At 37.2% G+C, this 144,179-nt stretch overlaps 1 protein-coding gene and 1 pseudogene across 2 annotated transcripts; both read right to left on the bottom strand.

The window, feature by feature from the left end:
• Nucleotides 1-57,316: 57,316 nt before the first annotated feature.
• On the bottom strand, nt 57,317-58,232 carry LOC110206942 (small ribosomal subunit protein uS5 pseudogene; annotated as a pseudogene).
• A 26,724-nt stretch (nt 58,233-84,956) lies between these two features.
• Nucleotides 84,957-143,564, bottom strand: TMEM168 (transmembrane protein 168). 2 transcript variants are annotated; one of them, XM_020984648.2, is made up of 5 exons: nt 142,972-143,564; nt 133,468-134,720; nt 100,321-100,463; nt 94,928-95,202; nt 84,957-88,458 (listed from the first exon to the last, which is right to left on the bottom strand). In XM_020984648.2, exons 2-5 carry the CDS (start codon nt 134,593-134,595, stop codon nt 87,911-87,913), a joined length of 2,094 nt encoding a protein of 697 aa, XP_020840307.1. In that variant the 5' UTR covers nt 134,596-134,720; nt 142,972-143,564; the 3' UTR covers nt 84,957-87,910. The 2 variants fall into 2 exon arrangements, with proteins under 2 accessions (XP_020840307.1, XP_020840308.1); XM_020984649.2 differs by lacking the exon at nt 142,972-143,564 and adding an exon at nt 142,500-142,921.
• Between the last annotated feature and the right edge of the window lie 615 nt (nt 143,565-144,179).

Below are 144,179 nucleotides of genomic sequence, written 5' to 3'. Positions count from 1 at the left end.
CAGGAGTGGGGAACCTGTGGTCTCGAGGCCACATGTGACCCTCTAAGTCCTCACTTCTGAATCCAAATTTCACAGAACAAATCCCCAGAATTCGTTCTATGAGGTTTAGATTTATTCAAAGGTGTTCTGTGAAGTTTGGATTCAGTGAGAGGGCCACACTTGAGGACCTGGAGGGCCACATGTGGCCTTGAGGCTGCAGGTTCCCCCCCCCCCAGGATTCAAGGCACCAAATGATGACGGACCTGTACCAGGGAGGTGGTAGTATCAGAGGAGAAAAGGGAGCATATTCTAGAGATATTTTAAGGGTATATAAGAGTAAGAGTTATTAGGGTAAAATTGACAAGCCTTGGCAACAAATTGGTTATGGGGGATGAGAGATAGCAAGGAAGTAAGGATGACACCCAGGTTGTGAGCTGGGGTAGGATAGTGTTGCCCTCAATAGTAATTGGTAAGTTTGGAAGCCAGGAAGATTTAGAAGGGAAACATGAGTTCAGCTGCAGAAATGTTGAGTTTAAGATGTTTACCAGACATTGAGTTTGAGATGTCTGAAAGGCTGTTGGAAATATGAGACTGGAGGTCAGCAGAGAGGTTAGTGCTAGAGAGGTGGATTTGAGAATAATTAGTCTACAGATGATAATTAAATCCATGGGAGCTGATGAGATTATCAAATAAAATAATATAGAGAAAGAAAAGAAGAGGGCCCAGAACAGAGCCCTGTGGGACACCTAAAATTAGTGAGTATGACCTGGATGAAGATCCAGTAAAGTTGACTGAGGAATGTTCAGACAGGTAGAAGGAGAACCAGGAGAGAGTGGTACACTGAAAATCTAAAGAGAAGGGAGAAACAAGGAGAAGAAGGTGACTGTCAGTGGTTATAGGCTCCAGAGAAGTCAAACAGAATGAGTCAAAAGAATGTAAGTCTTTCTGACTCCAGGTCTAGTGGTCTATCCACTGTGCACATGTATAATCTATATCAAATTGCTTGCCTTCTCAAGAAAGGGGAAGGGGAGTAAGGGAGAGAATTTTGAACTCAAAATTATAAAAATTGAATGATAATTTTTGTTTACATGTAATTAAGAAAAAATAAAAATTAAATGTCAAAAAAAAGTAGGTTGGAACTAGATCATGGAAGACCTTGAATATCAGACTAGCAAGTAGATTTTAGAGAGTAGTAGGTCATCGTGATGGTTTCTGACTAGGAGAGTGACACTTACTGGCATAACTCAAATTCTAAGTAAGAGGTAATAAGGGCCTCAACTTGACCAGTGCCAATGGGAATGAAAAGGAGGGAACAGGAACAAAGATATGACAGAAATAAAATCCACAGGGTTTAGTGAACCATGATGGTTTATGCCAGATATTGTTGGATCCTGAGCCAGAATTTGGCAGGAATACCATTATCGTACTCTGACAGGTCAGTTTTTTGTAGGGTTTGACCATATCAATTTGGGATGAATTAGCTCTGGTCAATAGGCTATACTTTTCTACAATATGTTTTCTTCAAGTTCACCTCTGGTTATGCCCAGCCTTGTGGCCGAAAACCCAGGACCACTGGGAGCCCTTACACAACTATAAGAGCAGCTTAAGGTACAAAAGCAGTCTTAAGCAGATTCATTTTTCAGGCTTATCCACACCCATTCCTAAAGCAGTTCCATCCCATCAAGAAAAAATCCACAGAATGGCTTGTCAACCACTGCAGGCAGTGAAGAAACAAGACTTCTTTGCTTTCCTTCCATCCCATGACTGCTGTTATCTTAGTTCATCTTGTTCTAGCCTATCAGATTGAATTCCAGGGATATAGAGACTATGGATCTCAGCTACAGTGAGCTCAGCAGCTTCTGCACACATTATAGACTTGGTGTTTGTACATGGACAGTAAACATCCCAATGATAATTTTGAACTATTCACGTAGGAGTTAAAATCCCTACATATACTCGTGAGTGACACTATACTGCATTTAGTTTAGTGGTTCTAGAGATCAGTCAGCTATTCCAGCACATTTGTGCTGACAGTTTATAAGACTTTGGGAAGTCACATTCTGTTCTTGGACTGTTGGAAGTATTGTGTAACCTAACTATGATGCCTCTAGCCACAGACCCCAGCCAGATCTTTCATCAGAGCTTAATTCCTGGTACCAAGCTGTTCCAGTATGTTTAGTGTAGTCAAGGCAGGGAAGCTGACTCCACATAGAACATTTGATTGCACAACTGACCTATTTCTAGAAGCCCTTGTCCTGAAGGTCAGATTTACTTATTGGTCAATCCAAGGATGGTAGCCCTTTGGGTATATCTGATCTCTCCTGCTCCTCTCAGAATTATTCATCAAAAATAATAGTGGAGAACAGAAACTGTACTTTAACTAAAACAGTAGTGTTTAATACCATCATTCTCCAAAACCAGTATACACTACTCTCTATACCTGATCTTATGGACCAATTGACAGGGTTGGTGAAATTTACCAAATTGGACCTCAAGAGGAATATAGAACTTCATCTAGATCTAAAAGGAAGAAATTAGAGTTGGCCTTCCATATCCATTTAGAGCTGGTACTAGTACTGGCTTATGCCATTTAGATTCTTCTACAATGCCCCTGGAAGTATTTGAGAAGTTGACAGATTTAGTATTTTAAGATCTATGGGAAAGGTTATTCCTAAGCAAAAGAAACTCTGAAGAATGGATCTTGAAGGAGAGTTTGGAAGGAAGGAAGGAAGGAAGGAAGGAAGGAAGGAAGGAAGGAAGGAAGGAAGGAAGGAAGGAAGAAGGAAGGAAGGAATGAAGGAAGGAAGGAAGGAAGGAAGGAATAATAATCTGTGTTTGTTCTCTGGGGTGAGGTGAGGAGAAAAGGGGCAAGGGAGCAGAAATAGACTGTACCAAATCTATTGCACTTATTCTGAATACACACCTCCCTCATCACCCTCCTCTTTATCAAGCAGAAGTGGAAAACAGAGAGAAGGAGAAGTATAGGAGAAAAGGAAGGAAGGAAATAACAACAGCAATAACTGAATGTGAATGGAATGAACTCACTCATAAAATGGAAGATGATGGGTTGGTTTAGAAACCAAAATCCAACAATATCTTGTTTTTTAAAAAATACACTTGAAAAAGAAGTATAGACACAGAAGTAAATAAGGGGCTGCAGCAGACTCTATCATACTCCAGCTCAAGTAAAACAGGCAGGGGTAACAATCATGATCTTAGACAAGGCAGCAGCAAAAATAGTTTTCATTAAAAGAGATAAACAAGGAAACTACATTTTACTAAATCAATAAGACACTGAATTAATATAAATACTAAATGTATTCACCAAATGACATAGCATCTACACACTTAAAAGGAAAAGTGCATAGGGAGTCAATTCTGTACTCTTTGCTATCTCTCTCTCAATACACACATATCCAATCTGTTGCCAATGCCTGTTGATTTCACCTTTACTTCACCTTTGATTTCATTTCTTGGATACACTTTCTCCTCTCCTCTGACACTATCACCACACCATTGGAGGCCTTTATCACTGCTTCCTTGAATTGATATAGCTTAGCTTGCTGGTGGGTCTGCCTGTCTCAAGTCTTTCCCCACTCCTCTATGTTTCCTGACCAGTTTTTCACTTTGACTTTTAACACAGACTTTTTATTCTGTACCCAATCCATTTATTTCCTTGCTATCTGCCACTTCACTATTGTTTAGTGACCTGCCATTCATCCTTGGCCCTTTGCACACTGCCTGCTGTGAGACCTCAAAGAGTGACATGAAAGGGTCATGGTTGCCACTGTGTCTCCCCTTGCCCTGCCCCAGCCCAGGTCCCATTCTCCTGGTCAGTAGTTACCTCTTCTTCTATTCTTAAGATTTCTGTGTCTGTGTCTGTGCCTAATGGCAGTGCTACTTCCTTTGGACAGATAAGTCCAGCTAGAGAACAAATGCAATCTTTTTATCATATTCTTTACTCTGGGGCTAAAACCACTCTTTTGGCAGTTTGGTTTTTGATGAGGACACTGACCAAACTAACTAAACACTTAAAAAATTTCCTAATCTCTAGCTTTCTACCTGACTCCCAAACAGTTGACTCAATTGAACCCTAATGCCTTCTATCTTCAGTCCAAAATCCAGGTCAGAGAGTTGGCAGAAAAGCAGCATTAGAAATCTGGCAATACTGAAGGTAATCCCTGATATTAGGGCAAAGGCTATCTATTCTTCTGTTTTATATTACCTACTAAGTTTGGGGAGTCTTCTGGATCTACTTATTGTTAGTAGTCATGGAGGTCCAGGACTGACGGATATGAGTTCAGAGTTCAGGTCTCTGGCTGGAGGCAGGCAGAGGTTCTGGTACCATGTTGAGGTCCTGATATAGAGTCACCTTTCTGAAGTTCCGTAACTTCAAGAAATATTCCTTTTAAGTGTCTGGGAATTATTGGTTTCCCTATGGTATTTAGGCAAATTGCAGGAGATGAGGGGGAGGGAAGGGCAGGAAGTCTGACTCCACACAGCTTATATTTCAAGGAAAACCCAGCAAAAATAAGGAATCTTGAAATTCCTTAAAGAGCTTCCTATGGTAGTTCCAATTCAGGGAATTTTGGCAGCTGTAGTATACAAATTCATGTTTCAACATGAAGTTTTAAACTAAATGCAAATTTTAATAAAAATCTGAGCCTTTAGCAACTTGAGTGTTTTCTGCTTCTACTTAAAAAATAAGCTTTCAATACTACTAAATACATACACATGCATACATATACTTTTACATAAATACAAATATACACATATGCATACATACATATACATACACACATACATACATGTAATGAAGTTTCTTCTCTGGGACATTGAATAGGGAGCAGGAAAAAATGTTAGGAGAAAGAAGGGAACAAAGCATTATCTGGAAGTACCCTTTTTGTACTTTGTAGATTTTCTGTTTAATTAGATTGCATTACTTTTTGGAAGGCCCTAAAGGTGCTTTGGGATGTGTGAAATTTCGACACAGCTCCCTGAAGGTTAGGTCTGAGGATAAGTATACTTAATAAAGGTGAAGTTCTTTGAACTCCTTATAAGAGAGGCATTCTATAAATTCAAGATACCATCCTCATTCTGGACACATTTGCATATCTTCATAGAAAAGTCACAATCTTGTTTTTTTCCTTACCCAATTAATTTTTTATATGGATTACTAGCAGTGGAAGATTTTAAAACATTCAGTTTTACTAAGTTTGCTACAGAAAATAAAACACCAAGCAATTTAACTAGAAGAAAGTATCAAAGGAAATGAAACCAGATTTGCAATTACCTAAAAAGGAATCTGTTCAACAATTTGCTTCTTTCATACAAGTTTTATGTTATGTTCTCCAATTAACAGCATACCATTTTCAGTTCAGAAATTAAAAATTGTAAATCTCTGATTATACTCATCTTGTTAAATTGGATTTCAGTAAAAAATAAAATCATCAGGCTTTCCATATGAAGTAAAAAAGGCATGTCTTTGGGTCTTCTCTATATTTGATTATATTTTAGCTGTGTTATCACTAATATTTTCTGAATGCCCAAAATATTCTGATCACTATCTAGTATATACAAAAGTCAGATCCTTGATTTCTAGTCACTCAATTGCCACATTTACATATCTTAATCCTAAAACTGCATATTCTTGTTATTTAAGCAAGTATGAACACAATTCATAGTATGAAGACAGCTCTTTATGACCTTTCTCTTTTTCCTCCCACCATCCAAAGGCCCCTTATCTACTCAACCCTAACCCTCTACTTTCATGCTTTGGTTGCTTTCAGAATATGATCCCAGATTCACATGCTGCTTGAGGACAAGAGCCTTTGTGCTTTTTCTTTGTATAATTTGGACATAGTTATGGGATTATGGGATCATAGGCTCATTAACATGAATTTTCCTCTTATAGGAGTATTGGGCAGCTAGGTGGCACAGTTAGTAGAGTGCCAGGCCTGGAGTCAGGAAGACTCATCCTCCTGAGTTCAAATCTGGCCTCAGACAGTTACTAGCTGTGTGACCCTGGGCAAGCCACTTAACCCTGTTTGCCTTAGTTTCCTCATCTGTAAAATGAGCTGGAGAAGGAAATGGTAAACCACTGCATTATCTTTGCCAAGAAAACTCTAAATGAAGTCATGAAGAGTTGGATATAACTGAACAACAGCAGCAACTCATAATAGTGAAAGATTTAAATAAGACATACCAGAGAAGGGACTATAACTCTAGTTGTCTTTCCTTATGTCCTTATAAACACTTCCTTCTAAACCTATTTACCATGTCCCAGTTCTTTAATTGACTATACTGCTCAAGGCACCAACTAGGCAGAGGGGTTTGGGGGTGAAGAAAAGGTGTAAATACTGATCTAATTAATCTGATTATCCATTTTACAGATAGAGTGAATGAGCTTCTATAAAAATAGATTTGGGTAGAGAGGACAGAGCACTGGAAATACTGTATCTTATGGTGGCAGATAGGTGACATAGTGGATAGAGTGCTACACTTTAGTCAGGAAGACCCAAGTTTAAATCTTGCCTCAGACATTTTTGTGACTATGGACAAATCACAACTTTTCTCAGCCTGTTTCTTCATCTATAAAGTGGATTTAACAATAGCACTTAAATTGAGGAAGAAGACAATTATAATAACAGCTAGCAAATTTAAAGCAAATGCTTTAAGGTTTGTGAAGCTATATATACATATATATGTACTTGTATATACATACATATGTGTATAAGTGTATACATGTATATGTACATACCCACATATTCATTTATATATGTATTTGTGTGTGTGTGTGTGTGTGTGTGTGTGTGTGTGTGTGTGTGTATCACTTAACATTAAATTCAGGAACTATCTCAGAGCTTGTTAACAGGCAACATTCAAAAATATGTGTTAGTTGTTAGGTTAAAATTAAGCAAAATATTGTGGCTTCAGACAGAATAATCTGAGGCAGTATTGTTATTTTAAAGAGTTGTTAGCACTGTAGTTATACTCAGAAGGACAAAGAAAAATTTACAAGTCATGTTCCAGTTAACTTTTGTTAGTTTGGTCCTGTGAAATATATATATATATGTATGTATGTATGTATATAGGACTATAGCATGTTAAATTTTTATTGGTCAATATTTTTCTCCAACAGGGATCATTTAGTTTAAAAATCTGGTTGAGCATTTGTAGAAGAACATCACAATAGACTGAAATGATTAACTTAGATATTTGGTTGGTATTTTTCTTTCTTATTTTATTTTTTCTCAATTACATGTAAAAATATAGTATTCATTTTTTAAAAAACATTTTGAGTTCTAAATTCTTCCCTTCATCCTTTCCCTGACTCCTTGAGAAGACAAGCATTTTAATATAGATTATACATGTGAAGTCATGAAAAACATATTTCCATATTTGCCATGTTGCAAAAGAAAACAGAACAAAAACAAACAAACAGACATGAAAAATAAAGTTTAAAAAATAGATTTCAATCTGCCTTCAGACTCCATAAGTTTTTTCTCTGGATGTGGATAGCATTTTTCATCATAAATCTTTCAGAATTGTCTTGGATCACTATATTGCTGAGAATAGTTAAGTCATTCATATTTCTTCACCATGCAGTGATGCTGTTACTGTGTACAACATTTTCCTGGTTCTGCTCACTTCACTTCACATTAGTTCATATAAGTCTTCCCAAGTTTTCCTGAAAACATCCTGCTCATCATTTCTTCCAGCACATTAGTATTCCATCACAATCATATATTGCTATTACTTGTTTAGTTCTTCTTCAATTGATGTGTATCTCTTCAATTTTTAATTCTTTGTCACCACAAAAAGAGCAGCTATAAATATTTTTGTACATAGAGGTCCTTTTCCTTTTTCTTTGATCTCTTTAGGATACAGACCATGGTATTGGTGGGTCAAAGGATATGCACAGTTTTATAACTCTTTCCAGGGGTTCCAAATTGCTCTCCAGAATGGTTAGATCAGTTCACAATTCCATCAACAATGCATCAGTGTCCCTATTTTTCCATATCCCCTCCAACATTTATCACTTTCCTTTTCTGTCATATTAGCCAGTCTGATAGGTGTGAGGTGATACCTCAGAGTTGTTTTAATCTGCATTTGTCTAATTATAATGATTTAGAGCATTTTTATATGACCATAAATAGCTTTTATTTCTTCTGAAAACTGCTCATAATCTTTGACCATTTATCAACTGGTGAATGACTTGTATTCTGATAAATTTGACTCAGTTCTCTATATATTTGAGAAATGGAGATTTTATTAGAGAAACTTGCTATAAATTTTCCCCCCACTTTCCTTCTTTCCTTCTAATCTTGACTGCATTGGTTTTCTGTGGGCAAAACCTTTTCAATTTAATATAATCAAAATTATCCATTACACATCCCCTAATATTTTTAATATTTGGTCATAAATTCTTCCCTTATCCATAAATCTGACAAGTAAATTTTTCCATGCTTCTCTAATTTGCTTATGATATCACTGTTTATGTCAAAATCATGCACTGATTTTGATCATATCTTGGTATATGGTATGAGATACTAGTCTGTATCTAGTTTCTGCTTTGCAGTTTTCCCAGCAACTTTTGTCAAATAGTGAGTTCTTGTCCCAAAATCTTGCATCTTTTGATTTTATCAAACACTAAATTACTATGATTATTTACTACTGTGTATTATATACATAATCTATTCTACTGATTCACCACTCTGTTTCTTAGCCAGTACCAGATTGTTTTGATGATTACCATTTTGTAATACAATTTGAGATTTGGTACTGCTAGGCCACCTTCCTTCATATTTTTTCCATTGATTCCCTTGATATTGTTGGCCTTCTGTCCTTCCAGATGAATTTTGTTATTATTTTTTCTAGTTCAATAAAATGATTTTTGATAGCTTATTTGATATGGCACTGAATAAATAAATTAATTTAGGCAGAATTGTCATTTTTATTATATTACCTCAGCCTACCCATGAGCAACAAATATTTCTCCAGTTGCTCAGATCTGACTTTATTTGTGTGAAAAGTGTTTTGTAATTGTTTCATGTAGTTCCTGGGTTTGTCTTGGCAGGTAGACCCCCGGTTCTTATCCCCTTTCCTTCCTACTTCCTAGTGGGATAAGATAGATTTCTATTCCTAACTGAATGTGTATGTTTTTCCCTCTTTGAACTAATTCTGAAGAAAGTAAGACTTGAAAATTGCCCACCACCCCCTGATGGGGTATGGGCCCACACTGAGACCTTTGTCCCTCACCCCAAAAAGAATTTAGGTACCATTTGTCTGCTGGGCCCCAGAAAACCCTTAAACTTTCTTTGACCTCACTCTGGTCTCAAACAGTTGCCTGAGGCTATACTCTACTCAGCTGGCCTTTCCTTATCTCTTATTCTCTCCCTATCTCCCTTTGAAATCCTAAGGAAGAAGCCTAGTCTTTTGATCCCACCTTTGAATTTATCAACCTGTTCCTTCCAGTTCTTTGCTCTATTGTCTATTCCTATTTCCATTGTCTATTTAACCTCCCAGACATTCCCACCCAAATTCTCCCTAAACTCACCCCAGCTTCATGATCTTTCTCCCAGCCCCTCCTCCAAACACTCAAAATTATTTGAGTGTGTATAAGATACACCCTGACCCCCATTTAAAAGTTGAGATTTCCTCATGCCTACTTGTCTTTGTGGGCATCATTAATGTTCAGATTCCTTAAGAGTCAGGCCTGTATAGTTTATCTCTAATAAAAAAAAAAAACTTTGTCTCTGGCTGAAAGATTTGGGTCAAATTCATTTGGGCAGGGCCCACCATGATATGTTGGGGTCCCAGAACTCCAAGAATCTAGACCTCATCACCCCAACTCCATTTTTCCCTCCACTGTAAAAGCTCTTTCCTTTGTTCCTCTTTTAGGTGAAATAACTTTCCTCATTCTACCTCTTTCTTACTCCTACTCCCAGTGCATCCCTCTTTCTCACACCTTAATTTTATTTTTTTGAAATCATTCCATCATGGTTAACTCACACCCGTGCCCTCTATCTATGTATACTCCTTCTAACTGCCCTAATAATAATGAAGTTCTTGGGAGTTACAAGTGTCATTTTTCCATAGGGTAAACAGTTTAACCTTCTTGAATCCCTTATGATTTCTCTTTCCTGTTTACCTTTTTATGCTTCTCACTTGTTGGCATTTTTTAAAATTTCATATTGATTACACCACTAACTCACCTTGACTACAATATATTCTCTTCTAAATTTGTCATAAAGTCTTAAAGGGATACATGAAAGGAGAAGGTCAAAGTATAATGTAATAGAGGAATAGTCTTTCTTAAACTGCAGTTCAAGAAATCTGTGAAAAAGAAATATAGATGTAAAACGCAGGAGTTCTGTTATATCTCAGTAGAATTTAATGCAATGAAATTCAAAACCTGATTGTATGCAAAAGTAATTCCTATATAAACAATCTTATTATTACTATGCCCCTTTTGGCATGATCAGAGATTATAACTTAAAGTACCTTCTACTTAGAATTATTCGGTTCAACAAATCATTATGTCCAAAGCTTAGGGGTCATTTATCTTTGTATTTTCTTCAGCACCTAAGATGTGGTCCCAGCCCTCTAGTAGCTTAGGAATGTATTCTAGTGGCAGAAATAAGGTATGTACACAAATAATTGTAGTACAAAATAGAACATGATTTGTGAATAGGAGATACAAACCACTTGTTATGATTGGGGGTAGGGAGAGAGATAAGATCTAGCTGTGAAGCCTCTTTAGAGTTAGATAGTTAAAGGAGATAATTCTAGGCCTAATAAAATTTAAGCTCCCTGAGGATAGGAACAATCTCATTTTCACTTTTGTGTTGCTAGTACCTCCCACAGTACCTAAGGAGCCGTAAATGTTGAGTAAATGTTGCATTATTTTGAGAATTGAACTGGGAAATCATGTTAATAGAAGGAGTAAGTAGTCCAATTTGGTTAGAGCATAAGGGTACATGAAGGGGATTTAGTGTGAGATAAATATAGAGGGGCTTACATCCCAACCTAAACAGATTTTACTTTATTCATTTAGAATAAAACCAATGGAACTATGCTCATATGTTAACAGATTTAAAGTTAGAAGGAACATTAGAATTCATCTAGTGCAGCTTCATAATTTTATAGGTGAGGAAAAAGACCTAGAGAGATTGAGTCTGGCCCAACATAGAGGCAGGATTTGAACCCAGGTTTTCTGATCTATGACTCTTTTCCCCAAACCCACACTGTCTCAGCGAAAGATTTTGAACAGCAGAGCTATTATAAGTAACATTTGATTCTTTTGGTTAGAGGAAAAGTACATGGAGTTAAGAAAGTGAAATTATTTTTAAAATATATTTTAGAGAGTTAAAAAAAAGCTGACATTCTTTCTTATCTATTTCTTATAGATTCCTGTGGTCTCTCAATGTTCCTCATACAGTAACATCACTGAATCTATAGAAAGGATATTCAATCTCTTTCACACACTTACCAAGTGCGTATACTTCTCAAGTTGGAAATAGATACTAAGTAGAGTATGAAGCTCAGGTGTGGAAAATTAAGAAAGAGGGAAATTTTCAAGCTTGTTATGACTAATAATACTAAGAATAAGTGGAAGAAATAAATCAAGTTTAGACTATGATTATGTGCCCCATTCATCTAAACGGTTGGTTCATGGGGGGGGGGGGGAAGACAAGCTAGTATATAAACAAAACAGTTAGCCAATTGGTTAAATTTCTCACTTTTTCTAAACTGTTATTTATATGTTACATAAACACAACCTGTGATGAAAACTGCAAAGTTATGAATGGTAGTAATAAAGCAAACATTAGATGGGGAAGGGAAGAAGCTATTTTAGAACTCACTCCTGGGAACTAGTTGGATAACTCTTTTTTTTCAAGCCTAGTTTCTATGATCACCATGACTGTAAAATTCACTAAGCTAAACAGACTGAAAATCAATTTTCAATTTACAAGCTTACCAACAAGATTATTAAACTGCTGTGGTCATGTCTATTTGATTGTTCATTTGTTTCTAAATTAAGATTCTTTACAATCAATTATATGCAAAATTCATATTAATGGTTCATAATTAGGTTTGAGAGATTTTAGGTAACAGAACTAAGGAGCTAATATTTTTATTTAGCCCATGGCTCTTTCGTATAGGGCAAGGGAATAATTCCTCTTTCCCCTTTGTCTGAGGTACATGTAAACTTTATGTAGCACCTTTATTGGTAAGGAAGAAAGATCTGGTCAGTCTGTCATTAGCAAAAGATATGATGTTTCTCAAATTTTTGAAAGCTCCATGTTTCTAGCTACAACATTTCCTAATAAAATAACAGCTGAAAGAACAGCAGCCTAAAAGCAGCCTAGAACACAATGGTAATCCTTTTTTTAAATTTTTTTTATTTTTTAATATAAATTTATTTATTTTTAGTTTTCAACATTCACTTCCACAAGTTTTTGAGTTCCAAATTTTCACCCCATCTCACCCCTACCCCCACCCCAAAATGGCATGCATTCTGAATATCCCTTCCCCTAGTCTGTCCTCTCTTCTATCTCTCCCCCCTGCTCTTATCCCCTTCCCCTTCTATTTTCCTGTAGGGCATGATAGACTTCTGTACCCCATTTCCTGTATTTCTTATTTCCCAGTAGCATGTGAAAACATTTTTTTAAACATATGTATTTACTTCTGATTACACCCTTTCCCAATCTGCCCTCCTCTCTATCATCCCCCTCCTCTCTTGTCCCCTTCTCTCCCTATTTTCCTGTGGAGTAAGACAGATTTCCATACCCAATTGAGTGTGTATGCATTCCCTCCTTAAGCCAAATCCTATGAGAATAAGATTCACTCATTCCCTCTCACCTTCCCCCATTTCCCCTCCACTGAAAGAGACTTTTCTTTTCTGTTTTTTTTTTTGTGAGATAATTTACCCCATTCTACCTCTCCCTTTCTTCTTCTCCAAGTATAATCCTCCCTCATCCCTTAATTTTATTCTCCAGATATCACCCCTTAATCTTCAACTCACCCTGTGCCCTCTATCTATCTATCTATATATACATACATATAACTTTTTTTCTTCCAACTACCCTAAGGTCTCATGAGTTATAAATATCATCTTTCCATGCAAGAATGTAAACAGTTCAATCTTAATAAGTCTCTTATGATTTCTCTTTCCTGTTTACCTCTTCATGTTCCACTTGAGTCCTGTATTTGAAAGTCAAATTTTCTATTCAGCTCTGGTCTTTTCATCAAGAATGCTTGAAAGTCCTCTATTTCACTGAATGACCATTTTTTCCCCTGAAGGATTATATTCAGTTTTGCTGGGCAGGTGATTCTTGGTTGTAATCCTATCTCCTTTGCCTCCCTCAATATTATATTCCATGCCCTGTGGTCTTTTAATGTAGAAGCTGCTAAATCTTGTGTTATCCTGATTGTCTTTCCACAGTACTTGAATTGTTTCCTTCTGGCAGCTTATAATATTTTCTCCTTGACCTGGGAACTCTGGAATTTGGCTATAATATTCCTAGGAGTTTTCCTTTGGGGATCTCTTTCAGGAGGAGATCTGTGGATTCTTTCAATTTCTATTTTGCCCTCTGGTTCTAATATATCAGGGCAGTTTTCCTTGATAATTTCTTGAAAATGATGTCTAGGCTCTTTTTTTGATCATGCTTTCAGATAGTTCCAATAATTTTTAAATTCTCTCTCCTGGATCTATTTTCCAGGTCAGTTGTTTTTTCCAATGAGATATTTTACATTGTTTTCTAATTTTTCATTCTTTTGGATTTGTTTTAAAGTGTCTTGATTTCTCATAAAGTCACTAGCTTCCAATTGCTCTATTCTAATTTTTAAGGAAGTATTTTCTTCAGTAAGCTTTTGGACTTCCTTTTCCATTTGGCCAATTTTTTTTTAGGGCATTTTTCTCCTCATTGGCTTTTTGGACCTCTTTTGCCTTTGGGTTAGGCTTTTTTAAGGTGTTATTTTCTTCAGTATTTTTTGGGGTCTCCTTTAGCAAGCTGTTGACTTGTTTTTCATGATTTCTTGCATCACTCTCATTTCTCTTCCCATTTTTCCTCTACTTCCTTACTTGCTTCTCAAAATCCCTTTTGAGCTCTTCCAAGGCCTGGGACTGATTCATATTTTTCTTGGAGGCTTTGGATGTAGGAGCTTTGACTTTGTTGTCTTCTTCTGGTTGTATATTTTGATCTTCTTTTCACCAAAGTAAGATAATATAGTCTGAGTCTTTTTGCGCTGCTTGCTCATGATCCCAGCCAATTACTTGAGTTTTAAAACTCTTTGTTAAGGTAAGAGTCTGCTTCCAATATGGAGAGTACTGTCCCAAGCTTCAGGGGTTTGTACAGCTGTTTTCAGAGATACTTGTAGGGACCTGTAAATTTTCAGTTCTTCCAAGGTGGTATGATAAGGGGAGGTGTTTACTCCTTTCCTGGCCTGTGACCACAAGTACTCCTTTCTGTCCTGTAACTGTGAGGAGGGTTCCTCTCCACAGCCACTACAAGCTCCACCACACCAGCGCTCCTCCTCACCCCAGCACCCCCAGAACTGTGACCCAGATCCAACACGGGCAAAGCAAGAGATTCCTGCCTCAGCACTGGCAAAGAGATCCCTGCAATCCCTCTGTGATCAGCCACTGGATTCCCCCTCAGTCTGTGGGCTGGAATCTCAGGAAGCAGCTGCCCCCCCCCCCGGGCCAGCTCTTGGGGAATGGAGCTGACCCTGCCTTCCTCTCTCAGCACAGCAGAAACAGATTTTTCCCACTGACCTTCTAAGTTGTCTTTGGCATTCATGGATTGAGGAGTCTGGAAACCTCCACAGCTGCCCACGATTCAGTCCTCTGAAGCCTGCTCCAGGTTCACTGCGGCCTATGTGCCCACGCTGCGCTCCACCCCCAGCCTGGTGAAAAGCACCTTTCTGATCAATCATCCAGGTTGTCTTGGGCTGGAAATTTGTTTCACTCTGTCTTTTTGTGGGTTCTGCTGCTTCAGAATTTGTTTAGAGCCATTTTTTATGAGTATTTGAAGGGATTTGGGGGAGAGCTCAAGCAAGTCACTGCTTTCACTCTGCTATCTTGGCTCCGCCTCTCCACAATGGTAATCCTCTGGGTATAATTTTGTTTTTAAAGAAAATTTTATTTGCCTACAGTGCTAATATATATGACTTTCAGATATTCTGATATAGTAAAGAGAATACTAGATGAGAGACCTATGTTCAAATTTTAACTAATTCTAATTCTAATTCTGACTAGGTGTGATCATTGGCCATTCATTTTAAGTCTTTGAACTTTGGTTTCCTCAGCAAAAATGGGATAATACTACCTGTAGTATTTACCTAACAGAGTTGAGAATCAAATAAGATATTAGCTATTCTTATTGTATAATGCAAAAATAGATGTAATATATATCTTTCTTCTACTCCTCTATTTAGCTAGTTAAGTCTGAGTTTATAGCCATAGATTCAGGTGTCATAAGAGTCAGTTTGTTTTTCTAAGATTTACAGCCTCAAACTTAGGTTAGTTATCACCTTACATGTATACACAGCAGGAACTAGGAGAAAACCTCAATGCAAATCCAACACTTCTTGGAAAACAACTCAAAGAAAATATCTGGCTGATGAAAGAAGTTGGTGAATAACACAGTTTTCTTATTTGATGAAGAACATGTTATCACTATTCTATCAACATCCAGCCTCCAAATTGATGGAAAATTACTTAAGAATCAAGAATCAATCGGAACTTCCGCTTCCGGAAGCCAAGATAGTGGAGTAAAAAGGTAGTCGCTCTCACTCTCCCCTATTAACCTCTGAAAACCCAGAAAATATCACCCCAGAAAAAAAACCCTGGAACACTTGAACTAGAAGAAAGATGGGAAGCAGCAGTGCAGTAGCCCAGCAAACGGGTCTCCCAGTGCCTCAGCAAAAATAAGGGAAGCAGTACTCCAAAAGGCCCCAGGTGGATAAGTACCCTGCAGCGTTCATCTAAAAAGAGCTGAAGAAAGCAACCTAAAGTCTTCCGAAAGTGTGAGCCTTGCTGATTCCAGCCCAACACCAGGTAAACTATCAGAACCTCCAACTGTCAACCAGGAAGAGATCCTGAAGCCCAGGTGGTAGAGCAGGCAAACACCAACACTGGACCTCCGAGGGCCTCACTGAGGGCGAGGAACCAGTGGAAACCAGCTTAGAAAACCATCGGGTGCCTCAGCACTATACCTCAAAGGAATCTCTCAGTGCATTAGCAGAAATGAGGGAGACAGCACTGCAGGGGGCCCCAGTCAGATAAACACCCTGCAGCACCCATCTAAAAGGAGTTAAAGAAAGCTAAAGGAAAGGAAAAGCAGGCAACCTAGAATTGCCTGAAAGTTCCAGCTTTGCTGATTCCAGCCCAACAGGAGGTAAGCTGCCAGAACTCTATAGCCTTCAATTCCAACATAAGAGGCCCCAGCACACAAAGCCAGTGACCAAGACCTAGGCTTCCAACACAATAAGCTTGGGTCAGGGGGCAGCTAAGTGGCACAGTGGATAGAGCACCGGTCCTGGATTCAGGAGGACCTGAGTTCAAATCCAGCCTCAGACATATAACACTTACTAGCTCTGTGACCCTGGGCAAGTCACTTAACCCCATTGCCTAGCCAAAAAAACAAACAAACAAGAAACTTGGATCAATGCCCTCTGTTCCCCAGCAAGAGAGCTCAATCTCTTTAAAGGCCAGGGAATAAAGAAACACCATGAGTAAAAAGAAATGTACCATAGATTCATATTTTGAGAAGAGTGAAGATCAAGACAGAAATTCTGAAGAGGATGATATTGTCAACAAACCCACATCTGCAACATCAAAAGGGAATATGAACTGGTCTGAAGCCCAAAAAGCTTTCTTAGAAGAGCTCAAGAAGGATCTTAAAAGTCTAATGAGAGAGGTAGAAGAGTCCTTAAAAAATACAATTGGCCAATTGGATAAAAAGTGCACTGAAGAAAACAAGTCCCTAAAAAACACAATTGGAAAACTGGAAAAAAGTATACTAAAGAAAACAAATCCCTTAAAAATACAATTGGTCAACTGAAGAAGGAAGTACAGAAACTAACAGAAGAAAACAATCTGTTAAAAACTAGAATTGGACAAATGGAAACTAATGACTCTATGAGAGAGCAAGAATCAGTCAAACAGAAACAAAAAATGAAAAAATGGATGAAAACATAAAATACCTCATCGGTAAAACAACCAACCTGGGAAATCGATCCAGGAGAGACAATTTAAAAATCATTGGACTACCTGAAAATCATGATGAAAAAAAGAGCCTGGACAGTATCTTTCAGGAAATCATAAAGAAAACTACCCTGGAGTTCTAGAACCAGAAAGTAAAATAACCATAGAAAGAATACACCACTCACCACCTGAAAGAGATCTCAAATTGACAACACCAAGGAATATAAATAGCAAAATTCCAAAATTGCCAGATGAAAGAGAAGGTGCTGCAAGCAGCCAGAAAGAAACAATTTAAATATCATGGAACTACAGTCAGGATTACACAGGACCTTGCAACTTCTGCATTAAAGGACCGCAGGGCATGGAACATGATATTACTTAAGGGATTGCAGCCAAGGATCAACTACCCTGCAAAAATGAGCATGATTCTTCAAGGGAGGAGATGAATATTTAACAAAATAGGAGACTTCCAAACCTTCTTCATAAAAAGACCAGAGCTCAACAAAAAATTTTATCTTCAAGTACAAGATTCAAGAAGCATATAAAAAGGTAAATGGGACAGAAAGATACAAAATGTTGTTAATAAAGGTGGACTGTTTACATCCCTACAAGGGAAGATGCCACTTGCAACTCTTGAGAACTGTATTGTTATTACACCATGTTAAAGGAGTATACATAAAGGGGGTAGATACTAGTTAACTTTGATGTAATGATAAAAAAAAATCTTATCAAGTGGGTTAAACAGATCCAAGTAAGTGAATTAGTCTGATCTTAGAAAATATACTGAAAAAGGAAGAGGCAGACAAGGGTAAATTACATTACAGGAAAAGACAGAAAATCCTATTACAGCAGAGGGAAGGAAGGGAGAGGGGTGAGCATTGTTTGAACCTTGCTCATCAGATTTGGCTCAGGAAGGGAATAACATAATCAGTTAGGTATGGAAATCTAACTTGCCCTATGGGCAGTAGGAGGGAAAAGGGGAAAGAACAGGGAGGGGGGATGGAAGGGAGGGAAGAAGCAGTGGGGGCAAAGGGGAAGAGGGGGGAAGGGGATAATAGAAGGGAGGAGACACTGAAGGAAGCGTGGTCAAAAGCAAAGTACTGGCAAGGGAGGGAAGGGAGAGAGAAAGAAAAGCATAAACAGGGAAAAAAGGGTGGAGAAAAAGACACAGATAGTAATCATAACTGTGAAAGTTGAATCGCTATCTTTTTTTTCTCTTCTGTTGAGTTTTGTGTCCTCTTTCTGATGTTTCCTCCTATTGGTTTTAATTTTTACTTACAACTTCACTGATGTGAAAATATGTTTAATAGGAATGTAAATGTATAGCCTATATCACATTGTGCACTGTCTTGGGGAAGGTGGTGGGGAGGAAGGGGGAGAAAAATTTTAAACTCAAAAGCATATGGAAGTGATTGTTGATAAATCAAAATAAATTGATAAATCAAAAAAAAAGAATCAATCTTAATGTAATCAAGATGAATGAAATACAATAAGTTTTTGAGTGTCATAAAAATAGTTTGTAATATTATACGTCTGAAAACATAATTTTTAAAAATCTAGATTGTCTACCATGTGTGAAATATTTGTAATGTAGTAGTTATTATAACTTTAACTAGGAAATACTTACATTGGATCTCAGAGCTGGAGAAAGAAGAGGTTGGCATATGAAAAGGGATACAACAGGGGGCTCAGTGGTTTCTATTACTATTAGAGAGTTAAGAAGTCAAATTGGAATGTTATGTTAAAGGAAAGGGTCAGGGAAATATATGTTTCCCTCACAGTTATTTAAGCAATTCCATGAATAGTGGGTTCCAATACCAGCCAAACTTTTCACATAAATTAATGGTATAGGGGCTTTTGTTTTTGGATACTATGTTGCCCTCTTAGTATATGTGGCTAACATTTAACTAACAAATCTAGAAGATTGGAGAAATCTGATAACGTCATTCACTTTGAGTAAACTGGTTTTCAGAAGGGACAATTAAAAATGGTCATGTTGTAACCTTTTTCAGTGCATATAAGAAAGTAAACAAGGTCCAACTAAGCATATAGCACAGTGAAAAGAGTAATAGAGAGGGTGTAGGTTCAAATCTGGCCTCTGCCATTTACAATTTATGTGGCCTTGGGCAAATTACTTAATCCCTTTAGGCCTCAAGTTTCCTCACATGTAAAATGAGTAGGTAGACCTTTGTCCTGAAAAATTCCTTCCTGTTCTAAATCTATGATTGTATGATCTCTATGCCCCATTTGTAGATCTTGTTTGTAAACCTTTTACTTGGTCAACAGAAATCACTTTGCCAAAAATTAGCTAGTGCCAAGATCAATTTTCTTTTTGCATTTAATTTTTATTTTACCTTTTTCTCAGTTACATGTAAAGAAATTTTTTAACATACTTTTTTTTAATTATGAGTTCATATTTTTTCCCTCCTTCCCTCTCTCCTTTTCCAGTCCCCTCCTTGAGAAGGCAAACAATTTGAATATAGATTAAATATGAAGTCATACAAAACATTTCCATATTATCCATGTTGCAAAAGAAAAAGCAGAGCAAAAAAGAAAAAAAAATAATAAAGAAAGTGATGCTTCAATCTGCATTAATATGCCATCAGTTCTTTCTTTGGAGATAGGTAGCCTTTTTCATCATAAGTCCTTCAGAATTATCTTGAATTGTTGTATTGCTGAGAATAGCTAAGTCATTCACAGTTGATCATGATACAGAATTTCTCTTATCATGTATAATGTTCTCCAGGTCCTGCACATTTCACTTTGCATCAGTTCACGTAAGCCTTCCCATGTAGCACAATAATAGTATTCCATCACAATCATATACAACCATAACTTTTTAAGCTATTCTTGAATTGATGAGAATCTCCTCAATTTCCGATTCTTTGTTACCACAGAAAGAGCTGTTATAAATATTTTTGTACAGAGGTCCTTTTCCTGTTTTCTTTGATCTCTTTGGGATACAGACTTAGTAGTGGTATTGCTTGGTCAAAGGGTATGAACAGTTTTATAACCCTTTCCAGGGGTTCCAAATTGCCCTCCAGAATGGTTGGATCAGTTCACAATTCCACCAACAATGCATTAGTGTCCCTATTTTTCCATATCCTCTCCAACATTTATCACTTTCCTTTTCTGTCATATTAGCCAGTCTGATAGGTGTGAGGTGTACCTCAGAGTTGATTTAATCTGAATTTCTCTAATCATAATGATTTAGAATATTTTTTTCATATGACTATACATAGCTTTGATTTCTTCTTCTGAAAACTGTCTGCTCATATCCTTTCATCATTTATCAACTAGGGAATGACTTGTATTCTTATAGATTTGACTCAATTCTCTATATATCTGAGAAATGGGGCCTTTATCAGAGAAACTTGCTATAAAAATCTTTTCCCAGTTTCCTGCTTTTCTTCTAATTTTGGCTGTATTGGTTTTGTTTGTGCAAAACCTTTTTAATTAGATGTAATAAAAATGACTAATTTTACATCTACCAACATTAATTTTTTGAAGAAATCTCCATGCTTGTGATTTCATAGGTGGAGGGATACAGACCACTTACAATTCTGTAACTTACAGTCTAGGAGAGTTACCTTTGCATTGAGAGTTTAAATGATTTTCCTTTAGCCATATAGCTAACATACCTCAGGGACGGGACTTGAATCCAAATCTCCCTTACTGCAAGGCCCATTTTTTTGCCATATTCATAAGCATGTCTTGTTTCAGCTTTACCAGAGTACACTTGGGAATTTCATTTTCTTTGATGGAGGTCTTTGTTGTTAAGGGACATCTTCCCTATTGCCAACACACATACATAGCCAGGTCCTTTGTATTTACTTTATCTTTAATATTTACATATCAGTGTACATATTGTTTCTGTCCTGATTTAAAATAAGCTCCTTGAGGGCAGGAATTGTCTTTTTTTTTCCTTGTCTTTGTAACCCTTGCAACCTAGCACATGGAAAGTATTTATCAAATGCTTCTTTAGTGAATAAATGAAAGGTCATATAATGTTAGAACTTCACCTCTAGAATATATTTTTTATGATCCATCTTGACTAAGGGGTGAAACAAGGTATCTCTTACACACTGAAGATATAAAGTATATTTATATTACTCAGTAACTCTGCCTTAGTAAGTCAGTGGTTCATTCCTTATTGAGCAGTGAAACCATACTGGAATGATACATAAAATACAACTAGAGAAACGTTGAAGTACTTTTGCCAAAAGCTAATTAAGTCTACTGTTTATTAATGGGAAGAACACTGGTGGGGGTCCAAGAGATAATAGTGTTTAAGAAATATATATATATATATATAATAATATATATATATATATATATATATATATATATATACATATATATATATATGTATTATTTATATGTGTGTGTGTGTGTGTGTGTATATGCCCACAGGGTTATTCCTAGAATCCCGAGATCAATCACTGCTCTGGGAACTCAGCCTGTGAATGTGAGTGCAAATTGGGAGAGTGACATAGAGGACATGTTACATTCACATTTGCCTATTAATTACATGTTGTCTGACCCATTAGAATGTTCATTCCTTGAAGATCTCAGTTGCTTCCCCCACCCCCTTTCTTTGTATCCTCAGTGCTTAGGAAAATATCTGGCATGTAGTAAGTACTTAATAAATGCTTGTGAACTGATTACAGAATAATGTCTTTAAAAACTCTTATACTCATATTTATGTTCACCAGTCTCCCCCACTACTCTCCCCTGCCAACTAATTCCCTCCTACACAAATATTCAATTATACACACACACACACACACACACACACACACATATTCTTGCCAAATTAGAGAATCAGGCAAAGGTTGGACTCTCTTCAATTAGAGAATATATTCCTATGGCTATAATCAAATAACTAAAGGAAACAAAACTTTCCCATGACAAATGTCATGTCCATATTATGTTATGCTGAGCCATAAAATAGTAAGGACCAGGTTTATATATAGCATATAATGTTTTAACAGAGAATATTTCAAGCAAACACCAAGCTGTATGACTAGACTTTCAATTAAAATGTCCAGTAGACTTTTACTCTGGATGCATTTTTCTAAGCATTGTTTCTGGAGAGAGAGAGAAAGAGAGAGAGAGAGAGCGAGAGAGAGAGCGTGTGTGTGTGTGTGTGTGTGTGTGTGTGTGTGTGTGTGTGTTTGCATACTTGCATAGAGAGATCAGTGAAAGGCCACTTTAAAACCAAGAAGTACATTTCTTATATCCAGTAACATCTCACTTACACTGAGTCCTCTACTTGTAAAAGAAGTAGGTTTCTGATACCATCAATTTCTTGGAATAACACGTAAGCCCTTTCAGGTTAGCATTGGTGTAAAACAGAGGGCTTACATAGATCTGCATAGGAATTGCTGGTGAATTTATAATTTGAATGTTGTCAAAAGAGTCAGGTTAAATTGCCTTTTCAATTTTCAGTTTGTCTTACCCATATACCATACCTAAGAGCGAGATCATTGAGCAACTGAGATAATGGCATAGCTCTTCATAATTTTAGACAACAGCTAATCCTAGAAAAATCTTTAATTCACAAAATACTTTGGATATGGCCAACTGACAAGCGATTCTCTTTTCTCTGTGTTAGTATTCCTTCTCAATTCTTCAGTTTTGGTTAAAATCTCACCTTCTGCTGGAAGCCTTTCCTGACTCACCTTAATTCTAGCACCTTCACACTGAGATTATCTCCAATTTATCCTATATATAGCTTGTTTTTACATAATTGTTTGCATGTTGTCCCACCCACTAGACTGTGAGCTCCTTAAAGGAGGCACTGTATCTTGCTTTTCTTTGCATCTCCACCATGGTACCTAACTCATAGGAGGTGCTTAATAAATGTTTACTATGTGATCCATATACTTGACTGACACTCTGCCAGTACAAGTTGTACTTGGATAGCTTCCAATTTATCTCAAAACTTTTATCAGCCATTTTTCATGTTCTTCCAAGTCTTCTGAGATGATAATATCCAGGTAAACCAAAACCACAAGGTAGTTCATATGATCTACCCATTTTTCCACCAATCTCTGTAAGTCATGAAAAAATGGCAATTGTACCCAAGATTCCTCGGGCTATATGTTCAACTTAGTAGACCCTTCCTGACATGATGAAGACTCTCTTCTCCTTGCCTTCTTCTGCTGTAGTAATCCTTTTTTTACTTTAATTTTTTTTATTAATGAACATCTACCTTTTCTACCTCCCATCTTACCTCCCCATTGAAAAAATGGAAAACAAAAACAAAACCCTTATAACAAATACGTATTGTCAAGCAAAACAAATTTCTAAATTGACTATTTTCAAAAAATATATGTTTCAATCTGCACCAAGTCAGTCTCATTCTTTGCCACCTCAAAAAAAAAGAGCTATAAATATTTCTGTATATCCTTAATTACGGCTGTTTTCCTTAAGATTAATTCCACCTGCCTTTGACCTACCTTCCCTCTAATTTCCCCTTTTCCTTTCTCCCATTTCCCTCCTATTTCTCTGTTGAATGAAATGTACCTCTGTTCCCAGCTGTGTGTGTGTGTGTGTGTGTGTGTGTGTGTGTGTTTGTGTGTGTACCACTTCTGACCAATTCAAATGAGAGGGAAGTTCCAATATTTACCTATCCCAACCCTTCCTCCATCATGTTTCTATAGAATAGAAAGAGGGAAAGAGAAGAAAGACTGAGGGTTGAGAGGTAAGGGAAAGCAAGGTTAGGCAAATCAAGTTGTACAAGTAGACATCTAAATTTCCATTTAGAGGTTTCAGGAGATGACCAGCAGATTTTCTTTCCTCTTAGCCCTTTGGGGGCAAAAATAAATTATTAGAAAATAAGTCTGGGCAGTTTTCTTGATTTCTTGAAATATGATGTCTAGGGGTTTTTTGGTCATCACTTTCAGGGAGTCCAGTATTCTTTCTTTTTTTTCTCCATCTGTTTTTCAGGTTCTTTTTGCTGTGAGATAGCTTACATTTTCTTCTATTTTTCAGTCTTTTGACTTCATTTCAATATTTCTTATTGTCTCATGCTGTTTGGTCATTACAGTTTTCAGGGAGTTTATTGCTTGAGCAAGAGGTTGTGTGCCAAGCTGTTGGTTCTTACTTCCACAGCTCTCATTTCTTTTCCATTTTTTTTCTTTTAATGCTCTTATTTCATTTATAACAATATTTTAACTCTTTTAACAACAACAACTTATGCTTTACCTCTTCTAGGAATTCTAGTTGAATTTGTGGCCAAACTGTGTTTTTATTTGAAAGTTGCTCATCAATATTCTGGAGTCATTTTCTTTTTCTGAGATTGTGTTTTGAATCACCACAACAGCTTTTTATTCACCATAATAGCTGTCACTGTAATAACTTTTTATACAGATATTCTTTTTTTTTTCATTTGCTCCTTCTTCCATCCTACTTTCTTACTTAACTTTACATAATGGCCAGGTTTTTTACACTTCTGGAAGAAAGGTCTGGGATGCTTCTCTTGCTGCTTTCTTGAGGTTCAGAATAGGAGAATTGTAGGCTTTCTTGTGTTCTGGAATTCCTACCCTGTTTATTCCTCTGCAGGCTTCAGACTGGGCTAGAATCTGAAACTGTGACCAGGATCTGCTCCTGGGATCTGAGCCACACCACTACTTCTACTTGCTTCTAAACTAAAAAACCCACTGAAATGGTGAATGTTTGGCAGTGAATGCAACATTCTGCTAAATTAATGTTCTTTTTTAAAAATTAATATATTTTGATTTATCAATAATCACTTCCATATGCTTTTGAGTTTAAAATTTCTCTCCCCCTTCCTCCTCACCACCCTCCCCAAGATGGCACACAATCTGATATGGGCTATACATTTACATTCCTATTAAACATATTTTCACATTAGTGAAGTTGGAAGTAAGAATTAGAAACAATAGGAGGAACCACCAGAAAGAGGAAATAAAACTCAACAGAAGAAAAAAAAAAGCAAATGGTGTGCTTCAATCTGCATTTACACTCCATATTTCTTTTTTTGGATGTGGATAGCATTTTCCATCATGAGGCCTTTGGAGATGTCTTAGATCCTTGTATTGCTGAGAAGAGCTAAGTTTATCAATATCAGTCATCTTACAACATAGCTATTATTGTGTATGATGTTCTCCTGGTTCTGCTCACTTTGTTCAGCATCAGACCATACAAGTCTTTCCAGGTTTTTCTGAAGTCAGCCTGTTCATCATTTCTTATTGCACAATAGTATTCCATTACATTCATATACCACAACTTGTTCAACCATTCCTCAATTGATGGGCATTCCCTCAATTTCCAATTCTTTGCCACCACAGAAAAAAGCTGCTATAAATATTTTTGTACATGGGGGTCCTTTTCCCATTTGTATGATCTCTTTGGGATATAGCCCTAGAAGTGCTATTGCTGGGTCAAAGAGTATGCACAATTTTATAGCCCTTTGGGCATAGTTCCAAATTGCTCTTCAAAATGATTGGATCATTTCCCAACTCCACCAACAATGCATTAGTGTTCCAATTTTCCCACATCTTCTCCAACACTTATCATTTTCTTGTTTTGTCATCTTGGCCAATCTGATAGGTGTGATGTGGTACCTCAGAGTTGTTTTGATTTGCATTTCTCTAATCAATAGCGATTTAGAGCATTTTTTCATATGACAATAGATGGCTTTAACTAAATTAATATTCTTAAAGTGCAGGTTTGCTCATATCAGTCTCCTGTGAGCATGACTATTACCTCTAAGATAAATTACAACTCCACCACCCTGCAACTGATTACATATTATTCCTTCCTCACACACTCTCTGTTCAAGCCAAACTGTTCCTCAAGTACAACATTCTCTCACCTCCATGCCTCTGCACAGGCTGTCTGCATACCTAAAATGCACTTTCTCTAGACTGCTGCCTCGCAGGGGCAGGTAGGTGGCACAGTGGATAGAGCACCAGCCCTGGACTCAGGAGGACATGAGTTCAAATCCGTCCTCAGACACATAACACTTACTAGCTGTGTGACCCTGGGCAAGTCACTTAACCCCATTGCCTAACCAAAAAAAAAAAAAAAAAGATAGACTGCTGCCTTGGTAAACCCTTCAAAGCTCAGCTTAAATGCTACTTACAAAAAGGCTTTTCACTAACTAGTATATCGGCCCAGTTATTAAAACCATTACTTATCCCACTCCCCATTGAAATTACTTTGTATAGTTGTCTGGTGTGGATCTGTGACTTCATTGGTGCTGGGAACACCTGGTGAGGAAATTCCTAAGTGATTTAAGAGCCTTGCCTACACAGATATAATGTATCAAAGGTGGGACTTGAACCCAGGTCCCAGGTCTTCTGATTCTGAGGACAGCTTTCTAGACACTATACCGTGCTGCCTTTTTTTGTACGTATTTTACATTTACTCGTCTGTGTACATGTTACTTTCCTCTCAGAATAATGCAAGCTCCTTGAGGGCAAGTGATATTTCGTTTTATATTTGTATTACCATAGCTAACACAGTACTTCATACATTTTAGGCACTTAAATTCTGTTGAATTGGATTGGATTGGAGTGGAGTAGATTAAATGTTAGTTTGACCCTAACTTCTGCCAAACTACTTTCCAGTTTTCCTTGCAGTTTTTACCATATGAGGTTTCCTTCCCACCCACTCTCATGTTTATTGAATAATAATTGTTTTTAATTGCTTCTGGTTTTTATAAAGGCTACTTTACTGATTGACTTTTTAATTTTTTAACCAATACTAAATAGTTTCATTGATTATAGTTTTATAATACAGTTGGAGGTCAGGTAATTCTATGACTCCTTCGTTCCTATTTTTAAAATTTTTTTCCTTGAGATTCTAAATTTTTTTTCTTCAAAAGATTTTAGTAATTATTTTATCTAGTTCTATAAAATATCCCCTCGTATATCAATAAACCTCTAAATTAATTTAGAGAAATTTATCACTTTGTTATATTGGCACTGCCCCAATCAGGAACATTTAATAGTTGCTGTACAATTATTTAGGTTTTCTGTTAACTTTTAAAAGAGTAGTTTGTAGTTTTCACATAGAATCCTACGTGTGTCTAGGTACAGTAATTTTCAGATATTTCATGCATTTTGTACTTATTTTAAACGGAATTTCTCTTACTGTTTCCTTCTAATTTGTGAAGTATTTTGTAGGAATACTGATGATTTAGTGGGTTTTTAAATACAATTCCTATTGAAGCTAACTATCATCTTAATTAGTTTTTTCACTAATTCTCTGGATTTTTCTAAGGAATCCATCATGTCGTCTGCAAATAGGGATAATTTTTTCTTCTTTGCCAATGTTTAGAATCATAAGATCATAGGTTTAAAGTTGGAAGGTGCCTTAGATATAATAAAATCTAACCCCTTATTTTATCAATGAGGAAACTGCATCCAAAAGGGTTAAATGATTTGTATAAACATCACAGCTGGGATTTGAACCTAGATTACCCTACTCTAAATCCACCCCTCATTCTGTTACTACACCTTAATTTCACTATATGGTAGCATTTTAAAATTATGGTCAAAAATGGGGTCATCGTGGCTTTACCTCTGTTAATGCTGGGAAACTTCCAGTATTTTTTCATTTCAAAAAATAATTCATTTTGGTCATCTTAAAGATGGAGTGCTTCATGCCTTTTCTTTTTATGGTTCACGTTATAAATGAATATTTTGTCAAAACCTTTTGGAACATCTGTTGAAATAGTCGATTTTTTTTTTGTTTTTGATGTTTATATGATTAGTTATTCTAATTTTCCCCTTTATGAATCATCCTTGTGTCCCCAGTATGAATCAAACCTGGTCATAGTGAATTATTTTCTGGGTTGCTATTGTCTTTGATGCAAATTTGTGCATCAATTTTCATTAGTGAAATTGGTCTATAGTTCCTTTTCTCTTCTTTCTTGCTTCCTAATTTGGGAATCATGACCATAGTTTTTACATAAAAAAGAGGTAGAATACTTTATTTCTCTGTTCTTGCAAAGAATTTTTGTGTCATTGACATTAATTTCTCTTTAAGTATTTGGTAGAATGTACTTGTAAGTCCATATGGACCAAGGGATTTTGTCTTTGACTCTTCTTTTCTATTTTGTTTCATTTAACATATTTTAGGAAAAACATTGCAAGATGAAGGGTGTCCAGAGGACAGCTAGAATGGTGGAGGGTTTTGAGTCCAAACCCTGTGAGGACAGGTTAAACGACCTGGGAATTTTTAGCCTGGAGATGAGAAGACTCAGAAGGGGACATAATAGTTACATTCAAGAATATGAAGAGCTGTCATGAGGAAAAGGGATTAGACTTAGTCTGTTTGGCCTTAGAGCAGAGAACCAGTAACAATAAGTTAAAGTTATAAAAAGTTGATTCATGCTTGATGTTAGAAAATTTTTCCTAGCAATTAGAATTACTTAAGAGAGAAAAGGACTGTTTTGGGTATAGTTGGTCCTCCTACATTAGATAGAGATCTTCAGGCAGAGCTGAATTATTATTTGTCTGGAATGTTGTAGTGGCTGTACTTTTTTGGATATGGGTTGGATTACTTCCAATTCTATGGTTTCTTTTTCTTAGAATAGGTTATTTCTGATCTCTATTTCTTGTTTTTGTTAATGTAGGTATTTTATCTGTGTATATGAAAGGCAATAGACATAGTGGATAGAAAGCTGGCTTTAAAGTCAGGAAGATATAAGTGTAAGTCCTGCCTATGATATAATCTAGCTACGTCTCTTAATTTTTCAGTGTCCTAGGCTATGACTATGAAATCCAGATTCAATACTGCTGATCTGCAACATTGTGGAAAGTTCCTACTGGGAGCTCCAAGCATCCATAAAATCACAGTTCCAAACAAACCAAAAAAAATCATTTTTATAGATGTTTATTCATTTCCTCTGAATTATCAGTTTTGCTGGCATACTGATTCATTCTGGTAAAAATCTTTATTCTCTGCTTCTTATAAATTCACTTGGTTCTTTTTGCATTTTGATAATTTGATGTTTTTTTTTTCCTTCCACTTTCCTTCCCTCCAGTGATGCAGATATCCATGCTTATTCATCCTGTGCAACTTTTGTCCGTGTCCCCCTATAAGTTTGCCTCAGGAGATCCACTGAATGTCATTGATAATCTTTCAGTCACCTAATAAGAGCCAAGATAATTTCTATGTCTTTGGTATCCACTTCTAATATACCTCATAAATCGATTCCTCCATGTGTTTACAATTGTCACCTCTAGGATAGATTATATCTATTTATCCTTTGTCCAATCTAGATGATTTTTCTTAATTCTCAGTACCATTTCTACCTCCCCTATAACTATATACATAAGTGCATGTGGTGTTAAGGTCCAAGTGCAGTCCTTGATGGAGAAAATTTATTGCAATGATTTTTATACATCTTTTCCATTGTTCTTCTGTTTGTTGTCCTTTTATTTTTGCCTTTAAATGCTCCCAGGATTCTTTTGTTTAGGTGGAGGTCTTATCAAACTTTCTGTAAACTGGCTTTATCCTCTACTGCTTCTCTCTGATTTGTGAGATGATAGTACTCATAATAATCCATCACTTTTCCTGGTAAAATTTTACAAACACATTTATATTCTAACTAATGTAGTCTTTATCAAGTCATCTTGCTGTCTTTAACAACTAAGCCAGGTGTTTGCTGACTAAGATAGATTTGGGGCTCTTTTGATATCCTTGTTGAGGCAACTAACTTATTTAAGTTTAACATCTATACAAAATGATATAATTGGAGTAATTTCTGTAGTATGTTTCCCATTTTTATGATCTATTTAATTCAGGGTTGTGTTGTTTCAGTTTTATACTATTTCTTTTTCTGTCATTTTTCTTGTTGCTTTTTTGCAGTCTTGATCTTAGCTCTGACAAGTTGATAATCTGACCTTAATATAGACAGCTAACTCAGGGATAACTCCCTCATTAGAAGTATTTTCAAAATTATCAAGATATAATCTATTTCATTTTCTTTGTGATATTATTTGGTGTTCTATATTTTCATTATTTACCAATTCTTTTCTCAAAAAAAATTTTATGGTAAAAAGGTCAGGATGGTATTACTATTTAGTAATGACAGTCTCTTATTTAGGTTTGTATCCTTTGCTTATATTTTCTCTTTAGATTATTATTTTGTTGCATTAGTTGTCTGTACAGGGTGTTCATTTTTTCTGTCTTTTTATGCTTGTTTATGATTCCTGTATAGCCTAGTATATGATCTCTCTTTCAAAGACACTGTGGGATGCTAAGAAATTGTTTATTCTTTTGTTTCAGAAACTTAATATTCTTTCATATTTTTATTCATTCCACAGATCATTTAAAACTAATTTTTTTCTAACACTCTGTCCAGCTTATTTTTTTCTTTCTTATTTATCTTTGTTTGATTTATCAATCTCTGACAGAGGAATGTTAAAGTCTTCCACTATTATTGCTTTACTAATAATGTCTTTTTTGTTGTTGTCACAATTCACATAACTTTCCTTTTCAGAACATAAATTTTGTGCTATTCGCTAGTGTTGTTTTTCAGTCATTTCAGTGATATCTAACTCTTCATGACTTCATATGGAGCTTTCTTTGCAAAGATACTGACTGCTAGTCTTGTTCTATATTTTTTCCTAGGCTCGTTCTTCTGAGCACTACCCTGTTCTCAGAAGCCAGTTTTCTTCTGTTCTTAGGCTGACTCCAGGGGTAGGTGGATTCACAGACCCCAAGAGAGAGACTTCCAGGATATTGCCAATCTGTTATTTCCAAAGGCTTGTGCCTAAAACTGCAGTAGTCATGAGAAAGGTAGGGCTTTAGACCAAATACCGTATGAGAGATGTACCAAGAGTGGGCAAAAGCACTTGAAGCTGGAGTACCAGCAGTAGTGGTTCAGTGAGGTAGTCTTCACTTTTTTTTTCTGTAGTAATTACCTTGTGGTTACTTGTTTCATTTCTCCTCTTCCTGTCTTTGATGTTTTTTGTTGCATTTTGGGGTACCTTATTGAATTGAGCCAGTAATGGAGAAGCTAAACCCTAAGCTACTTTTCATTTTGCCACCCACCCAAGATTTCTCCTAACAAAAATTGATCAATATTTACTGTGGACAAAATTTGCAGATTTTGATTTAAAGCACTAAAATTCTGACCTGACCCAGTGTAACCAAATTATCCTTTTGTGGCTTATCTACTTGGTGAGATATCTGTGGTAAGTATTCGTTAAAGACTGGACTTCTTTAGGCATACCTAGCATGCTGTTTCAAACATAATTTGCAGGGGCAGCTAGGTGGTGCAGTGAATAGAGCACCGGCCCTGAAGTCAGGAGGACCTGACTTCAAATCTGGCCTCAGACCAAACACTTGACACTTACTAGCTGTGTGACCCTGGGCAAGTCACTTAACCCCAATTGCCTAAAAGCAAAAAAAGCAAAACATAATTTGCAGCATGTTCTGGGAATGCAAACTCATTTTGATATTAGTTTAAGGAAAACATAAATTACAAGCTAAATCTTCAACATATGTGTGTATATCACATATATATATATATATATACATATATATATATATACATATATATATATATATATATATATATACACACACACACACACATACATATATATGTCCTGCAGTAATCAAATTATTTTAAATTAACTGAAAGTTGGGATTACTTTCAATATCTATTAACATGTATGTTCTAGAAAGTTGACAATATAGATGACAAAGTATAGAAATTTTCACAAAAATAAACAAATAATGACTTTATAGTAATTTAGTAGCTCCAAAATCTGGTCATTGAGATTTGACCGAAAAAAAATGGTACAAAGACTTAAGAATATTCAATTCCACATATATTTCTTAAGTGCTTGCTGTGTGCAAGGTACTATTTTGATTTAAAAAATTTGCATTCTATCAAGCAACTAAGTATTCTGAGTTATAGCATGTTAAAAATATGATAAAGGCAATCTCTAGTTTAGGAATAAATACTGTTATCAAAGTTCCTTTGTGATTTAGTTACTGGTATTCAGAAGGAACCATTCCCCTAGAAACAAAGTTATAAATGGTGATTATGTTCATACTTTCGCTCCACTAACCTAGTGTGTTGACTTCCAGTGTAGCTAAAAACAAAAATTAGTAGTAGCCACTCTGGATTTTCCTATAATCTATAAGTCCTGGCATGTTCTGAGTCATGAACCCAGAGCTCACTCATTCTAATTGATGAGTTGGAAGAGAGGGGCTAAGGAGATAATCCAGTAGTTGTGCAGTTCTCTTGGAAGTATCAGGTTCCATTGGAAGCTTTCTCCACTACCATTTTTTGGGGCTTTTCTTTTTTTTTTTAATTTTGTCAATTTTTTTTCAGTACAAGATTCTCTCCTTCCCCCAGGCCCCTCCACAACCATTGAGAAGGCAAGAAAAATAAAAATCATTACTAATATGTATAGATATGCATAACAAATTTCCACATTAACTATGTTCCAAGAAAAAAAGAGAAGTAGAAGAAATTATCCTTTAGTTGCACTGTGACCATTAGTTCTCTTTCTGGAGGTGTATAGCATGTTTCTGATTGGTCATGGTGTTGATCAGCATTACAAAGTCTTTCAAAGCTGATTATCTTTAAAATTTAGTTATTACTATGTAAATTGCTCTTCAGGCTCTGCTCACTTCATTTTGCATCAGTTTATTCAAGTCTTCCCAGATTTTTCTGAAACCACGCCTTTCATCATTTCCTATTTCTATATTCCTATTTCCTGTTTCCTATATTCCTATCATATTCTCATTTCACAGTAGTATTCCATCACATTTCATCATATACCGTAATTTGTTCAACCATTTTCCTAGATTATGGGCCTCTCTCCTCAGTTTCCAGTTCTTTAGCACAATAAAAAGTTGTTATAAATATTTTTGTACATGCAGACCCTTTTCCTCTATCTTTGATCTCTCTGAAGTATAGAGTTTGTAGCAATATCTCTGGATCCAAAGATACGTAGAGTATAATAGCTTTGGGGGCATAGTTCCAAATTGCTTTCCATAATGATTGGATTAGTTCACAGCTCCCTCAATAGTACATTAGTGTACCTATTTTCCCTGATCCCCTCCATCATATGTCATTTTCTCTTTTTTTTTTTGTCAGTTGGTTGGTGTGAGGTAGCACCTCAGTTGTTTTAATTTGCATTTAATTACTAGTGATTTAGAACATTTTTTTTATTTGATGGTTGATAACTTTTATGTTTTCCTCTGAAAACTGCTTATTCATATCCCTTGACCATTTATCAATTGAGGAATAGCTCTTATTCTTGTAAATTTGGACCCATTCCATGTATATTTTAGAAATGAGATCTTTATCAGAGAAGCTATTCTGGACTATTCTGAATTTGATATTCTAAATATGATTCATTTTTATGTGTATATTTGTGTACTTATGTGTGTGTTATATGAATATTTGAGTCATGTCAATGTTTCTATTTCATTTTTGTAAAAGTTGGCAATTCTGTCTTAAGAAATATCTCCTAAAGATCTAAGAAATAAAGGCAAATAAAGCAATATTGGAATAAACTTGGGGCTGGGGGGCAGATTCTAAATCCAAAAATCATCAATAGGTATCAGTGTGTTTGCATTCAGATTTTCTGTCTAATTAATTTAAAAGTATGCACTATATAAAAATGGAATTTTGATTACAATTTTAAAATCATTATACAGTAAGAAAAAATAAAAATGTCTAACTAGTCTTTTAGAATAACTGTTGAACACCTACTGAATAATTATTTTAGTAACTAGAGAACAAACATCACAATTAGCATTAGGCAATTTCTAAACAAACATTGAAATGTAATTCCATGTGAAAAATGATCATTGACTCCCTAGGCAGAAAGATTTCACAGAACGTGATCAAAGTTCCTAGAATGCCTTCCATATCATGCACAGAAAGAACAACTAGTGATCATTTGAAGAGATCAGCCACAGCGTCATCAAATTCTTCTTTATGGTAAAAAAAATTTTTTTTAATTATTTCATTGAAAATGAGATGGACATGGTGAATACAGAAGAAAATGTTTCACTCAATTCTTAGCAAGTGTAGTTTTATCATTATAGAAAGTTTTCTACATTGAAGTCCTATACTTTAATGCCTCATTGTGGCAGGGAAGTGCCCTCTGTTCTCAAAGTCTGTACCAGAAGAGACCTGGTAGGCTTACAAGTATAATAGGCTTACTGATATCTTGCATGTCTTTTGTGCAAGACCCTGCCTAAAGAGATGTTCATGACAAGATTAGCTGAAGGGTAATGAAATTTAAGCCACATCAACTTTATATTTTGTTTTATTTTTTGGTGAGGCAGTTGGGGTTAAGTGACTTGCCTAGGGTCACACAGCTAGTAAGTGTTAAGTGTCTGATACCAGATTTGAACTCAGGTCCTCCTGACTCCAAGGCCAGTGCTCTATCCACTGCGCTACCTAGCTGCCCCCACATCACCTTTTAATGACCATCTGCTAAATTGTAGAGGATTCCAGCTGCTTTGGTGGAGGGAATACACACACTGATGAATTCACAGATTCTTGAAGTTCTTGAGGACAAGTTTAACATAGTCAGTTTTGCGTGGTTCCTATTGTTCATTAATAACTGAAGAAAATTCAACAGTAATACTCAGCTTTCAGAAAGTCTACCACAGCTTTTTGCTTTGTGAGGATGCAGTTAGCCTTGTTGATTTCTTCAGTTGTTTTGGCTTCCACATCCCACAAAAGAGCTCTGAAGTGCTCTTTTGTGGCCTTCTCTGTACAGTCACAATAAGGTTTTCAGCACTCCGCAACAGAAGAGGCAGACCTAAACAACTGTGTCTCATACCAACTTCAGCACCCAGCCCACCGTTTTCACCAAGTCTTTCTTCCGCGCTATTCTCCCTGGGCTTCATTTTCCTTCTCTATAAAATAAGGGAGTTGGAATGGATAATCTCTGAGATTCCCTTTCGGCTCTGAATTGTGTTATTCTCCCTTTACTAGCTCCTCACAGAGGATCATTCAATATCCTAGACTCCCTCCTCCCCACAATACATACAAGGGGCAGTTCTGGTTACTTGCAACTGAAAGTGTTGTAATTATTATTTTTACTCCTCAGTCATTTGAAGATTTACCAGTAGCTGTGAAACTCCAAGAAGAGCAGGTTAGTCAAATCCCTCACACTTCTCTAAATAGTAGTTCTAATTACAAAATATGAGGATACTTGTAAGAGAATAAAAATAAATCTGTTTCTCTCTGTCTCTTTTTTTTTTTACTGATTAGATCCATTATGGTTCTGCACAAAGAAGAAAGAACTCAGATATGTATTTTCCAGAAATTTTGAAGAGTGGCTTATAAGAACAGTGACATGCTGGTGTCATCCGAGTGTCGCTTTCAGGAATAATAATGTTTTCCTTCTAAAATAGTAAATATGAATGTAGTTCTTTACCTTGGCATATTATGCTATAGTATCATCCAGGCTGATACAGTTTTATTTCCAGCTTACCTCTGGTATGGATCATTGAAAGGAAGAGAATATAGCCAGGTCACCGGTCAAAACTGTGTGATGACAATACAGAGTGGCTGACTGCCTTTTTTTCTAGCGTGTGACTGCTAGAAAAGGAATAGAATATTCCTATCTCTATGTATGAGAGACATACTTCTGATGATCCCACTGAGCTATGCCCAGTGTATGTAGAACTCAGCTGGGCAAAACAACCTATTTGCACTAGGGATTTAGGAGAAGAGGGGGAAGAAGTAGTAGACAATTCTGATATAGCAAAAACAAAAACATCAAATGTCCGTGCTCTTATGCCCACTCCAAATTGAATGAGTATCTGAAGCTGCTGGGCCCAAGAAGGGATGTACACTTGTGTTATTCAATGTTTTTATCATTGATTTGGATGACAGCATACTTGGTATGCTTGTCAGATTTGGAGATAACATGAAACTGGGAGGGATCATTTAAGGCCCAGGGGTGTGGAACCTGTGGCCTCAGGGCCCCATGTGGTCCTTGGGTGCAGTCCTCCGTTTTACAGGGCTTTTTTAATTAAGGGAATTTGTTCTGTGAGGTTTGGATTCAGTCAAGGGGCTTTACTTGAGGACCTAGAGGGCCACATGGAGCCCTGAGGCTGCAGGTTCCCCTCCCCTTGAAACTGTAGGGGTCAAGATCCCCCAAAGATCTCAGATTAATGGGTGAATTTCACAGAGATAAAGTTAAATTCTACAAATAGGTTCAAAAATATTTTCATTAATATAGAATGGAGGAGACATAGTTAGACAACAGTTTATGTGAAAAAGATCTGGGCATTTTATCATATTATATCAGCTTTAAGAGTCAAATACTCATCCCTAATTGATAAATGGTTAAAAAAAATATGAGTAGGCAGTTTTCAGATGAAATTAAAGGCATCTATAGTTACATGAAAAAATGCTCTAAATCACTATTGATTAGAGAATGCAAATCAAAATAACTCTGAGGTACCACAGCACACCTATCAGACTGGCCAACATGACAAAACAGGAAAATGATAAATGTTGGAGAAGATGTGGGAAAATTGGAACACTAATGCATTGTTGGTGGAGTTGGGAAATGATCCAACCCTTTTGGAGAGCAATTTGGAACTATGCCCAAAGGGCTATAAAAATGTGCATACCCTTTGACTCAGCAATAACACTTTTAGGGCTGTATCCCAAAGAGATCATACAAACAGGAAAAGGACCTACATGTACAAAAATATTTATAGCAGCTCTTCTTGTGGTGGCAAAGAATTGGAAATTGAGAGGATGCCCATCAATTGGGGAATGGCTGAGCAAGTTGTGGTATATGAATGTAATGGAATACTACTGTGCTATAAGAAATGATGAGCAGGAAGACTTCAGAAAAACCTGGAAAGACTTGCATGGACTGATGCCAAGTGAAGTGAGCAGAACCAAGAGAACATTGTACGCAGTAACAGCCACATTGTGCAGTGACCAACTGTGACAGACTTAGCCCTTCTCAGCAATGCAAGGATCTAAGACAGCTCCAAAAGTCTTATGATGGAAAATATTATCTATATCCAGAGAAAGAACTATGGAGTTTGAATGCAGATCAAAACATACTATTTGCTCTTTTTTTCTTTCTGTTTTGTTTTGTTTTCTCTTTCTTATGGTTCCTTATATTGGTTTTAATTCTTCTTTATAACATGATAATGTGAAAATATGTTTAATAGGAATGTATACGTAGACCCTATATCAGATTGCTTGCCATCTTGGAGGGGGAAGTGAGGAGGGAGGGGAAGAAAAATTTTAAACTCAAAAGCTTATGGAAGTGACTGTTGGTAAATCAAAAAAAATTTTTTTAAAAGAGTCAAATACTCAAAAAGCATCTTTTTTTAATTTTAAGGCAATTGGGGTTAAGTGATTTGCCCAGGGTCACACAGCTAGTAAGTGTCAAATGTTTGGTCCGAGGCCAGATTTGAACTCAGGTCCTCCGGACTGTTGGGCCAGTGCTCTATACACTGCACCACCTAGCTGCTCCTTCAGAAAAAAGCATTTATTAAGCATTTGTTACGTGCTAGGCATTATACTAAATGCTGGGGATACAAAAATGAAAGCGAAACTGTCCCTACCTTCATGGAGCTTGCATTCTATTGAGGGAGATGTGTACGTATGTAGGTTTATATTTTATATTTACAGAACAGATAAAGACTGTTTGGTGGAGATGTGTGGAAGGAATCAGCAGCTAGTAGAATCAGGAAAGGCTTCATGCAGAAGGGGGTGCTTGAATTGAGCTTTGAAGGAAACTAGGGAGTCATTAAAGTGAAGGTGAGGAAGAGAAGAGTCTGTACAAAGGCATGGAGATAGGAGGTAATGTGTCATGTATGAGGAATAATAAAAAGGCCAGTTTGTCTGTACTATAGAATGTATGAAGATGAAAATTGTGGAATAAGGCTGGAAAGGTAGATTGGGCCAAATTTTGAAGAGCTTCAAATAGCAAACACAGGGGTTTATATTTGATCCAGAGGTAATAGGAACCACTGAAGTGTTTCGAGTAAATAAATGACAAAATGATACCTATACTTAAGGAAAAACGCAACAGTTGTATGGAGCTATTTTGAAATGAGGAGAAAAAGTCTTGAGATAGGATGGCCAAATAGAAGTCTTTGGCAGTAATCCAGGCAAGAGAAGAGCCCCTAAACTAAGGTTGTGTCCACGTGAGTAGAGAGAAGAGAGTGAGTATGAGAAACATTGTGGACAAAATTTGGCAACCTTTTGAATATGTGGGATAAATGAGTAAGAAATTGGGGAAGACAATGAGGCTGTGAACCTGGGTGACTAGAAAGTTGGTGATACTTCAACAAAAATAGGGAAATTTGGCAGAGGAGTGAGTTTGAGGGGAAAGTCAGCAATGTGACATGACAGTAAAAAAAAACTAGCTAATGTTATTTTAGGCTGTATTAAGATAGGCATAGTGGTAAGGATGAGAAAGGTAAGAGTCCTACTGTCCTCTGCCCTGGTCAGAAATACTGTGTTCAGCTTGGGCAACATATTATAGGAATAGCTTTGACAAGTGGGAGCATGTCACGAGGAAGGCATCCAAGTTGGTGAGGGATTTGGTACTATGCTATGTATGTACTATGCCTTTCATTGAAGAGACAGAGGATGTTTATCCTGGAGAAGAGATGAGTCAGTGGGGACATAATAACTGCCTCAAATATATGAAAGTCTATCATGGAAGAGGCAGTTAGGTGGCACAGTGGATAGAAAGAAGAGCCTGTTGTCAGGAAGACTGGAGTTCAAATCTGGCCTCAGACACTTACTAGCCATGTGACCTGGGCAAGTCGATTTACCCTGTTTGTTTCAGTTTCGTCATCTGTAAAATGAGCTGGAGAAAAAAATGGCAAACCACTCCGGTATCTTTGCCATGAAAACCCCAAATGGGGTCCCAGAGAGTCAGGCACAACTGAAATGACTGAACAACAACAACCACAACAACAACATGTGGAAAATTAAACTTGTTCTGCTTGGCCCCAAAGGGCAGACCCAGGAGCAATACATGGAAATTGTGGAGAAGTCGATTTCTGCTCGATACAAGGAAAAACTTCCAAACAATCATAGCTGCCCCAACCTCAGCAGGATAGTAGGTTCTCCTGTGAAGGTTTTCAAACAAAGGCTGAATGACCACTTGTCGTCAGTGTTGCAGAAGGGACTTTTATTTAAATGTGAGTAAGACTAGATGGCTTCCTTGATTCTATCCAATGATGACATTTTATGATATTGGGATTCTTCAGGTGTCACTGCCCAGAGATAGACACATGTTCACAGGTCAAGGGAGGGAGCTGGAGCAAAAATATGATGAATAAAGATAAAACATACCATAGCACCAAGCGAAAGTTGAAACCAAGAATTATTGGGAACAGCAACAAAGCATAAGCCAGAAGAGAGGTGGCAGGAATGTCCCAGCTGGTCAGAGGGCAGACTGAGCAATCAGGAGTAGAGCTGGAAAGAGGTGAAGGGCCAAGAGCAAATTAAAACCAAAATAGTTGGACCTGTATCAACAATTCAAGTGCAAGAGCTCTCAGGTTGCTGTTCCCAAAAACTTGGTTCATTGTGACTCTCTTTTAAGGGTTTCACTGACTCTAGTTTTGATTTCATGGCCTCAGAGGTCATCTAGTCCAACCTGTAAGCAGGAATCCTCTGTGCTGCACTTCTGACAAATGATGGTTCACTCTCTTCTTGAAGACCTCTAGTGGGGATTCAGACCACGTTTGACACCTTTCATTTTTAGAGTATTTCCTTATATCTGCCTGAAATTTACCTCTCTGAAACTTTCACCTTGTAACTACTATCTTTCTAAGCTACTGGAAGATACCAGCTTCTCAAGACTTTTAAGTATCCCAAAGATTACCAACTGTAAATTAGTAGCAGAACAGATAAGCATCAAACGTGAATGACACTTAAGTCAAATCAATGAGCATTTATTTGTTGAGTGCCTGCTGCGTGCCAGGCCTTGTGTTAGGTTCTAGGTATATAAAGAAAAAATCAATTAACACCTGTCCTCAAGAGTCCAATTCTCTTGGACTTGGTCCCTGGAATCATTGCTTAGCCTGACTTAGACTGCAATGGTTAATCAATCCCCCAATCCTTCCTTGTCTTTATCAAGTCTCAAGGTGCCTCTTCCCTCATGATTGGTTCATTGTTCCCTCCTGCAATTTAATGGCTTGTCAGAAAACAACAGGCAGGCAAACCATGTGGGGCAGCTAGACCTAGTCCAGAGCACACAAATAGGACTCGCACTTCTCAGCGCTGCAGCAACACCTCCCCCCCCCCCCCGAAAGCTCATCTCTTTGATTTCATCTTTAGGCTGTGAAACTGAGTGGAGAAGAACATCCAAAGAATGCTCGAATATTTCACTGTGTGTCATTCAACCTCCCTGTCATTTCATCTCCTCTAACAAACCCACAGGCTTTTTAAAAATCTTTGCTTAGCATGCCATCATAGTACTGCTGCTCAGGGGAAAGTTAATATCAATAAGCTCCACAGTATTATTAAGTTTATCAAATATCAGAATATCTGGTCTCCGGGTCAGAATGTTTTAATCTGTTACTCTTTTCCAGTACATCTCAGAACAGTTTTTTTCCAACATGCATATCCACAAAGGTTATAATTAAATTCTTTCTCAGCTTTCTTTTCCTTAGGGTATTAGTCTTCTTCTTTTAATCTTTTTTTCAAAGCCCTATTTTTATTGTTCAATTATTTTTGTTGCTTCCCACTGAGTCTCATAATAGTATCTCAATTTTTTCTTGCTCCTTGTCTTAAAAAAATTATTCAAAACAAAAATGTGATTTTTACCCTAATCCCAAAACCAAGGTCACTGAATTCTTGCCTGGGGCAGAAAATTAGATGGCATTTCTGGGAAGATCAGGTTCCTCTATTGCTTTTTCTCTATTTTTATTCTTTATTTTAATGCAGGCACATTTGGTCTTATCTACAATTTTCTCTAGACTTTCCTTGTTTTCTTGTTTTCATCTTTAGTATTACATTTCCTAACCTTCAAATATTGCCTTATTGTAAAGAAATGACCAAATGAAGAAAAGACTATTCTGCCTATTTTTCTAACAAAACTGGTGGTGTCATTAATGGTGGGAGAAAATCTATGATATCATTAACTGTATAAGTTATTTATTTCTATTGGAAATCTAGGATCCAATTCAATTCAATTCAGTTTAACCAATCTAGACAGTTACCACCTACTCTCATTATCTTAGGAATGAAGAGAAAGCATCTGAAAATATTATCAAAGCTACACCAGGAGGTGGTTGAAGCATACATATGGGCTAAGGACAGATTTCCAATGTTTCTTGCCCCCAAGGTATCTTATCTCACCTCTGCTTGTAAGTAGAGAAGGAGCCAAGGAGTCCAGGAAAAAGGAATCTGATAGAAGGTACATTTCAGAACTCAGGTTTGCTGCTGCTTCTTCTTTTTTTTCCTTTTGGTGAGGCAACTGGAGTTAAGTGACTTGCCCAGGGTCACACACAACTAGTTAAGTGTCAAGTGTCTGAGGTCAAATTTGAACTCAGGTCCTCCTGACTCCAAGGCTGGCAGAACTCAAGTTTGAATAGCATAAAATTCAATCTGGAGTGAGACCTGGGCTGAAGAGCAGCATAAGGTCTAGGATCTAAGGAAGAAAAGCAAGGTGGTCATGGTTGCCATATCATGTAGTCTCAGAGTCATACTGCATCTAAAGGGGACCAGATATCAATCTAGAGAAACTGTCTTTACCATAAATGTCAAAAGTATCTATTATAATTTGTGCAAAGTTTGCACATTTGCTTCAACAAACTAATCAGGGGAGAAAGAATGAAGGGCTAGCGTGTTTTTAGTAGCCAGTCATCAAGTTCTCCTGAAGAGTGAATAGAATAAGCAGCTGAAAGAAATCCTTAAAATCCTTATAGAGAAGGATCTTTTTGTTTTTTCTCAGTCAGATGAATACAGGGCTTTCCACAAGTCCATGGTCAATGAATCTAGATTATGGGAGAAAATTATGTTTAAATCAGGCCAGAAACCCAGGACAATAAGTTGAGAATTATTAAGAGGGTACTTGTATATAGAGCTGGGGCTCCCACTTATGTTACTAAAAGTTGAGGAAGCTAATTCTAAAAGACTAGAATAGACAATCCCTTATCCAGAAACTTAGAGTTTGACGAGACAGTGTCTTTTGGCTGACCAAGAAGGAAGAACTAGGAAGGAATTAAGATAAGCAAGAGGCTGAGAAAACTTAACAAAATGTTTTAAGTCTTTATTTCTATGGAATTCCAGAATAAACCAATAAGACCCAAGTAAGCTAGCCAACTTTAACTTTTAATTGTCCAAATTGCCTTTAGCTTTTCCTATAATGCTTAGTACTGAAACTTAACAAAGCAAACAAAACAGCTAATGGAAGGGTCACAGGCCTATTTAAAGAATGGGGTAAGAGATAAGGGAAGAGCTCTTTCATTCTTTCTTTTCTCATTTTCTATACCATGGTCATTCTTTACCATTCTTCATTCTCTACCATAGGCAAAGCTGAATCACAAGGACACCCAGCTTTGAAGAGGTGAATCACTGGCACTGAAAATCCATTAGGGGGTGCCAGTGAGCCTGCTGTTTGGGTTTACTGATGAAAAGAGTGGGGTTACAAAACAATATTTATGAAATGTCATACTTCGTTTCAGATTCAGAAAGGAACTATCAATGAGAATAGTAATAATTTTGATGCTAAAGATAAATGAAAGCTAGTTCATTGGGGAACAAAATTAAATGAATAAAGAATTAGGAGGCTGCCATTTAAATTAACTTTAGCATCTAGGAACCTTATCTGTTAAACTGGCAAGCATCTGTTGTTATACAAATAATCTGCTTGAAGAAAAATGGCTTTAACAGCAGAATCACATCTTTCTATTTATTCTCTTGCATCTGCTTGCCATAGTCTGAAAAATGTACTGGATATATATAAATGTGAAATTGGTTGACTAATTCTTTTAATGTTTTAAATACTACTTTTAAAAATGATTATAGATTATCCAGACTGGTAGTCACCTTGAGGAAAAAAGTAGAGTTAGAATAGTAATCAAAATACATTTTCTTATGACCTCTAAATGACTTTAAAATATTATGGTAAAATATTCTCTTAATTTCTGAATAACTGAAAATATTTAAAATATGCAAAAATACTTAATAGTAAAATAAAAAAGCTTAAAGATTCTGTCAAATCAAGGATTTCTCTCTCACTTCAAGACCCAACTCAGAATTCCTTTCCTGATAGCCTGGCCCCCACCCTGAGATTTAAGTGATCTTTCCTTCAAATTTCTCATAGAACTCTACTTGGATGTCTCCTTTGCATTTATCTATTCTCCTTTGTATAATAGTTATTTGTGTGCATGTGCATTCTCTCCATTAGACTAAAAGCACGTTGAGAGAAAGGTCTATGCTACATCTCTAACACCAAGCATAGTTGACACTTAATAAATGTTTTTTGAATTAAATTGAAATCTACATGTAGTTTGCATTGCTTTGAAACCAGTTCACTATTTTTCTTTATCTAAATTGGGTTTCAAGCCAGTAAGCTTAGTACGGATATTTTTAACATGAGTTGCAAGGAAAAAAAGACACATAACTGATTAATTTCCCATCCAAAAGATACTAAACTAAGCTCCTGAACTTTTTTTTTAGTCTTTCTCATTACTTATTGTTAAAAATAGAAATTCCATGACTTTTTAATTAAGATGGCAGAGTAAAAGGCTGAGAGCCAGGTCCTTCAAAAAACAAACCAAGAGAGATATATGGCTTTAAAACCACACACACACACACACACACACACCACACACACACACACACACACACACCCCAATTATATTTGAAAATAAACAAAGGGAAGAAAATGCTGAGGCAATTAAAAAAGAAATACCACAAAACAATGGAAATAGCCAAAGTATCAGAAGTGACAGAAATGGAAAAAAGAGTAACACAAGATGTCCTGACAAATTCTCCAGTGGATAAATGACATGATTAAAGAAATAATACAAAAATTAACACTGGTGGTAAAATCACAAGACTAAGGAAGATAAGACATGGTTGGAGAACTAAAATACAGCCTAATACAAATTAAGAAGCAAGAGCCAAGAATCCAGAATTATCTACTTCCAAAACTCAGTACAATGTGGAATGTAAGAGATAAGTATTTAAGATTAGATTGAACAATTTGCAATATGGCGTGCCTTTCAAGGAAGGCTTTGATCAATAACCAAGCCTCCAAGGTGAAAAGATAAGAATAGAAGTTGTAGGGACAAAGATTTTGGATAGATTTAAGGAAAAACTTTGTTGAAGCTGTTCAGCAGTAGAATGAACTGCCTGGAAAGGTCATGAGTGCTTTATCTCGAGAAGTCTTAAAGTAGAGGCTTAATGACCACTTGTTACTGACATTGCCTAGGGATTCCTGTTCAGGTACAGATTAAAATAGCCAATTTCTGACATTTCTCTATCTCTCTGTCTCATTTTTTTGTCCAGATACTGTAATATCTCACATATATTACTTTATACTTTAAAAAACACTTTTCTAGCAACAATCCTATGAGGCTGGTAATAGAGTTACTTTTATGGCAGTTTACAGAGGAGCAGACAGGCTCAGCTAGGTTAAATGACTTGTCCATAGTCATACAATTATGTGGCAGAACCAGGATTGAAATAAGGTCTTCTGACTCTTGAGTGCAATACTTTTTCGCTATTATCAAAGACACATACAGAGGGGTCCAGCACATGATCTGGAGACGCATTTCCAGGGTTTCTTGACCCCAGGGTGTCAACACTTAGTGATATTCTTTTGTAAAACCTTCCATCTCTTCTCTATTTCCTGATTACTGGTTCGTTTTCACAGATGATTTTCACGCAAACTAATGAACATGAACAACAAAATCATTGAGTCACTATATATCAGTGAATTAAATCAGATTTTTAGCTTTCTCTTGAAATTATTCATCCTATTAATGTAAGCTACTTCAGTTATAAGCTAAATCAATTCACTGTTGATCAATTCAAATAACATTGATTTTTTTGCTTAATATTACACTTATTAGTAAATTAATCTTTCTGTTCTTTCTCCTTCCACCTTTTCCTGCCTAAGTGTAGAGTACACACACGCACACACACACACACACACATATACACATACACTCACAAAAAGGTTGCCTCTTTTCAATCTATTCTTCCTCTTTCTCCCTTTGTTAGATCTAGGTACAGTGGAGAAGGCCACCACCATTATGCATAATGTGTGAAAAGAGAATTGGATTTGGAATTAGAAGGCCAAGGTTGAAGATCTTCCACTTTTAATTGTGTGACTTTTCATAAACCACTTTAACTCTTGAGCCTCAGTTGATCCATCTATAAAATGGGAATAATAATACTTGAAACTCCCTCACTGGGTTGTTGTGAGGAAAATGCTTTGAAAAATGCAAAGCCTTCTAAAACTGTCTTATTAGTAAACATTTTAAAGTAGAATATTATGTGCTCTTCTAAATATATTACAGGGTGATACAAGCTGAATAAGCTGGACTTCTCCCCCATACAGAAGAGGTGGAAACTAGAGAAACAGCTAGAATGACTGATGAATATTAAATATAGGACCTAACACCCAAAGAATACTACCAACCCCTATGTTTATCTTCATCTGTCCTATTCCTAACTGATACAATGAAAGGTTGCTGTTTAGGGTCTGATTACTCTGAATTGGTGCCATTTGTAAAGAATTCCAGCTCTCTTGGTCTTCTAAGAAAAAGAAAGAAAGGAAAGAGAGAGAGAGAGAGAGAGAGAGAGAGAGAGAGAGAGAGAGAGAGAGAGAGAGAGAGGGAGGGAGGGAGGGAGGGAGGGAGGGAGGAGGAGGAAGGAAGGAAGGAAGGAAGGAAGGAAGGAAGGAAGGAAGGAAGGAAGGAAGGAAGGAAGGAAGAGAGAGAGAGAAAGAAAGAAGAGAGAGAGAGAGAGAAAGAAAGAAAGAGAGAGAGAGAGAAAGAAAGAAAGAAAGAAAGAAAGAAAGAAAGAAAGAAAGAGAGAGAGAAAGAAAGAAAGAAGGAAAGAAAGAAAGAAAGAAAAAGAAAGAAAGAAAGAAAGAAAGAGAAAGAAAGAAAGAAAGAAAGAAAGAAAGAAAGAAAGAAAGAAAGAAAGAAAGAAAGAAAAGAAAGAAAGAAAATATTCCCCGCTAGACCTTAACCCCCTCCAGCCATCTTGACAGTTCTGAACTGGATTGGGCTGGGCTGGGCTAGTTTCCTGAGACTTTGGAAAGTGCTACTTTATCTCTAGTAACTAGCACCAGTAATCAAGCCTTTGGTGGTGACTGTGTATCATGCTGCCTCATGTCTCTCCTATTATACTTTGTCCACTAGATCAAGTTGTATACACAGAGTCAATAAACTCCACAGTTAAAGTGACTGAGTGTGAGGCTCAGTTTCTATACTTTCAAATCAAAGACTCAGTTGGCAGAAAAATTTTTCATAAGCAAATCTTTGTCATCAAAACTTAAGGTTCTAAACCATTTTTTGATGTTGAAAACAACCCCCAATCTCAGAATAATATTTTTAAGTGTGTTAAATACATAGGATTTCAAAGGAAACCAACTATGTTTAAATAGGCTCATCCAGATATTTTTAAGAACAATTTTATGGACCCCAGGTTAAGAACCCTAGAACTCTAAACCCATGCATCACATCCTATTATAAAATTTTGCCTCAAGATAGCTCACAACAAAGCAAACAATTGGCAGTGGTACTTTTAAAATGGGATCGTTAGATCAGGGTTATTAATAATGACATCATGTAAATACAGGTTAAGATATCCCCCTGCTCCATGATGCAAACCTAGTCTAAGGCATTTGGTCAGTGACACTAGAGCGTAAGAATTTATTTCTTCTTGGTGGATGGATTGTAGTTGCCCTCTAAGGACAAGCATAAGAAACAATAGAACTATTAGCAATATCTAATCAACTAGTTAATATTCCAGAGGAAAGTGGTACAAAGTATCATTGTACTTTATAATCAGTGGGCCCAAGTGAACATTTTAGCATCTACTAGACTTTGTCATTGTTTTTTCCCTTCCTCCTCTCTTTCACTGCCTCTCAACCATTCTGCTTTTCCTTTTCCCTGTCTTTATTTCTCTCCTTCCCTCTTAGGGCTATTAACCTCTTTCCTTTTCCTTTTTCCCTCACCCATCTATTTTTCTCTCCTTTCTTTCCCTCTCTTGAAAAATTTCCCCTCTGTCTCATACTCTTACCTTGCCTTACTCAAAGCACTTTTTGTAGTAATTGGATTAAGTTTTATGCTCCCCATAAATGAAAAACTCTTGAGTTTGCCTTTTTGTATGAATATCTTAAAAGGAAAAACCTAAATCAAAAAAAGAAAAAAATTCCAGGTGAATGTCATTTTCTAAAGTCAGTGGCTTACAAGGAATAATAATTTTTTTTTAGGCAATTGGGGTTAAGTGACTTGGCCAAGGTCACACAGCTAGTAAGAGTCAAGTGTTCGGTCTAAGGCCGGATTTGAACTCAGGTCCTCCTGACTTCGGAGTCGGTGCTCTATCCACTGCACCACCTAGCTGCCCCCTCAAGGATAGTAATTTAAAAAAAAAAGTCCCTACTCCTTGTGTAAGTTGTTATAACAGACATTCACATCATGTTTTGCATAGCTTAGCTCAGGGGTGGGGAGCCTGGTTTAGCTCATTTTATCCTTACAACCCTGTAAAGGAAAGCAATAAAGGTAATGTCCTCACTTTACAAATGGAAAAACTAAAGCCCAGGTTAAGCAACTTATCCAAGGCTACCCAGTCAGTAAGTGTCTGAATCAGAATCTGAACTCAGATCTCTCCTGACTCTTAAGACCATCACTTTCCACAATACCACCTAAGTATATTAGGAATAGTATGTTGGCTCTTCGATGAATGCAGGAGCAAAGGGTGTTGGAGGCCATTTATATGGAGCAAGGAAGGGTATAGAATCAAAGACTTTTCTTTCCCTTGGAACTTTGCCCTCTTAACTTGTTTAGATTTTCCTCATGGTGGGGATGAAGGTAAGCTTTGGGCTAGCATGTGACTTGAAGGACCAAGGGATGCCCTCCTCTCCTTTGCTGCTTGTGATGAATCATGAGATCTTTAGTCCTTGAGGAAGCCCAAATTTCAACAACCTGTCTGAGAGTGATGGCCTGGCTGTTGAGAGCCTAAGATTCTATTTCCTGCCCTGACACTAGCTTTTTCCCCCCCTGTAATACGAGATGTTTTACCAGGTGATATCTAAGGTCATTTCAATGGCTGGCAGTCAATGAATCTCCAAGATTTGGATACCATTTGACTACAATGCATCCTCAATTTCAGGGAGAAGTTGTGAAGAATGAGCCTTCCTCTGCTTTAAACCAGTTCCCTTCTTTGGGGCCTCATCTTCTTTCTCTGTAAAATCAGAGAGCTGGATTAGATGCTCTGAGAAGTCTCTTCTACTTTTAATGTGGTATTTTGAGGGTCTGGGGACAGACTGACTTCAAGCTTTCTTACAGCCCCTTCCCCAAAAAGTATTTAACTATTTGCTGTAGGTGTCACCACTTGTATGTTGAGTGGATATGTTTTCTTTTAGAAATACTAGTTGCCAGCATCCATGGCCATAAACAATCTCACTGAGCATGTGTATCATTATGCAATCAAGATAACGTAAACATTTGTGCTCAAGTTGTAAACAGTCCACTGCATCTGCACTGTGCTGATTCACCATGCTATTGCCAAAGTTAATGTAATCTTGAGGCGATTGCGGGCAGATTGCCTTCTTTGTGTGCTCCTCTATAAATCAAGTGAGCACTGGTCAGTAAATGGGAAATGTGCTAGCTGAATACTGTGCTTGCCTCAGCCATCCCCACTGAGGTTTGGGGAATTTGTGAATGTGTGCCTGTCTTGACTGGCCCCCATCAAGACTTAGGAGAATATAGATAGGAGCTGGGGTCCCTACTCTGTATATTCTTGCTGGCCCCCTATGAGAAGAGTGATTGAGAAGAATGAAGTAAATAACCCCTCATTATGTCTCCACTGCTGTCCTTTTGGCTACCCAGATCAAGAGTGAACCTGCTAGAGGCTGGAGCCTCGAAGCTCCTGTGTTACACCACTCTAGCCCAACCTCACCTTAATAAGGCTTCCGGGATGAAGAAACAACTAAATATTCTTGATAACTAGGTACTAGGGGTGGTTTAAATAAGTTTACCAATGCCCCTTTTTCTCTGATTGAGGACAGGAGGCAGGTGGCCTCCCTAGTAATGATCTCACAGTATTCTGAGGTCTTTTGCCCTCCCCTCTCCACCACCAACTACTTTTGCAGTTTTGTACTCTTGCTATCAGCACAAAAAAATCCTAGTCGTGTGTGATGGGATCATTATACACCGGGGTTCCCTTCTTTCCTATCTTTACCCTACATGGGTTAGGCTAGTTTTTTAACAAAAAGGCAGCCAAACTGTCCCAAGACTTGATTGGCCCAGGGAGCCAAGGCTCAAGCTTCCCCTGGCATGACTGAAACAGCTTTCTGGTAGCTTCTGGTCATACTGATATGGTTTCCTGTTTAGCTAAGGGCATAAAAAGGCCAACCTATGTGGAGTTAAAACCCTTCAAATTTGACAGATGTACCAAGCAGACAAAGTGGGGTATATCAACCCAAGCTAAGTGCTGGAGTGTCCTTGTTATTAAATATCCTTTCTACACCGTAGCTAAGTAAGCCTCCTTTTGCTAAGTGCTGAATGACTTACAAGTCCCTCATTTTGTCCCATAGGCCTGCCCCCTAAAATCATGTATATGATTATTATCCCCATTTTACAGGTAAGGAAATTATGCAGAAAATACCTAATCCACGAGCCTTGGTTAGAGCCTTTCACTGATTAGGAGTATTCTGGCAGGGGAGGGCAACTGGGAATGGTTGGTTGATCTTAGGTAGACAGAGAACAGTTACTCCTTCCGACAGAGGTAGTTTGTGACAGAACACCTGCTTTTATGAAAAAAGGTCCTCATCCTCTTTGTATTAAGTTGGAGGGATACCCAATTGGAAAGGCTGGGTGTGAAAGGTAAAGGGTTTACTACTGCCCATAATTGTTAATGACATACTCCACCCCAACCAAGGGTTATTAAGATGTTCTCTTGATCATGGTCATCATTGTTTGACTTGGCAGAATGAGATCCAGCTACTGAGTGTTTTGTGACAAAGTGAGTCTCAAAAGAGTAAATTGTCGAGTGTGCAGAGAACAGAATGCGGATGGACCATTAATGTCACAGAAGATATTGTAAGTAGCTATCTGTGCAATCTAAGACAAGTCATCTAACTGCTGTGTACCTTGGCTTTCTTATCTATAATAATGGGGACTTTGTGGGTCAGAGGGTGAGCAATAACACTGTGTTGGCATGAGTAAGTCTGAGCAAGTAGCTCAGTGATATCCAGGCATGAGTCCCCTGCAGGGTGATTTGTGTACTTAAAGATTCTTAGAGGGTTAGTTTTGCCCCTGGGATGATCTTTGGTTTTTCATGGGTATGGAGAAAGTGATCCTGGGGCTAGATGCAGGTCTGCATGCTCTCATTGTCTCATCCTCAAACCCTGAGGATGTGCATAGCTCTGAGTCAAGACATCATCCCCTGCAGCAGTATCAGTATTGGGAGGAAACAAGAAGAGAGTCTTTATACTGATATTATATATTGTAATGGAAAGAGCACTAGATTTGGAGTCTGGGGACCTGGGTGCAAATTCTACCTCTGGTACTGCCTATGAAATTGGACAAATCATTTGACTTCTTTGGACCTCAGTTTCTTCATTCAAAATTCAAATTGAACAAATATATAAGCACTGGTTAGGTGCCCTTGGTTCACTCCTCTAAGCTAGTAAACTGGATTCGGTTTTGTTGGGCAGAGGGCTAACTCCTAAATAATAACTCTTTGACCTATTACCCATATGCTAGAAACCTCAGAATATGTAGCTTATGTAGCTCATATCTAGGCCTCCCTTTGGGGTAAAAGTTCTTATGTAATCATCCAAATTAACAATGCACATCGGGCATAGAATGGCCTGTATTTCACCCCACAGAAAGTACAGAAAACACAAATCAAGAAGCTAAGTCATCAACAAGCATTAATTATGCTCCTCCTATGCACCAGGCACTATATCAATTGTGATCTCCCTACCTGTGTTTTAGGGCCAGATGTCTTTGGCATTATCAGAACCAGCTAGTAACCTAGTATTCAAAATGGCCACCCTATTTTTTACAACTGAGCCAGCCCAGGTGGCTTATTTCCTCAGTAAAATCAGGGATACTGTATTGGACTGTGTAGTTCCTTTAATGAGAAGAATAATCCCTTGCTCAAAAAAATGCCAGCAACTTAAAAGGAAATTCAAGAACTCCTCTAGGTATCTATGTGGGACAGGGGATAGTACTGTAGAGATACTGAATATTGGGTGGTCCTCTACTGGAATACCAGAACGAATCCCAAAATGTGAGAACCATCTGAAGTTAGAGAGAGGAGATCTGAATTTCAATACTGAAGAAATAGAGACTTCAAGCCAAATAACCAAGTTAAATGGCCACCTTCAGTGGTTTTCCCAATGACAATACAAACTCCTACATCTGGCATTTAAGGCTTTCTGTATATTTATATAGGATTTCCCCTATGCTTGAAATAAGCACCACCTTCATCTATACCTCTCAGAATTCTTGTCTTCCTTTAAAGCTAAACTCAGATATGCTCATTCATTCATCAATTTGCTTTTTATTATGCTTTTTTTATATACATGTTGTGTTTCAGTTCATTTGGATATTGCCCAGGTAGTGCCATATTTCATATGAATTGTTTTTGACATTATGGTGTTGGTGATATGTTTTAAATAGAGAAGAGCTTTCTGTCTGGCAATTAACATATTACACACACACAAAAAAAAGAAGTTCAGAACTCAAAGGATTTGTGTTACCCAACAAAGGCCACAAAATGTTACCCTTTGGGGCAGCTAGTTCAATAATTGCTAAATTGATAACTTGTTCTTCACACCCATGGAACTTTTGGTTACAAAGTTTGTGCTCCTCAGGCAATATGCTACTTTCTCATTTCTATAAAAAATTTTTTTTAGTAATATCAGTGATTGCTCTGTAGAAAGAACTTTTGTTGTTCAGTTGTTTCAGTCTGACTCTTCGTGACCCAATTTGTAGTTTTTTTGGCAAAGACACTGGAGTGGTTTGCCAATTCTTCTCCAGCTCATTTTACAGAAGAGGAAACTGAGGTAAATTGGGTTAAGTGACTTGCCCAAGGTCACATAGCTAGTAAGTGTTCAAGGCTGGATTTGAACTTGGGTCTTCCTGACTCCAGACCCAACACTTTCTCCGCTGCATGATCTAGCTGACCCCTGTACAAAGTACGCAAACACATAATTGGCCTACATTTGGAGGGTTCTCATCTTTTAGTAGTAGATATGTGATGCCTTCTGTTAAGAAAGGTGGGATCAAGCTTAAATCTGAGAGGAAATTGATAAAATGTTTTGCCCATAACTCATGCACCACTGTAAAATGTTTAGTCTATAATTATGGATTTTATGTGTGTCTACCACTATAGAGTTTGCAGAGAAGCTAAAGTTTATCAAGACTCTTGAAATAACTGTTCTCTCTTTGATTATATTAATGTTACCCAAGCTTTCTGTTTCTCATTCGATTTCATTGGCATTGTTGTTTGGAATTCTTGTGATCCTATAGACCAGACATATTCTACATATCCTCCTTTGAGAGTTCTGTTTCAACCAGTTTTCTTCTCAAGCTAGTATAATGAAGTTTGTAATTGATGCTGAATTATTTGTTTTGTTCTTTGTATTGTTCTGATTTCTTTATTTCTGTGACATTTTGACTTTTACTTTGAGTTGCTGATTAAGAGACTTTAGAGTTTCAAATGTGCTTTTGTTTTCTGGATTTTTTTCCATCTATTTCTTTTTTGTTGTTTTTAATTGGGCAATAGGAGTGTTCAAGTTTCCTATTGTGTGTATTTGCTAGATGTGAAAGTAATTTCCTTCCTGCCTCTTCAGTTGCTCTCTCAAGTGGCTTCTTCCATGATAGAATATGCTTTCTTAAAGCATTCCTTAATAATACCATCTTTCCTCTTAGGGTTCTTACTGTGGCAATGCCAGAAATACATTTTCCTTTGTACAGGTCCTAAAATGTTTATGCTTTCTGTCTCACTTAATTGAAGAATATGTTCATTCATGATGGCAAACTCAGTTTTTAAAAATTACTGTTTTCATTATTATTCCTATTATTACTTACCTCCAGTAAGGGAAGGATAAGCAAGTATAAGCCTAGGGAAGAGATGTAATAGTGATGAGGTCTAGAGGCTTCGGGGTGCTGGGACCCCAAAAATCACAACATGTGGGTCCTGCTTGAAAGAATTCAACCCAAGCCTTCTTTTAGCCAGAGACAAGGTTTATTAAAGATCTTTTAAGGAATCTGAGCATCTGTGAGATATTGGCTAGAATATAAGAATCTGAGCACCTTAATGGAGACAAGACGGACCTTATATACAGAAAGAATATGGGAGGGATCTAGGACTGACCAAGTAGTCAAGTAGACTGTGAGGTAATAGAATGCCAGGGACCTGGACTGAATGGCCAAGGGAGAATGGAGCCTTGCTGGATTAAGGGTGGGAAATGGCCAGGGGCCATAAGGAGGTAAAACAATGGAGGGCTAGGCTAGGTGAAGGGTAACAGAGAATTGGGAGATTGGGCATAGCCACAAAGAAAGGCCAGTTGATGGGATCATAGCCTCAGGGGGAATGCCAAAGACCTCCTTGATCAAGTGGCAGAATTCAAGGAGAATCCCTTAGACAAATGGGACCCAAATTCTCGCAGGGGTAAAGGGCAAAGATCTCAGCTGGGCCTGTACCCCATCATTAGGAGATTAACTGGGTTCAAGACTGTGGTAGAAGATGGCATTAACTTTAATACCCTGCACACTTTTTTTTTTTAATGAAATCTTCCTGTAGGGCTAGGGATGGAGTGGGACAGCCATCATGATGTCATGTGAAAGATGTGATATGAATTCTGTATATGGAAGTGGTTGGGAGTGTGTGTATGGGGGGAGTTTTGGTGGGGGAGTGTGGGATACTTAAGATAATGGGATCGTAATTTAGACCTAGATCTGGAAGGGACCTTAGAGGCTGAGAAAACCAAATTGATATTGTCTCCATTTTTGTAATTTATTCTATTCTGTATCACCACTGACATTTTGTGTATTGCCTAAATCATGTTTCTTTGTCTTTGGGTTAAGTTCATAAGTGGAGCTTTCCTCTCTGAGTTAAGGGAGTTTTGAAATTCAGTTTTCCTGCTTATCCATTTCATTCTTATAGGGTAGTTCCCGGCATGATCTGCTTGTCATTTCATTGGGTTCCCTGCTACTACATTATACTAGCTATTCTTTTATGGTAAAATAATGAATGTATTAATGATATTTTATTCCACTGATGATGGTCAGATTTATCTGGCAAACCTCATTCACCAAGATAAGTTGATCATCTAATGAAGGAAAGATGTTGTGCAGAATATGTCTCCTGTTTTTATCTTATAAAAATAAAAAACAAAAACCTTGGTTGTGGATTTGTTTCTGTAAACAGACAATGCAGTATAGTTTATAATGAATTAGTCAGTGGTTTAGGGACCTTCCACTGTGATGAAAATTTATATTTATTCCTGAGCCAAGTTACGCATTCTGGTAGGCATATTTTTTTCTAGACAATGTAATAGAAAGATGAATGGAATCAATGAATTATATTTTGGAATTAAAAATACTGCTAGAAGATATGTAGCCCAATCACTTTAGCAGATTTGCATTTCTAGCAGCTGTCAGATTATAAGAAAATCCTAAGTCTCATTTTATTCATAAGAAATCAAGTGTGAAATGGATAGAATCAAAGCTCATCAGGTCAGTAATATATTAAGGATGCTGATAGTATCCACTCTTATTTGGAATAAATTACATGATGCATCAAGGAAATTCCGCAATAAATGGTCCACATGGACAGGTGACATCCTTATAACTATAATGTTTTCTTTAACTTTCATTTAACTATTCATTAGCAAGCATTTATTAAGCACCTATTCTATGTCAGGCACTATGCTAGGCACTAGTCAGTCAATGAGCATTTATAAAGCAACTTCTATGTGCCTGGCACTATCCTAAATTCTAGGAATACAAAGAAAGGCAAAAGACAATCCCTGTTTATCCTGGATCTCACAATCTAATGGATACAAATATAAAAGAGAAATGATCCCTTCTCTCAAGGAGCTTACATTCTACTGAGAGAATACAACTTGTTCACAGATAAATAAATAGAAAATAAATTACAAGCAATTTTAAGGGAGGGGTGGTGATAATTCTGAAAGCCAAAAAAAGTCCTTTAAAGGAGATGGCCTGGTTACCTGGTCCAGACCAGGGGGAACTTCATCCTCAAGAACTAAAAGCATTGGTAGATGTGATTCCTGAGCTACTCATGTGAATGATCAGGGGGAATGGACGAGGAAACACAGAATTAAAGAAGAGCACAAATTGTCTCGATATTTTTACAAAAGAGGTGGGGGAGAGGGAGGCAGGGGTATAATCTGCATCCTATAGGTCAGTGAGCTTGATTTTCATTCCTGAGAAAATTCTAGAATGGGTTATTAAAGAGACAATTATGATTAAACAGTAGTTCTGAAAAAGAATGGGGGGGTGTGAGAGTTTCTAGTGGCTGGCAATTCAATTTGAGTCAACAATGTGAGACGGCAGTCAAAATATCTCATTTGATTTTGGGCTGCATTGAGAGAGGACATAGCTTCTAGGAATAAGGAGGCTATAGTCCTGCTGTCCTCTGCCCTGGCTAGATCACTACTATAATACTGTGATCAGTTCTGGGCCTCACTGTTAAGGAAGGACACTGAAATGGAGAGTCCCCAGAGGAAGGCAATCAGGATGGCTTGAGTCCATGCCAGGTGAGGATGAGATAAAGGAAGTGGGGCTATTTGGTCTGGAGAAGAAAAGAATAATTGTCTGTAAGTGTTTGAAAGCCTGCCTTGTAAAAGAAGCCATGTTTGACCCAAAGGAGAGGAGCCAGGAGCAATGGGTGGGCATTGCAAAGAGGAAAACTTCCTCACCATTGGAGCGATCTCATAGTTGCAAATGCTGCCTTCAGTAGTAGTTGTTTCTTCCTTATCAGAAGCCCCAACAGAGGCAGGATGACCTTTTACTGGATATGTTGTATTGGTACAAGTTGTAATACATGCCACTCAGGGAACTTCCAGCTCTGAATTTCTGTGACTGATTCTCTTCTCTACTCATTGCTCATCCTTTCTCTCTGTTCCTTCTATGTACAAAAGCACACAGTAAAATGTTTGCTAAGTTCCTTGCTCTCTATATTTTCCCCTAATTACCCCCATCAAACTTATTTTCAGATGTCTTCTTCTGTGTGACTCAAACCTCAGTAGTCTCTCTCACAGGAGCTATGAATGGTGTCACAATATCTTTAGGAGGGAATAAAATCTTGAAGGAGAGGCAGTTAAGCTTTGATTTTAAGGGAATGTCCCAATAAGTTGTCAAAGCTAGAAGGAGATTTTGTGAGGTATACAAAGAAAGGAGAGGAACTTTATTAAGAGACTTAACCGAGTTAATTGTCCTTTTCAAAAAGATTGAAGACACATTTCCTGAGAGATTTGAGTTTTAGATCTTATGTTGTAAAGATGGCATCCCAAAGAGAATTCTTTAGAGACTGATTGCCAACTTGAGAGATGGATGGGACTTTTTCTACAGTTGAGAACTCAACAGTTATAATTGATAGCTAGAGGTAATTCTCATTTTTATCTTTTTCACTATGATGCATAGTAGAAACATTCAAATATTTCACAGTTGTTTCTTACTTGTTAACAAATTGTACATCTAGCAATTTTAATTTTTTTAAGCCTATGAACCTATGAGACTAGGGATTTTGAGAAAGAAAGAGAAGAGAAAACTTATGGAAAAATATGTTTCTTTGGTTTATTTTATTAACTAAGTTGGATAATCAGAACTAGTTAATAAATGAGACAGAGTGTATATTTCTATTAATGAATGAATGAATGAATGAATTAATTAATTAATTTTTAGCAGGTATAGTTCAATTTACTTGTTTATAAAAAACATCCATGTGGTTGCCACAGCAGCTGCCTGAGTCCTCTGGACAGACACTTCGAGTGTGAGTGTTCACAAGACGGTTGGTGAATTCCTGATAGGGAGACTTAGTGAACACAGTCTTCTTCCACAGGTCTGGGGTTAGACAGCTGTATGTTTTGGAGATGGCATCAAAGTAGCTTTAGCAAAGTTGCCCAGAGTGGCAGTACAGCCTCGTGCAGGTGTGTAGCAGCCTTCAATTCCAGCCATCATCAGGAGCTTCTTAGGCACAGGAGCTGAGATGATGCCAGTACCTCTAGGGGCGGGGATCAGGCGCACCAAAACCGATCCACATCGCCCAGTGACCTTGCAGGGCACTGTGTGAGGCTTGCCAATCTTGTTCCCCCAGTAGCCACGTCTCACAGGAACGACAGACAGGTTGGCCAGAATGATAGCACCACGAATAGCTGTGGTCACTTCCTTGGAGCACTTGACACCCAGGCCAACAGCCATTGTAGTCACCGATGGCCACAAAAGCCTTGAACCTGGTACGTTGTCCAGCTCTAGTTTGTTTCTGAACAGGCATTATCTTCAGAACCTCATCTTTCAATGAAGATCCCAGGAAGAAATCTATGATCTCAGACTCCTTGACAGGAAGAGAGAAAAGATAGATCTCTTCCAAAGACTTGATCTTCATGTCCTTGACTAGCCAGCCCAGCTTAGTGACAGGAACCCACTCCTTGTCTTCGGCCTTTCCTCCCCAGGACCCTCGGCCGCTGCCACGGCCTCGACCACGGCCCCGACCTCAACCTTGGCCCCCGCTGCCGAAGCCACCAGGGAAGCCACCTCAGCCTCCGACTCCGGGGCCCCCAGGGTCTCCCACTCCTCCTGCAGCACCAGCATTGTCTGCCATTTGGTGTTCACTAGAAGTAGCATTTCTATTAATTTATGAAGAAATATCAGAAGACACCACTTGATTGCCTTAGAATCCTGGAATGAGACTTAATAAAGAAATGGGTCAGTAGTAATTCAAGACAAGAACCACATGTGAGAAAGGGATATTATCCCCAAATACTGTATCTGTAAATGTAAAGAGAGAGAACAATTAGATACCAGATGTCATCTAGAATACAATACCTTTACATTTACATTTATATTTCTTAAGGCTTCTAGTTGGCTTTTAATTATGAAAGAGCTCAGAAAAAGCTATGCTTTGGAATGTTTAGAATTACAGATAGTTGTTTTTTAAATAAGTTTTTACAGATATTTTCTGGTTTTTTAGATCACTGTAGTATCCCAGGCATTCTTCTCCTCCCCTTTCCTGAAAGCCATCATATATGACAGTGTTTTCTTACAGAGGAAAAAATAGTCAATACAAACGATTAATACATTGAAAAAGTACAAAATATGTGCAAAGAGTTACACCTGTGGATCTACCACCTCCACAAAAGGGTAAATTGGAGATATCTTCTTTTATCTCTTCATTCAAGTTCCACTTGATTTTTATAATTTTTTTTTGCATTTACTTTTGATTTTTTGGTGTGGCATTATTTCCATTTACATTATTGTAGTAACTGTGTGTATTACATTCCTGGCTATTCCTACTTCATTCTGCATCAGTTCATATAGATCTTTCCATACTTCTCTATATTCATCACATACATCATTCTTACAACACATACCTCTACATTCATGTACCACAATTTATTTAGCCATTCCCCAGTCAATGGGCATCTACTTTGTTTCCAGTTCTTAGCTATCACAAAAGTGTGGTTGTAAATATTTTGGAGTAGATAAGGATTTTTTTTTTTTACTGATAGCTTCCTTAGGGTATAAGCCCAATAACAGAGTCTTTGGTTCAAAGGGTATGGCTATTTTAATCACTTTATTTGCATAATTCCAAAATGCTTGCACCATTTCACAGCTCCAACAGTGTATTAATGTCAATCTTCTCACAACCTCTCCAACATTGACTGTAGATATTTTTGGTCATTTTCACCTGTTTGTGAGGTGTGAGGTAAAAGCTCAGAACTATTTTGATTTGCATTTCTCTTCTTATTAGTGATTTGGAGGATTTTTTCATGTGGTTATGAATACTTTACAGTTCTTTTGAGAACTATTTGTCCATATCCTTTGATCACTATCTATTAGATATTGGCTATTAGTATCTTATATATATTTATTAATTGCTTAAATATCTTGGATACCAAACTCTTATCAGAGAAATTTGATATAAAGATTTTTCCCATTAGACTACTTTGCTTCTTATCCTAGATGCATTAATGTTGGCCATGCAGAAGCTTTACAGTTTCAAGAAAAGTTATGTGTTTTATATTTTGTAATTACCTCTATCTCTTGGTTGAGAATATATCTTTATCCATAGCTATGAGAAATATTATCTTTAATATTAAAGTCATGTAACTATTTTGGATATATTGTGAAGGTATAAGATGTTAGTCTAAGCCTATTTTTTAAAATTAATTAATTAATTTCTTTTTAGTTTTCAACATTCACCTCCATAAGCTTTTGAGTTTTAAATTTTCTCCCTCTCTCTCCCTATCTGCCTCCCTCAGATGGCATGCAATCTGATATAGGCTTTACATATACATTCCTATTAAACATATTTTCACATTAGTCATGTTGTAAAGAAGAATTAGAGCCAATAGAGGAACCACAAGAAAGAAGAAACAAAGCAAAGCAGTAGAAAAAAAAAGAGCAAATAGTAGGCTTTGATCTGCATTCAACCTCCACAATTCTTTCTCTGGAAGTGGATAGCATATTCCATCATGAGACTAAGCCTAATTTCTGTCAGACTACTTTCCAGTTTTTAGTCAAACACTGGGTGATTCAGTTCAATTTTTTTTCCTGAATTTCCATTGTCTAGTGTGTTCCATTGATTTATCTCTCTATTCTTTAACCAGTATCAGATGGTTTTGATAACTGCTATTTTATAATATAGTTTGGGTTCTGGAAGTGCTGTTCCCCTTTTGTTCTTACTTCTTTTCATTTCTCTTGATATTCTAGAACTTTTGTTTCTCTAAATGAATTATGTAATTTTACCAAACTCAAAGTATCTTCTTGGTAATTTGATTGGTATGGCATTAAAAGAGTAAATTAATTTTGGTAGCATTTTTATTTTTTATTATATTGGCATGGTCTAGCCAGAAGCACTGAATATTCTTCCAGCTATTTAGGTTGTCCTTTATTTCTTTAAGTAGTACTTTGTAATTAAGCTTAAACAAGTCTTTTGTATACTCTAGGAGGCTGATTCCCAGACATTTTGTGTATTCCATAGTATTTGAAAGGGATTTCTCTCTTTCTTATTGCTTCTTGTGTGGTTTTTGGGTTGGGTTTGTTGGGTGTTTTTTTTTTTTGCCACTATATAGAAATACTATTGATTTTGAGTATTTATTTTGCAGCCTGCAACTTTGATGAAGCTATTGTCTCAATTACTATCTTTGCTGATTCCCTGCATTTTTCCAAATAAACCATCATTTATCACCAAATAAAGATAATTTTATCTTGTCTTTACTGTCATTATTCCTTTTCTTTCTTTCTCTTGTCTTATTACTATTGTTAATATTTCTAGAACCATATCAAATAATAATGGGGAAAGCAGGCATACTTGCTTCATTCCCATATTATTGGAAAAGGTTCTAGTGTATCCTCATTGCATATGATGGTTGCTTTGGATTTTATATAGATGTATTTTAGGATATTTTTTAAAAGGTCCCTCTATAGCATAAAAGTGTCATCCTTTGTCAAAGACTTTTTTCTGTGTCTGTTGAGATGAGCACATGGTTTTAGATGTTTTGGTTTTTAATGTTATTAATTATATTTGTTTTCTGAATTTTGAGCCATCCTTGAATCCCTGGTATAAATCCCACTTGACAATAATGAAAGTTTTCTTGTAAAAAATGCTGTAGTTGTTTCATAAGCTGTTGCTTAAAATTGTTTAATCAATGTCTAAAAATTATGTTGGGACTACAGTTTTCTTTCCACATTTATCTTTTACTGGTATATGTAGTAGGACTGTATTTGTTTCCTAAAAGAATTCTGTTAGGGTGCTTTCTTAATCTTTTTGTTTTGTTTTTTGGGGGGGTTTTGGTGAGGCATTTGGGGTTAAGTGACTTGCGCGGAGTGAAAAGGCTAGTGAGTGTTATGTGTGTGAGGCCAGATTTGAACTCAGGTCCTCCTGACTTCAGGTCCAGTGCTCTATCCACTGCACCACTCAGCTGCCCCTCATTCTTAATCTTTTTGAGAATAATTTGTGAAGTATTGATTGTTCTTTAAAGGTTTGATAGAATTCTCCTATATATCTGTTAGATCCAGGAGTTTTTTCCTTTGGTAGTTCTTTTAAAGCTAGATCTATTTCCTTTTCTGAGAGCAGATTATTTAATATTTCTATATGGTCTTCTAATAGTATGGGTATTTTGTGCTTTTGAAGATATTCTATTTCTTTTGTGTTCTCAGTTTTTGTGGCACATAACTCTGCATACTATGTTTTGAATAATCTTTATTTCTTCTGGTTTTGCTGTGATTTCACCTTGCTCATCTGTTATTTTATTGATTTGATTTTCTGCTCTCTTCTTTTTAATCAGATTAGCTAAGATTTTATCAATTTTATCAGTCTTTTCAAAGAAACAGCTTTAGTTTTATCATTTCTATGTTTTTATTTACAATTTATCTATTTCCCCTCTCCTTTTTAATATCTATTCTGTGCTTATTGTAGGTTTATTTGCTAATTTTCAAATTTTTAAAAATTCATATTCATTAATCGTTAATCTTCTCATTCTCTATTTTGTTAGTGTTTGATTGTAAGGATATGATTCCCCCCCCCCCGGACTGCTTTAGCTGCATCCCAGAAATTTTGCTATGTTGTTTCATTATTATCATGTTCTTTTACATAGTTACTGATTTTTTCTATGATCTGTTCTTTGACCCACTCATTATTTAAGATTTCATTGTTAAGTCTTCATTTGTGTCCGTATCTTTTACTTGCACCAATGTCTATTCGTATTGAATTATGGTCTCTAAAGGATATGTTGACGATTTCTGCTTTTTACATTTGTTTGCAATAACCCTGGATACCTAGTACATAGTTTTTGTAAAAGTTCCAAGTGGCACAGAGAAACATGTATATTCTTTTGCTGTCCCATTTAAAAGACATCATACGTCTTTTAACTTTAATTCTTCAGAAATTTGTTTAGTTTCACAATTATCCTTTTACTTATCTTTCTTATCCAAATATTATTATAATATATTGTATATATTCAAAACTGATAGAAGGATATTAAAGTTTCCTGTCACTATTGTATTAGTGTCTATGTCTTCTTGAAGCTCAGATAATGTTTCCTTTATAGATTGGGATGCTAAAGCATTTGGAGCATATAATTTTATTACTGATGTTGGTATGTTGTGTATGGTTCCTTTTAGCATAATATATTTTCCTTCTTGTCCTTTTTGTATGTTTGTTTTTGCTTTGTCTGATAGCATGATTGCAATGCCTGCTTTTCTGGATTCACTTGGTGCCTAGTAAATTTTTTCTATCCCCCCAGTTTTATTTTGTTTATGTCTTTTTAAAAAAATCTCTTTCTTTAAGCAACAGATTGTAGGGTTTTGTTTTCTTATTTCATTTGTCACTTTTTCATTTTATTAGATTGTTTAGGTTTATATTTTCCTTCATCTGTCTGTGAAGTTATGAATTTCCTCCTCTACTGCTATAAACACACTATGTTCCTTCAATTATTTTCCTTGGATCTTTTTTTTTAAGGTGTCCCTGTTCCCACTGGCTCTCTTCCCCCGCTCCCTGATCCCCTCTTCTCATTTGTTATCCCTTTTCCTTTAGGATTTTGTTCCTCTCTCCTGCTTTTCTCTGGTTATATATTTCTTCCTCTTCTTTTTTCTTCTGTCATGCAGATTACCCCTCCCTCTCTTCCCCATCAACTAGTCCTAATCATTAAGGTTTTTTTATTTCATTTTTTGTGCACCTTTCCAAAAATGATTTCTCCCATTCTCTTCATTATCCGTCTTCCCTTTCTGTATACTCTAGACCCTCATTCTATTTGTGACCCCTATAATTATCTGGTTTCTCTCTCCTCTCTATATTCTTTATATAATCAAAGCTTCCAGAGTATCTCTTCTAGACTTTGCCCTCTAGGTGCCTTCTTCCACTGCCTTGTAGAACTTACCCTCATAGTTTCCCCATTTTCCATTGTGCCTTACTTTCAAAACAATGCAAATTATTGCAAGTGTCAGAGAAGACAATGCCTCATGGTCAGTCCCTTTCTCCCTACCCCTCACTGATCTATACTTTCTGTTGTAGACTTCTTTTCCCCTTATGTTTGCTTGGAAATCTCCCTGTGTCCATGCTCTTCCATTCCCCCAGGTGCCAGTTGCCTGCTCCCTGGACAGGTAGCCTTTCCAGACATCACATCCCCCTGGTTTCATCCAGTGTAAAGGACCTCATCTCCCTTCACCCATAGGAGTATTTGTTGGTGGAACCCCTTCCCACTTCCAAAGTAAGGCCTTCTTCCTTTCCCTAAATCCTTTTTCAATCTCTTCCCTCTCCTCATCCACTTCCATGTGAATTCTCTACTTTCTAAGACCACAGAGGTCGCCCTCCCCTCATTGCTAGCCCTTAATTTGGCCTCAGCTCATCACTTACTCATCTCTATCTCCCTGCCCCCTGTCCGTCCTTTCATATATCCTCCCACGTTGTAACGTGGTCTCACAAAAGGAACATTCACTTATAGGTAGTGTCACCAGGTTCTGTCCGTAATGCTCCCTTCTGCCTCTTCTCTGTTACCTCTACCAGATTTCCACCTTCACCTCTGTCTCTTCATGTACCTTTAGGAAGAAGTCACTTACTAGTCTTTCTATTGTTACTCTGTTATTGCTGTTATTACGTGCTTCTGCAATTCTGTTGTTTATGATATTGAAGAAGCAAGTAATATCTTTAGTTCTGGTTTTCTTTCTAAAATGTTTCAAATTCTTCTTTATTATTGAATTTCCATCTGTTTTCCACAGCTAACCTCAACTTTGCTGAAAAGGTCGCCCTGGACTGTGTCCTGAGCTCTAATGCTCTTCAGAACATATTCCATTCCCTCCTCCTTTTTCTAGTGGAAGCAGAATAGTCTTAGGTTATTCAAACATCCTTTCCTTTGTGTTTGACAGTCTTTCTTCAGACGGCTTGAATAACTTAAATCTGAATTGAATTGTTAAATCTTACCACTATGTGTCTGGAGTTTGCAGTTTGGGGTGTTTTTCTAGAGGTGATCTGAATTCTTTCAATTGGAATTTCACTTTCTATGTTCAGAAGTTCTGGTCAGTTGTCTTCTACTATTTCCTTCATTATGGTGCTAAGATTTTTTTGTCCTTTCATGTTCTCCTGGGAGACATATGATTGTTGGGTTGCATCCTGTCTTTGAGATCCGTATGTTTTTCTTGCATATTGTGAGCATATATTCATATACATATTTAACATTCTTATGTTTTGCTTCTCTTCTTCTAGGTTGTTTTTCATTTCGGTGCATTTGCATTTCCAATCTATTGTTCTCTCTTTTTGTTTCTTTGGTAAGGCTTGCCATTCCAGACTCAAGTTTTTCTATTCTGCTCATGATTTTTGCTGTGCAGAACACAAATTCTGCTCTCATAATTCCCATTTCTCTTTTAAACAGAAAGAGTGTGTTGTGATTCCACTTTCTCCTCAAATTCAACAGGGTCTTCTGTCTCATCAGGTGTTACACTGTTTTCCTTAATTTTGCAGTATGTATTCATAGATGCCTGAACTCACTTATGAGATCTGGAGGCCATATTTTCTTCCGTTGTTACTGTTTTTTTCCTTTGATTTATCTGTTTATGTTCAAGGTCTTTGCGATTTCTTCTTCTTGAAATCTTTGTTACTTTAAATCTTTCCTCCCCTTTTGTTCCCCTACCCATCCGTATTTTACTTATCACTCACTTCCTGACTCCTTCCCCTCTGATTGTGGTTTCCTTATGTACTCGATCTCAAAGCATCTCAGTCTCCTTTTATGCTGGGCAATTCACACTTCACCAACCTAGGTCTCTGCTCCAACTGAATTTCGGGCAGTCGGAACTAACCCCAGCTGGGTACAGCCCTCTTTCCTTCAGTCTTGGTGGAGTGCTGCACAGCCCTTCCCCCACCCCCACATGCATGGTGTCTTGTCCTTGTGACCTTTCCTATTTTCTCTGTTGCTTACTTCTCTGGCCCCAGACCAGCAGTTCAGAGCTTTGCAGTACTAGTGCTTCTAGATTGTAGCCCCCAGCAGGATTTGTTCCTAAAGGGCTATGGCCAATCTGGTTATCAAGGCCTGAGCAAACTTCTGCAGCCTAGAGCAAGGATATCTATGATACTGGAAAGAGGGAGAGTGAACTGGGTACAGGGCTGCGTTTTGATGTAAACCTGTGTCCTGTCCTTGGTTCTTCTAGTGCAGACTTGTTGCCAATGGGGGGGGGGAGGAAGGCGGGGTTTGAGGGGGGGGATGGTTGTCCTAGATATGGAAACAGCTGAAGTTGATTTGGCACATAATTTCTGTTCTGAAGAGGTTTGAGACATAGTGGGGATTGGAAAGAAAATATTTAGTCTGCCATCTTGTTGCTCAGGTAATTCAGAAGTCAGAATATTGTTGTTGAGTCCTTTCAGTCATGTCTGACTCTATTCATGACCCCATTTGGGGTTTTCTTGGCAAAGATACCGGAACAGTTTCCCATTTCTTTCTCCAGCTCATTTTACAGATGAAAAAACTGAAGCAAACAAGGTTAAGTAACTTGCCTAGGGTCACATAGCTAGTAAGTGTCTAGGGCTGGATTTGAACTCAGGAAGATGAATCTTCCTGACTTTGGGCCCAGTGCTCTATCTACTATGTCACCTAGATGCCCCAAGAAATTAGATTTACAGATAATTAAAACAGATTGCACCTTTGCAGGGCCTATGACACAGGCTTTTTTTTAAAAAAAGTGAAACAACATGCATTTCTTTATTTCCTGAAATAGTAGTACATTGTTTATGATTCTGAAAAAAGTCGATTGGTGGACAAGAGAGATAGCACTTGCTCCCAAGCTACTTTTGAATTAAAACTTAATTGTGTTCATCTCCTGGGAATAGCTTTAAAAAAAAATTGATGTATTGTATAATTTTGTTGTCAGAAATAAACATAGCTACATTTAGCTACAGAAGTAGTGACATACCCAAGCTTGTCCTCCTTTGCCTTTTTCTAGAAAAAAAATAATAGAGTTGGGAGAGATCTCAGAGGTCATCTAGTCTGACCTCTTTCTCTCAGAGATGAAGGAAAAGGAATCCAAAGAACCCAGATTCTGACCCCAAATCTGGCCCTCTCTCCACTATATCACATTGCTTTCTTTTGCAAACAGGCCCAACTCTGTGCCGAAGTGGACAAGATATCTGTGATTTAAGGGACAACAAAAATCCAATGGTCAAAAAAATTCCTTTCAGAATAGTTACATAAATAATAAGGCCTGTTATGATGCCTGAAATTCCCATACTATCCCTTCCTAGGGGACACTTATGCCCTATTCGTTAAAATATAAGTATTATTTGAAAGGAGTAACAGACTATCAGCTATTAATATGTAAGCTATGCCTCTTTCAGATTTTGGCAATTTTGCTAATTGAAAGAGATAAAGACAAATGTGAGATTCGCACATAAAAAAAGAACACAGCTCACAGAGACAATACACTAGGCAAAGACTGCTTCACTGCCTTGTTCCCCAGCTGCTCATCTGCATAAAACCAACTGGAGAACTTTAAAGTTAAAAACTGGGGAGCCCTAAACCCCAAAGCTTTTTGGTTATTATTATATAAATGTTTTTTTCTAGTAATAGCCTGGCCTACAGGGATGAGGATTTGGTAAACATATAGTTTGATCACACTAAGTTAAAATAAGAGCTCTAATTCAAGAAACCCAATCCTGAAGTTGTAGAGGGCTGGCTCTGGAGAGTTGGAGGGCTAGGCCAGCCCGGGTCTTACCTGTAGATTTTACTAAGCCCGACAGCTGTGAAACTCAGGATGTCGGCTCACCACCCCCCTGTTCCGTCTCTTGAGAACAGGATGCAGGAAGGGAGGAAACGGATGGGGTACAGGACAGGACGCAGGAAAGAATGTAACAGACAAGGGACGAGGAAGTAAGGAAATCACTTAATTAGATTTGTACTTTTCATGAATAATAATATTACTATTGCTTGTTCCAGTACTCTATAAGCCTGAGCCCTCAGATCAATAAACAGAGCTTGTTCTTCACTGCTCTCACCTGGCCCGTGTTTCTTGCTCTCTTCACACTCCGCCGGCATCAGACCACGGCCAGGGACGCAGGCACTCCCGGCATGAAGTAGGAAGGTTATTCAAAGAAAAGAACTTGGAACTTGGTGGAAGGACAGGTTAGCCATATCTTCAAGGAGTTCCTTGGTGAAAGAGGTTAGATTGCCCTGCGTAGCTACCACATGCCCAAGATGTGAAAACCTCTCACAAACCATTCAAAGGACTTCTGGTGAATTCCTGGCTAAGGAATCGTGTCATTTCTGAAAAGAGCCCAGTATTATTCCAGCAGCAGAGAGGCCTGATGCAGCACAGGAGCAGAGAAGCTTACCTTAGCAGCAGAGATTCCTGTCCCAAAAGGTGCCCTGACCATCAAATGAACCATATGAGGACAATCCCTGAAAAAGGAAAAGATTGTGAAAGCCCAAAGCTCTAGAGTTGTAAGTTGCTTCATTACTATGTCAGGTTAAGTGTATATTCCCTGTTTTTATGAATACTAGGTGTCTTTGAGGGAGAGTGCACCCCAAGTTTGTGGATGGAATGTTTTGTAAGTATTATGTTCTTTCTTTCCCTTTTGAGTGAGAGCCTTTGTTAAGCATTAATGGATTCAGCTGGTATTAATTGGAAGCTCACGGGTCTTGCCTGAGAAGCAAGCAAGTGTTAGGAGTTAGGGAACCCACAAAGTTACCTCTAACTGCTAGGAGCAATAGCAGCCAACTCACTGGGGACTCAACTTGGTAACATGGAGGCAGGTAGGGAGAATGAGCTCAGAGAAGAGAGAAAAAGGAGCCCTATTACAAACGACTGGGTAAACAGCAGCACTTCACATTAGCTAGCCAATCACCCACCAATAGCCTAAGGAAACTGGACAAAAAAAAACTTTAAGATAAAAAATTTTTATTGGTATCTATTGTTTTTATATCTCCTAAATTTCTTCCAGTATCCCTCCACCTTCCCACTCCCAAAGAGCCATCCTATATAACAAAGGATGTTTTCAAGGAAAAGAAAAGGGGGAAGTAGAGAAAAAACTGATCAATACATAAAAAAAGTCTGAAAATATATTCAATGTTCCTTCCCTGTTGGAACTTTCCTCTCTGCTAAGGAGTGGGGAGCAACTTTTTCTTTTATCTCTTCTTTGCAACCCAGGGCTTATTCTTTGTAATTCGGCAGCCCTTTGTTTCAATTGTTCTGTGCTGCTGATTACTTTGTGCAACTCTGCCCCACTTAAATCCAATTCACCGGCAAATCATGACACTATCACATCATGATGTCATTGGTCCTCTTCAAAAATGAAGGATAAGGGGCAGCTAGGTGGTGCAGTGGATAGCGCACTGGCCCTGGAGTCAGGAGGACCTGAGTTCAAATGCGGCCTCAGACACTTGATACTTACTAGCTGTGTGACCCTGGGCAAGTCACTTAACTCCAATTGCCTAGCCAAAAACAAAACAAAACCCCAAAGGATGAACAAGAGGTATTAGCTCTGCTTATATGACTACATCAGTTTGTGTAAGTCCATGCTTATTTGTATTTATCATATTTGTCATTTCTTACAAAACAGTAATATTCCATTATTAGGCACATACCTGAGGAAGTTATTTTGTGGTAGCAAACAAAGTTAAGGACGGTTGATTGGAGAATGACTAGACAAATTGTGGCAGAAGAGTTAAATTTTGATAGAGGAGAAAATCTGAAACATGGGTAGTGCCCTTACATTTAGACCCAGAGGAGAGCACTATATGAGGTCCGCTGAAAACTACAGAGTAATAAAAGGGGTTTTGTGTGTGTTGTACTTCTGGTTTGTTCTTCGTTCTCGAAGAGGACCGTGACATCGGGTACTATGTCCTAGTCAGGGAGAAGGTGCTAAAAGAAAAATGGAGCAACACTGTAAATAAACAGAATTCTTTAGGAGCAAAAGGATATTTTCACAATAATTTATACAATATACCCACAATACACAGTATCTTTTTGACTTAAACTGATACCTTCTTTCACAACATACTCTGTTGCTGTAGATAAACATCTTGCTATCATTAATATTTGAGCAATCAAAAGGAAGAGAGAAATAAGCTTTTTTTTGTTGTTATTGTCATATGTCCCCTTAGGTCATAATTTAATTTTATTCAATTTAACAGGCATTTATTCAGTGCTTATTATGTACCAGGCAATGTGCTAGATACTGGAGATACAAATACTGAAGTGAAAACAAGGGCCTACTCTTAAGGGGCTTACATTCTATTTAGTGGGGGAGGACTTTACAATGTAGATCACTGGAGGCAGAAACCCACTAGAAATGGAAAGAGTTTTATTTATTATTTATGAGCTTGGGTAGAAGACATCTTGATTTTTGTTTTTGTTGTTGAGTTAAATAAAACAATGGAGGCAGCTAGATGGCTCAGTGGATAGAGCACTAGGCTTGGAGTCTGGAAGACTTGAATTCAAATCTGGCTTCAGATATTAGTTATGTGACCCTGGGCAAGTCACCCAACCTGTTTGCCTTAATCCATTGGAGAAGGAAATGGTAAACCATTCTAGTATCTTTGCCAAGAAAACTCCATGGACAGTACTGGCATACTATTGTCCACAGGGTCACACAAAGAGTCAGATACAACTGAACAGTGAAACAAAAGTTGTCCTATACATGATTTTTTTTTGTCTAAATGCTTTGTATAGGAGCTTAGAGTGACCTTTTTCCTTTCACTATGGGAACCTACCAGAAGTCTGTGTAAGCTTAGAGCTTTGCATCTAGAACAGAGGTTACATTTGTGAAATAAGGTTGCAATTGGAACAGAAGATATATAAATGGATATGATGAAAAAAGCAAAACAGATGAAAGAAACTAGCAGACTCATTAAAGAAAATAATTAAAATGCAGTTTTGGCTTTCAGTACTTTAGTCAAAATAATTTTCAAAATTGAATGAGTAAATGGATGGATGGGTGGAAAAGTATTTCTTACGCACTTACAATGGATCAAGAAGTGTCAAGTCAGTCAGTAAACATATAGTAAGCAGGTAGGCAGTGAAGAGGGTAGAGTGCTGGGCATGGAGTAAGGGACAGCTGAATTCAAATTTGGCCTCAGACACTAAATGTGTCATTAAATATAACTGGGCGAGTTACTTAATTTCTGTCTGCCTCAGTTTCCTCAGCTGTAAAATGGAAGAAATAATAGCATTTAATTGATAGAGCTTTTGTAAGGTCAAATGAGAGAATATTTGTAAATTTAGAATAGTGCCCGGAACATAGTAGGCACTTAATAAATACTTGTTCCCTTCCCCTCTTCCCCACTTGCTACATATCAGATATGTGCTAACTACTGGGGGTACAAAGAAATGAGGGAAGGGAGAGAGGGGGAAAAAAGGAGAGAATGAAGGAAGGAGGGAAAGGAAAGAAAATAAGAGAAGTAGAGTTAAGGACAGAGCACATTCTAGGTGTGGAAAACAGTTTATGTGAATGTGTGCTGAAGCAGGAGATGGAATACTGAGATCAGGGAATACTCTAATTTTACTGGAATATAGAGTACATAAGATTGAAGTCATAGACTATGCCCTTGAAAACTATATTTTGAACTGAACTGGAGTTATATTGTGGAAAACTTTAAATGCTGGAAAATTTGCATTTGATCTTAGAAGGAAGAGGGAGACAAAAGACTCATGATGAAGCATGCTGTCCTCCTCCAGAGAAAGAACTGATGGTGTCTGAATACAGGCAGAAGCAACTCTCCTAATACTATTTTATGCTAACGTAGTTCACTCCTAATGGAGAAGATCATAGTAGGCAGTTAGTATATGTTTCTTGAGGGATTGGTTGGTTGATTAATTGACATTGGTAGGTTCTCAAAGCTCAAATCTTCCTGTAGAGAAGAGCAAAATTTCACTAGATGAATAAACAATTCCATTCTGATAGCCAGTTCAAAAGCATCCCCAACCCAAATACCATTAGCTCTTAACTTGGTTCTTGTCCTTTCAGTAAAAAAGCCTGATAGAAAGGTCTATAAAACCCTAATTAGAGTATCCTACCATCCCTGCCTTCAGGGAGCTGATGTTTCCTAAAATAGCTATTGCTGAGAGCTGGGTGGGGTGGGAAGAGTCATTGAAATGACCCTCTCTCTTTTTAGTCTCTCCATTTTGGTTAATAAGCCAACTTGGTTCACTTAAATCTTGCTTTGCTCAGATATGGGACAATTTCAAATCTTCATCTCTAGATCAGCAGTAAATATATTGCTGTGTGTTACTGTCCCAATTTAACCAGTCATGCCCCATGTTCCATATGAGATCTTTAGCCAAAAGAGTCCTCTGAAATACAGCAAGAGAAAATGCAGTTTTTCCTGATTTTCTGACAGCCTAATTCACAACATGTTGGCAAATTTCTAGGTTATTTCAAATATCAGTGGCAAATTATAGTTTTCCTTGACATATGATAGTCACATACATCACAAAAAAAATTAGTTCTCTTTTTTTCCTCCATGGGACTTTTTTTGTTTCTACCTGTTGGGCAACCCATTCCAAATGAGGAATTGTCAGGAGAAACCCAATTAAAGATGCCATCAAAGAAATATATAACCAGAAAAGAAGGTAGACTGGTAGGATTGAAGGATAACCAATGGAAAGCTCATACACTTGGTTGTTAATAGGATAATGGTAAAAGATTTAGAGGTAGGGATTATTGTTATTGTCCAGTTGTATGTGACTTTTTGTGACCCTGTGGACCATGCATGCCAATATTGTTCATGGAGTTTTCTTGGAAAAGATACTAGAATGGTTTGCCATTTCCTTCACCAGTGGATTAAGGCCAAAAGAGGTTAAGTGACTTGCCCAGGTCAAATAGCTAGTAAGTGTCTGAGAGCAGATTTGAATTCAGGTCTTCCTGATGTCAGGCCCAGCGCTCTGTCCACTGAACCACCTAGCTGCCTCTAGAGAAGGGGAAAGACATTGACTAACACAGGATGGGAAGGCCTGGATGGACTATGTTTATGCATACACACATTAACGAGACCAGAAATCCATTGGAGATCAAAGATTGAATGTAAATTTTTCTTCGAGATACTTGATAGAGATGTGGCTGGGGTAATTTTCCTATTGCTAACTTGACTGATAAAACTTAAATTAAAATTACGTAACAAATGTTAGATGTTTGTAGATGATGAACATAAGCATTAAAAGTCAATCCTGGATGGTAATGGGCATAAAGTTAATGGGGTGGTTTATGTTTTCTGGTAACTTTCCCATCTTTTGCATGGCATGGATTTTCCATGAAAGGCAGCCTGTTAATCTGTTTTGTCTTCTGTGCTGGTAATTATTTCCCTTAACTATCTAATAATATTGGGGCGGGGGGTGTCACAGATATTCAGATATTTCTGCATCATATTAGGTCATATGAAAACATACAAGAACTGAAAGAGTATTATTGTGTCAAAGGAGATTGGAAAAGTTAAGGAAATTAAATTGAATTTAACTCAGTAGAAATGACCTGAAGGAAAATAGTTCAAGCAATATACTGCCTATTCCCATCATGGTCAAAAGAGTTAACATATTTGTTGTAAGTAGATATTATAGAACTCATATTTTGGAAAAGCATAAAAATAGATTGGATGTCATTTAAAAGCAATATGGCTAGAAGATAACCATCCTGTTGGAAGAATCATAGCCAATACCAGGTTCTTACTGGGAAGTAGTTACAGGAGAATTGATTAGCAGGTTTGATGTGCTTTGGCATAAATTAGATTTTATTTAGAAATACAACCCACACTGCACTACTCTTGGCTGGAAATAAATGTGTAAATTAGAATGCCTTCCAATGTAATTACACTGTCTTCTAATATAAATCATTTCAGAAATGAAAACATCACTTTCAAGTAGAAGTGAGTGCTCATTTCAAGCTGAATTAAAGGGAAGGTCATGAAGAAAGCTGAAACCCATATTTTGTGATGACAACATGGAACAGTATGCAAAGAGTACTATTTCACCATAAAACCTAGTTTCTAGTGACACAGTAGTATGCTAGAGCACAGGCTGAGGCTGGTGCCCTTGTTTCAAGGGGTCTCTTTCCCACAACTTGTGACTTGAGTAATTCTGGAAGAAGGGAGAACAAAACAACCACCCAACCACCCAAGATATAAACTCCTTATTCTCATAATTCTCTGAATAAACACAGAACTTGGGCAGCATCTGTAAAAATCATGGCAGGATAAGAGGTATTTAAAGCCTGATTCATTATAGCTTATGAGAGATGGCTACTTGGGACATTGCAAATTGGACTAATTGAATCATTGTATCCCATTATGCCGTAATCACATGGATGTGACCTCAGAAGCTCATATTTGCAGTTGGTTGAGTCTTTCTTTAGTGCACAATTCAAAATTTAATAAGCATTAACTGCTTACTATGTGCAATATCTACTTACAAGTAATATCTACTTACAACAAGCAATATCTACTTAAAACTTACTATCCTCAGGTAGGTGGGGATACAGTGAAAAATGACACCATCAATCTTCCTAAAGTGCATGTCTGAATTTGTGCCTTCCCTAATTCAATCAATTCCACTGGCTCCTTGTTACTTCCAGAATCAAAAATAAAATCACCTGTTTGACTTTTAAACCCCTTCATAGTCTGTCCCCTTCCTGCCATCACTGTTCCCCCCTCCATTTTACCCCCACTCTGGCCACATACTCTTTAATTTGGCGACAACACTGGTCTTCTTGCTGTTCCTTGAACAGGACACTTCATCTCCCAACTATGTGCATTTTCATTGGTGGCTCAAGTCTAGAATTCTCTCCCTCATCTCTCTCTCCTGGATTTTCTCACTTCCTTCAAGCTTCAGCTAAAGTTCAACCTTCCATAAGGAACCTTTCTCTATTTCCCTCTTAAAGCTAGTGCCTTCCCTCTGTTGATTATCCTCAGTTTATCTTGTATATGTCTTGTTTTTACATAACTGTTTGCCTGTTGTTTGCTCCATTAGAACAAAGGCTTCTTGCAAGCGGGACTCTGTCTTGGACCTTTCTTCATATCTCCAGCCCTTAGCACAGTGCCTGGAGCATATTAGGTGTTTAATAAATCCGAGGTGATTGATAATTTTTGCCTTCATTGGGGGCAAATAGTGCCGTGGACAGAGTACCAGGTCCAGAGTCAGGAAGACTCATCTGCCTGAATTCAAATCTGGCCTCAGACACTGGCTGTGTGACCCTGGGCTGTTTGCCTCAGTTTCCTCATCTGAATGATCTGGAGAAGGAAATGGCAAATCCTTCCAGTGTCTTTGCCAAGAAAACCCCAACGGAATCATAAGGAGTCAGACATGACCAAAATGACTGAATAACAATAAGTGAAGGAGGGCAGGGTATGATAAATATACAGATAAGCATGATATAAATAGAATGCGGTGGTGAGGGGAGGAGGAGAGATCTAGGTTAAGATATTTTGGGAAAATCTTAGGAGACATTGCTTTCTGTTGGAGAAATGAGGTAGGGAGATAGCAACTTTGTGGGGAAGGCCTGAGCTAGGCCATGAAAGGAGAAAATCCAACAACAAACAGTTATTAAGCACGGATTATGTGCTATCTACTGTCCTGGGCAGTAGGGAAACAAAGCCATAATTCCCATAATTCATAATGTAGTCAATGGCAAAGACATGGATATATGTCTACATATCTATATCTATCTACCTAGATATACATATATATCTAGATAGATATAGGTTTACATATCTATCTAGATATATAATGTGTGTGGATATAACACACATATACATACATATACATGCATACATTTTTCAAAAAAAAATACAAGGTAATTTATGTGAGGCACTTGCATGGGTGGAGGTGGGGGAATAAAGAAAGAAAGGCTTCATCCAGGAGGTGACATTTGAACAGAGCTTTGAAAGGAACTAGGGATTTAAATGGATAAGAGTGAATAAGAATTTATTCAAGACATGGAGGAAAACCTGCATAAGAGACGGGAGAAAGGAGATGAATGCTGGAATATGGGCAAAAGCAAGAAGCCCAGTCTGATTGGACCATGGAGGATGTGATTGACAGTTGTGGGCACAAATCCTAGAAAGATAGGTCAAGGCCAGGCTGTGAAAGGCTTTTTTAAATAGTAATATGTAGTCACAGGAGTTTATTGAGCAGGGGAATGATATGGCTAGATGTGTGTTTTATCAGTTGTTTGGAGTGTAGATTGGAGAAGAGGAGAGACTGAGTCATGGGGAATGGCTAAATTGCGGCACATGAATGTAATGGAATACTACTGTGTTGTAAGAAATTATGTATGTGAGCCATTGATGAACTCCCTAGGAAAAAATTTCCAGGGCCAGATGGATTTACATGCGAATTCTATCAAACATTTAAAGAACAATTAATTCGAATACTAAACAGACTATGTGGGGAAATAGGTGAAGAAGGAGTCTTACCAAATTCTTTTTATGATACAAATATGGTGCTGATACCTAAACCAGGAAGAGTCAAAACAGAGAAAGAAAATTATAGACCAATTTCTCTAATGAATATAGATGCAAAAATTTTAAACAAAATATTAGCAAATAGATTACAGCAACTTTATCACAAGAATAATACACTATGACCAGGTAGGATTTATACCAGGTATGCAAGGCTGCTTCAATATTAGGAAAACTATCAGCATAATTGAGCACATCAACAACAAAACCAACAGAAACCACATGATCATCTCAATAGATGCAAAAAAAGCTTTTAACAAAATACAACACCCATTCCTATTGAAAACACTAGAAAGCATAGGTATAAATGGAGTCTTCCTTAAAATAATAAATAGCATCTATCTAAAACCTTCAGCAAGCACAATATGTAATGGGGACAAAGTAGAAGCATTTCCAGTAAGATTGGGGGTGAAACAAGGATGTCCATTATCACCACTGTTATTCAGTATTGTACTGGAAATGTTAACTTTAGCAATAAGAGAAGAAAAAGAAGAAACAAAGCCATCACTTTTTGCAGATGACATGATGATATACTTAGAGAATCCTCAAGAATCAAGTAAAAAACTACTTGAAATAATAAACAACTTTAGCAAAGTGCAGGCTAGAAAATAAACCCACATAAATCATTGGCATTTCTATATATTACCAACAAAGCCCAACAGCAAGAGATAGAAAGAGAAATTCCAATTAAACTTACTGTAGACATTATAAAATATTTGGGAGTCTGCCTCCTGAAACAAACCCAGGAACTCTATGAACACAATTATAAAACACTTTTCACACAAATAAAGTCAGATCTAAATAATTGGAAAAACATCGGTTGCTCATTGGTGAAGAGGTCTAGGGGTTTTGGGGTGCTGGGACCCCAAGATCACGTTACCAGGCCCTGCCTGAAAGAATTCAACTCAAATCTTCTTCAGCCAGAGGAAAAGTTTATTAGTGATAAAACATATAGGCCAGGTGATGCCCATAAGGACGAGCGGGCATGAGAGGTTCTCAGCCTTTTGAGTGTGAGATTCTCAGCATCTGAATGAGGGCCAAGGTGGATCTTAAATACTAAAGTAACTTTGGGTGGCCAGAGAAGTGGGTTGGGTAAAGGGTCTATGTAACAATTCTAATTGGGGAGGTCTGCGAGATTGAATAGACAATGGGAATAGATAATGGAGGAACAGGAAGGCAGAAGTTTGAAAGGCATCTGCACAAAATCAAGGTGGGCCTAGGACTTTCAAAAGGAGACAAAGGAAGGCTTTTCTGGGGCCTATAGACAAGAGGGAGCCTAAGGCTTTTAGGGCCATCTGAATAAGATTAAAAGGTAAAGCTAAGGCTTTCAAAGGGAGATGAGGGTCTGGGGCCTGTGAGTCAGATTCCTTTTGGGGCAAAGGGTGAAGATCTTGGCTTCGGCCCGGCCCTCATCAATTGGTAGGCCGAGCTAATATAATGAAAATAACAATTCTACCTAAGCTAATTTACTTATTCAGTGCCATGTCAATCAAACTACCAAAAAATTATTTCATACAGTTAGAAAAAATAATAATAAGATTCATTTGGAAGAACAAAAGGTCCAGAATATCAAGGAAACTAATGAAAAGAAATGCAAGGGAAGGTAGCCTAGCAATTCCAGATCTTAAATTGTATTATAAAGCAGCAATCATCAAAACTACTTGGTACTGGCTAAGAAACAGGGTGGTGGATCAGTGGAATAGGTTAAATATACAAGATACAGTTAGTCAATGACTATAGTAATTATTATTTGATAAACCCAAAGACCCCAGCTTCTGGGATAAGAACCCACCCTTTGAAAAAAAACTGCTGGGAAAACTGGAAAAGAGTATGGCAGAAACTAGGCATAGACCAAAATCTCATACCATATACCAAAATTAAGTCAACATGGGTTCATGATTTAGATATAAAGGCTGATACTTAAGCAAACTGGGAGAGCAAGGAATAGTTTACCTATCAGATCTATGGAGACCAGAAGAATTCATGACGAAACAAGAGATAGAGAACATTACGAAAAGCGTAATGGATAATTTTGATTACATTAAATTGAAAAGTTTTTGCACAAACAAAACCAATGCAACTAAGATTAGAAGGAAGGTAGAAAATTGGGAAAGAATTTTTACAACTAGTTTCTCTGATAAGGGTCTCATTTCTAAAACATATAGAGAATTAAGTCAAATTTATAAGAATACAAGCCATTCCCCAATTGATAAATGGTCAAAGGATATGAACAGACAGTTCTCAGATGAAGAAATTAAAGCCATCTATAGTCATATGAAAAAATGCTCTAAATCATTATTGATTAGAGCAGTGCAAATTAAAACAACTCTGAGGTACCACATCACACCTATCAGATTGGCCAACATGACAAAACAGGAAAATGATAAATGCTGGAGAAGATGTGGGAAAATTGGAACACTAATGCATTGTTGGTGGAGTTATGAAATGATTCAACCATTTTGGAGAACAATTTGGAACTGTGCCCAAAGAGCTATAAAAATGTGCATACCTTTTGACCCAGCAATAGCACTTCTAGGGCTATACCCCAAAGAGATCATACAAATGGGAAAAGGACCCATATGTACAAAAATATTCATAGCAGCTCTTTTTGTGGTGGCAAAGAATTGGAAATTGAGAGGATGTCCATCAATTGGGGAATGGCTGAGCAAGTTGTGGTATATGAATGTAATGGAATACTATTGTGCTATAAGAAATGATGAACAGGCTGACTTCAGAAAAACCTGGAAAGACTTGTATGGTCTGATACTGAGTGAAGTGAGCAGAACCAAGAGGACTTTGTACACAATAACAGCCACATTGTGCGATGACTAATATTGATAAACTTAACCCTTCCCAGCAATACATGGACCTAAGACATCTCCAGAGGCCTTGTGATGGAAAATGCCATCCACATTTAAAGAAAGAACTATGACTGGCCACCCAAAGTTACTTTACTATTTAAGATCCAACTTGGACCTCATTCAGATGCTGAGAATCTCAGGCCCATGAGGCTGAGAACCTCTCATGCCCACTCGTCTTTACGGGCGTCACCTGGTCAATGTGATTTATCACTAATAAACTTTTCCTCTGGCTGAAAAAAAAAACTATGAAAGTTGAATTGCTATTTTTTTTCTCTTCTGTTGAGTTTTGTTTCTTCTTTCTGATGGTTCCTCCTTTTGGTTTTAATTTTTACTTACAACACCACTAATGTGAAAATATGTTTAATAGGAACGTAAATGTATAGCCTATATCAGATTGTGCGCCACCGTAGGGAGGGTGGTGGGGAGGAAGGGAGAGAAAAATTTTAAACTCAAAAGCATATGAAAGTGATTATTGATAAATCAAAATAAATTAATAAAAAAATTTTTAAAAAAGGAAAAAAAATTATGTGTGATGAATACAGAGAAGCATGGAAAGATCTATATGGACTGATGCAGTGAAATAGGAATAGCCAAGAATATAATATACATAGTTACCATAATAATGTAAATGGACAACACACCAAAAATAACAAATGCAAAAACATTGTTGATAAATTTTAATCTTGCCTCCACAATCTAATGTCTGCCCCCTTTCTATTCCCTCTACTACTCTACTAGCTCAGTTCACCTTTCACCTGGCCATTGCAAAAGCCTCAGGTGGTTTTCCTTTCTAGTTTCTCCTTTACTCCTTCACCCTTTACTTCACTGTCAAAATATAATCCCTAAACCACAGGTCTGGCCATGTTACTCTCCTGCTCAAGGATCTTCAGTGACTCTCTGTTGCCCTTTTGATCAAATAAAAACTTGGCCTGGCATGTAAAGTCAACCACAAAAGAATTCCAACCTATATTTTTTTCATATTACTATCCTCCATATATATGTATATCCCAGTCAAATTGGATGTTCATTGGATCAGCTTTCCATCTCCCATGTCATGTGAATTTTTATTTTGTACATTTTGGTTTTGAGGTGCTAGTGGGCATATCTAGGTGGGAATATGCAGTTTGAGGTACAGATCTGAAGATCAGGAGAAGGGTCAAAACTGAAGATCAAATTTGGAAATTATTTATATAGAGATGAAATGAGATTACCAAAGCATAATGTAAGCCCTTGAGGGCAATCACTGTCTCATTTTTATCTTTCTATCCATAGTGCCTTGCACTTAGTTGGCAATTAATGTTTGTTAAATTGAATGAAGGGAGATTGTAGTATAGAGAGAAGCCAAAGATCAGAATTTAGGGAAGAACCATATTACTGATTTACGAAGAAGAACCTAACCAGAGCATACCATTGTGGTTTGGAGTGCTGGGAACCCCAAAATGTAAAGGTACAGGGAGTCTGCCTTTGAAAGAATTCCATCGCTCAAGCTTTTTTTCAGTCAGAGTATCAAGGTTTTATACAGTATCCAGAATGGCGGGCAAGATTCCTAGTAAATCTGCGGTATTATATCGTCAATAGGAGTGGGCAGAGTTCCCAGTGAGTCTGCAACTTAATGGGCATAAGACTGGTACTCATATATGAAAAAAAAAATTGTGAGATCTGGATGGGATTAAGGAGTAGCAAGTAGCCTGGGGTGAGTCAGGTGCAGACAGTGAAAGGAGTTAAGTGGTCAGAGAGCCACAATGAAAGGGCAATTAAAAGGATTATTGAGTATTTAGGTAGACTGGGATGGGCTGGATGCCTCAGGTAAAATTCCAGTGACCTGAGCTGCTGATGTATAGGAAAGTTCAGGGGCTGAGCTGCTTTCAAAGACATGGTCTTTTCCTTTTAAGGGTCCAGGTCCCATAACCCCATCAACACCAAAAAAGAATGGTGAAACAATTTGGAGGAGAACCAGAAATAGTGTCTTGGAAGCAATGAGAGGAGAGTGTATCTAAAAGGACAGAGTCATTAGTGGTATCAAAAGGTAGAGAAAGACTAAGAAAAGGCCTTTGGATGTGATAAGGTCATTATTATTTACAAGTATGTACCTACCTAATTGTTATTGCTGACACCTCAAAACCTGAACATAAAATAAAACCTTAGGTCTTTGGTACCTTACCAACTGGAGTTTTAGAAAGCAGTACACATGTAAACACACACATACACCCCCCCCCTCATTTAACAACATGATTAATTTTATGATTTCAACTAAATTGCTTAATAAGCACTTTCAGGTAGTTAACTGGATAACATCCAGTTTGGAATCCAGAATGCTCCTGTATAATTTACCTAATTTTGATAGCTAGAATGCCATTTGTTCAATCAGAACCCCATTCTTTTTGGGGGGCTAACATTTTTTTTTTTGCAAATCAGATTATAGTATCACAATGTAAGACATTTAGGGCTAGAAGAGACCTTGAAAATTACCTAGTACAAACTGCTTCATTTTACAGATGAGAAAACCTTGTCTGAGATCAAGTGACATGCCAGTGGTTATATATTCAGTATGTAGGCAAGATTTGAACTTGGGTTTTTCTGACTCCGAGTCTGGCACTTGTGTCCCCTCAGGCCTCAAAAAGCACTTGGCTTCTATCTCAGGTGTTTTTTCTATAGCATAGGCATCAGTGTAAGGACCACAGCCAGCACTTTGTTGAATTACATGGGGAAATAACCATAACATTTCCCAACCCCAAAGGTTGGAAACACTGCCCTACAAATTAAGTGATTCTGCAACATAGCATTATTCATGCTAGGGGTACACAATGGTATTTCCAAATTTTATTACCTCTCTGCAAAATACCCTAGCTTCCGTGTTAATTGGGAAAGCTGCCCAATTGGCATAGGTTTCTGTTCCTACTGGGGTGGGCCAATTAAGAGTTTCTATTGTACTATTACCTCAACAGATACTTCAGTTATTGAGTTAACTCTGAAGTAGATGAATGCCTCCAGACTTTGTAAAAAGCTGGGAAGGGGGGTAGATGTGGGGTAGGGGAGTGAAGTAGGAACAGTTAACCATATAGGAATAAAACAATGAATGGTTTGATTTTTTTCAAAATTCAGAGACATAGCAAAGAAAATTGACCAAAAATTGGTTGAGGAAAAGATAGGGAGATTTTAGTTAATTCTGTGGTGGGGGGGGCGAGGGTAGGGGATGTACGTCAAATTGGTAAATATTTCACATGGTGAGTTATTGAAGTGAAGGATAGAGGCCTCAATATCTGTTCTAAATAATATTTGTTCCTAATGTTTGAATTAAGGATATCAGTCTTTTCTACACGTAGAATAACAACTTTTGACCTTTTTGCCAATTGATATGCAGGAGACTTCATGGCACCCTCAGAGGGGCAAAGGTTAAAAACCCAGGGAACTTTGGCTCATTTTGGTTGGGTTATGCTCCTAACAATGTACAGTGAGGGAATGTGAAAATATTAAGGAGTTTATATGTAAGCAGATGAATATATCTGAAATCAAAACCTTAGAAATTTATGTTAGTGAAAATGTTTAAATGCTGGAGCTAATTAAAAACACACCTAAGTGAACTATAGGTGGCACAGATTAGAATCTATCATTGCTGAAATATAAGAGATTTGGAATTTGGGTATCTAGGCTTTGCCCTGCTATTTGAGCCCTCTTTTTCCTTTTGCTCTTGAAAGAACAATTTTTATTCTGAAAAAGCACTTCTGGCTACACAAAGATTTGGAACCACTGTAAAATCCTTCTAAGTTGATAAAAAGGGCTTCTCCCCAAAGACTGATTTGAGATTAGATCACTTAAAGCTAAAGCATTCTTGCCCTTATACAACATTAAGGATGAAAATTTTGACTTACATAATAGAATAAAACCTTTCTATTTTCCGTACCATTTTTCAAGTGTTATACACTCTCAATGTTTGAACTTGCAGAACTCAAACTTGCAGAGAAAATGGACTCTTGCTTTAATCTACTAGGTAATTGTAGTAGTTCTTTTAAAAACAAAATTAAGCAATTTATGTGAAGCAACTTCATTTTGGTTGTTTTGTGCTCTACCCCTAAAATATTAAACGCCCTGCATATCCAATAACCAAAACAAATTTCAATATGGTCAATTCTGAGGATACAAGCTTAATCATTGAGCTACATTTTGTGGATAAAACCTGTCTACCAGATTTTCTGCTTTGCATTCCTTGCTTTTGCGCCATGTAATAAGTAACATTGTGGGTTTAGGCTCATGATTTGATCCATGTGGAACTCCCAGTGTGAAAACTACCTTTACCAATGTAGATCAGCAACAGTGTCATTAATGTAACTAAATGTTATGGCTATAGGTTTACACACACAAAAAAAATACTAGTTAATCTAGTCAATTCATATAAAAAGAAAATTTGTCAAATTGGCTATTAGGTATCACATAAATACAAAAATAAAAAAATATATCAATAATAATAAATATAAAAAACTTGGTGGTTTGCCTGAATTCTCTTTCTAATCAGTTGTGTAGACTTAGAAAAAACAAAACTGTAAGAATGGATTTTTATTTCCTACTTATAAAGCCACAGCTTATTTTCTGACTCTGAGTTATTTTCTTTTTTTTGTTTTGTTTTTTGCCAGGCAATGGGGTTAAGTGACTTGCCCAGGGTCACATAGCTAGTAAGTCTCAAGTGTCTGAGGCCACATTTGAACTCAGGGCCTTCGGACTCCAAGGCCGAAGCTCTATCCACAGCTGCCCCTCTCTGAGTTACTTTCAATACAATAAGCTGCCTACAATCAAAATTTCAATAATTATAAGAGATATGAATGAAGACAAGAGGATGTTGACTATTTCCATACTTACATTTAGTTTTCATCATTCATTTCTACTTGTTGAAACTGCAGCCATTCAAAAAGCAAGACTGGATACTAGTAATCCTCTTCAGATAGTATGCAGAACTTTTCTTACATGAAAATTTTATTGTTAGTAGTATTAATGTCTACTTTCCTTGTGAGGCAGCATGCATGGCACAGTGGAAAGACTGCTGGATTTGTAATCAGATCCCTGGACTCTGCTACTTCATACTTTTGTGACTTGGGGCAAGTGACTTAACCTCTGGGTTTCAATTTCCTCTCCGTATAAAGAGAGCAGTGGACTAGATGACTTTGAGGTCCTTTCTGGCTCTAAATATATGATCATTGTACTTTCTTCATAAGTAAGATTTTTACTTTCATGAATAATTTTAATTGCTAAAATATCTGATTTCTCTACATTTTCTAGGAGAGAAACAAAACTGAATACAGAATTCAAAGTCTAATCACAAAGAAGCTGGATGAAAAGGTTCATAAGACTCCCGATAAATGCCATTTCACAAGCATCACATCTTAGTTCCTTTTTTTTAAACATAAGTAAGCCAATTTGAACACATTTTTCTTCTAAAAGTTTAACACTATTAAATGTTCTTCATTATAAAGATATTGGATTTAGTGTCCTTTTATCCACTAATTTTATAATTATGATTTTATTAAATACAGGAACCACAAAATAGCCAGTCTTCTGCAATACAATTAAGGAATGTAAGATAATTTCCATGATCTTACTCTATTACTGTCCACGACTATGGGAATGCTGACAAAGTGGAACAAGAGGGGGCACATGGTAGTGTTGGCAGGGATGTATTTCTGATTGTGTCAGAATTGACACAAGATTTATATCTGGAAGAGATCTTACAGGTCATATAGTTGGAACTCTCATTTTCCACATGAGGAAACTGAGGCTCAGAGGGGTTAAGTGAGGCCTTTGAAGTCACACACAGAAATATTAAAGCTCAGTTATCTTGACTCTAAAGCTGCTGCTCTTCACACCATACCACAGAGGAATTATTTTTTTTGGTATACAAAATTTCATTTGTTCCATAAATGTTTACAATGCCTATTACTACTTTGTGTAAGACTCTATGCTGGGGCAATGGGTTGAAAATATATATAGAACAGGTCATGACCTTGTAGCACGAACAATCTTGTGGCTAAAAATAGAGATGATATTAAAACTACTGATAGGTCATAATGTAATTCCTTTGAGCCTTTACTAATAAATACAATCAATTATACATTCATGTAATGAACCAATGCAATGGCATATTTTCCAAACAAGTTTTCTTGTGATATAGTTAATCCTAGCCTAAAGAAATGTAATATAAAACATCACTTCTAAACAATCAAACTCTCAGTATGAAAGAATATATATTAGAAGGAAGTATCCAAAACAGCAAATATATTTTAGAGCAAAATCATCACAAACAAAAAAATCCATTTAATAAATAGATTCCAATAAAGATATTTTACTCAAAACAAAAATCCACCCACTAAGACACAACATAAAAATTCATTTTTGCTACTAATATAATTTTAAGAAAATGCTGGTCATAAAAATGGGCTCTAGAAATAGAAGTTTATCATAGTGTCATGTACATAATAAGAATAACTAAAAAAGCTATTTAAACAATGATCCAAGCAATTCAAGGAGGAAGGTTTTTTGACCTAAGGGGAAAAAAAAAACACCCTAACATTTTTTTGAAAGAATGATTGCACATAAATGATTAAAACATAACTCATGACTCTATGCATAGGAGATAGAACCTGCACTGTTATTTATCAAATATTTACATTGCACACCTTTTAAAAATTGGCTGCAGAAATACTTTTATAGCTTTAGAAAGGCACAAAATTTGAGAAACAAATGAATCCAAATTCATTTTCTATTGAATGAATACATCCAAATAATCTTTTTGGTAGATGTGAAAAATGATTCAATTTCATGCCTCTTACTACAAATAATTCTTTTCTAAATATGTGGTATGACCAAAGTAATGAGACCGTGGCTAATGAAAGCCATTCCACACACTCCCTACCATACAAATGTGAAAATCAGTTTCATTACTTTATAGTTATACCATGTAAAATGCCAAATAGTAGAAAAAGCATTTCATTTTTCCTAAAAGTCCCAATCTGGCTACTGTCATTTAATGAATCAAGTGCAGAGCTCATTGGCATTTAGGACAGCAACTTCAGAGAAGCTTTCACAAATTCAAAGCTAATTGGCTTTAACACGGTCATTTTCATTTTTCCTTTGGTGGGAGGTCTCAAAATGCAATCTTTATTAATTTTTTAGCATTTACACACAGCTCAAGCCACATTTTTCTCCAAGGTTCCTTCTTGGACCCATTTTTCCTCCAAAACAATACCCGTCCTATCAGAAATGCTTAAAAAGGAGCATGTATCAAAAATAATTAAAAAATTTTGTAGTCCTAAACATTTTCTTTTTCCAAATTTCTTTTTCATGACTATTTTCTTAATATCATTACATAGTGAGAAAACAGATTATAATTAGTTATATCCTTCTCTAAATTAAAAAAAAAATTAATGTGCTAATGAAGCCTTTTCTAGGAAATTTGAAAAAAGGAGATTTTATTAATTTAACTCTTTTTGGAGATATAAGCTTATTTTAATGCCTACAAAGTTTAAATTCTTGCCTTTCTGATTACATTAATTCACTAAATTATTAGCAAAATAAATTTATGGGTTATATGTCAACATACATTACTTGAAATGCTGGTCAGATTCATTGTTATATATGTTATATAAATCAGAACTGGTGGACTAAAGCAATGCATTATGGACAGTGGATGCACTTATCCATGACCCTTTAGCAACTTACTAGTAACCAAATCCTCAATTTTCAGCAGATAGAAAGAGGTAGACACAAGGTAAAGATTCAATTCTCCGTCAAATTGGAAAAGTGGCTTAATTCCGAGGAGCTACAGTAACTTAAATAGAGAACTGCTAATAAACCCCCAAATTTAATGCTATTTATTTCTCAAAGATAGAAATCTAAAATCTGAGAAATTATGAGTAAGAGTGAGGAGTGAACCACCCCTCAGGGAGTACACTGATCACAGATTGTTTAAACACAGAAAACCTTGTTATGGTTAAAAATTTCTTATGTTCTTACATTCTGACAAAACCGTTAATATTAAATACTTTTACATAATATATCATGTGTATAACAGTAGAAAACTTACCAGCCTAAGCTAGACAATGTTAATTTTTTTACTGGGTGAAAAGTAACAAATTTTATGGAAGAATATGAGCACTGATGAGCCAAAATATCCCTTTTTTGCTTAATATATTCTGACTTAAGTTAGACAACTCCTTGAAAGAAGAGACTAAGTTTGTTTGGAAAGTGTGTGCATTTGCCACTTTGCATCATTAAGAAAATGTTAAATGACCCTGAGATAAGACTATAAAATTGCCCAGTCTTTTGATTCAGGTCCTTCCAACAATGCATGCAAAAGTAATTTCTATATATCCTGTAGCTTGTTGTTGTACCTAAATAGGTTACAGCTAAATTGACTAATTTTGGATTCTATGCCCTTTTAATGGTCACAGCAAAGGCAACTCAAGGCACTGGCCTGCATGCTTTGCATATCTGTACCTTAAAATTCATCATAGGAAGGATCTTTTCTATTTTCAATGGGCCTACAGGCCTTCCAATGGTCTCAACTCAGTCTATAACACTATTCAGAGCAAGACATTTTTTTATACCCAGTTTTTTTTCATAATAGTAACCAAGCAAGTCTGCTTTACATGCTATAGTTTCTTCCTAGAAAATAAGGCATTTTTGTTCTTTGACAATTGTTTCACAGCAGTCTTGTTTTGTTTTGTTTTTTCCTAATATATATGAACATGCAACCTTTCTTCAAATTGCATGGTCATACTTAGTAGACCTTATACATTTACAAAGAATTTTGGTTACAAATGTTATTCACCAAGCACACACTTTTTTAGTTCAAAATGATACAGTTCCCAACCCCTTGCATATACTGCAATTGCTTAAGAAAACAGTGCAACTATAAAGTGGCGAGATATCTTCCACGCACAAAAAACAGTATACAAAAAGTGGCAAGTTAGTCATATCTGATAGTAAAAGACTCTTAGTCGTGTTCCATCTTTGGTTCTTAATTATGATTTGACAAGTTTGAAGCCTTGTCCTGTGTCCAGCACAGCAGGAAGAAACCACCTCATTTTTAACCTTTTCAAGCACCTAAAACAAGCTTTGCAGATCCAGAAAAGGTTTAGGCCACACAACCAGTTTGCCAAATGCACCAGAGGGTACGTAATACGAGGAAAATATAACATCCAGTGCTTGGCAACATCACTTCCTGTTGGCAAATGCAGAGTGTAGTCACTCCATCGTTTTGATACACCATACACTGCTTTAACAGCACGCCCCTTTTCAGTCCAGCTGATGTTGCTGTTAGCATTACAGTTGTATTCCACCCAGTCTCTTGTAAAGTCACCAAGCTGTGCAGGGTCAGCTTCTTCAAGGTCCACCACTTTGGTCATCTCAGCTCCCTGCACTGCAATATATTGATCATTAATTTTTCTTACTTCTTTAACCCATGGTATTGAGTTCTCATTATCTAGTACAATAATAAGTCGGGAACAGAAAGAACCATTCTTTTCTCTCCACCATTCCAAAAGTGTATCAAGCCGTAATGTGTCTCCACCTACAAAAAAAGAAGAAAATTCAATAGTAAGACTTGTATCTGAAGAAATCTGGATTAAGGAAACAGGTGGAGATTTTAGGGAAGGTCTGTGAAAAGACTAGTATTTACTGGACCTTCCCTGATGCAGCTTCTTTCCCCTCCAACCACAACATAGGGTAGGCCCAGGCTCCTCTTTCCATAGGGATTTAAGTTCTCTAAAAGGAGACAAATCTGTCCCAGGGATTTAATTGGTTCCAGTTCCCCCACCACACAGCTCCCTGGTCACCTACAGGCATAAAAAGACCCAGCTGCAATAGCTGAGGTGCCTCTAACTGGGTGGTTTTCTGAAGATCATGAAAGTATCAATGTTCCTCACCATATTTCCTATGCTGATGACCACAGCATTTTCACACGGAGACCATGATGCACGCAGAGAAACTAAGTGCCACTGTTGTTAGGACAAAGGAAAACTCCTTTTGTTAACTGTTCAGTGATTTGCAGGTGCTTCATTTCATCCCTGAACAGAACCTGAAGAGGGCTAGTGTTAAAGCTGCCTCTCACAAGGTCACATAATTAATTAGTGGCAAAGCTGGAATTACAGCCCAGTGCTTTTTCAACTCTATCATGTTGCTGGTCATTTTATTTAAACTTCAGATTGGTAAACTCAATTCTTGGAATTAAACATGCAATGTAAAACTAAAGACTTCCTTTACAGGAGACATTTTAAAAACCAGATTTTAGACCAGTAAAAAAAAAAATTATCCTATTTGCATTAAAAGTAGATTTGCGGAGATAGTCAAGAAACTTGTTTTATAAATTTGAAGATGGCTTATTTATTTTAAAAAGATGATGTTTATGAGAAAATTATTATAATGAGAAAAATGATTATTTTCTTCTTATATTAATAACCAATTTTATATACAGGACCCAAAGATCCTCATGTTTGCTTTCTTATTCAAAGCCCAGTCTCAAGGACATTTCTGACCTTGCCCAAAAATTCACCCCACCCAGATCATCTTATCTAGGTGGCATTCTTACTATAACCCACCACTGTTCAAACAGGGCTGGGTGGGGAATAGATTCTTTTGTATAGATTAGTGGAGGTAGAATGACCTGAGAGTGCTGACATGATGAAAGTCATGTCCCCCAGCCTCTCACTAAAAAAGGCCCACCTCTCATTATAATATTCATTCTTTCATTAATTGTTTGTTAACCAATCAGAGTTGATTTCTACCCTCAGGGACACTGTCTTTTCCAAAGGTATTTAAACATTCAATAACCTCCATACAGGGTCTTTGATTATAAGAGAGAGAGGGAGACCACTGACCTCTATTATTTGCTAGTCTGATTAATAAGCTGATTATTAATTACCCAGAAACTCTGTCTCTGGGGCTTTTCATTTGCATTACTTAATGCAAATTTTAAAAAATCAATTGTATTTAATAAATTACCTTCATCTGTCCTGATTTTTGGTGGGTAAGGACTGAAGGTCTTAATTTTACTATAGATACTATGAAATGTTTTAATTTTTAAAGCTGTTCTAACCCAGAAAAATAGCAGACAACTACACAAATGTACCAAGAAGGACATCTAAAGCTGCCCCAAAACGTGGGCAGCCCATAAGCCTTCCTGAGGACAGGAGCCAGATTAAAATTCAATTGGGAAATATTTAACAAAATAAATAAAAATATAATACAACAGAGATAATGTTAGTATCTGGTCTTCTAAGTCAATATGTGGTCTGCAAGGATTCTTAATTACAGTTTAGTGCCTCCATTCCTATTTGAGTTGGACACCACTGGTGTAAGATATTTAAATTTCAGAGTCTGCTATATAGTTTCACAAGTGTCCTTCATTTAACCTGCTACATTGGCACCTTGTCTAACACTAAAACTCAGGAAACCACTGGTTTGATTTTTTTCCTGATTTCTCCATTCTTCCTTCCAGCTAGCTAGATGCTGGTAGAGCAAAGTCATAAAATACATTGATTTATACCAATATGCCAGTAGTGCTTACTCTAAGTGGGCCCAACACTGTTGCTTAAAAAATGCTTCAGTTCAGGATTCTTGATTTTTCATTATCATATCCAAAGCAACTATTTCAAATACTTTTCTCTTTCAAGCACCATACCCCATACAACACATGACACACCTGCATTTTCAGTGAAAAGGTTGATAACATCCAATAAGAAATTCCCTTTTGTTCAACTCATCTCCCTCCAGACTTCAAAACTTTTTGATATTTTTACCCTCTCTTTTGTCCTTACAGAGGAGGTGTCCCTACTCCTTGCCAAAGTGAATTCATTAACTTTTTCCTTAATCCAATTCCTTACCATTTTTTAAAGCAACTTGTTCTATCAATCAAGTAATCCAAATACAAGAAGGTAAATTTGATCTCACAAATATGAAAAATTTGGTGGGATGAGATCCATGATAAGAATGTGTCTCAAGGTAGTTAAGAGAAAACGGGAAGAGAGGGAGATAGCATTGTATTTTAAGAATGTATACATGCATGTGTGAAAATCCAGGAACTAGAGGAGAGATGCAGAGTAAACAGCATTGGGGTAAAGATTAGTGGAGAGAAACAAGACTGATGCTGTTACCAGATTTTACTTCAGTCAATCTAGAAAGAGTAAAGAGACTGAGTATAGGAAACATTTAAAGCATGGCAAAGAGGCATCACATAGTAAGTGATGAGGGACTTCAACTGTACAACATCTGCTGGTGCTTTCTCTCCTCCAAAGCACAGCAGTGACCATCTTATCTTGGCTTAATTATAACTTATTCTTCAAAAGGTAGAGGAACTAACAAGAAGAGATTCTGTTCTGGGTCTGAGTTCCACTAATAGGAAGGAACTGGCTGCTGCTAGAGTGGAGAAGATAGGATCCTTTGGGGGATATGACCAGGGTGAAAAGCCACAGGTATTATATGATACGCATTCTAAATTTTTGAAGAAGCAGTGACAAGTAGAATGTAGATTGAAATTCTACAGATGAAGCCAATCTAAGAGACTTTGGAATCAAATTGGGAAAACATAAAAAGAAACAACTCATCAACTAAAAATAACTAAGATTTTAAAAGAATATGTAGAGAAGAAGAGGTAGTATGTGGTACAACACAGTAGGTACAGAGCTAGCCTCAAAGTCAGAAAGACCTGGATCTACATTTGGCCTTTGACACAAAACTCTCAATAGAAAGAAAATAGAGATGTTTAATTTTTACTATAGCAAAGCTTTTGGTAAAGTATCTCATCCTGTCCTTGTGGAGAAAAGGGAGAGATGTCGAGTAGGTAATATTAAAAATAAATGGATTCAGAAATGATTGGATGGCTGGACTCAGAGTATTTGTTAATGGTTCATTCATTGTCCCCGTGACAACAAGTCTCCAGTGAAGTACCTATGGGATTCCTACTTGGTCCTCTGCTGTTTAACATTTTTATCAATGACTTGAATCAAGATGATAGATGGCATGCTTATCAAATTTTCAAATGATAAAGCTGGGAGGGATAGATAACATTCTGAATGATCAAGACAGGATCTAATAATAATCCTGAAAGGCTAGAAAAGTGTGCTGAATTTCATAAGATGAAATTTAACAGGGACAAATGTAAAGTTTTACATTTGGGTCCAAGAAATCATAAGTACAGGATGGAACAGCTACAAACCAGTTTAAATGAAAAAGATCTAGGTGTCTGATGTGAGTTAAAAGTGTAACAAGGCTGACAGAAAGGGTGATTTGATCTTAGGTTATATTAAGAGACATGGCTTCCTTGAATAGGAATATAATAATAGTCAAGTTGTATTCTTCCCTGGTCAGACTTTATCTTCTAGTCAGCCAGTCAACAAACAGTGCTAGGCACTGTGCTATATGCAACTGTCTCTGCCCTCAAGGAGCTCAAATTCTAATATGAAAGACAATGTGTAAACAACTATACATATAGATATAGAGCAGGTATATGAAAGGTAATCTTCAATATTGTGTTCAGTGCTGGGCACCACATTTTAGGAAGAACATTAACAAACTGAAGAATGTGTGGAGAAAAGCAGTCAGGAAGGTGATGGATATGCTATATGGGGGCTAGTTGAAGAAAACAGGGACATTAGGCTGAGAGGAGAGAAGGATCAGGAAAAATGGGCTTGATGTCTTCAAGTATTTCACATGTAAAAGGGCTTAGCCTTTGTTCCTCTAGCCTCAGAGGCAGAACAAAGGAAGAAGGTATTCTTAGTTTTTAGTTGATTCCAGGAAAAGTTCCCTAACAAGAAGAGCGATCTCAAAACGAATGGGCTGCCTTGGGTGAAAGTTGACTCCCCCTCACTGAAGGTCTGCAAGCTGTGGCAGGATGTCCCCTTACCAGATATGTTGTAGTGGGAATTTTTTTTCTGGTGGGTTGGATTAGGTGGCACCTGCGACTCCTTCCAACTCCAAAATTCTGTCACCCGTTTCTTACATATTTTTAAACCTTCCTCCTTTCCATAAAAATACTTAGGACTCAAGAATTCTAAAGAATCCATCACAAGATAAAGGCTTTCCTTATGTTCTAGTTGTATGTACAAAGTTGTTAACTTCATTCAAGTACTACTTTTAGGTCTCACTGACTCATGGGAGGTGACCCTGGGTTCTAAAAGGCAATGCCAGTAGAGCATAAGCTTTGACAGTTCCAACCAAACTGGAAGGGTTTTGATTTTTGAGTAAGGCAACTGGGGTTAAGTGACTTTCCCAGGGTCACACAGCTAGTTAAGTGTTATATGTCTGAGGCCATATTTGAACTCAGGTCCTCCTGACTCCAAAACTGGTGCTCTATCCACTGCGCCATCTAGCTGCTCCACTGGAAGGGTTTTGAGTAAAGGTCTGTTTACATCTGTTGTTTGAAGACTAGCCTCACTAAATAAATTTAAAAGATTCATTATGAGGTTGGCCACAGGATGATGAATTTTTTGGTCTCAGCCACTCTCAAAAGGCCACCTGCTATGTTACAGTGGAGTTGTGGTCTGTGGGACAGAGCTCCCATACCAGCAGTTAAGGTCCCCAAAGTAGAGAAATATAAATTTATACTTTTGGGTCCATAGTGTAGCAACTAAAATAATTATCTTGAAAAGCATTTAATTTAGGGCAGCTGGGTAGCACAGTAGATAGAGCTCCAGCCTTGGAGTCAGGAGGACCTGAGTTCAAATCCGGCCTCAGACACTTGACACTTACTAGCTGTGTGACCCTGAGCAAGTCACTTAACCCGATTACCTCACCAAAAAAAAAAGGAAAAAAAATTTAATTTCATCTTTGCAGACTCTCATTAATATTAACATATTTTAAGATCACTCTTGAATAACCAACATTTTATATGGATTTGCAGTAAATCTACTGATGCCATACCTACTGTCCTCTTTTATCACTTCTCTAATAACTACTTCTTAGAGTTCAATGATTTAATTTAGCTGTTCTAAAGTACTCTTTAGTTTTTTACTCTCTTGAATCTCACTATCAACTTTCTTAACCTACAAGCATTTCATAACAACATCTACTATTAAATATTAACTACACAGTTATTTTATTGGAATAGAGAAAGTATATCATTTACAAACAGAATACTCCCACCTCCACAAGAAAAGATATATTAAATAGGTGCAACCATATCAACATTCTCCATGGCTAAAAATACCTGGGCTTAAACGTATATTATTAGCAGGTTTAAAAGTAAGAAAATATGTTTTTATCACTTTTATCTCCCTCAAACAAAATTTAGACAAAGAAAACATTTTAAACTCTCATTATTCATTTGATGGGGTTTACCCAGATGATCATTAAGGTGGCCTCCAATTTCAAAATCCTTGAGATCGTATATATACACAAACGTGTTTCTTATTTTATATTTTCAGCTGCTTAACACCATCAGAAAATCATATCATTTTACAGCTAGGAGGGACATTACAAGTTAAGTCCAACCCCTCCTATTATAGCTGAACTGAGGCCCCCCCTAAAGGTCAGTTCACTAGATTTAGTGATAGTGCCAGGACTAGACTCCAAGATTCCTTATTTGTGCAAATCAATATTCTTTCAACTATGCCACCCTGCCTGAATTAAGACTGCACACTTTTTTCACTGAGTTCTTTGAAATAAAAAACAAAATGATAAAATGAACTAAAAATCTCTGTTCTTAGACAAAGACTCTGAAATACTTTATTTGTAGAAGTTAGCTTTTAAAAATACTCTGTAGTAGTATGCTGAAAATTCATGTACTGAAAGAAAATTAAATCACTGAGTCTAAAATAGTAAGATTCTTTTCCCTCAAACTGCTACATAATATAATTTTCTTTTTAGTTCAGATGACTTTTCTCTAATAGCAATTAAAGTTATCCATAGTACATGGATCCAGAACTCTTGGGATTTCACATGACCAAGTATAGGCATGCTTGGTGTTTGGACATAAGTAAGAGGAACTTACAGGTCTGGATTAGTAGAAACATTTCCAACATTTAAAAAGTCTAAAAGTGGATTACCTGCCAGAGCCCATTCTCCTGTACCATGAGTGTGACCACTGTAATACAAAACATAAGTGTCATGTCTGGGTCCATCTGTAGTCCGAAGTTCAAGGAAAGCTTTGAGCTTGGAATGCAGAGTATCCAAAGAAAAGCCACTCGTGGAATAGTCACAGCCATATGTTTCAATCATGTGATAAGCAAAAAATCGCTGAATGGCATTGAGCATGCCAGTAGACCTCAAGTTCAGCTCCTGAACATGATCTGGTGGAAGAAGAGTTGGCTGACCATCAGGACTATAGGAAAAAAACAAAAACAAACAGAAGGATAAATTAAGTTGGAAGGATGCTAAAGATCATCTAGGCCAGAAGTTCTTAAGCATTTTTGTGTCATGGAACCTTTTGGCAGTTTGATAATGTCTATGCGTCCTTTCTAAGAATAATATTTTTAAATGCATAAAATAAAATGCCTAGGAAACCAATTACACTAAAATGTAGTTACAAAAAAAAAAATTAAGCTCAAGTTCATAGGCCCCATGTTAAGAATCCTTGATCTAAGCCAGGGATGGAGAACCTGCAGCCTCAGGTAGCCCTCTAGTCCTCAAGTATGGCCCTTTGACTGAATCCAAACTTCACAGAACAAAACCCCTTAATCAAAGGTTTCATTCTGTAAAATTTGGACTCAGTTAAAAAGGCAGGCTGGTTCCTCACCTCTAATCTAAGCCAACTGCTTCACAGAAATGTATTAATTCTAAAATTATCTTCTCCTTGCCACTCCTAAAACTATCTAAGTATCAGGACAGATAAGAGAATTCTAAACAATAACCAAGAGGTTATTTTTTTAATGTTACCAATGTAATTCAATATTTTTTAAATGCCAATGTGAAAGACACTAGGGATATGAAGATGAAATAATGGCAGCCACTGCTTTAAACTGGGGAAATCAAAATATGAGCTCCAAAATGCCTCTACAACAACAGACTCTCTAGGAAGAAACACTGTTCTCATTAGCACCTCATTTACAATTGCTGGCCAAAAAAATTCATCAATAATATTTCTTAGAAAAAGATTTTGATACATATTTTGAGGTAAAATCTATTTTAAAATTGAGTGGGGCCAAGAAAGAAAAAAGATATATAAATTTCCTGAGTTAAAATCTCAAAATAAAAATTAACAAACACTTCAATTACCTACTTAATTTTCACATTTAAAATAGGTCTTCATAAAGTATTATTAACTTTAAACTTAAACTTGGATTAAAGGGAGGGATATATTTGGAAATGAAGATGATACAAAAGATACTGACATTTTTAAAAAAGAACTTTGATTTCAAAGTCACTGAAGAAGGTGCAAACCATATTTCCAAATCTACAAACAAGTTCAAGAAAATATCACTGTGAAAGAGAAGCATAACTTAGTAAGCAATAAATGAACCCAAAACAGACATTCTATCCTAACAGATAATAGGTGAATGAGTGGCTGATAAAATCAGTGGCTTCAAGCCCCTAAAGGTAAAATAAGCTGTGACTTATTTAATCAAAAACTCTAAAACTCAATTTAGACCACCAGTCTTCAAAACTAAATCAAAAAGACTAGGCTATATCTGAAGATTTCAAAAAAATAACGATGAATTTACTTGAATCTAGATCTCACACTCATCAACTGGCACAACTGACAAAAAAAGAAAAATGACAAATGTTGGAGGGGCCATAGGAAAACAGGCACAGTGATGTACGGCTGGTAGAGCTGTGGACTGATAATTTCACTCTGGAAATCAATCTGAAACTCATGAAAAAGTTAACAAAGCCCTACTAGGTCAATACCCCAAAGAGATAAAATAAAAAGGAAAGGTCCTATATGTTCAAAAATATTTATAGTTCGGCAGCTAGCATTTACTAAGCACTGCCATAAGTAGGCATTATGCCAAGCAGCTTTTTTTTGTAATAACAAGAACTGGAAACTAGGTAGGCGTCCAACTGGTTGAATGAATTATGGTATATGAATGATATAGTGGAAAAAAACAATGTATTTGAAGTCAGAGAACCTGGATTCAAATACTACCTGCGTCACTTGCTATCTGTATGAACTTGGTTAAGTAGCTTCAATTTTCTGGGCCTCAGAGTCTCCTTACCTATCAAATGAGGGGCTTGGATGATCTCTGAGGTTCCTCTCAGCACTATGTGGCTAAGTAGATAGTAGCTAGGTGGAGCAGTGGATAGAGCACCGGCCCTAAAGTCAGGAGTGCCTGAGTTCAAATCCAGCTTCAGACACATAACATTCACTAGCTGTGTGATTCTGGGCAAGTCAGTTAACCCCAATTGCCTCACTAAATAAATAAATAGGGTAAAAAAAATTAGATATAACTGGACTTGAAGACAGAAAGACTTGAGTTCAAATGTGATCTCAGATACTTACTAGCTGTATGACCCTGGACAAGTCATTTAACCCCTGCCTAACACTGGAGAAGGAAATGGCAAACCACTGCAGTATGTTTGCTAAGAAAATCCTGGGGACAATTGGCACCTGGGGTCCTGAAGAAACAGACACAAGTGAACAGCAATGAGGTCCCTCTAATTTATTATTCTGTGATTTTTATCTTTGTGCTACCTCTTGAATCTGTCCTCTCTATTTTATAAGTTATCATCACAATCCTTATTACCTCTTGCCTAGACTATTATCATAGCCTCCAGAATGGTCTTCCCACCTTTACTCTCTCTGCTACCAAATGTATCCTTCAGATCACTGCTAGATTATGCATAAATCTGATCTTGTCACTCCTCTGCTCAAAACTGCTCAGTGGCTTTAAACTTGTCTTCTACGATTAAATGCCATTCTCTTTTTCCAGGTTTAATTCATTTCACTCCCCACCATGTATTTATTATACGTTGAAGACTAGGAATTTGCCATTCTCTATACAGCTACCACATTTTCCCATTTTTTCTGCTCTTAGTTCACACTGCTTAGAATGTCCTCCTACTCCTTCCTGACCTCTACCAATTGAAATCCCATTCAATCTTTATTGCCTAGCTCAAATGCCTTCCTGTCCACAGAGGCTTACTCCAATCAGTAATGACTTTCTCTATCCCATGGACCTCTTATAACACTCTGTGCCTCTCTTAAGTACTTATATATTATCCTAATATCTTCTATTATAACAGCCCAGGAGTCTGAACCTAAGAACTTTGGAAATAATAATGCTTCCAACCCAGTGCCCTCAAATATCCTGGGAAGCAATTCCTGTGGAAATGCAAACTACAGCCAGAGCTGCTGAAAACACAGAAAAGAAAATTCTTGCCACCAAAGTCCTTGGCACTGTTAAATGGCTCACCATGATAAAGTGATATGATTTTATCAGTGGAAATGTTGAAGAAGAGACATTTATGTCTACTTTGCCACTACACCATAAAGATCACAGAATTTTTCCATCTGACTTGCAGCTGAGATGTTCCATACGTGCTGTTTCTCCCATTAGAACATGAACTCCTTGACAGCAGGGGCTTTCTTACATTTTTATTTGTATTACCAGCACTTAGCAGAGTTCTTTGCACATAGTACTCTGCACTTAAGATGCTTCATTCGTTATTTTTATAACGCTTATATTTTCCTATTAGACTATAAACTCTTTGAACAATGCATTTACTCAACAGTGGCCGTGGAAAAATCACTAGATTTAAAATTTGAAATCAAGGAACCTCAGCTGTCTCATTTGTAAAATGAGATGGTTGGACTGTAGGACCTCAAAAATCCCTTCCAGCTCTAAGACTATGATGCTCAGATCCCATGAAATGAAAATGGCTATAACTATGTTCCATGGCTATTAGAACTGAAGTATGAGTTTTGGTGTTTGGTTTGGTTTTTTTGGGTGGGGGTAGGGGGAAATCCACCACTTGTGATAATAGATGGTTTCAATATGAGGCTCGAGGGGCAGCTAGGTGGCACAGTGGATATAGCACCGGCCCTGAAGTCAGGAGGACCTGAGTTCAAATCCAACCTCAGACCAAACACCTGACACTTACTAGCTGTGTGACTCTAGGCAAGTCACTTAACCCCAATTGCCAAAAAAAACCCCAAACAAACCAATGTGAGGCTTAAATAAGATAAAAGTATGTAAAGTGCTTTTAAAAATATTTTTAAGTGTTATAAAACATCTGTTATTACTATACCTCAAGTTATTAAAGTCTGAAGCCTAAATAAAAGCTGTATGACTATCCCCTACATCTCAGTGTGTCTCAAAAATATAGTTCTTAGTTAATGTGAATCTTCTCATTTCTTTAAAAGAAAAAGAAATACAAAATATCTAAATAAAAACAACTAAAATACTCCATTGCTAGAACAGCAAGAATATGAATACTAACTAGAACAGATAATTCTGTAATGTGCAAACTAACTTTTCCATACAAATTTTATTTATTCAGTGTTACAATTTCCTTTCTGAATGGTTAAAAAGAATTCCATCATTTGTTGTAGGGTATAGCTTTTGAACCTTTTATCTCAAATATGAACCTCTACAATTTAAAAAAGTGACAATAAGACTTTTTGAAAGCTAAATCCTTGTGAAGGATTAAAACAATTTACTATTAAAAGTGTGTCTCTTCCCCCCTGAAGTGGAAAGAAGACAGAAGCTCTGCAGTTAGAACTTTTCTGTGACAAAAAAATTATTTTCCTCTCAGTAAAAGACACTTGCAATATGTATGCAAAACCAAGACATCACTCAAATAGAATACACTAAACATGGTACTTTGGATTTAAAAGACAAACAAACACATCAAACCTATATTACAACAGCTTGGGAATAAACCAGGGATGGGGAACCTATGGCCTCGAGGCCACATGTGGCCTTCTAGGTCCTTGACTAAGTCCCAGTTTTACAAAACAAATCCTTTTATTAAGGGGATTTGTTCTGTGAAGTTTGGATTCAATAAAAGGGGATTTAAAGGGCCACATTCGGCCTCAAGGCTGCAGGTTCCCCACCCCTGGAATAAAACATCAATATCATGGATAACTGACTAATAGTATAGCTATTTAAATAAGAAATTTCTTTGTAATGAACTCTCAAAGAAATTATTAAACTTTTCTACTGTGGGGGCCAAAATATTTAAATAAATCACAGATTCTTAACCTGGGGTCTATGAATGTTAAAGACATTTTTGATAGGTGCATTTATTTTATACACTTAAATATATAATTTTGATAAGTCCACATGCAAAAGGGGCCATGACAAAAAAAGGTTAAGAACTCCTGAAATAAAAAATTTTAAATGCTTTGATTATGCCTTTCTTAAAGGAAAATTTTTTATACTTTTTTATAGTGAGAGTAAAAATGCAATGCTTATATTTTTTAAAAATGTTAATCAAAACTGATCTAAACTTATCATGTAGGCATAAATATTCTAATGACTGTCTTGGATCACTGTACCTGCAGAAGTTGGTGGGAATCACAACAGCATATCCAACACATGTTCCTCCTAAACAATTACCCAGTTCATGGAAGAGCCCATGAGCCATGGATTCCAATGGTAAAACGATAAGAAACATGCTCAAAAAGATTCCATTTGTTGGCTAAAGGAAACAAAACAAAAAGCCATTTATCAAATACGTTTGTTTTCACATTTCAATTAACCTATCCCATACCTGCTAACAAAAAACCCCAAAGCTTCTTATAACTTTTCAACCTGGACTCTTCATTTAAATTCTAGCTCTACCAGCTGTGTGACCTAAAATAAGTCATTTTAACTCACTGAGCCTCAGTTTTCTCATTTGTAAAATAAGAGTTGGACCAGAAACTTTATAATGTCTTCACAAGGATATAAATCTTATACCGCTAAATACAGTGTGAGGAAAAATTATCTTGTCATATGACTGGCATATCTCGACCTAACCTGCCCAGAAACAGCCTTTATTTCATTTGGAAAACAAGAAGGATGGAGTGGATGGTCTCCAAGGTCTTTTCCAACTCAACTTATAAAGTATCCAATAATCTCTGAATCTCCTGACAGTAAATATCCACTGGATAGTATACATACCGTGATCATTATAGTCTTGTTGGAAGCACTTATACTTAGGCTCTCTAAAAAGGCATCCTTTTATGGAAATTCAGAATTTTTTGTGAAATTTCTAAATAATTCCTATCACTAGAGGAAAATCTTGTGAAATTTTAGCTGCTGTAGCATACAAAATCTATACAGCACTCTTCAACGTATTTTCAAATAGAATACTTACACATTAAGAAATGTATAGCTAAAGGAGGAAAACAATGGTTAGAAAATCACTGAATAGTAATACCAAATATCAGATTAATCTTAGATATGGGAAACTAGGGAAAGAATTTCAGAACTGCAGTCTTTTACAGCTAGGTGGTGCAGTGAATAGAGCACTGGCCCTGAAGTCAGGAGGACCTGAGTTCAAATTCAGCCTCAGACCAAACACTTGACACTTACTAGCTGTGTGACCCTGGGCAAGTCACTTAACCCCAACTGTCTCCCCCCCTTAAAAAAAGTTACTGATAATTTTTTTTTACTAGCTCAAGGGGATAATGCAAGTATTTTCTTTTAAGTGGTATAGAATTTGAATATTCTCTTAATCAAGAAGGATACTGGAATTAATTTTGACATTAACTTCCTTATTCCTCTTTTTGACATCTTCCCTTGCTTCTTTTCCCCACTGCTGAGACTTGTCTCAGTGATCCTTGACTCTTCTTCCCTCACATCCCCATCTACTACATACAATCAAGTGTTAAGTCTTTGTCTATTCTACTTCTTGTCAACCTGGGAAAAACTCAGATCAACTAGGTAATCATTAATAAAGTGAGGCATTGACTCAGGGTCAAAAAACAGCAATTTGGGACAACACACTGCTTTATTCAGACAAGGATGCCCAGGGAAGAAGGGGGAAAAGGGGTTCTTAAAAGGCACAGTCATGGGAAACAGGAGGGCACACAGACTGGATACACAGAACAGCTACAGGAGGGGAATGTTAAGGAGTTACAGAAGCAAGGTTGCAGAAATGGCCCTGGGTTAGCTTTGTCAGGTGCTCCAGAAACAAAGACAGTGGGAAAAAACTGAGGGGGGTGTGTGTGGATTTTCTTGAGGGCAGTTAGAAAGTACTGGTCAGAGCAAGGTTGGTGCCCCAGGGTTTCCCCAGAGTCAGACACTCTGCAACACCTCTCACATCCAAGTCCTTCTCTCCTCCTGACTCCACCACAACTCTAGTTCAGGTCTTCATCACCTCTAATCTGGATCACTGCAAGAAGCCTTTCCCCTTTCTAATCTGTTCCCTCCACTTGCAACTTGACTTCCCTAAAGCACGGATCTTAAGGTCATGCAGAAATCTTAAGGGCTGCTTGTTGCCTCTAGGATAAAATACAAACTTCTCAGCCTGGACTTTAAGGCTCTCAATAATATGAGTCCCACTAAATTTTCTAGTCTCCATATTTATACACTCTCTCCAACATACACTCTTCCAGTCCAAATGGATTACTAATTGTTCTCTCTACATAACATTACATAGCCTCTCCCTTGCCTTTGCACAGACTGTTACCCCTGTAGGTAATATACTCCTCCTCACTTTCCCTTCTTGGAATTCCTATATTCCTTCAAAGCACAGTTTAGGAACTACCTCCCACAAAAGCTATTCCCTTGTTTATTCCCTTTCCCTCTACATCTTGTGAATATTCTTTTATTCTTTAAATTATTTTGTATTATTTGCTATGCACTAATATCGGCTCTTGTGTAGATGCAGCATCCCCATTAAATGTAAGTTCCTTAAGGGCAAGAGCTGTTTTTAACTTTGTATCTTCAGCTTTAATAAATGTTTTTGAAATGAACAGAAATGATGAAAAGTCTTGATGATAGGATAAGCTGTTCACAATATAAAGGACATATTGAGAATACATTAATAGATGTGACCTGTAGAGTATTATATTCTTATGTAAGTTAAAACTCTCAACTATTACTGTCTCTTAAAAAAATTTTTTTTTCTAAAATAAAGGCTAGCATCACTTCCACTGTACAGGCTTACTACAGGATTTGTGTAACTGATATTTGCATTCCTTTCTTCTTGCTCTTCTGAGAAAGGAACTACACACACACACACACACACACACACACACACACACACACACACACCCTCCCTCCCTCCCTCCCTCTGCCTATTTATTGGGGAATGGCTTAACAAAGTGTGGTACACAGATGTTACATCACATTACTGCACCTTTAAAAAAACACAACACATGTGAAAAATTCAAAGAAGCATGGAAAGACTGACAGGAACTGATGCAGAGTAATAACAAGCGGAATTAAGGGAACTATATACCACTGCAACAACATAAAAAGAAAGAACAACAAAAAGAAACCAAAGGCTATGTAAACATAACAAACAAGCTTGGCTCCAGGTAAAATGCAGTTCTCCTCTCTTTGAAGAAGTAAGCGAATAAAGGTATGCTAAATTATATGACATATAAGAGCAGATGGGTGTATTGGTTAGCTTGCTGAACTACCTTTTTCCCTCTTTTAATTTTTTGTTACAAAGGATGGCTCACTAGGTGTAGTGGGGGAAGGATATGTTTGGAAATTAACGTGCTGTAAAAACAAGACAGCAGTAAAAAGTGTAAAAAAAGCCACCTACAATATGAAGAGTTTCTACCTGTTTCATAACATATGTTGCTTTTCTTTGGATATTAGCCAATGTAATGTTATTAAGAATTTTTTTGGGGAGGGTTTGTGTGTGTGTGTGTGTGTGTGTGTGTGTGTGTGTGTGTGTGTGTGTGTGAAGCAACTGGGGTTAAGTGACTTGCCCAGGGTCATACAAAGCTGGTAAGTGTCAAATATCTGAGGCCAGTGAACTCAGGTCCTCCTGACTCCAAGACTGTGCTCTATCTACTTCGCCACCTAAGCCCCCCACTAAGAACTTTCCATTATGAGATGTACATGTTACACTGCAGCTGTATATAGATCTTTACATGTTATCTGGAGGTGCTTCCATGTTATTTGCATTTTCGCTCAGCACAGCATATGCTATAACTTTCCCTATATCTTCTTTCTGTAAGGTTTTACATAGCATGCAATATAAGGAATATAAAGTAATGTTATCAAATAGAATGAGTTTTAATGTTTTCTAAAAATTAAAAAAATTGTTAAAAAAACAGTTGAGACCATAAAGACGATTCCAATGCCATTGCTTAGGACATCTTTGCAGATCCTCTTTGAGAACTGTCTTCTGTTACTTCCTCTGCTCAAAAACCTTAGGCTGAATTCCCCATTTCTTACAGAACAAAATACAACCTCTTGCACTGGCATGTGAGACTCCTCTGCAGTCTGGCTTCATCCAGTCTTTATAGATTATTTCATCCTGTTTCCCTGGATGTGCTGGCTCTATGTTCCAGCCAAATAGGGTAGAGCCAATAGTTGCCTGATCTCATCCAGCCCTCTTCTATCTTCATGTAGGGTGCATTCAAGAACGGGGTCTTTGGAACTGAGATTACAAGGCAAAAGACCACACTGAATGAAGTCAGAGGACCTGGATTCAAGTCCCTGTGCTGGTACTTCTCACTTACCATGTGATCTTGAGAAAAGCATGTTAACACTTTGTGCTCTAGTTAAAATGAGAGAGGTGTAGAAGGTCCCTACAAGACCTAAATCTGTTATTTGATGGAATATGTACTGTCCCTCATCTCTGAACTGATGTTAAAGTCAAAAGAATGAGCACTGTATATGTAGCAAGAGAACTCCAGTTCTAATTTCATTCTGCTTGCTGTTTAGGAACTTGTGTGATCTTGGGAAAATCAGTTAATATATCTAGGCCCAGTTTCTCATATAATGAATGAAGTAGATTAAATCTTCTCTAAAGTCCCTTCTGTTTCTAAGTCTATGATCCTACATAGTACCATCAAAAATCCTTCATTTTTCTATTTTGTTTAATCACTTAATTTCTCTTTCATTAAGATTATTTATAACTTTCCTGTCTTACTGTTTATTTTCCACAGAAAATATTATGATTATTGATGTCTCTATTTCATAGAAAAGACTTAACATCCCACTCCAAGATTCCCTAGTCTAAAAAATTTTATTTTAAAAATAGATTTAAAAATCTTTAAAAGTGTATGCATGTAACACTGGTTTTACTTTTCTAATCCTAACAAATACATATGGAATAACAACACAGTCACTACCATGTAATGTAACTACTTTAATGAACAAAATATATTACATATATATGTGTGTATATATGTAGATATATATATACATATATATATACATATATGTACATATGTGTGTGTATATAAAATTAAATTAGGGGCAAATTGTAGATTTTACAATTCAAAAATATGAAGTCATTCATATATATCTGTGAACTACAGAAAAGTCCAAACTGCTAACCGATTTTGTAGGTCACTCAAATGGGATGACTAAGTAATTTAAAATTCCAATTTAAGTGTTAACTGATAAAAGTGTTTAATAATAACATCTAGTACGAGTGAATACAAGAATATATCCCACAGCAGTAATGAATTAAATATAAGACTTTCAGGGGTTTATTATTCACAATTTTAGACACCTGTATGCACTAGTCTTATTACTAATGAAACCGATTTTAACAGTCTATTGAAACTTAATGAAGTGTTTCCAATATTTTTTTCCCCTTTTTTTTGGTGAGGCAATTGGGGTTAAGTGACTTGCCCAGGTTCACACAGCTAGTAAGTGCTATGTGTCTGAGGCCACATTTGAACTCAGGTCCTCCTGAATTCAGAGCTGGTACTCTATCCACTGCACCACCCAGCTGCCCCTATCCAATATTTTTAAAAGTGTTGAAGGTTCAAAGGTGGCTTTGCAAAAGTATAATAAAACATTAAGACAGCACTAAGCTATGATTCCTTTTTTGAAAAAAAATACACGTATCAGATTTATTTTACAAAGTGAGAAAGTAACAGTGCTCTAGAAAAAGAAAAAAAAATCTGCCTACCAGTTCTTTATAAAACGATGAATTATAAGTTCATCAGTTCTGAAAAATCACTTGCCACATTTGAAGCATATTTTTTTAAAAACAATGGAAAATAGGCAAAAAACAGTGATTACTTCAGTTTATTTCTGAGTTAGTAAGACAGAAATGCTACCATGTATTCTATTAAGATAAAACAAACAAGCCAAAGAAAGGATAGCTTGGCACTACCTAATATTCAAAGACCTGATGGTCATATCCTTAGTTGAACAGATGGCAAACACATCTAGGAGAAGCCAACATGGATTAAGGTTATTTCATCTGTTTATTCATTTTCAGAAAGCCTGAATATTACTGGTATGTAAAGCACTGAGCCACAGCCTCAGCCCAGAAATTCATCTGTGACCTTAATATGCCCATTCTATTTTAAGTAACGATTGTCACAGCAAGACAGAGAGCCTGGACGATAAAGATGAAAAGAATTATTTCTGGATATTTTTCTCTAGAATTAGCCTTCCATTTTAGTCAGCCCACTATAAATCTTTAGAACACGTCTGATTTTCAGGGAGTGGCACATAATGAGTGAAAGAGTAGATAATGAGCTATCTTATACCTGTAAGTAATGACCTTTGTCCAAATATGGGCACTACGTGTTAGTACTTTATTGAGAAATTCTTCTTAAGGCTACTATATTTATTTTGTCTTTCTATTTCTCCATCTAGCACAAATCCCTATGCAGTATGCAAAAATGGTTAGCAGGGTTCTTATAAGTCAAACTGCTATTAAGTAGAAGAATTGCTAGTTTAGGGTCTACAAAAAGAATCATCAAAAGACTTTGAAAATAAATTGAATTCAAGAATCCTAGAGCTGAAAAAGGCCTTAAAGAGACCATTTAGTTCAGTCTCCTTTATGCTTGATGAATCCCCTCTACCGTATCCCTGACAAGTAGCTAACCAGGCTCAGTCTGAAAACCTCCAGCAACAATACTTTCTAAATTCATTTACAAATTTTAGTGTTATGCCAACTAAGGTACAAAGGGGGTATTTTATAAAAGCTAGCTAAAATAATAACAAAATTCATTTGGAGGAACAAAAGATCTAGAATCTCAAAAGAAATAAGGGGGGAAAAGTATGAAAGAGAATATAGTAATTAGACACTTCAAATTATATTATACAAGACTGATCATCAAAACTACTTGGTATTTAAAAAAAAACAGACAAGTAGACCAGTGAACAGACTAATAAGCTAGAATGAGAAAATACACGACCTGTCTGATAAATCTTAAAGTACAAATTACTTAGGGAAGGGCTCACTATTCAACAAGAACTGCTGGGAAAACTGGAAACAGCTTAAAGCACATACCATAACAAGCTAAAAATGCATACAAGACATAGACACCAAAATATTTATAGTAGCACTTTCTATAGTAATAGACTTTTAAAAAAGTAGCTGCCCTATGACTGAAGAATATCAAACTGGTTCATGACTATAATTAAATATTGCTGTACCAATTTTTTAAAAAAGGATAATACGAAGAATTCAGAAAACCATGGGAAGGGACTTTACATATGGAAGAGTGTGCATAATTCCAATATGGTTTATATGTTCATTAGTTTTGCTAAACTATTTCATCTATCTTTTAAAATTTTTCTTATAAGGGATAACTTTCTGGGGAGCAGTGGGGAAGGATTTGTTTAGAAATTAATGGGATATAAAATGGGATATAAAAAATAAAAGTTAATAAATATATGATTTTATTTTTAAAAATTAATTTTTAGTTTTCAACATTCACTTCCATAAGATTTTGAGTTCCAATTTTTCACCCTATCTCTCCCCTCCACCTACCCCAAGATGGCATGCATTCTGAATACCCCTTCCCCCAATCTGCCCTCTCTTCTATCATCACCACCCTTTTCTTTTCCCTTTCCCCTTCTATTTTCCTGTAAGGCAGGATAGATTTCTATACTCCTTTGCCTTTCTATCTTATTTCTGATAATTTTTTTTCTAAAAGAAAACATCAAGTGACACTTATAAACACAATCCATTTCATTTCCAGCTAGCTCTAGTTGCTAATAAGTTCTCTGTCGAACACCTTCAAATTATCCCTAGTTTTGCTGACTGGGCACAATCAGAACGAGTCTTCTTTTCCTTTCCACCTGACAGTCTTTCAAATATTAGAAAACTTATCATATTTCCTCTAAGTTCAAGTTTTAAGAAAACGTATTTCAAACTATAAATTAGACATCAGTATATAGAGAGTATTGCCAAGTATACCCTAAGAAGAGGCCATCTTCCCACTACTATCTCTCAACCAGAGCATGCCATTTCTTGGGCAAATTCAACTCTTTGACAAGGACTGGATTTCTTATTTGGAGAGTACTTGCTAACTCACAGATCTGTCCCTTTGTTCTAAAATTGAGGATGTCTCCTTGACAAGGCGTGAATTTATCCGGACTTGAGAATTTGAGATATTGGTTCAAGATAAAGTAAATGGAGCAGAAGCTCTTCTTAGCAAACACCTGGGTATATTACATATATAAAAAAAGATATTTCCTTTTTTTTTTTGGTCTAGGCAATGGGGTTAAGTGACTTGCCCAAGGTCACACAGCTAGTAAGTGTTATATGGCCGAGGCCGGATTTGAACTCAGATCCTCCTAAATCCAGGGCTGGAGCTCTATCCACTGCACCACCTAGTTGCCTCAAAAAGATATTTTGTGATGAGCAAGCAGACTTCAGGAAAACCTGGAAAGACTTGCACAGACTGATGCTGAGTGAAGTGAGAAGAACCAGGAGAATGTTGTACACAGTAACAGCCACATTGTGCAATGACTAACTTTGATAGACTTAGCTCTTCTCAGAAATGCAAGGATCTAAGACTTCTCCAAAAGTCTCATGATGGACAATATTATCCACATCCAGAGTAAGAACTGTACAGTTTGAATGCAGATCGAAGCATACTATTTGCTTTTTTTCCCTTCTGTTTTGTTTTGTTTCTTGCGTTTCTCCTCTTTGTTCTTATTCTTCTTTACAACATGACTAACATGAAAATATGTGTAAAAGAAATGCATATGTAGAGCCTATTTCAGATTGCATGCTGTCTTGAAGAGGAAGAGAAAATTTAAAACTCAAACGCTTATGGAAGTGAATGTTGAAAACTAAAAATAAATTAATTTAAAAAAAAAGATTATTTCCATTTCAGTACCCCCAGAAACCTAAGATTCTGCAACATAAAATCAACTCAGAAACTCATCATGCTCTGCCCAGGTAACCTCTTCACTCCCACCCCGCCCCCAACTTTTCAGCTTCTGTTTATGTGTTCTCTCCCCGTTTAGAGTGTGAGTTTCTTGAGGGCAAGGACTATCTCATTCCTTCCTTTCTATGCCTACAGCTTAGCACAATGCCTGGTACATATCAGGTGCTCAATAGATATTTATTGATTCTCTCACTATGTATACCCTTTGACTTAGTGATAATGCTACCAGTTTTATATCCCAGAGAGGTCAAAGAAACAAGGACAAGACCTACATATTTTAAAATATTTATAGCAAAGAGATGGAAACAAAGTGGATGCCCATTAATTCAGGAATGGCTGAACAAATTACGGTATATTAAGGTAACAGAGAGTCACTGAACCATAAGAAATGATGAAAAGGACAAATTCAGAGCGAGAGGACTTACATGAACTGATGCAGAGCTAAGTGATTAGAACCAGGAAAACAATGTATATGACAGCATTCTAAACGAAGAGTTAAATAAAGTTGAGAAGCTATTTAAATATCACGATTAACAATATGTCCAATTACGACTATGGAAAACTGATGATGAATCACACTTACCACCTCTTCATCAGAGAGGTGATGAGCTAGAGATGCATGAGACAGTTTCAGATACGGCCAACGCATGGATTTGTTTTGCATAACTACACTTATTTGTTATAAGAAAAGCTGGAGCGGGGGGAAGAGCAGAGTTGGGGCAACTATATGATAGTGAAAAATAAAAATAAAAGTGTCAATGCATCATTAAAAATGCACATTAAAAACCACAAAAAGCTCAGAAGGGGATACAGACATGCAAGGCAATATTGGAACTACCATATTAAATGTGGAATGTAATAAAAAAGGATAGGGGCAGCTAGGTGACGCAGTGGATTACAGCACCAGCTCTGGAGTCAGGAGGACCTGAGTTCAAATCCGGCCTCATACACGTAACACAAAACAAACAAACAAACAAAAAGATACAGCTCAAAGCCTTCCCTTTTCTTAAATGAAGGCAATTTTTGGAAGTTTGTACAGTTTAAAGAATTTTCTTAATTCAAAAATTGTTTTTTTTAAAAAAGAAAGTTTTACTATTGTTTCTGAATAAAGGTTTGTTTGTTTGTTTTGGCTAGACAATGGGGTTAAGTGACTTGCCCAGGGTCACACAGCTAGTAAGTGTTATGTGTCTGAGGCTGGATTTGAGCTCAGGTCCTCCTGAATCCAGGGCCAGTGCTCTATCCACTGCACCACCTAGCTGCCCCAGGTTTTTTTTTTTAAAGGAGGTTGGGGTAATAACAATAATAACTCACATTTATGTTGTACTTTAAAGTTTACAAAGTACTTCCCTCACAATAATTGTGTTAGGTATAGTAGTGAATCAGGTCATACCATATAACACATTTCACAAATCTCCTGTCTGCATGGCCCCAGGAGGAAGAACAGGAACTTTGAAAACAAACGTATTCCCTTTTGACTAATGTTAGAATGGTTGACTGAAAGGGAAACAGGTTGTCCTATCACAGATATTCCACCAAAATCCTGAAGTTTACACCTGACCAAACACAGATCAAGAAATCCAAAAAGAACCTACAGTAAGTAACATCTTCAACTCAAGAACTGGAGAAAAAAATTGCCAGATATCAATGAGCAATAGAAAAGAAACCTCAAGCAAAGTGAATACCAACATGACCAGAGATAAGACATATGTATGTAGCTTGTGAAACCTTGTGCCTCAGAACAGCAAGAGTGGAGGGCTCCCTTAAGAAGGGCTCAGGGTAGACAGAAAGCCCCAAGAAGTGCGCAACATAATTCTAATCAATATCATGTCTCAGAGATCAAGCCAGGATACATCAGCTCAGGGGCTCTAAGGTCAATAATACTCTATCTTCAGCTGTCAGAGAGGGTCCTGACTATTGTGAAAAATGATTTCTAGACTCAGAGCTCCACCCTCCCCAGTCCCCTTCTGAAAAGTTCTTCAGAATGACATTACTGATAATGAGGTTGCACTAGAAGCTCCCCAGGTTTGGGTAGAGATAGATTCTTCTACCTAGATAGCCCAGGACTGAGTGGTCTGGTACAGTGGGGTTGGGAGTGGTCTGATAGAACAGGTATTTCCTCTGTACTCAGATAGAATGATGTCAGGATATCTGCCCCTGTTGAAAAAGTATTGTACCAGGATTAAGTGACTTAAGTCATGTTCTCAAAGACCCTCATTTTAAGATAGCCCACCTCCCAGTGTGTTGACCAATCAGAAGTGACTGGCACCCCTTGGGAACACCTACGCTTTGAAGGGCATATAACCCTGTACTCCCAAATCCCAAATCGAGCTAGTTCTGGACTTTAACAACCATGCAGTGCATGTCAAGCTAGCTTGAGAGAAATTAAAACATGGACATACAACCTAAATTGTTTGTCTTTTCCTAGAACTCTGTTTTGGGGTAACACTATCCAGCCTAATGAACTTTAAAGACCTAAGGGAATAATCCTAGGAAGTAGAGGTCAGTAAAAGAACCCAGAAGACTGAGTATGAGACCAAGTAGTACCAAACAGACCACTCAAGACTGAAGCAGGGGGCAGAGTCTGGCCCTGGTACAAAGACCTAATTCAAGAACTAAAGCTGTAGAGATGAATAAATCAAAGAAAACCAACATAAAAATTATTGCAAGTTTAACTCCAATGCATGTGAGACCAACAGGAAAAAAATGAATTCTGCACAAGAACTACATAAGTACCTTGAAGAAAAAAAATACAATATAAAAATAGAAGAAAATGTAAGATCTGATATAAAAAAAACTGACCTGGAAATCAGGTCAAGGAGAGATAATTAAGAATCACTGGATCCTTTGAAAACCATGAAAAAAAAAAGCCTAAACACTACATTTCAAGATATTATAAACATAAACTGCCCAAAGACAAAGTCAAGACATAAGGAATCTACCTATCATCTCTTAAAATGAACCTCAAAAAGACAAGTCCCAGGAATGTTACAGCCAAAATCCAGAAAGCTTTCATGTCACAGAAAAGCTATTGCAAGTATCCAGACTTCTGTCTCTGTCATGTGAAAGTTGGCAGATGCTGTTGTGTTAGAAAAAGAGGGTAACTGCCAATATACACAAGAACTATGTGAATACAATTAACCAATACTTTTCACACAAAGGCAGATCTAAGTAACTAGAGAAATGCTGACTGCTGATGGGTAGGTCGAACCAATATAATAAAAATGACAATACTATCTGAATTAGTTTACTTATTCAATGACTTGCCAGTCAAATTACCAAAGAACTACTTTATAGAGCTGAAAAAAATGACAAAATTCATCTGGAGAAACTAAAGGTCAAGAATATCAAGTGAATAAATGCGGAAAAAAAAAGAAGACGACTAGCAGTACCACATCTTAAACTATACTACAAAATTATAATCATCAAAACATTTGGTTATTGTTGTTCAGTCATTTTCAGTCACTTCTGATTCTTCATGACCTTATCTGGGGTTTTCTTTGTAAAGATATAAGAGTGGTTTTGCCATTCCCTTCTCCAGCTCATTTTACAGATGAGGAAAGTGAGGCAAACAGGGTTAAGTGTGCTGCCTATGGTCACATGTCTAAGAACAGTCTGAGGCCAGATTTGAACTCATGAAGATGGGTCTTCTGACTCTAGTTCTGATACTCTATCCGCTGTACCACCTAGCTGCCCCAAACAATTTGGTACTGGATAAGAAATAGTGGTTGATCAATGATAAGAATTAGCTATACAATATACAAAAGCAAATGAACACAGTAACCTAGTCTTTGATAAGCCCCAAGATCTCAGCTACTGGGGCAAGAACCCATTATTTGATAAAAACTGGAAAGAAGTCTGGCAGAAACTGGGCATAAACTAACATTTCACACAATATACCAAGATAAGCTCAAAATGGGTAAATAATACAGACATAAAGAGTGGTGTCATAAGCAAAACAATGGCGCATGGAAAAAATTACCTGCTAGATTTTGGGGAAAAGAAAGAATTCATGACCAAACAACAGAGAGGTTCATAGAAGGTAAAATGGACAAATGTGATAACAAAGTTAAAAAGCTTTTGTATAAACAAAACCAATGTAGCTAGAATTAGAAGAAAATTAGGAAATGGGGGTAGGGAGACAGGATGAGAAGGAGAGAAATCTTTGCTGCAAGTTTCACTGATAATGGTCATATATCTCAAATACACAGGGACTGAGTACTAACAATTAGAGAAATGTAAATTAAATGTAAATTAAAGCAACTTACACCCATCTGATTGGCTAAGATGACAGAAAAGGAAAAAGACAAACAATAAAAGGGATATGGGAAAATAGATATACTACTGCACTAGTGGTGGACTTAAGAGTTAGTCTCACCATTATGAAAAGCAACTTGAAACAATGCCCCAAAAGCTATTAAACTGTGCATGCCCTTTGACCAAGCAATAGCCCTACTAAGGCATATATCCCAAAGAGTTCAAAAAAAAGGAAAAGAGTTTATATGAAGAAAGGTATTTATAGCTAAAATTTTTGTGGTGGCAAAGAATTGGAAACTAAAGTGTTGTCCAACAACTGAGGAATAACTGAACAAGCTATGTTATGAGTGTGATGAAATATTATTATGCTATAAGAAATGATTTCAGAAAGACCTGAGAAGACTAATATAAACTGATGCAGAGTGAACTGAGTAGAACCAGGGGAACAATTTATATAGTAACAGAAACTTTATAAAGATGATCAACTATGAAAGACATTAGTAACTCTGACCAATACCGTGACCCACCACAATTCCAAAGGACTCATGATAAAATTGCTATCTACTTCCAGAAAGAAAACTGAGAGATTCAGTTGGGAAGATCGAAGCATGTATTTTTTCCCTCCTTTTTCCCCCCTTGGAACACGGCTAATGCAGAAATTTGTTTTACATGACTTCATGTGTGTGATGGGTTTTGTACTTTTTTGCCTTCTCAACGAGTAGGGGAAGAAGAAGGAGTGGGAGACAATTTGGAACTGAAAATAAAATAAAACTGATTTTTTTTAAAAAAGGGAATAAACTCTACTTGAGGATTCTAGACTGCTTTTCTTTGCTTTCTCTGGGTAACTGAGGCAAGTACTAGAAGTAATAGGGTTTCTTCAGGGTGGCTCAAGTGGGTTACTACACAAAAACCAGCATTACACTCCCAGAGAAGGTCAGTGAGTATACTTGACAATATAAGAACTATTCAGTATCACCTAAGACATTTCTGGAATCTGTTGTCTAGACATCTCATTTCTTATGTCCCAATCGTCTAGACATAAGAAATAGCAATGGGACACTGAGTGTTTTCTTGCATCTTTGGCCAAAATGTTTTCCCTTCTACTTTTCTGTGCATCAGCTCTCAATACCTCAGAAATGCCTGCACTTCTACAATAAAACCAATATAAATATTCTATAATATAAGGTTTTCTTATCGACAGTTTTAAAAAGAAATCATAAAATAAGGGGAAAAACAGTGTAGTCAATGAACACTGACTAAACTGCAGGAAACAACAGCTGTCATAGAACATTTTAAATTTAAAATGAGGTTCTATGGGAAACACAACAGAAGTTAATAGGAAAGAGTCAGCTTTTTAATGTAAATTACTTGGAAAGATACTACTGAATACATTCTGAAAACATTACTAAACTAAACAGACAACAATAACTATTCACAGGCAAAGACATTTAAAACAAAGGAGAACTAAGTCCAGTTCTAGAAGAGGGAGCTCTGAGTTCTAATTGTACTCTGGGAATAAAGTAGGTCGATGTTACTGTGCTTTTCTAGTTAAAAAGTGAAGACTATTTACCAACTATATCTTCAGAGTAGTATGAAAAACTAAAAAAAAAAAAACAACTAATGTAAAACTTTTTACAAATTTAGCTTCCTCTAAAAAGGCCAAATAGACACCAAATATTACATACTCCACTGGTCATACGGATTTTCTCAAGTTTCTTATTAGCTCCCTTTAATCTAAGTTTACAACATTCACTTAATACTTTTTAATTGACTTGTCTAGTATCCACTGTTATTCTTTCTTTTAGATCATTCTCAGTATCTAACACATTTCTTGTCATTTAAAGTTTCCTTTAAATCTCACCTTCTCCACCAAGTTATTAATAATCAAATGCTATTTCTCACTGTTCCTACCTTTAAAGCAGCTAAGTGGCCTCACAGTTAGAAGGCCAGTCTGGATGACCTAAGTTAAAATTCAGCGTGAGATACTTACCATATGACCTTGGGCAAGTCACTTAATCTCTGTCTGCCTCAGTTTCCTCATCTATAAAACAGGTTTAATATAGCACCCACCTCCCAGGATTATTGTGAAGTTCAAATGAAAATGTGTGAAGTACTCAACACATTGCCAGGCACATAGGCACTATATAATGTTAGCTACTATTATTATTAATCATTTTAGGCCTCTCTTCCTTCAGCATTCCAATTCTACAAAGTGATAAAGGAGACCTATTATTTAAAATTTAATTAGCATCTAAAGTATACTATCAGTGCTTATTTAAATAAAAGACCTATCTCTAAACTTTGCTGTCCTTCAAATAAGCCAAAAACATCCCACAAAACACATAACTACTTATATATACAGTTTATAAGTAAAAAACTGATTTATCCACTAACATTCTCACCTTTTGACAGTACTGATGTGCTATTTTCTCTTCCCTTCCTTACTTAGTGCCTACTATATAGTGAAAAGAGCACTGACTCTGGAATCAGAGGAACTGAGTTCAAATCCTACCCTTTTGACACTTACTTTCTGTGTGACCCAGGGAAAGTCATTTAACCTCTGTCAGTTTCAGTTTCCTCGTCTATAAAATGAGGATAACAATAGCTCCTACCTCACAAGGTAGTTGTGGGGACTAAATGATGTATAGCACTTTGCAAACCTTAAAACACTATATATAAATATATGTATGTATAAATGCTAGCTATTATTATTATCATGGCTAAGGCAACAGACTATGTTGTCTGTCACATGGGAATAAGTCTGGCTAAATTCAGAGAGGCTCATTATCTCAAGGCTGACCAACAGATGATGAATTTGCTTTGGCTACAACTCAAGAGACCTATCTACTGAAGTATGAAGATGGTTCAATTTTCACTAGCACAACTAACAGTGTCACACACTGTTGTTCAGTCATTTTGGTTGTTTCCAACTCTTTGTGACCTGATTTGGGGTTTTCTTGGCAAAGAACGATACTGGAGTAGTTTGCCATTTCCTCCTCCAGCTTGTTTTAAAGATGAGGAAACTGAAGCAAACAGGGTAAAGTGACTTGCCCAGGGTCACATAGCTTGTAAGCATCTGAGGCCAGATTTGAACTCAGGAAGATGAGTCTTCCTGGTTCCAGTCCCAGCACTCAATCTACTAAGCCATCTAGCTCCCTTGACCATACACATGGAAGTGACCTAATACTTTGTAATTTTAAAATATATCAAGTACTATGTATGAATATGCATGCCTATGCATAATTCATTACCATTATAAATTTGGTATACAAGTCCAAATAGCTGTTAGAAGTACACTGGTTAGGAATAAGTACTTTATTTAGCACATGAGGCTTTAGGTACTAGTACCAGGTAGTAAGGAATACATAGTCCTGCACTCAAGGAGTTTAAAAATCTAGTTAGAATGATAGAGACATGTACATACAACTTTGAAGACAGTTTGTAGGGACAAGTTAAAGCGTTCAGCTGGTCCAAACAAGGTCCACTTACCACCTTGTTCCAACTAATTGAGCTTAAAAAAAAAAGTTGTAAATGCTTATTATTAATGGAACATGGGATTATTATGTGTTTAACTACACAGTCCCTGGGAAGAACTCTGATCAATGCAAAGATTTCTAAACAGAGAGGTAACTGAATCAAAGTACAGAATGAGGCAAACAATGGGTGTCTCAAAGCTTTAACAGCTTAAAGCTGCACTAAGTCTTTTGGAACACGGCAAATGTATAGATCTGTTCTGTGTGACTATCTTATTTGTGACAAGAATTGTGTTTTTCTTTTTTTTTTTCACAGTTGGAGAAGTTAGAAGGAGAGGGGAATTCACTATAGTGCAGCCAAACAAAAGGGAAAAAGAAAAGCAGATCACCAAAGCATTTTTTAAAAGAGCACAGAAACCCAGAAGGAAACACAAATAGGACAGCTTCTGAAAGTAACATATTGAATTTATTATCTATTTTACTGCTTAAAAATGCAAGTATACATAATAAAGATTCATAGTTTTACATATAATCATCTTTATGTTCTATTTTTTTTTCTATTAGAGGCAGTTGGTGATACAGTGGATATAGAGCGCCGGACCTGGACTCAGGAAATCTTGACTTAAATCCAGCTTCAGACACTAATTAGTTGTGTCACCCTCAGCAAAACACTTAAGCTCTGTTTGTCTCAGTTTCCTCAACTATAAAATTAGGATAATAATAACACCTACCTTGCGAGGGTTCTTGTGAAGATCAAATGAGATAGTATTTGTAAAAACTGGTTAGCATAATGCCTGGCAAATAGTAGGTGCTACATAAATGCTTATTCCTTTCCCCATATTCATAAATATAAATGTTTATTGGGGGTAGGGAAATATCTGTTGAGTTTAAATTAAAAAAAGGTAAAAAAACAAGCATAGTCAATACCTACAACAAATACAACTTTTATATGCTAAATAAATAGCTTCGATGAGGATTTTACTTTTTTTTTGAGATAAAATATTAGGGGGTAATCAGAAGCAAACACTTCTGAGGAGGAACAGAGTTAAAAGAAAGAATAGAATAAACGGGAAGTGGGGGGAATAGGATGAAGGTAAATATGGTTAGTTTTCCACAGCATGACTACTACAGAAGTGTTTTGCATGCTACACACGTATAACCTATATCGAGTTGTTTGCTTCTCAATGAAGGTGGGTGGGGAGGGAGAAAAGGAGAAAATTTGGAACCCAAAGTTTTAAAAACAAATGTTAAAAATGTTTTCACATGCAACTGGGAAATAAGATATACAGGCAATGGGGTATAGAAATCTATCCCACCCTACAGGAAAACAGAAGGGGAAGGGAATAAGAGAAGGGGGAGGGGTGATAGAAGGGAGGACAGATTAGAGGAAGGGGTATTCAGAATGCATGTAGTCTTGGGGTGGGGGGAGGGGCAAGATGGGGAGAAAATCTGGAACTCAAAATCTTGTGGAAGTGGATGCTGAAAACTAAAAATAAATAAATAAATGTTTAAAAAAAGATAAAGTATTTATGGATAGGAAATACTTTGTGTTCAGCTAGAAACAAAATAGACTTCTGAACGACTGGTTATAATGATGATTTGAGCAAAGGACGAAATGAATATAAAGAATTTTGTGGATTTTAAAACGCTGAACAATCTTAATCTTTCCAAAGCATTAATAAGCCTGAATCTTCCTGGGACATAATGCTTTATAATATTTTGAAAATTAAGCATTTAAATTTTTAACTGACTTAAAAGCAAGTCACTATGTAATCTTCTCCAGTCTTAAGAGTTGTCACTCTTATTAACATTTCCATACTTTCCTAGATTTCTAGATTCTGAAAACGACAGAAACCTAACCTGGAACACAATATTACTCAGGCATAACAAATGTGAGGTATAGTGGGAAAACTACTTTCTAGCTCTTGTATATTACAATTTTAGGAAGGTAAAATGATGTGGATATATAATTTTTGGCAACATAGTAAATTTATTTGCTTCATCAGAAATTTATGAAATGCCTACTATACGTAAAATGCTGTGCCAAGTATCAGGGAAGACACAAAGATATGCAAACATATATATGTACACATACATACATATATGTATATATACACACACATGTATATAGTACAAAGATTCTGGGATCAGGTTAACTTTATTAATAAAAACACCATTATTTCAATTTATCTACTAAAATTCCTTGTCATGTGCCTAGCTAATCTGTGTATTTCAATAAAATATTAAGAATTATTAATAAAATATTTAAAATTATATAGTTTGGTTAAAAAGGATAAGGCACCAGAAAACCAAATACAGTGTTTTGAGAAGACCTAGGCAAGTTTCATCTGTAATGAACAATACAGCCTCAGAGAAAGGATATTTCTTCTAAGCATTCATCATAGATTTGTTTTGTTTTTACTGGTGCACTCCTAGTACTCCTACCCTGATTCTACTCTTTTCCCCTGGAAATTACCTTTCATTTATACTACAAATATCTCCTATGGATTGATATTTAAATATTTTCTCCCCCTAAGAACGTGAGTACCTTGTGGGCAAGGACCACATTTTTGCCTTTCTTTGAATCTCTATTACTTAGCACAGTGCCAGACACATAATAAACAATAGCTGATTGATGGTGCTTCTTCCAAGACACTAAGCTCTATAATGATGAAGATCTCTTTTTTTCCTCTTTCTCAGTGCTTAACACAGTGTTGGCACTGCACTGAGCAGGCATTTAATAAATGTAAAATAACAATAATAAAGTTAATAATAATGATGATAATAATCATAAGTTAGCATTTTCATAGAAGTTTAAAGTCTGCAAAGCTCTTTACAACTATTATCTCATTTTAACCTTACAACTCGAAGAGAGGGAATATGCTATTATTATCTTCATTTTTACAAATAAGGAAACTGAGACAGAGGCTAAGTGATTTACCCAGAGCTCACACAGTTAAGTGTCTGAGGCTGGATCTGAACCCAAGTTTCCCTGACTCCTGATCCATCATTCCATCCATGGCCCCCTTGCTTCCTCCGCCTAGACATCTCATTGGCCTAGAACTTTAATCATATAATAACATGTAAAATAACTAAATTCAGTAAAATCATTTGGGGGTGCTAAATAAAATCATTTTAAAGTACTAGTCTCCAGGTTTTATAATCATAGACAATTCTCTCACAATAGCCACAGGAAAGGATACAGAACAAGAAAACAGGAGGGACAAGCAACACTTGGTATGCCAGAACCTTTTGCCATAGGCAGTTACTCTGGGCTTCAATTAAGAGAAGAGCAGTTTACATTATCAACAACTAGCATTTATATGACATTCCCGCTGAACCTTTGGAAGTATTTACATATCCAACTACAAAGTTAAAGCTAATAACAGAATCTGAAAACCAACACTTTGGCAAAGATGGAACAAACAGATGGGTCTTAGTACCTCTTGCCGTTGGCAAGCATATAGGGACACACCAGGGACTGAAATTCCAAAGGCATGGACAATCTACCAAATGTTCAGCCTTAGTAGGGACTTTTAGTTAATTAAGCTATTTCATCTATACTGTTTTAGCAGATCCATGTTCCAAATATTAAATATTAGCTTTATGCAGTGAAATAAATGCCCAATACATACATGCTTTCAGACAGGCATCTACAAACATGCTTTAAAAGTGGAATTCCAGCAAAGAATTTTAGAAGTTAGTAACTTTAAAATAGCAGGAATGGGGAGGAATATAATCTATGCTGGTAGAAAGACTATCCACACATACAGAATCATATATCTGGTGCAGTGGATAGAGCACCAGCCCTGGGTTCAGGAGGACCTGAGTTCAAATCCACCCTCAGACACTTAACACTAGCTGTGTGACCCTGGCCAATTCACTTAAGCCTACTGCCTAGCCAAAAGAAAAAAAAATCATATATCCCTGAAATATTTCATTTCCAAGCATGTGGATTCAAGTGGGCCCTCACTATGGCAAGGCAATCCTTTACACCTCTAAAATTGATTCATTATCTCACTCATTTTTAATCCCTCCTCACCTTTCACAGTTACTTCTTCCCCAACTCATTCAGTTGAGAACTTTTCCTCACATCTTGCTGCAAAAATTTAGTCCATTCACAAAGAGCTCCTTATCCTCCTTCTCACATCATTCAGATACCTTTTGCAACTATCTCCTTTACCTGTTTCACATGAAAAGGTAGCCCTTCTCTTTGCCAAGGCAAATGTGCATAATTCCATCCCATCATTTCTGGCAGATTTTCCCTCTATCCTGCCTACTTTCTCACAACTTTCGGTTTCTTTCTAGTGGCTGCTTCATGTCTCCCTCATCCTCAAAAAACACTAACTTGATCCATACTATCTCATTAGCTATTATCCTAAATCTCCCCTCCCATTTGTGGCTAAACTCTTTGAGAAGGCAGTCTATAAAAGCCTCCACTTCCTTTTCTCTCATTCTTGAATAGGCTGTTCTCAATCCTCATCATTCCTGAATTCTCTAAAGCCTCTGACATTACTGATCACCATTTTCTCTCCAGATTTTCATGGAGATCTCTCCAGGTTGTCTAATCTCATCTCTTTGTCTCCTCTGCTGGATAATCATCCTTATTATGCTACTAACCATAAGTGTCCCATAAGGTTCCATCCTGGACCCTCTTCTCTTCTTCTTCTATACTACTTCACTTAGTGACCTCATCAGCTCCTATGCATTCAATGAACATTTCTATATAGATGATTCTCTCATCCGTCTAGCCCTCTGTCAACCTCTAGTCTTGCATATCTAACTGCCTCCTGGACATCAAGAATTGGATATCTCATAGACATTTTAAACTCAACATGTCCAAAACTGAACTCATTATCTTTGCCCAACAGCCAACCCTGACACCCTCCCTAAATTTCCTGTTACTTTTCAGGGCATCACCATTCTCCTAGTCACTCATGCTTACAAACCTAGGTCTGTCTGTCTCTTCATACATACACACACACACACACACACACACACTCAAATTCAATCTGTTGCCCAATCCTGTCAATCCAATCTTCAAAACATCTCTTGTTTCTGCCCCCTTCTCTCCTTTGACACTGTCACCACCGTGGTATAGGTTCACATCACTTCAAGCCGGGGTTATTGCAGTAGCCTGCTGATTGCTCTCCCCTGCCTCAGGGACCAAGATTAATCTTCCTACAATATAGGAAGTACATTACCACCATCACCACCACCAGACCTTTTCAACAAACTTCAGTGGCTCCCTTTTGCCTCCAGGACCAAATATGAAATCCTCTATTTGACTCTTAAAGTCTTTTTTGGCCTTTTTTTGAAGTCATTACTTGGCCCCTTCCTACTTTGCCAGTCTTCAAACACCTGACTCCCTTCCACATACTCTATGTTCTCCAGTGACTCTGGTATCTTGGCTGTTCCTCACACAAGCCATTCCAGTTCCTGATCTGTGTAGTCTCACTGGCTGTCCTTCATGCCTGGAATGACGCCCCTCCTCATGTCTTCCTCCAGACTTCCTTCAAGTCTCAGCTAAAGTTTGACTTTCTGTAAGAAGCCTTTCCCAGTCCTTCCTCTCAGTGCCTTCCTTCAGAGACTTCTCCCAAGTTGCTGTTGTTGTGTGTGTGTCTTGTTTGTACACAGTTGTTCACATGTTGTCTCCCCCATTAGTCTGTGAGTTCCTTGAGAGCAGGACTGGGTTTTGCCTGTCTTTGCATTCCCCACAATTTAGCACAGTATCTGACACATAGTGAGTGCTTAATAATGACTGCTGACTAAATTAGAACATGGAAAGGAAGATTTGAAAACCTGGTATCTGAAGAGCATAGGTGGTATTCCCTAAATTAAACAGAATAATCTAATACTGTCCTAAGATCCTGATATTAGAGAGCGGGTCAATGTTGCCCAAGGATATCAGTCCCCTTAATTAATGATGATTCAATATTGACCTAGGGCACCCCGCTGGAGTAAGTTAGGTTACTATTCCCTGAACTGCTTGGTCTTTTCTAACAGTTACAAAATGGTTATAAAAAAAAGATTCAAGAATTCTAGAACTTTTCCCTTTTATCTTGAGTCTCCTAATTTTCCTATGATGATGGCTTTCTATCTGGCCAATTGGAATGCCTTGTTTGTTTACCTCTAATGTGCTGAGCTTCAAATGTCAAAACACAAGATACATTGGCAAGAAACAAAGTCTGCTGCCAACCAGATTCACTGGGCTGGTCGCAGGAATTACAGCAGTGTAAAGGTTTTTGAATGTCTAATCCTCTTATTTTGTGGATAAGGAAGTTGAGATCCAAATAAGTTAAATGACTTCTCCAAAATCACAAAACTAGTAAGTGGTATAACACATGGCTAGAACCATGTATTTTCTCCTGTAACAAGCTGCCTCATGTGGTGTAGTTGGAGGAGGAGCTATAGTTAAAACAGTAGCTCACATTTTTATTTTTTCTTTTTTGGGGGGAAGAGAAGGGGACTTTCTTTTCATTCCCAGCACTTAGCACATTGTCAATCCATCAACTTACATTTATTAAGTGCCTACTTTTTGCCAAGAACTGTTTGAAGTGAAAAAAATAGTTCCTGCTCTCAAAGAGCTCACAGTCTAAGGAGGCCTAGGAAATGCTTCTGTTAGAAGGTAGGACTTCAGTTGAGACTTTAAGAAAGCCAGGGAAGCCAGGAGGCAGAGATGAGAAGAGAGAGCATTCCAAGCATGGGGGGGAAAGCCAGTAAAAATGCCAGGAGATGCAGTGTTGTGTCTGAGGAATGGCAAGGAAATCAGTGTCACTGGAGTATGTGAAGGAAATAAGGTGGAAAGGTAGGAAGGGGTAGTAGGTAGCACATGCATTTAAATGCTTGTTGACTTGATTGTATGGTCTTCAAAGTACTTTCCTAAATATACAGAATAGATACCTTCACAGCTCCAGAATAGAAAATTCAAATAAGATACCTAAGATAGGCATAAGTGCTATGAAAACTTAAGCAATTCAAAAGTATTGAGTAATGTTAGTTTCTGGGAAGAAAGCTATCCTACCTGTTATGCAGCAGTTGAATTTGGTGGTAGAATTTAGAATGGAATCATGTTATCCATAAGGCAAAATGGAAAAGGTATCAACAAACAGTACCAAAGAGTAACTGCAGTTGTCAACTTACTGATGGTTTACATGTATCCATTATGGAAAAGAGGTAGCTGGGCACATAATAAATAGAAAGCTGCCCTCAGACTCAGGAAGATCTTTCTTCCTGTCCCTCCTATGATACATACTAATTGCGTGGCCTTGCTTAACCTCTCAGTACAGCAGACAACACCAACACTGAAAGTAGCATAATAAGTACAGCTAGATCTCCATTGTTAGAGGAGGGTTCTCATGGGGAATACTCTACACTAGTGATATCAGAAGTCTAGTTAAAGCAAAATAAAACTCAATATGGAAAGAATATTACATGAGTTTCTCAGCAACACCTGGACAATACTCTCATCAGAAACATCTTCAAATTGAAACAAGGATAAATGAATGAAGATTTCCTTTGTCCACATTAGTAAGTAATTATTCATTAACATTTAAGAGAAATGTCTTGACATTAGTTAAGAAGATTAAATTAATTTAGATTGCCAATTTATAAAAAATTCAGTTACAATATACCAGGATTATTAACAGTGTTATTTTTCTAAAATAGGCTTTTTCTTTGCTTTTCTCTTTGCAGTTCTGAGATGTTTTCATCACTCATAAGTATTTAAAGGACAAGTTCTATGTTGGCTTTTCATGTACTCTTAAGATGCCATGCCTGTGTTAAACTTATTTTACACTTAAAAGGAAAAACAAGCTGAACAGAAGACACAGTTTCATACATAATTCTTTCTCTATTCTTTTTATACAGAAATGCTCATCTTATTTGGTATTTGTTAAGTTCATAATAAAAACAAACAAAAAATTTGTTTTGATACCATGTTTATACCTGTTTGATTGGGTAATGTATTCACATGTATTAGGTAATAATTCACATTTCATGTGAAATGAAAGGGCTTACTTTAGGTATGGGAAACTGAGTGAAATAGGAATAGACCCTTCAATACACTCACTTTTTTCCATAAGGTTAAAAAATTCTGCTAATTTGGCACAAAAATTCTTCCTATTTTCTACTTATAAACTATGAAATAGCCTAGGTGGAGCAAAGGTTAAAAGAAAAAGCTTCTGGATTACTCTGTCACTAACTTAACTGCTACCACACCAACTCTCCAAATATATATTTATCGTTCTCTACCTACCAGCTACCCCAGAATCTTTTCACAACTTCTGACCCCTTTTGTTCTATCTCATAGTCAGCTGCTTTTTAGAAAGGGAGTAACTTCCTTCACATTACTCCCACCAAACACTAATTATCCCAACTGACTCAGCTTCAGTTACAGCATTTTCTCTTTTCTTCCTAGTGGGCTCTGAATTCTTTCTTTTATTTTTTACTTAAACCTTTTTATGGATCAGTAATTTCCAAACATGCCTCCCCGCCCTCACCACCACTAAGAGCCTCCCTTTGAAACAAATGGGAAAAAAAAAACCAGTAAAGCAAAACCTCAACTGACACAGTGACCTCTCTGACAACATATACATTTTATACAGAATTCTCCACCTCTCCAACACAAGATAGGAGATGTATTTCCTCAACTAACCTCAGGGACAGACAGGATTGGTCATTATAATTACTAAATCTGAATTGTCTTTTTAAGAGGCAGTACATAGCAGTGGGCAGCTGTAGTAGTTCTTAACGAATTCTAGTCTAAGTGAATGACTCCTTCCATTTTAGTACCATAATTTTTAAAGAGTTCAGACCTTACTCCTTCAGAAAATTCTTACAATCACATAAGCCACAAGTTATAGTTAATTAGGTTTCTCCACAATTTATATATTTATAAATATCACATGAATATGAATTTTAACTTAATTAGCATTATTTCTATTTTTTTATTTTTACAAATGCTTGTGTAAAGAGTTGACTTTTAATAAATCCATAGCAGGTAATTGCCTTGCCAGTATGAAAACTTCACCAGAAACAGTTTGTCTCAATGATGTATCACCAAGTTACCTGTCAGATAGTCCTTTTTCCAAGATAGAGCATTCTAACAGCTGGCCAGGCCCTACAAATTCCATCTCAACTAAAATCCTATTCTCTGCAAGAAGCTATTCCTGATCTCCTTTAATTTTTAGTGACTTCCCTGATACCATAAGCAAACTGGGAGAACAAGAAATAGTTTACCTGTCAGATTTATGGAGAACAGAAGAATTTATGACCAGACAAGAGATAGAGGACATTATGAAATGCAAAATGGATAATTTTGATTACATTAAATTGAAAAGTTTTTGCACAAACAAAGCCAATGCAACCAAGATTAGGAGGGAAGCAGAAAACTGGGAAAAAATTTTTACAACCAATGTCTCTGATAAAGGCCTCATTTCTGAAATATATAGAGAACTGAGTCAAATTTATAAGAACACAAGTCATTCCCCAATTGATAAATGGTCAAAAGATATGAACAGACAGTTCTCAGATGAAGAAATTAAAGCCATCTATAGTCATATGAAAAAATGCTCTAAATCACTACTGATTAGAGAAATGCAAATCAAAACAACTCTGAGGTACCACATCACACCTATCAGATTGGCTAACATGACAAAACAGGGCAATGATAAATGTTGGATATGTAGGAAAACTGGAACACTAATGCATTGTTGGTGGGGTGGTGAATTGATCCAACCACGCTGGAGAACAATTTGGAACTATGCACAAAGGGCTATAAAACTGTGCATGCCCTTTGACCTAGCAATTTCACTTCTAGGTCTGTATTACAAAGAGATCATACAAATGAGAAAAGGACATACATATACAAATTATTTATAGCAGCTCTTTTTGTGGGACAAAGAACTGGAAATTGGGGAGATGCCTATCAGTTGGGGAATGGCTGAAAAAATTGTAGTATATGAATGTAATGGAATACTATTGTGCTATAAGAAACGATGAGCAGGATGCCTTCAGAAAAACCTGGAAAGACTTATATGAACTGATGCTGACTGAAGTGAGCAAAACCAGAAGACTGCACACAGTAACAGCCACACTGTGTGATGACTACCTTTGACAACGTATCTCTTCTTAGCAATGCAAAGATCTAAGACAACTCCAAAAGCTTCATGATGGAAAATGCTGTCCACATCGAAAAAAAATAACTATGGAGTTTGAATGGAGATCAAAGTATATTATTTGCTCTCTCTTTTTTTTTCTTCTTTCTTGTGGTTTTTCCCATTGATTCTAACTCTTCTTTACAACATGACTAATGTGAAAAGAGGCTTAATATGAACATATCAGTTGAGCCTGTATCAATTTACAAAAGCCATCTTGAGGTGGGGGGAGGGGAGAGATGTTGAGAAAATTTGGAACTCAAAATGTCATGGAAGTGAATGTTGAAAACTAAAAATAAATAAATTTATTATTAAAAAAATTATTTAAAAAAACTCCCCTCCCCAAAAATACTTAGTGACTTCCTTTTGAGATTAATTCTAATTTATGCTGCATATATCTTATCTGTACAAAGTTATTTACAATTTTGTTTCAACTTTGAGAGCAGGGGCTGTTTTTGCTTTTCTTTGTGTCCCCAGCACTTAGCACAGGTCCTGGCACAGGGCAGCATTAATAAATGCTTGTTGCTTTGACTTGACTTCAGAAGTGGAGTGGCTGCCTTGAAATAAAAGTTCTTAGTTAAAATTGTGACACGTGATGTTTATGTGATCCTGAGCAGGAGATTCACTATCTCATCACCCTTAGTAATTCTTAGACACTGTAAACTGATAATCTGAATGAATGGAGGGAGTTTCCAAATTCCAAATTCCCTACATCAGTTCAATTAAAACAAAAAATTACTTTTGTCATCAATTTTTGCCTGGAATATTCAGTACTCTAGTTTTTGTCAATATAGCTCCTTCCAGATACCAGAGGTCTGGGAAGCATACTGTAAGCAAAGCACTGACACTTTTCTTTAGGAAGCTTTCAGGACTGACTGGTTTGGGGGAGAGTGACAAGTTCCAGTCCTACTTAACTGAAAGTGAGAAATCCCATCTTAAGGAAGTTGGTGAACAGTACTGAATTAAGACAAGAGTTGCTACCACTACTAAAGAAGAATAACATCTCTTATGTAGGATATTTCTCTATTTCCCACCTCCCTCAAGCATTAGGATTTTTCAAATTCTCCCTTTGAATTCCATGGTAGGGGACATGACCTATGATACTGGATCTTATGAACCTAGGAGTCCTTTCTGTGTTGTCTTTCGTTGAGTATAAGCAATATGAATCCTGAGATGGATGCTCCTAGTCTTGGCATCAATCTCATCAGTTGAGGGCTCCTGAGTCCCAGTACAAGTTTCCTAGCAGAAGGGACTTCTTAGAGTAGAAAATGACCACTTCCAGGAGAATACTACAGATGAAAAGCCAAGCCATACAATGGCTTGCCAAAAATGATGGGCCCTCTGTGATTTGCTCCAATAGTGCAGATGTCAGGCACTGTGCTGGGCATTGTGGATACAAAGACAGGCAAAAACCAGTCCTGCTCTCAAGGAACTCATAGTCTAATGGGGTAGACAATATGTAAACAACTATGTACAAACAACACACACATACATACACACACACACACACACACACACACACAAATTGTGGGTAGTCTCAGAAGGAAAGCACTAGGAAAAGGCTTCTTGTAGAAAGTCAAACTTTAGCTGAGACCTGAAGGAAGCCAGAAAGAAGACATGATTCCAGCCAATGAAAATACACAGAGTCAAGAGATGGGGTATCCTGGGGCAGACAGGTGGTGCAGTGGATAGAGCATTGGCCTGGATTCAGGGGAACCTGAGTTCAAATTCGACCTCAGACACATAACACTTACCAGCTGTGTGACCCTGAGCAAGTCACTTAACCCCTTTGCCTAATCAAAAAACAAAAAAAAAAGAGATGGAGTATCTTGCGTGAGGAACAGCAAGGATACCAGAGTCACTGGACAGCACACAGTATGAAGAGAGGAGTAAGATGTGAGAAGACTGGTAAAGTAGGAAGGGGCCAAGTAATGAAAGACTTTAAGAGCCAAACAGAGGATTTCATATTTGATCCTGGGGGTAAAAAGGAGCCACGGGAGTTTATTGAAAGGGACTAGTGTTTGTAACATGATTAGACCTATGCTTTAGGAAGATCAATTCGGTAGCTGAGTAGAAGATGGACTGAAGTGTGGAGAGACTTGAGACAGGGGAGAGCAACCAGCAGGCTACTGCAATAATCCAGGCATGAAGTGACGAGAGCCTATACCAGGGTGGTAACAGCGTCAAAGGAGAGAAGAGGGCAGAAACAAGAGATGTTTTGAAGACTGCAGACAGACAAACAGATCTAGGTTTGTAAGCATGAATGACTGGGATGATGGTGATGCCCTGAACAATAACAGGAAAATTAGGAAGGGTGAGGCAAGGGGAAGAAAAAGGTGACAAGTTTAGTTTTGGATAGGCTGAGTTTAAAATGTGAAGTTAAAGTGAAACATATATTCAGCAATGCCATAAAGTTTTTCATGTTTTAAATATCAATCTCTCTAGGAAAGTATAACAGGAATAACTGATTACTTTTCATGTTGTAAAGTACCTGTCAATGTGTGCTTAAGAGTCTTTTGTGTTGTAAACATTTCTTTGTGGTGGAGGAGATAGAAAGCTGTCTTATATCTGATCTATTTTTTATATTGAGTACTTTTCTAGAAGGGATTTTATAAATCCCTTTTGGGGAAGCCATGGAAATAACCTATGCTTTACAGAATTTCTCTAGGATTCTACTATGGAATGTAAATGTAAGAAGCCAAAAAGTTTAAGAATAGCCTGATGCCCTCTTTTAGAGGTCAGACTTTCCCAGAAATAAATCTAGTCAGTATGAGCCCAGAACTGGGGTCCCTTTGGCAAAGAAGGAACAACTCTCACAGATCTTTACATGTACGTCACTAATTTTTTCCAGGTTTAACTAATGAAATGTATCTGGCTATAGTTGACAATGTTACTACCACATGCTCTGCCCTGGAAATTCTTTACACTCTCCGCCCTTGGTATCATTGATACCCTCCTCCTTCCTGGTTCTCCTATCTAACTGCTCCCTAGCATTCTCCTCTGGTTCCTTTTTGTCCTTCATCCCACAAAGTATATGTGGGCATCCTCCAAAGCTCTCTCCACAGGGACCTTTTTTATACACTCTTTTCTAATTACCTCTTTGGCTTCAATAATCTTCTCTATGTAATAAATTCGAAATTTATTTCCACATCTCCTTTCCTCCTTATCGCCGAGCCCCTAGTTTCCAATCGTCAGCTGCACATCTCCATATGAATGTCTTGCTGACATCTCAAACTCACATTCAAAATGAAACTTGTTTTCTTCCCTGAAACCTGAATATCTTCCTAATTTCTCTAAGCTAAAATACTATTACTCTTTCAGTTACCTAGCTGAATAACCTGTTACCTCTCTTAAAACAGCTGTCAGCTGTCATGTCCTTTTGTTCTACTACCCCACTCCCTCTTCCACACTTACCACCCTAGTCCAGGCCTTCATGACCTCTCCCACCAACACTCTTAAAATAGCCTCCTCATTGTTCTCTGTACTTCCAGTCTTTCCTCTCTTCAATAAATCTTGCACACTGCTGCCAAAAATAATTTTCTTAATGCATAGGCCTGATTATTTGGCTCTCATGTACAAAAAATTTCAGAGACCTCCCCACTGGCTATAGGATAAAATGCAAACTCTTTATCCTGGCATTCAATCTTACACAATTTGGCCTCAACTCCTCTTCACAGATTGTACGTAGTCATCCAAACTGAACTATTTACTTACTACTTTATAATCTTGTCTTGTCCTCTCCTGCTTCTGTACATTGCAAACATAGTCTACCCTAGATTTGGAACCAGTTCCCCATCCTTTCCCTACTAGTAGCTACTCCTTCCAGCCCCAAGCTCTTAGGCTTCTCCTATGCAAACAGCACATTCTAACCTGTATAATATAGGCACACCTCATTTTACTGCATTTTGCTTTATTGTGCTTTACATATATTGCCATTTTTAATAAATTAAAAGTTTGTGGCAACCCTGCATTGAGCAAGTCTATTGGTGCCATTTTTCCAACAGTATGCACTCACATCATGCCTCTGTGTCACATTTTGGTAATTCTCACATTACTTCAAACTTTTTTTTTATCATTATTATATTTATTGTGGTGATCTACTGAGATCAGTGATCTTTGATGTTACTATTGTAATTGTTTGGAGTGCCACAAACCATGCTTTTATAAGACGGTGAACTTAAATCAGTAAATGTTGTATGTGTTCTGACTGCTCCTCTGACTGGCCATTCATTCCCCATTTCCCTCCATCTCCTCCAGCTTCCTTATTTACCAAGATACAACAATATCAAAATTAGGCCAGTTAATAACCCTACGATGGCCTCTAAGTGTTAAGTGAAAGGAAGAGTCAATTGATGCAGCAAACTTCATTGATGTCTAATTTTAAGAAACTGCCAGCCACCTCAACCTTCAGCAACTACTACCCTGATCAGTCAGCAATCATCAACAAAGCCCTCCCCCAGAAAAAAAGATTATGAATTGATGAAGGCTCAGATGATGGTTAACATTTTTTTTTAGGAATAATGTATTTTTAATTAAGGTATGTATACTGTTTTTTTAGACATAATACTATTGCACACTTAACAGACTATAGTACAGTATAAAAACAACTTTTATGTGCATTAAGAAACCAAAAAATTCATGTGACTTGCTTTATTGCATATTCACTTTACTGCAGTAGCATAGAACCAAATCCACAATATCTCTGAGGTATGCCTGCAGTTATACCTTCTACTGGAGTCTAAAGCACTCAAAACTTGTCTGTTATTCTTCACCATTTTATCCATAAAATCTAGAATGTAACAGATATTTAATAAATGTTTGTTCAATTGTTCAATTAAATTGTTTCTTTTTCTCACTTAATACAGAAAAGACTTCATGACAGAAAGCATGTAAACCAACTAAACTAAAGGAAGGTATTTTCTCTTGCATCCAAAAATGAATTTAAATTTTTTCTGTTAACGATAGGAGGCATTATCCCAGGGCCTCTTGGGCAATGTTAGACTGACCATTTGGAAGTTTTTCATAAGCTGTGTTGAGAAACAAACATCTGCACAAATAATAATTCCTTTAAGACTATGATATATCACCAAAATGGTCTTATATTCTGGCTTGATATTTCACCACAGCAAATGTTTCTGACACACCACTATACATAGCAGCACAGAGTGGAAATTTATATTACCTTCTTTTCCCATTAGAATGTGTTTTTGCCCATGGTATAGCACCTGGCAGATAGTAAGTACTCAATAAATGCTTGTTGACTAACTAATGCAGCACATAGCACATACCTAATGTGTACTGAATTGAAATGAAATGTCCCACTACAGGGAAAAGTCTAGCAGGCCTTCTATGGCAATAGGTCAAGCTAAATTACATTTGCTGTCACATTACATTAAGGAAAGTGGTAGGCCCAAGAAGAAAGAATCACAGTATTTCCCCACTGAAATTTTTAAAGAATGTGGGGAGTAAAATCAAATACAAGGCACCTATATAGTTTGAATAACATGGGTTGTTGGTTGCTGAGAAACAAGCTGAATTACATTGTCAAGATTTGCTCCTCCAGTTCTAAGACCAAAGTTAAGTCACAGAAAGTCAGAGACTTTTTACTCTACAATTCTTAATTAACATAGTATATTATTACTACCTGCTTGGGTTATTATAATAGCCTTGTAACTACTTTCATAATCTACTCTCCTTTAATCTATCCTTCACATTACTGAAGTACTAATCACAACAATCATTACTATTTATATAGCATGTTAGCATATACAGAGTGCTTTTACAAACATGACTTCAGTTGAGCATCACAATTCTATAAAGCAGAGATATACACTACCCCATTTTACAAATGAAACTAGGTCTTAGGGTAAGTGACTTACTGATGGTACATATTTGGAAAGTGCTAGAGGTAGGATTCAAGACCAGATTGCCTGACTGCAACTTTCCTGACTCCTACTCTACCCACTACAATTTAACAGTCTTTATTATATCAGAAAACTATAAAAAACCCTTCAGCTGCTTCCTAGTGTCTACTGAATAAAGTTCAAAATCCTTAGGCTGCTAAGGCCAGTGCAATGTTGTGCCAATTTGTCTTTTCAATCTTATTTTATACTACTTCCTTCCATGTAGCATATATTCCAATCAAACTGGACACTTAAACCCTACTTTCCCCTCTCTGTACTTGTGCAGTATTCTCCTCTTTCCTTTCTGACTACTGAATTCCTATCCAACTCAAAAATCACCTTCTACAGGAAACATTCTCTGATTACTTCAGTGACTATCACTAAGTTTATATTATGCTGGTATCATTTGTTATACTTGCTTATGTATCATAGCTTCCTACTAGACTGAGGGTGGGAATTCTATAATTCAAAATTTTTGTGGGTGGTTAATATTTATTTTATTGAAATTAAACTGTTGAAACTATCATTTTATCAAATATCATGTTAAAATAACATAATTATACAAGAGGAAATAGATGAATATTCACTTACCTGCCAGGATACTGCACCCAAAATTGCTGTTGCAAGAAGACTAAAGAAAACCAGTTGCTCTGAAATTAAGCAAAAATGCCGCATTCCTTTAGATGCCATTACTCTATCAAGGCTGTTATTATCTGCCCTGTGAGTATAATAGACTTTATGACAATCATTTAATTTGGTATGGAACCCCCAAAGAGTTATAAGAAAAATAATATGGCAAACCATCCAGAAAATTCCAAAAATTGAAAACCCTGGTATTACAAAGTACCAGAGATAAGGGTTCCCAAGCTTAAATGCTGAAAGAATAAAAAAAGTAAGCTCAATCAAGCCAATGAAAATGACAGAAAATCTTCTACAAATTCTTCCACGATACAAGTAGGGTTTCCACCTTTCAGTAACTGAAAGTCCACTAAAATAGATGTCAAGGAAGGGATCAGTAATTAGACATATAAAAAAACATGCAAAAGCAATTGGATTCTGAGGCGTTTCCAATGAAGAAAAAAACAGTAAGACACCAAAAATCACCAAATTTGGAATTGCTAAGAATGACTTCATTCTTAGGTCAATAATCAGCATCGCCAAACCTACAACAAGCAAGATGACACTCACAGACTTTTCCACCAGCATAATGGTACTAGCAATGGCAAATCCAACCAGCTCAAGGAATTCAACTGTGGTCAGTAAAGTGGGTCGGTGACGGACACAACCACAAATTCTCTCCACCAAAGCACATAATATCCTTAATACTATGGAAGTCAGGAGTAAATACTTAGTCACTTCTTCTTTTACATCTTTTTTAAAAGGTGTGTTATCTAGGAAACAGAGGAGACCAAGCAAGAATCCAAACCAAAGGTTGGAGAGGCTTAAACTTGCTGCTTCCATTGAAAAATAATAATAGAGAATGCTGGCAATCCCAAGAACAAAAAGGCCAAGTATAAAGATGACCAGAATTAGGGAATCTGCTGTCTTTTCCCATCTTACATAAAGACCTAGGCATATTGCTACCAATAAATTGATTCTGGCTAAGTAGCCAAGATATCGTACTGAAGAATGCATGTTCACTTCTCTATTTACTTCTTCCAGTCTTGTCATTGCCGTATAGAGACAATGACTAATACAGTAACGCAGTGATCTACACATGTAAACTGGCAATTAAGGCTCTTTCTCCACACTATAAAAATTGTTTGCACTGCATCCAGGAAATCCAGGGCATCTGTGAGCTCCTACTTCACCATTTCCTCAGATGAAGTCTTATTTTTGGAGACCTACAAGAAAAAAAAAAGATTTGTATTAATTTTAAATTTATTTTCAAGGCAGTTCTTACATTGTACAAAATAATGTAAAATAAATAAAAATGAATTGCCGTTTCTCTTGTAACACGATTTTAGCATATCTATCATACACAGACACACATATCATACACATATTATTAAATTTATATTACTATTCTCCTCCAGCAAAGTACTACTTTGATATCTCATCAGGGTGTGGAGATGACCCTCAGCTCCTAAGGCTGTAACAGTAAAGTACAAATTCTGCAATGTCAATAAATCAACAATCATTTATTCAGCATTTACTATGCGCCAATCACGGAGGTGGGTTCTAATGATACAAATACAAAAATGTAACAACACTTTCCCTGAAGGAGTTTATGCTGTAACAGAAGAAACAATAGGTAAATAATTCAATAAATAAGGGGCAATGGGGGAGGGGGAGGCACTAGCTGCTGAGAGAATTAGGAAAGGCCTTGTAGAAGGTTCCTCTTAAGCTGAGTTTTAAAAGAAACCAGAGATTCTAGAGAACAGTGGGAAAAGCTTCATGTAAGGTCCATTCAAAGGCCATCTGAGAACTAGACTAGCTCATCAGCAGGCTGGCTGCAATATTATGAATTCTTTGGCTGCAGCATCTCCCAAAGATCACGTACCAAGGATTAGAAGGATTTGAAATTGGCATGGAGGGGGTATCCAGACCAACACAGTCCTTGATGATAATGGTGAGCATTTATGTAGAACTTTAAGGTTTGTAAAGCACTTTGCATATGTTATCCCACTTGGTCCTCACAACCACCCTGTGGTGAGGTTAGGTGCTACTGTTATCCTCATTTTACAGATAAGGAAACTGTACCAACAACAGTTAAGTCGTACATCCAAGGTCACACAGTTAGGAAGTGTCTAAGGCAAGTTCTGAACATAAGTCTTCCTGACTCCAAGTCCAACACTCTATCAAGCACCTACCAATTTCAAAATACTGCCTTGAGGTACTGAGGTATATGGCAGTACTCAATAAAAAGAGATGAGTTAGTAAAGTGCTATTCGAAGGTTAGCTACTGTTATTGTGATAGCTAGTATTTACACATGGCTCCAAGGTTTGAAAAGCCCTTCATAAATATTATTCTCTTTTAAACTTACAACGCAAAGAGGTAGGTATGCTATTATTCCCATTTTACAGATGAGAAAAATGAGTAAGACAGACTTTAAATGACTTCCCTAGGATAACACAGCTATTAAGTGTCTAATGCTGCATTTGAACTAGGCTCTTTCTGACTTCACTTTGCCACCTTTGCCAATTTTATTTAAATAAAAAGTTCTACCCGTATGTAGATTATGTTACTGACACTCACCATTAGCATGAGCTGTGAATTTTTTTACCTGTAGTGGTAATGAACTGCCCTCATCTATCCACTCATACTTCTAATATAGGGTACTCCCTAGAACCAATAGTATATACCTTCAAGTCAGTTTCCTTGGTTAAGGTACCATTTATGGCTATGAAACAGAACAAAGTTTTTAAGGAAAGACTGATATCAATTATTACTTCTAATTTCACAAATGATTGAACTTTTTTTAATTGAAACATTTTATATTAATAGCAGCTCTTCTTACTTAAAATCGCCCTATTGTTTTCATGAGGTCTCTCAAATTCTGTGCAATTGTAGATTCTTAAAATGAGATTTTAAATCAACAAAAACACAAAAAATGAAGTTTTAATGTATTAAACCTACTCATTCCATAAATTTTTTACATAACTATCTTTACAATTCTGACTTTACCACAACAATCTCCTTCAATCACTAAACCAGTATCCAATTTTAAATGAACAACTCTGTGGCAATGTCTCCAAGTTGCCTAAATCATTTCTGCTATAAAAGCTTTTATATTCTATTTCCAATAATAAGAATTTTCAGCACCATCATCATTAATTTTTCCAATACAAAATTAAACGTTATAACCTGAAATGTCCCATAAGCTATTCAAATTGCTTAGCTGTGAACTTAGGCTGGGTGATTGAAAAATAATTTAAACATCTGTTAGCAATTAAAAAAAACTGTAAGGTTGTTTCACAGGAACAGACTGATGATTAAGAGGATAGTTTTTTGGCTTATGGTAACAATAAACCTACAGAGACCCCCATCAGTTAAAAGTTTAAGAGGGGAAATCCTCCAAGAACCTAGTTTATGATCAGCATATCTGAAATTCTCTAATAAGATGGACACAAAAAAAGAAACAGCAGGTCATCATGTAATTAGCAACCCAGAGTCAGCCATTTGGCTGAGAGAAATGTGCCCACCATGTGACATAATCTGTTAAGCCTGGATTGGTCTCATCTGTCATCTTTGGATGCCAGCTATAAAACATTCATGGAAATGACAAACTCGTCCAAGAAGGAATTGCAAATGTCTCTCAAATAATCATCCTTTAGTTACTTTGCTTTTGTATGTTCAATTAAGATTTTAAGAGGCTAAATATTTATCCAAAAGTTGCCATTTTATTTGTTTCAGTAATAAAATTAGTTGAGCTTTTAGTTTTCTAACCACACTACTTGAAATAATCCCCTAATTATATATTAATGTTTTAGTCTTTTTCTTGACATGTTCTTGACAATGAGAAGTAGTAGTATGGTACAGTGGGCAGAGCTGTCCTTGGAGTCAATAAGACTTATGTTCACATTTGGCCTCTTAATCATATTAGGCTGCATGACCCTGGGCAAATCACTTAACACTGAGTGGATCCAGTCAAGTCACTAAGATTATATGTTGTAGAGCATGTTTCAGTTTTCATTGGTAGTGGGCTTCTTCTCTAGAAGTTCCCTATATCAACAAAATCACAGGTCCAGACCAAAAATGCACAAATGTACACATGTTACACATGCATGTATATGGTGAAGTTCTCCAGACACTCTTGGTTTTTGTAATTGGGCTAAATGATTCACCCAGGATCACACAGCTAACAAGTGTTAAATGTCTGAGGCCACATTTGAACTCATGTCCTCCTGACTCCACAGCCAGTGCTGCCCATCAGACACTCTTGTTTTAAAGACGACACTGTGCTGATTTATCTCAAACCCTAGAACATTATAGGGTCCCCAACGTGACATTCAAAACCACTTAAAAGTTTGGCCTAATAATCCATGAAGGAAAAAACAAGTAGATGAAGAGTGCTTATTATATACAGTTGGGTGAACTTAGCTGGTCCATCAGTACATATGTCATACATAGATACTGCAGATGGACAGTGAATTGAACTTGGAAATAGAATAGGAGGTCAATAATGGACTGGATTCAATTTGGGAAACTGTATAGCACCTTCAATGACTCCAGGCTTCCCCTGAAACAAAATTCATCTTTTGGACAGCAGCATTCTTCCAATGATGCTATGGGGCTTGAAATCACAGAATATAATAATCTCCAAAGAATAAAAATTGCAGGCTAATTAAACGGCAATGGAGAAACTTATATTGAGCTTAGACCACAATATATTACCAATGCCCTTTAGCACATAGTATAGTGTACTGGAAAGAATATTGGATTTAGAACCAGAGGTTTTGAGTTCAGATCCTGGCTCAGCCACTTGGGCAAGTAATTCAATGTAGCCCACTTTCTTCATCTGAAAATGAGGCAACTGTATTGTGTACAATCCCTCGTAGCTATAAATCCTATATGTTAAGCTCTTGTCATCTTTTGGCCAGATTATTGTAAGAGCTTCCTAACTAGTTAGCGTCCCTACCTCCAGATGTTCCCCTTCTCTAATACATCCATAAGGCTGCCAAACAGATATTCTTAAAGCATAGGTCTCACTATGTCACTCTTATTCCCCAAGAATCTCCACTGGCACCCAGTTGCCTCTGCGATAAAATACAAACTTTTCTGCTTGACATTTAAAGGCTTGTACAATCTGATTCTGGCCTATCTTTCCAAACTTACTGCATGGTACCCTCCTTCACATACCCTATATTCTAGTCAAAACAGCCCATTTACTGTTCTCCATACAAGTATTCCACCTGTTTATTAATTCCACCACATCTTTGGGTTTGTTTTGTTCTCCTTCCAACAGAAGTTCCTTAACAGCAGAGACTGTTTAGTTTTTGTCTTTGTATTCCCAGTGCTTACCATAGTGCCTGGAACATGAAATGAGTGTATAATAAAAAACAGTTAAGACAACCTGTGTGCTGTACTGGTACCCATTTAATAATATAAGACACAAGGAGAAGTCCCCTGAACGTCAGGTAGATTCTATTCCCTCACACTGATGGAAAATTAATGGGAAGTCATGGACAAGAACACAGAATGAAAAAAGTATTTATGGGTCACAATTTGTACCACTTAAGAGAATACTCACCTTGAAGTCATGAGAGATTTACTAAACAAAGAAAAAAAATGCATCTGTGTTTACTCATTCATTCACATAAATGCTTGCCATTTAATATTTTTTGTCAACGACTCGGATAAAAGCATAGATGGTATGCTCATCAAATTTACCGATGACAGCAAGCTGGGAGGGAAAGCTAACATACTGGGTGAAAGAGAGAGGATCCAAAAGGCCCCTAAGAGGTTGAAGCACAGAATGAATCTAATAAGACAATATTCAATAGTGATCAACATAAAGAAGTTCAACTACAGAAGTATAAAAGGGAGGATAAATAATTAGAAAGCCATTCTGAAAAAAGATCTAAGGTTTTAATGAACTGAAAGCTCAATGAATCAGCACTGTGATATAACACCCAAAAAAGCTAATTTTGTCTTGGGCTGCATTAAGAGTCTAGGCATGACTCCCAGAAAGTGGGAGAGGAGAGTTCCACTGTACTTCATACTCTGCCCCTGTCAAACTGCATCCGCAGTCTTGTGTTCACGACTGAGCACCACAGTTTAAGAAAGACAATAATAACCTGGAAAGTACCCAGAAGAGGGCAACCAGGATGGTTAAGGGCCTTGAGCCTATATCACATGACACTGTTTGAGGAACTGGGTGTGTTTAGCCTGTAAAAGTTTCAGGGGGTACATGATAGTTATCTTCAAGTATCTGAAAAGTTGTCATACAGAGAAGGGATTAGATTTGTTCTGTTTGGCCCCAGAGGATAGAACAAGGAATAATGGTGGAAACTGCAAAGAGAGATGAAACATGCAACCTACTTCTCCCCTAAGAGGTCTACCTCCTGACAGACACGTGATAGGTTTAAGATGCAGAACGAAATATATGTTTTTGGATACGGGTAAATGAGGGAATTTGTTTTGCTTTGCTATCTCTATTTCTCACTTCCTTTGTTTTTATTGGGAGTCATGTGGGAGGAAGAAACTAAGTGCATATTAATTGAAAAAAGTAAAGTAAAATAAAAGCTAGGTTAAAAAGGAAGATGGTGAATAATATACTAAACTCTATTAGGTGCCTAAAAGCTTATATGTAGGTAAGGATCCCAACTAGGTTATATAAACAGAGGATATGATGCTCAAAAGAGGAAAGGTTGCTGAGTAATGGTTGCATAGAGACAGGATGAAAGTGTCAGTGAAGAGCAAAGAGTATGTCTACTCCTTCCTACTATGGATCCAATTTTTCAGTGGTCATTAAGGATGGAGCTGCCAGTACTGAGAAAAGGTGGCCATGAATGAAGTGTCTCCAGGAGGAAGCCAAGTTTCCTAAGGCTTAAGTAATTAGAGCATGAAAGAAAGAGGCAGAGGATATGGAGAAGGTACACAAACATAATTAAATGGCTATGATGAATACTGCACAATGTTTCTCAGTTCTGACTTTTTTTTTACGTTACTAGACGGTAGTAAATTTTCTATCTTTCTTTGTAAGTCTATAGTGGTGAATGTCCAGTCATTCTGATTGCTGAATAAAACCTCTGCTTGAAAGAAAAAAGAAAAGAGAAAATAAAGAAAGAAAAGAAATTGTGGAGGCAAATTTAGGCTTGTGTCAGAAATTCCTAAAGATCAGAGCTGTCCAAAAATAGAATGGCCTGTCTCAAGAGGTGGTGAGCTCCTTCTGGTTAGAAGTCTAAGCAGAGGCCAGACAACCACTTGGTAGGCATGTTATAGTGGAGACTGCTTCTGTCTATATGCTGAGCTACAGGACTGCTGAGGTTATTCACAATTCTCAAATTCTGTGATTATGTGTGGTGTGTTCGACTAGGTGCCAGAGCTCTAACTAGAAATCTCAGTTCCTGAGATAAATTCATTTGAGGATGAGGAGCTGAGAGAGGATGGGAGGAGGAAGGGAAGAAAAGAAACAATCTCCAGACAAAACATCTTGGGCCTTCATTGGGAACTAAGGATGAAAGAAAGGCCCTGAGAGACTGTCCCACTATAGGTATAGTATTCGAGGGGCCAAAGGGGTCAAAATCTTCTCCCTCACAACCTCCAATTTCAGCTGCCAGTAACAACCCACACCCAACCATATCATCCATCACCTGGAGGTCCCTAAAACCTAGAGGCCCCGGGATATAAAGACCAAAAAAAAAAAAAAAGTCATTGCTCTAAGACACTGGTTCTCAAAAGTGTGGTTCATGCTCATGAGAACCTTTCAGGGGTCCAAAAGGTCAAAATTACTGTCCTATTAACACTGAGATGCAATTTGCCTGTTAAAATACTCTTTTTCCCTTTTCCTACTACATAACTGTGTGAGGCTGGATTTTTTTTCCATGTAGTACAACCAAAACAACATACTGAAACAGACAAAATGAAGAAGCAGCTAGGAGAATCTAGCTGTCTTCTATATTCAAGAGATGTGTAAAAATAAGTAAATAATGCCACTCTTCGTACTTTTGTTTTGGAAAACATAGTTATTTTTCATAAAAATAGGCTATGTGTGTTAACATGTAAAGGGTCTGTTATGGTAATTTTGGGAAATGTTTTAACAAATAGGTATTTTTAAAAAATTTATCAGTTTTAACTTCTAATATAGTAAGTATAAACATAACCTACTTAAACAAAACCTCTTTGGGTATCACAATAACTTTAATCGTGGGTCCTGGGACCAAAAAGTTTGAGAATCTTTGCCCTAAGATAGGTACACGAGTAAGTAGAATACAAGACTAGGGTTCAATGAGAGATAAAAGAAAGTCAGTATTCATTCCTATTTCGTGGTGGGCAAGCTTCCTCAGTACCTGAGAGGCGTTCCAATTTACCCCCAAACCTAAGGCGATTCTCTTTCGTTAAAGTTCCTCGTCCAGAAAACCTCTGTATCTTCCTCATCATTACGCACAAGGTCTTCCAAAGTCCTAGGGCAGTTTTAAGCTTTTGGGTGGGACAAAGCGCCGAGTGGAAGTGGAACAAAACGTCGCAGTTTGTGCACTGACACCAACTGGAGGGAATATCGGCTTGTTTCCCCTCGTTTTGGGGGGGGAGGGGAACTGACCACCCTCTCATCTGAAACGAAAGGCTGCAAGGCCGCTTTTTCCTGCATTGACGCGAAAACCCCAAAGAGGTTCTCTCCCTTCTCCGGGGGCCAGCAGGTCCCACATTTCAAACTTGCAACAGCACTTTTCTCAGCTAGTGGGAGCAATGTTAACTCCATTTCCCGGACGCAGAAACTGAGGCTGAGTGACACAGCCGCCACGATGGAGCCCAGCTCAGGCTCCCCATGCCAAGGCTCTTCCCCCACCGCCTCGAGGCCTCGGCACGTCGGGGGCCGGGCGTCCCCGGGGCCGGTACTGTGGGCCGCGGCCCGGGAGGGGGATGTGGAGGAGAGGGGTCGGGCCGCCGCCTCCTCCTGAGGCGCGTCCCGCAGAGCAGCCCGGGCCGCCCGCGAACCCTCGCTGCCGCCTCTTCCTACCTGGCTGCGCCGGGGCCGGCCTCCTCCATTCGCCGGGGCCTGCACGTCTTGGCGTTATGGGGACGTAAGGAGGTGGGCCCCGCGAGGGGCTTGCGCCGCGGAGGGCGGAGGCCTGGCCCAGAGCGGGCGAGGAACTAGCACAAGCCGGGTTGTTGGAAAACTTTGTCCGTTACCAGAGGGGTCGCGGTGGCAGCGGCCATGTTCCCGCCGCCGGCTCGGCGGGCGGTACGGAGCGCGGACGGGGTCAAACCGCGCGGCGCCTCCTTCCAGCTCCCGCCGCAGGCCCAGCCCGGGATCGCAACCCGCGCGCTGCTCCCCTTTGTCCCTCCTTGCGCGCACTCCGCGGTCCGGCGCGAGGCAAGAGGAGGCAGTCCCCGCTCCCCCAAGCCAGGCCTCTTGGTAGCTCCATCAGGATGCTACCGTAGAAAAAGCCCTGACCTGGGTTCAAATCCTAACCCCAGTCGTTACTTACCAGCTGCATGACCTTAAGCCTAATCATTTCACCCAGCTTCTTCTTCTGTAACATACAGGGTTTGAATTCCAAGTCTAAATCAACGACCCTGTGGCAGAACAGCCCCGATCACCAGCATAAAACGTGGGGCTGGCCAAGAGATCTTTTTTTTTCTTTTAAGGCCAGGGTAAGAGCCTGAGATTTCTTGGGCTTGGGGAGCCGGGGCATATCACCCGCGGTTCCGCAATTTAGCTTCCTAAAACAGTTTCCTGGGGCACGGAGACGTTAAGTGTTTTATCTTCGGTAAACTGTCCGTAGGCGTCAGGGGTGGGACTTAAAAACCGAGGTCTTCCTAATTTAGAGGCCAGCTCTCTCATCCACCAGGCCCGGCCGCCTCTCTTACAAATATCTCCTTAATCTGAATCTAATAATTCCTTTATGTCTTTGACCTCGCGCCTGCAGTGCTGACGCTTCGTCCCAACCCCCGCCTTTTACAATCCTTGGTGTCCTTAAAAGCCTCAGTTCAAGTGCCACCTTCTTTGTCCTCGGGGCCTTTCCTGATTCCCCTCCTCAAATCGCCATGTATTCATTTTGTGTAATATTCTGGGTGAGGCAAAGAACAAATCATAGAAACAAACAAAATTTCATCGGACGTGATGACAGCAACGAGGCAGCAGTGCTCGGTGTATAGTAAGCACTTAATGAATGTCTGAATGATTGACGTACCAAGAGTTTGCCGATGTAGATAAAGCATTCCTTAGGGGAACATTCATATTTGTGAATGCTTTCATCAAGGGAAAGAGAACAGATCAGCAAATCAGCATGCACTGAAAAAAAACAAGAAAAGCAACAAATCAAAAACCCCAACTAAACGCTAAATATTAGAAATTCTGAAAATCAAGTAAGAGATTAACAAAATTGAAAGCAAAAAACCACACCGAGTTGATAAATAAAAAGAGTAATTGCTTTTTAAAAAACTAATTAAATGAACATTTAACTAGCTTGATAAGAGAAAAGAAAACCTAATTGTTGCTATCAAAATGAAGGCAAATTTACAACAATTGATGAAGGAAGTTATCAGAAACTTTATGCTTAATTATTTGCCAACAAAAATGATAATATAAGGGCACTAGATGGTGCAGTAGATAGAGCACCCACCTTGGAGTCAGGAGGAGGACCTGAGTTCAAATATGACCTCAGACACTTGACACTAGCTGTGTGACCCTGTG

This window comes from Phascolarctos cinereus, unplaced genomic scaffold, assembly GCF_003287225.1.
Source record: "Phascolarctos cinereus isolate Bilbo 61053 unplaced genomic scaffold, phaCin_HiC Scaffold_1;HRSCAF=81, whole genome shotgun sequence".
NCBI lineage: Eukaryota > Metazoa > Chordata > Mammalia > Diprotodontia > Phascolarctidae > Phascolarctos > Phascolarctos cinereus.
Note: the sequence above shows the minus strand (reverse complement) of the source record. Positions and strands in the feature narration are given on the sequence as shown.

What these genes read in the sequence shown, in the direction of transcription:
- TMEM168 (XM_020984648.2), bottom strand. Translation starts at nt 134,595, where the DNA reads ATGTGTAGATCACTGCGTTACTGTATTAGTCATTGTCTCTATACGGCA. An exon ending in ATTCCCACCAACTTCTGCAG is followed by an intron (nt 95,203 to 100,320) that starts GTACAGTGATCC and finishes TTTTTCCTATAG; the next exon opens with TCCTGATGGTCAGCCAACTC. An exon ending in AGGAGAATGGGCTCTGGCAG is followed by an intron (nt 88,459 to 94,927) that starts GTAATCCACTTT and finishes CTTTTTTTGTAG; the next exon opens with GTGGAGACACATTACGGCTT.